Genomic DNA, 143,592 nt, shown 5'->3' with positions numbered 1-143,592 from the left:
CTGTTTCAGCCCCTCTGTTTCTCGCCCTCTGTTTCAGCCCCTCTGATACAGCCCCTCTGTTTCAGCCCCTCTGATTCAGCCCCTCTGTTTCAGCCCCTCTATTTCAGCCCCTCTGATTCAGCCCCTCTGATTCAGCCCCTCTGTTTCCCGCCCCTCTGTTTCAGCCCCTCTGTTTCAGACCCTCTGTTTCAGCCCCACTGTTTCAGCCCCTCTGTTTCAGCCCCTCTGTTTCTCGCCCTCTGTTTCAGCCCCTCTGTTTCTCGCCCTCTGTTTCAGCCCCTCTGTTTCGGACCCTCTGTTTCAGCCCCTCTGTTTCTTACCCTCTGTTTCAGCCCCTCTGTTTCACGCCCTCTGTTTCAGCCCCTCTGTTTCTCGCCCTCTGATTTAACCCCTCTAATTCAGCCCCTCTCTTTCAGCCCCTCTGATTCAGCCCCTCTGATTCAGCCCCTCTGTTTCGCGCCCTCTGTTTCAGCCCCTCTGTTTCAGCCCCTCTGTTTCAGCCCCTCTGTTTCTCACCCTCTGTGTCAGCCCCTCTGATTCAGCCCCTCTGATTCAGCCCCTCTGATTCAGCCCCTCTGATTCAGCCCCTCTGTTTCCCGCCCCTCTGTTTCAGCCCCTCTGTATCAGCCCCTCTGTTTCAGCCCCACTGTTTCAGCCCCACTGTTTCAGCCCCTCTGTTTCTCCCCCTCTGTTTCAGCCCCTCTGTTTCTCGCCCTCTGTTTCAGCCCCTCTGTTTCTCGCCCTCTGTTTCAGCCCCTCTGATTCAGCCCCTCTGATTCAGCCCCTGTGTTTCAGCCCCTGTTTTTCAGCCCCTCTGTTTCAGCCCCTCTGTTTCAGCCCCTCTGTTTCTCGCCCTCTGTTTCTCACCCTCTGTTTCTCGCCCTCTGTTTCAGTCCCTCTGTTTCTCGCCCTCTGTTTCAGCCCCTCTGTTTCTCGCCCTCTGTTTCAGCCCCTCTGATTCAGCCCCTCTGTTTCAGCCCCTCTGATTCAGCCCCTCTCTTTCTCGCCCTCTGTTTCAGCCCCTCTGTTTCAGCCCCTCTGTTTCAGCCCCTCTGTTTCAGCCCCTCTGTTTCTCACCCTCTGTTTCAGCCCCTCTGTTTCTCGCCCTCTGTTTCAGCCCCTCTGTTTCAGCCCCTCTGTTTCAGCCCCTCTGTTTCAGCCCCTCTGTTTCTCACCCTCTGTTTCAGCCCCTCTGTTTCAGCCCCTCTGATTCAGCCCCTCTGATTCTCGCCGTCAGTTTCAGCCCCTCTGTATCTCGCCCTCTGTTTCAGCCCCTCTGTTTCAGCCCCTCTGTTTCTCGCCCTCTGTTTCAGCCCCTCTGTTTCTCGCCCTCTGTTTCAGCCCCTCTGTTTCTCGCCCTCTGTTTCAGCCCCTCTGATTCAGCCCCTCTGTTTCAGCCCCTCTGATTCAGCCCCTCTCTTTCTCGCCCTCTGTTTCAGCCCCTCTGTTTCAGCCCCTCTGTTTCAGCCCCTCTGTTTCAGCCCCTCTGTTTCTCACCCTCTGTGTCAGCCCCTCTGATTCAGCCCCTCTGATTCAGCCCCACTGATTCAGCCCCTCTGATTCAGCCCCTCTGTTTCCCGCCCCTCTGTTTCAGCCCCTCTGTATCAACCCCTCTGTTTCAGCCCCACTGTTTCAGCCCCTCTGTTTCAGCCCCTCTGTTTCTCCCCCTCTGTTTCAGCCCCTCTGTTTCTCGCCCTCTGTTTCAGCCCCTCTGTATCTCGCCCTCTGTTTCAGCCCCTCTGATTCAGCCCCTCTGATTCAGCCCCTGTGTTTCAGCCCCTGTGTTTCAGCCCCTCTGTTTCAGCCCCTCTGTTTCAGCCCCTCTGTTTCTCGCCATCTGTTTCTCACCCTCTGTTTCTCGCCCTCTGTTTCAGTCCCTCTGTTTCTCGCCCTCTGTTTCAGCCCCTCTGTTTCTCGCCCTCTGTTTCAGCCCCTCTGATTCAGCCCCTCTGTTTCAGCCCCTCTGATTCAGCCCCTCTCTTTCTCGCCCTCTGTTTCAGCCCCTCTGTTTCAGCCCCTCTGTTTCAGCCCCTCTGTTTCAGCCCCTCTGTTTCTCACCCTCTGTTTCAGCCCCTCTGTTTCTCACCCTCTGTTTCAGCCCCTCTGTTTCAGCCCCTCTGTTTCAGCCCCTCTGTTTCAGCCCCTCTGTTTCTCACCCTCTGTTTCAGCCCCTCTGTTTCAGCCCCTCTGATTCAGCCCCTCTGATTCTCGCCGTCAGTTTCAGCCCCTCTGTATCTCGCCCTCTGTTTCAGCCCCTCTGTTTCAGCCCCTCTGTTTCTCGCCCTCTGTTTCAGCCCCTCTGTTTCTCGCCCTCTGTTTCAGCCCCTCTGTTTCTCGCCCTCTGTTTCAGCCCCTCTGATTCAGCCCCTCTGTTTCAGCCCCTCTGATTCAGCCCCTCTCTTTCTCGCCCTCTGTTTCAGCCCCTCTGTTTCAGCCCCTCTGTTTCAGCCCCTCTGTTTCAGCCCCTCTGTTTCTCACCCTCTGTTTCAGCCCCTCTGTTTCTCGCCCTCTGTTTCAGCCCCTCTGTTTCAGCCCCTCTGTTTCAGCCCCTCTGTTTCTCGCCCTCTGTTTCAGCCCCTCTGTTTCCGCCCGTCTGTTTCAGCCACTCTGTTTCTCGCCCTCTGATTCAGCCCCTCTTTTTCTCACCCTCTGTTTTAGCCACTCTGATTCAGCCCCTCTGTTTCTCGCCCTCTGTTTCAGCCCCTCTGTTTCTCGCCCTCTGTTTCAGTCCCTCTGTTTCTCGCCTTCTGTTTCAGCCCCTCTGTTTCTCGCCCTCTGTTTCAGCCCCTGTGTTTCAGCCACTCTGTTTCTCGCCCTCTGTTTCTGCCCCGCTGATCCTTGCCCTCTGTTTCAGCCCCTCTGTTTCTCGCCCTCTGTTTCAGCCCCGTTGATTCAGCCCCTCTGTTTCAGCCCCTCTGAATCAGCCCCTCTGATTCAGCCCCTCTGTTTCAGCCCCTCTGTTTCGGACCCTCTGTTTCAGCCCCTCTGTTTCTTACCCTCTGTTTCAGCCCCTCTGTTTCTCGCCCTCTGTTTCAGCCCCTCTGTTTCTCGCCCTCTGATTTAACCCCTCTAATTCAGCCCCTCTCTTTCAGCCCCTCTGATTCAGCCCCTCTGATTCAGCCCCTCTGTTTCGCGCCCTCTGTTTCAGCCCCTCTGTTTCAGCCCCTCTGTTTCAGCCCCTCTGTTTCTCACCCTCTGTGTCAGCCCCTCTGATTCAGCCCCTCTGATTCAGCCCCTCTGATTCAGCCCCTCTGTTTCCCGCCCCTCTGTTTCAGCCCCTCTGTTTCAGCCCCTCTGTTTCAGCCCCACTGTTTCAGCCCCTCTGTTTCAGCCCCTCTGTTTCTCCCCCTCTGTTTCAGCCCCTCTGTTTGTCGCCCTCTGTTTCAGCCCCTCTGTTTCTCGCCCTCTGTTTCAGCCCCTCTGATTCAGCCCCTCTGATTCAGCCCCTGTGTTTCAGCCCCTCTGTTTCAGCCCCTCTGTTTCAGCCCCTCTGTTTCTCGCCCTCTGTTTCAGCCCCACTGTTTCAGCCCCTCTGTTTCAGCCCCTCTGTTTCAGCCCCACTGTTTCAGCCCCTCTGTTTCAGGACCTCTGTTTCTCCCCCTCTGTTTCAGCCCCTCTGTTTCTCGGCCTCTGTTTCAGCCCCTCTGTTTCTCGCCCTCTGTTTCAGCCCCTCTGATTCAGCCCCTCTGATTCAGCCCCTGTGTTTCAGCCCCTCTGTTTCAGCCCCTCTGTTTCAGCCCCTCTGTTTCTCGCCCTCTGTTTCAGCCCCTCTGTTTCTCGCCCTCTGTTTCAGCCCCTCTCTTTCTCGCCCTCTGTTTCAGCCCCTCTGATTCAGCCCCCCTGTTTCAGCTCCTCTGATTCAGCCCCTCTGTTTCAGCCCCTCTGTTTCAGCCCCTCTGTTTCAGCCCCTCTGTTTCTCGCCCTCTGTTTCAGCCCCTCTGATTCAGCCCCTCTGTTTCAGCCCCTCTGATTCAGCCCCTCTGTTTCAGCCCCTCTATTTCAGCCCCTCTGTTTCAGCCCCTCTGATTCAGCCCCTCTGTTTCTCGCCCTCTTTTTCTCACCCTCTGTTTCTCGCCCTCTGTTTCAGACCCTCTGTTTTTCGCCCTCTGTTTCAGCCCCTCTGTTTCTCGCCCTCTGTATCAGACCCTCTGTTTGAGCCACTCTGTTTTAGACCCTCTGTTTCAGCCCCTCTGTTTCTCGCCCTCTGTTTCAGCCCCTCTGTTTCGCGCTCTCTGTTTCAGCCCCTCTGTTTCAGCCCCTCTGTATCTCCCCCTCTGTTTCTGCACCTCTGTTTCTCGCCCTCTGTTTCAGCCCCTCTGTTTCTCGCCCTCTGTTTCAGCCCCGCTGATTCTGCCCCTCTGTTTCAGCCCCTCTGATTCAGCCCCTCTGTTTCTCGCCCTCTGTTTCAGCCCCTCTGATTCAGCCCTTCTGTTTCAGCCCCTCTGTATCAGCCCCTCTGTTTCTCGCCCTCTGTTCCAGCCCCACTGTTTCTCGCCCTCTGTTTCAGCCCCTCTGTTTCTCACCCTCTGTTTCAGCCCCTCTGTTTCAGCCCCTCTGTTTCATCCCCTCTGTTTCTCGCCCTCTATTTCTCACCCTCTGTTGCTCGCCCTCTGTTTCAGCTCCTCTGTTTCTCGCCCTTTGTTTCAGCCCCTCTGTTTCTCGCCCTCTGTTTCAGGCTCTCTGTTACAGCCCGCCTGTTTCAGCCCCTCCGTTTCAGCCCCACTGTTTCTCGCCCTCTGTTTCTCGCCCGCTGTTTCAGCCCATTTGTTTCTCGCCCTCTGTTTCAGCCCCTCTGTTTCAGCACCTCTGATTCAGCCCCTCTGATTCAGCCCCTCTGTTTCTCGCCCTCTGTTTCAGCCCCTCTGTTTCAGCCCCTCTGTTTCAGCTCCTCTGTTTCAGCCCCTCTGTTTCTCGCCCTCTGTTTCAGCCCCTCTGTTTCTCGCCCTCTGTTTCAGCCCCTCTGTTTCTCGCCCTCTGTTTCAGCCCCTCTGTTTCAGCCCCTCTGTTCCAGCCCCTCTGTTTCTCGCACTCTGTTTCAGCCCCTCTGTTTCAGCCCCTCTGTTTCAGCCCCTCTGTTTCTCGCCCTCTGTTTCAGCCCCGCTTTTTCTCACCCTCTGTTTCAGCCACTCTGATTCAGCCCCTCTGTTTCTCGCCCTCTGTTTCAGCCCCTCTGATTCAGCCCCTCTGTTTCAGCCCCTCTGAATCAGCCCCACTGATTCAGCCCCTCTGCTTCAGCCCCTCTGTTTCAGCCCCTCTTTTTCAGCCCCTCTGTTTCTCACCCTCTGTTTCAGCCCCTCTGATTCAGCCCCTCTGATTCAGCCCCTCTGATTCAGCCCCTCTGATTCAGCCCCTCTGTTTCCCGCCCCTCTGTTTCAGCACCTCTGTTTCAGCCCCTCTGTTTCAGCCCCACTGTTTCAGCCCCTCTGTTTCAGCCCCTCTGTTTCACGCCCTCTGTTTCAGCCCCTCTGTTTCTCGCCCCCTGTTACAGCCCCTCTGTTTCTCGCCCTCTGTTTCAGCCCCTCTGATTCAGCCCCTCTGATTCAGCCCCTGTGTTTCAGCCCCTCTGTTTCAGCCCCTCTGTTTCAGCCCCTCTGTTTCTCGCCCTCTGTTTCTCACCCTCTGTTTCACGCCCTCTGTTTCAGTCCCTCTGTTTCTCGCCCTCTGTTTCAGCCCCTCTGTTTCTCGCCCTCTGTTTCAGCCCCTCTGATTCAGCCCCTCTGTTTCAGCCCCTCTGATTCAGCCCCTCTCTTTCTCGCCCTCTGTTTCAGCCCCTCTGTTTCTCACCCTCTGTTTCAGCCCCTCTGTTTCTCGCCCTCTGTTTCAGCCCCTCTGTTTCAGCCCCTCTGTTTCAGCCCCTCTGTTTCTCACCCTCTGTTTCAGCCCCTCTGTTTCACCCCCTCTGATTCAGCCCCTCTGATTCTCGCCGTCAGTTTCAGCCCCTCTGTATCTCGCCCTCTGTTTCAGCCCCTCTGTTTCAGCCCCTCTGTTTCAGCCCCTCTGTTTCTCGCCCTCTGTTTCAGCCCCGCTTTTTCTCACCCTCTGTTTCAGCCACTCTGATTCAGCCCCTCTGTTTCTCGCCCTCTGTTTCAGCCCCTCTGATTCAGCCCCTCTGTTTCAGCCCCTCTGAATCAGCCCCACTGATTCAGCCCCTCTGTTTCAGCCCCTCTGTTTCAGCCCCTCTGTTTCAGCCCCTCTGTTTCTCACCCTCTGTTTCAGCCCCTCTGATTCAGCCCCTCTGATTCAGCCCCTCTGATTCAGCCCCTCTGATTCAGCCCCTCTGTTTCCCGCCCCTCTGTTTCCCGCCCCTCTGTTTCAGCCCCTCTGTTTCAGCCCCACTGTTTCAGCCCCTCTGTTTCAGCCCCTCTGTTTCACGCCCTCTGTTTCAGCCCCTCTGTTTCTCGCCCCCTGTTACAGCCCCTCTGTTTCTCGCCCTCTGTTTCAGCCCCTCTGATTCAGCCCCTCTGATTCAGCCCCTGTGTTTCAGCCCCTCTGTTTCAGCCCCTCTGTTTCAGCCCCTCTGTTTCTCGCCCTCTGTTTCAGCCCCTCTGTTTCTCGCCCTCTGTTTCAGCCCCTCTGATTCAGCCCCTCTGTTTCAGCCCCTCTGATTCAGCCCCTCTCTTTCTCGCCCTCTGTTTCAGCCCCTCTGTTTCAGCCCCTCTGTTTCAGCCCCTCTGTTTCAGCCCCTCTGTTTCTCACCCTCTGTTTCAGCCCCTCTGTTTCTCGCCCTCTGTTTCAGCCCCTCTGTTTCAGCCCCTCTGTTTCAGCCCCTCTGTTTCAGCCCCTCTGTTTCTCACCCTCTGTTTCAGCCCCTCTGTTTCAGCCCCTCTGATTCAGCCCCTCTGATTCTCGCCGTCAGTTTCAGCCCCTCTGTATCTCGCCCTCTGTTTCAGCCCCTCTGTTTCAGCCCCTCTGTTTCTCGCCCTCTGTTTCAGCCCCTCTGTTTCTCGCCCTCTATTTCAGCCCCTCTGTTTCCTGCCCTCTGTTTCTGCCCCTCTGTTTCAGCCCCTCTGTTCCAGCCCCTCTGTTTCTCGCACTCTGTGTCAGCCCCTCTGTTCCAGCCCCTCTGTTTCAGCCCCTCTGTTTCAGCCCCTCTGTTTCAGCCCCTCTGTTTCTCGCCCTCTGTTTCAGCCCCTCTGTTTCTCGCCCTCTGTTTCAGCCCCTCTGTTTCCGCCCGTCTGTTTCAGCCACTCTGTTTCTCGCCCTCTGATTCAGCCACTCTTTTTCTCACGCTCTGTTTTAGCCACTCTGATTCAGCCCCTCTGTTTCTCGCCCTCTGTTTCAGCCCCTCTGTTTCTCGCCCTCTGTTTCAGTCCCTCTGTTTCTCGCCCTCTGTTTCAGCCCCTCTGTTTCTCGCCCTCTGTTTCAGCCCCTGTGTTTCAGCCACTCTGTTTCTCGCCCTCTGTTTCTGCCCCGCTGATCCTTGCCCTCTGTTTCAGCCCCTCTGTTTCTCGCCCTCTGTTTCAGCCCCGCTGATTCAGCCCCTCTGTTCCAGCCCCTCTGAATCAGCCCCTCTGATTCAGCCCCTCTGTTTCAGCCCCTCTGTTTCGGACCCTCTGTTTCAGCCCCTCTGTTTCTTACCCTCTGTTTCAGCCCCTCTGTTTCTCGCCCTCTGTTTCAGCCCCTCTGTTTCTCGCCCTCTGATTTAACCCATCTAATTCAGCCCCTCTCTTTCAGCCCCTCTGTTTCAGCCCCTCTGTTTCAGCCCCTCTGTTTCTCACCCTCTGTGTCAGCCCCTCTGATTCAGCCCCTCTGATTCAGCCCCTCTGATTCAGCCCCTCTGATTCAGCCCCTCTGTTTCCCGCCCCTCTGTTTCAGCCCCTCTGTTTCAGCCCCTCTGTTTCAGCCCCACTGTTTCAGCCCCTCTGTTTCAGCCCCTCTGTTTCTCCCCCTCTGTTTCAGCCTCTCTGTTTCTCGCCCTATGTTTCAGCCCCTCTGTTTCTCGCCCTCTGTTTCAGCCCCTCTGATTCAGCCCCTCTGATTCAAACCCTGTGTTTCAGCCCCTCTGTTTCAGCCCCTCTGTTTAAGCCCCTCTGTTTCTCGCCCTCTGTTTCAGCCCCTCTGTTTCAGCCCCTCTGTTTCAGCCCCTCTGTTTCTCACCCTCTGTTTCAGCCCCTCTGTTTCTCGCCCTCTGTTTCAGCCCCTCTGTTTCTCGCCCTCTGTTTCAGCCCCTCTGTTTCTCGCCCTCTGTTTCAGCCCCTCTCTTTCTCGCCCTCTGTTTCAGCCCCTCTGATTCAGCCCCCCTGTTTCAGCTCCTCTGATTCAGCCCCTCTGTTTCAGCCCCTCTGTTTCAGCCCCTCTGTTTCAGCCCCTCTGTTTCTCGCCCTCTGTTTCAGCCCCTCTGATTCAGCCCCTCTGTTTCAGCCCCTCTGATTCAGCCCCTCTGTTTCAGCCCCTCTATTTCAGCCCCTCTGATTCAGCCCCTCTGATTCAGCCCCTCTGTTTCCCGCCCCTCTGTTTCAGCCCCTCTGTTTCAGACCCTCTGTTTCAGCCCCACTGTTTCAGCCCCTCTGTTTCAGCCCCTCTGTTTCTCCCCCTCTGTTTCAGCCCCTCTGTTTCTCGCCCTCTGTTTCAGCCCCTCTGTTTCTCGCCCTCTGTTTCAGCCCCTCTGTTTCGGACCCTCTGTTTCAGCCCCTCTGTTTCTTACCCTCTGTTTCAGCCCCTCTGTTTCACGCCCTCTGTTTCAGCCCCTCTGTTTCTCGCCCTCTGATTTAACCCCTCTAATTCAGCCCCTCTCTTTCAGCCCCTCTGATTCAGCCCCTCTGATTCAGCCCCTCTGTTTCGCGCCCTCTGTTTCAGCCCCTCTGTTTCAGCCCCTCTGTTTCAGCCCCTCTGTTTCTCACCCTCTGTGTCAGCCCCTCTGATTCAGCCCCTCTGATTCAGCCCCTCTGATTCAGCCCCTCTGATTCAGCCCCTCTGTTTCCCGCCCCTCTGTTTCAGCCCCTCTGTATCAGCCCCTCTGTTTCAGCCCCACTGTTTCAGCCCCTCTGTTTCAGCCCCTCTGTTTCTCCCCCTCTGCTTCAGCCCCTCTGTTTCTCGCCCTCTGTTTCAGCCCCTCTGTTTCTCGCCCTCTGTTTCAGCCCCTCTGATTCAACCCCTCTGATTCAGCCCCTGTGTTTCAGCCCCTCTGTTTCAGCCCCTCTGTTTCAGCCCCTCTGTTTCTCGCCCTCTGTTTCAGCCCCTCTGTTTCAGCCCCTCTGTTTCAGCCCCTCTGTTTCAGCCCCTCTGTTTCTCACCCTCTGTTTCAGCCCCTCTGTTTCTCGCCCTCTGTTTCAGCCCCTCTGTTTCTCGCCCTCTGTTTCAGCCCCTCTCTTTCTCGCCCTCTGTTTCAGCCCCTCTGATTCAGCCCCCCTGTTTCAGCTCCTCTGATTCAGCCCCTCTGTTTCAGCCCCTCTGTTTCAGCCCCTCTGTTTCAGCCCCTCTGTTTCTCGCCCTCTGTTTCAGCCCCTCTGATTCAGCCCCTCTGTTTCAGCCCCTCTGATTCAGCCCCTCTGTTTCAGCCCCTCTATTTCAGCCCCTCTGATTCAGCCCCTCTGATTCAGCCCCTCTGTTTCCCGCCCCTCTGTTTCAGCCCCTCTGTTTCAGCCCCTCTGTTTCAGCCCCTCTGTTTCAGCCCCTCTGTTTCTCCCCCTCTGTTTCAGCCCCTCTGTTTCTCGCCCTCTGTTTCAGCCCCTCTGTTTCTCGCCCTCTGTTTCAGCCCCTCTGATTCAGCCCCTCTGATTCAGCCCCTGTGTTTCAGCCCCTCTGTTTCAGCCCCTCTGTTTCAGCCCCTCTGTTTCTCGCCCTCTGTTTCTCACCATCTTTTTCTCGCCCTCTGTTTCAGCCCCTCTGTTTCAGCCCCTCTCTTTCTCGCCCTCTGTTTCAGCCCCTCTGATTCAGCCCCCCTGTTTCAGCTCCTCTGATTCAGCCCCTCTGTTTCAGCCCCTCTGTTTCAGCCCCTCTGTTTCAGCCCCTCTGTTTCTCGCCCTCTGTTTCAGCCCCTCTGATTCAGCCCCTCTGTTTCAGCCCCTCTGATTCAGCCCCTCTGTTTCAGCCCCTCTATTTCAGCCCCTCTGTTTCAGCCCCACTGTTTCAGCCCCTCTGTTTCTCGCCCTCTTTTTCTCACCCTCTGTTTCTCGCCCTCTGTTTCAGACCCTCTGTTTTTCGCCCTCTGTTTCAGCCCCTCTGTTTCTCGCCCTCTGTATCAGACCCTCTGTTTGAGCCACTCTGTTTTAGACCCTCTGTTTCAGCCCCTCTGTTTCTCGCCCTCTTTTTCTCGCCCTCTGTTTCAGCCCCTCTGTTTCTCGCCCTCTGTTTCAGCCCCTCTGTTTCGCGCTCTCTGTTTCAGCCCCTCTGTTTCAGCCCCTCTGTTTCTCCCCCTCTGTTTCTGCACCTCTGTTTCTCGCCCTCTGTTTCAGCCCCTCTGTTTCTCGCCCTCTGTTTCAGCCATGCTGATTCAGCCCCTCTGTTTCAGCCCCTCTGATTCAGCCCCTCTGTTTCTCGCCCTCTGTTTCAGCCCCTCTGATTCAGCCCTTCTGTTTTAGCCCCTCTGTATCAGCCCCTCTGTTTCTCGCCCTCTGTTCCAGCCCCACTGTTTCTCGCCCTCTGTTTCAGCCCCTCTGTTTCTCGCCCTCTGTTTCAGCCCCTCTGTTTCAGCCCCTCTGTTTCATCCCCTCTGTTTCTCGCCCTCTATTTCTCACCCTCTGTTGCTCGCCCTCTGTTTCAGCTCCTCTGTTTCTCGCCCTTTGTTTCAGCCCCTCTGTTTCTCGCCCTCTGTTTCAGGCTCTCTGTTACAGCCCGCCTGTTTCAGCCCCTCCGTTTCAGCCCCACTGTTTCTCGCCCTCTGTTTCTCGCCCGCTGTTTCAGCCCATTTGTTTCTCGCCCTCTGTTTCAGCCCCTCTGTTTCAGCACCTCTGATTCAGCCCCTCTGTTTCTCGCCCTCTGTTTCAGCCCCTCTGTTTCAGCCCCTCTGTTTCAGCTCCTCTGTTTCAGCCCCTCTGTTTCTCGCCCTCTGTTTCAGCCCCTCTGTTTCAGCCCCTCTGATTCAGCCCCTCTGTTTCAGCCCCTCTGAATCAGCCCCACTGATTCAGCCCCTCTTTTTCAGCCCCTCTGTTTCAGCCCCTCTGTTTTAGCCCCTCTGTTTCTCACCCTCTGTTTCAGCCCCTCTGATTCAGCCCCTCTGATTCAGCCCCTCTGATTCAGCCCCTCTGATTCAGCCCCTCTGTTTCCCGCCCCTCTGTTTCAGCCCCTCTGTTTCAGCCCCTCTGTTTCAGCCCCACTGTTTCAGCCCCTCTGTTTCAGCCCCTCTGTTTCACGCCCTCTGTTTCAGCCCCTCTGTTTCTCGCCCCCTGTTACGGCCCTTCTTTTTCTCGCCCTCTGTTTCAGCCCCTCTGATTCAGCCCCTCTGATTCAGCCCCTGTGTTTCAGCCCCTCTGTTTCAGCCCCTCTGTTTCAGCCCCTCTGTTTCTCGCCCTCTGTTTCTCACCCTCTGTTTCTCGCCCTCTGTTTCAGTCCCTCTGTTTCTCGCCCTCTGTTTCAGCCGCTCTGTTTCTCGCCCTCTGTTTCAGCCCCTCTGATTCAGCCCCTCTGTTTCAGCCCCTCTGTTTCAGCCCCTCTGTTTCAGCCCCTCTGTTTCTCACCCTCTGTTTCAGCCCCTCTGTTTCAGCCCCTATGTTTCAGCCCCTCTGTTTCTCACCCTCTGTTTCAGCCCCTCTGTTTCAGCCCCTCTGTTTCTCACCCTCTGTTTCAGCCCCTCTGTTTCAGCCCCTCTGATTCAGCCCCTCTGATTCTCGCCGTCAGTTTCAGCCCCTCTGTATCTCGCCCTCTGTTTCAGCCCCTCTGTTTCAGCCCCTCTGTTTCAGCCCCTCTGTTTCTCGCCCTCTGTTTCAGCCCCTCTGTTTCTCGCCCTCTATTACAGCCCCTCTGTTTCCCGCCCTCTGTTTCAGCCCCTCTGTTTCAGCCCCTCTGTTCCAGCCCCTCTGTTTCTCGCACTCTGTGTCAGCCCCTCTGTTCCAGCCCCTCTGTTTCAGCCCCTCTGTTTCAACCCCTCTGTTTCAGCCCCTCTGTTTCTCGCCCTCTGTTTCAGCCCCTCTGTTTCTCGCCCTCTGTTTCAGCCCCTCTGTTTCCGCCCGTCTGTTTCAGCCACTCTGTTTGTCGCCCTCTGATTCAGCCCCTCTTTTTCTCACCCTCTGTTTTAGCCACTCTGATTCAGCCCCTCTGTTTCTCGCCCTCTGTTTCAGCCCCTCTGTTTCAGTCCCTCTGTTTCTCACCCTCTGTTTCAGCCCCTCTGTTTCTCACCCTCTGTTTCAGCCCCTGTGTTTCAGCCACTCTGTTTCTCGCCCTCTGTTTCTGCCCCGCTGATCCTTGCCCTCTGTTTCAGCCCCTCTGTTTCTCGCCCTCTGTTTCAGCCCCGCTGATTCAGCCCCTCTGTTTCAGCCCCTCTGAATCAGCCCCTCTGATTCAGCCCCTCTGTTTCAGCCCCTCTGTTTCGGACCCTCTGTTTCTCGCCCTCTGTTTCAGTCCCTCTGTTTCTCGCCCTCTGTTTCAGCCCCTCTGTTTCTCGCCCTCTGTTTCAGCCCCTGTGTTTCAGCCACTCTGTTTCTCGCCCTCTGTTTCTGCCCCGCTGATCCTTGCCCTCTGTTTCAGCCCCTCTGTTTCTCGCCCTCTGTTTCAGCCCCGCTGATTCAGCCCCTCTGTTTCAGCCCCTCTGAATCAGCCCCTCTGAATCAGCCCCTCTGATTCAGCCCCTCTGTTTCAGCCCCTCTGTTTCGGACCCTCTGTTTCAGCCCCTCTGTTTCTTACCCTCTGTTTCAGCCCCTCTGTTTCTCGCCCTCTGTTTCAGCCCCTCTGTTTCTCGCCCTCTGATTTAACCCCTCTAATTCAGCCCCTCTCTTTCAGCCCCTCTGATTCAGCCCCTCTGATTCAGCCCCTCTGTTTCGCGCCCTCTGTTTCAGCCCCTCTGTTTCAGCCCCTCTGTTTCAGCCCCTCTGTTTCTCACCCTCTGTGTCAGCCCCTCTGATTCAGCTCCTCTGATTCAGCCCCTCTGATTCAGCCCCTCTGATTCAGCCCCACTGTTTCAGCCCCTCTGTTTCAGCCCCTCTGTTTCTCCCCCTCTGTTTCAGCCCCTCTGTTTCTCGCCCTCTGTTTCAGCCCCTCTGTTTCTCGCCCTCTGTTTCAGCCCCTCTGATTCAGCCCCTCTGATTCAGCCCCTCTGTTTCAGCCCCACTGTTTCAGCCCCTCTGTTTCAGCCCCTCTGTTTCACGCCCTCTGTTTCAGCCCCTCTGTTTCTCGCCCCCTGTTACAGCCCCTCTGTTTCTCGCCCTCTGTTTCAGCCCCTCTGATTCAGCCCCTCTGATTCAGCCCCTGTGTTTCAGCCCCTCTGTTTCAGCCCCTCTGTTTCAGCCCCTCTGTTTCTCGCCCTCTGTTTCTCACCCTCTGTTTCTCGCCCTCTGTTTCAGTCCCTCTGTTTCTCGCCCTCTGTTTCAGCCCCTCTATTTCTCGCCCTCTGTTTCAGCCCCTCTGATTCAGCCCCTCTGTTTCAGCCCCTCTGTTTCAGCCCCTCTCTTTCTCGCCCTCTGTTTCAGCCCCTCTGTTTCAGCCCCTCTGTTTCAGCCCCTCTGTTTCAGCCCCTCTGTTTCTAACCCTCTGTTTCAGCCCCTCTGTTTCAGCCCCTCTGTTTCAGCCCCTCTGTTTCAGCCCCTCTGTTTCTCACCCTCTGTTTCAGCCCCTCTGTTTCAGCCCCTCTGATTCAGCCCCTCTGATTCTCGCCGTCAGTTTCAGCTCCTCTCTTTCTCGCCCTCTGTTTCAGCCCCTCTGTTTCAGCCCCTCTGTTTCAGCCCCTCTGTTTCTCGCCCTCTGTTTCAGCCCCTCTGTTTCAGCCCCTCTGTTTCAGCCCCTCTGTTTCAGCCCCTCTGTTTCTCACCCTCTGTTTCAGCCCCTCTGTTTCAGCCCCTCTGATTCAGCCCCTCTGATTCTCGCCGTCAGTTTCAGCCCCTCTGTATCTCGCCCTCTGTTTCAGCCCCTCTGTTTCAGCCCCTCTGTTTCAGCCCCTCTGTTTCTCGCCCTCTGTTTCAGCCCCGCTTTTTCTCACCCTCTGTTTCAGCCACTCTGATTCAGCCCCTCTGTTTCTCGCCCTCTGTTTCAGCCCCTCTGATTCAGCCCCTCTGTTTCAGCCCCTCTGAATCAGCCCCACTGATTCAGCCCCTCTGTTTCAGCCCCTCTGTTTCAGCCCCTCTGTTTCAGCCCCTCTGTTTCTCACCCTCTGTTTCAGCCCCTCTGATTCAGCCCCTCTGATTCAGCCCCTCTGATTCAGCCCCTCTGATTCAGCCCCTCTGTTTCCCGCCCCTCTGTTTCAGCCCCTCTGTTTCAGCCCCTCTGTTTCAGCCCCACTGTTTCAGCCCCTCTGTTTCAGCCCCTCTGTTTCACGCCCTCTGTTTCAGCCCCTCTGTTTCTCGCCCCCTGTTACATCCCCTCTGTTTCAGCCCCTCTGATTCAGCCCCTCTGATTCAGCCCCTGTGTTTCAGCCCCTCTGTTTCAGCCCCTCTGTTTCAGCCCCTCTGTTTCTCGCCCTCTGTTTCTCACCCTCTGTTTCTCGCCCTCTGTTTCAGTCCCTCTGTTTCTCGCCCTCTGTTTCAGCCCCTCTGTTTCTCGCCCTCTGTTTCAGCCCCTCTGATTCAGCCCCTCTGTTTCAGCCCCTCTGATTCAGCCCCTCTCTTTCTCGCCCTCTGTTTCAGCCCCTCTGTTTCAGCCCCTCTGTTTCAGCCCCTCTGTTTCAGCCCCTCTGTTTCTCACCCTCTGTTTCAGCCCCTCTGTTTCTCGCCCTCTGTTTCAGCCCCTCTGTTTCAGCCCCTCTGTTTCAGCCCCTCTGTTTCAGCCCCTCTGTTTCTCACCCTCTGTTTCAGCCCCTCTGTTACAGCCCCTCTGATTCAGCCCCTCTGATTCTCGCCGTCAGTTTCAGCCCCTCTGTATCTCGCCCTCTGTTTCAGCCCCTCTGTTTCAGCCCCTCTGTTTCAGCCCCTCTGTTTCTCGCCCTCTGTTTCAGCCCCTCTGTTTCTCGCCCTCTATTACAGCCCCTCTGTTTCCCGCCCTCTGTTTCAGCCCCTCTGTTTCAGCCCCTCTGTTCCAGCCCCTCTGTTTCTCGCTCTCTGTGTCAGCCCCTCTGTTCCAGCCCCTCTGTTTCAGCCCCTCTGTTTCAGCCCCTCTGTTTCAGCCCCTCTGTTTCTCGCCCTCTGTTTCAGCCCCTCTGTTTCTCGCCCTCTGTTTCAGCCCCTCTGTTTCCGCCCGTCTGTTTCAGCCACTCTGTTTCTCGCCCTCTGATTCAGCCCCTCTTTTTCTCACCCTCTGTTTTAGCCACTCTGATTCAGCCCCTCTGTTTCTCGCCCTCTGTTTCAGCCCCTCTGTTTCTCGCCCTCTGTTTCAGTCCCTCTGTTTCTCGCCCTCTGTTTCAGCCCCTCTGTTTCTCGCCCTCTGTTTCAGCCCCTGTGTTTCAGCCACTCTGTTTCTCACCCTCTGTTTCTGCCCCGCTGATCCTTGCCCTCTGTTTCAGCCCCTCTGTTTCTCGCCCTCTGTTTCAGCCCCGCTGATTCAGCCCCTCTGTTTCAGCCCCTCTGAATCAGCCCCTCTGATTCAGCCCCTCTGTTTCAGCCCCACTGTTTCGGACCCTCTGTTTCTCGCCCTCTGTTTCAGTCCCTCTGTTTCTCGCCCTCTGTTTCAGCCCCTCTGTTTCTCGCCCTCTGTTTCAGCCCCTGTGTTTCAGCCACTCTGTTTCTCGCCCTCTGTTTCTGCCCCGCTGATCCTTGCCCTCTGTTTCAGCCCCTCTGTTTCTCGCCCTCTGTTTCAGCCCCGCTGATTCAGCCCCTCTGTTTCAGCCCCTCTGAATCAGCCCCTCTGAATCAGCCCCTCTGGTTTAGCCCCTCTGTTTCAGCCCCTCTGTTTCGGACCCTCTGTTTCAGCCCCTCTGTTTCTTACCCTCTGTTTCAGCCCCTCTGTTTCTCGCCCTCTGTTTCAGCCCCTCTGTTTCTCGCCCTCTGATTTAACCCCTCTAATTCAGCCCCTCTCTTTCAGCCCCTCTGATTCAGCCCCTCTGATTCAGCCCCTCTGTTTCGCGCCCTCTGTTTCAGCCCCTCTGTTTCAGCCCCTCTGTTTCAGCCCCTCTGTTTCTCACCCTCTGTGTCAGCCCCTCTGATTCAGCCCCTCTGATGCAGCCCCTCTGATTCAGCCCCTCTGTTTCCCGCCCCTCTGTTTCAGCCCCTCTGTTTCAGCCCCTCTGTTTCAGCCCCACTGTTTCAGCCCCTCTGTTTCAGCCCCTCTGTTTCTCGCCCTCTGTTTCAGCCCCTCTGTTTCTCGCCCTCTGCTTCAGCCCCTCTGATTCAGCCCCTCTGATTCAGCCCCTGTGTTTCAGCCCCTCTGTTTCAGCCCCTCTGTTTCAGCCCCTCTGTTTCTCGCCCTCCGTTTCAGCCCCTCTGTTTCAGCCCCTCTGTTTCAGCCCCTCTGTTTCAGCCCCTCTGTTTCTCACCCTCAGTTTCAGCCCCTCTGTTTCTCGCCCTCTGTTTCAGCCCCTCTGTTTCTCGCCCTCTGTTTCAGCCCCTCTGTTTCTCGCCCTCTGTTTCAGCCCCTCTGATTCAGCCCCCCTGTTTCAGCTCCTCTGATTCAGCCCCTCTGTTTCAGCCCCTCTGTTTCAGCCCCTCTGTTTCAGCCCCTCTGTTTCTCGCCCTCTGTTTCAGCCCCTCTGATTCAGCCCCTCTGTTTCAGCCCCTCTGATTCAGCCCCTCTGTTTGAGCCCCTCTATTTCAGCCCCTCTGTTTCAGCCCCTCTGTTTCAGCCCCTCTGTTTCTCGCCCTCTTTTTCTCACCCTCTGTTTCTCGCCCTCTGTTTCAGACCCTCTGTTTTTCGCCCTCTGTTTCAGCCCCTCTGTTTCTCGCCCTCTGTATCAGACCCTCTGTTTGAGCCACTCTGATTTAGACCCTCTGTTTCAGCCCCTCTGTTTCTCGCCCTCTTTTTCTCGCCCTCTGTTTCAGCCCCTCTGTTTCTCGCCCTCTGTTTCAGCCCCTCTGTTTCGCGCTCTCTGTTTCAGCCCCTCTGTTTCAGCCCCTCTGTTTCTCCCCCTCTGTTTCTGCACCTCTGTTTCTCGCCCTCTGTTTCAGCCCCGCTGATTCTGCCCCTCTGTTTCAGCCCCTCTGATTCAGCCCCTCTGTTTCTCGCCCTCTGTTTCAGCCCCTCTGATTCAGCCCTTCTGTTTCAGCCCCTCTGTATCAGCCCCTCTGTTTCTCGCCCTCTGTTCCAGCCCCACTGTTTCTCGCCCTCTGTTTCAGCCCCTCTGTTTCTCGCCCTCTGTTTCAGCCCCTCTGTTTCATCCCCTCTGTTTCTCGCCCTCTATTTCTCACCCTCTGTTGCTCGCCCTCTGTTTCAGCTCCTCTGTTTCTCGCCCTTTGTTTCAGCCCCTCTGTTTCTCGCCCTCTGTTTCAGGCTCTCTGTTACAGCCCGCCTGTTTCAGCCCCTCCGTTTCAGCCCCACTGTTTCTCGCCCTCTGTTTCTCGCCCGCTGTTTCAGCCCATTTGTTTCTCGCCCTCTGTTTCAGCCCCTCTGTTTCAGCACCTCTGATTCAGCCCCTCTGATTCAGCCCCTCTGTTTCTCGCCCTCTGTTTCAGCCCCTCTGTTTCAGCCCCTCTGTTTCAGCTCCTCTGTTTCAGCCCCTCTGTTTCTCGCCCTCTGTTTCAGCCCCTCTGTTTCTCGCCCTCTGTTTCAGCCCCTCTGTTTCTCGCCCTCTGTTTCAGCCCCTCTGTTTCAGCCCCTCTGTTCCAGCCCCTCTGTTTCTCGCACTCTGCTTCAGCCCCTCTGTTTCAGCCCCTCTGTTTCAGCCCCTCTTGTTTCTCGCCCTCTGTTTCAGCCCCGCTTTTTCTCACCCTCTGTTTCAGCCACTCTGATTCAGCCCCTCTGTTTCTCGCCCTCTGTTTCAGCCCCTCTGATTCAGCCCCTCTGTTTCCCGCCCCTCTGTTTCAGCCCCTCTGTTTCAGCCCCTCTGTTTCAGCCCCACTGTTTCAGCCCCTCTGTTTCAGCCCCTCTGTTTCTCGCCCTCTGTTTCAGCCCCTCTGTTTCTCGCCCTCTGTTTCAGCCCCTCTGTTTCTCGCCCTCTGTTTCAGCCCCTCTGATTCAGCCCCTCTGATTCAGCCCCTGTGTTTCAGCCCCTCTGTTTCAGCCCCTCTGTTTCAGCCCCTCTGTTTCTCGCCCTCTGTTTCAGCCCCTCTGTTTCAGCCCCTCTGTTTCAGCCCCTCTGTTTCAGCCCCTCTGTTTCTCACCCTCTGTTTCAGCCCCCCTGTTTCTCGCCCTCTGTTTCAGCCCCTCTGTTTCTCGCCCTCTGTTTCAGCCCCTCTGTTTCTCGCCCTCTGTTTCAGCCCCTCCCTTTCTCGCCCTCTGTTTCAGCCCCTCTGATTCAGCCCCCCTGTTTCAGCTCCTCTGATTCAGCCCCTCTGTTTCAGCCCCTCTGTTTCAGCCCCTCTGTTTCAGCCCCTCTGTTTCTCGCCCTCTGTTTCAGCCCCTCTGATTCAGCCCCTCTGTTTCAGCCCCTCTGATTCAGCCCCTCTGTTTCGGCCCCTCTATTTCAGCCCCCCTGTTTCTCGCCCTCTGTTTCAGCCCCTCTGTTTCTCGCCCTCTGTTTCAGCCCCTCTGTTTCAGCCCCTCTGTTTCAGCTCCTCTGTTTCAGCCCCTCTGTTTCTCGCCCTCTGTTTCAGCCCCTCTGTTTCTCGCCCTCTGTTTCAGCCCCTCTGTTTCTCGCCCTCTGTTTCAGCCCCTCTGTTTCAGCCCCTCTGTTCCAGCCCCTCTGTTTCTCGCACTCTGCTTCAGCCCCTCTGTTTCAGCCCCTCTGTTTCAGCCCCTCTTGTTTCTCGCCCTCTGTTTCAGCCCCGCTTTTTCTCACCCTCTGTTTCAGCCACTCTGATTCAGCCCCTCTGTTTCTCGCCCTCTGTTTCAGCCCCTCTGATTCAGCCCCTCTGTTTCCCGCCCCTCTGTTTCAGCCCCTCTGTTTCAGCCCCTCTGTTTCAGCCCCACTGTTTCAGCCCCTCTGTTTCAGCCCCTCTGTTTCTCGCCCTCTGTTTCAGCCCCTCTGTTTCTCGCCCTCTGTTTCAGCCCCTCTGTTTCTCGCCCTCTGTTTCAGCCCCTCTGATTCAGCCCCTCTGATTCAGCCCCTGTGTTTCAGCCCCTCTGTTTCAGCCCCTCTGTTTCAGCCCCTCTGTTTCTCGCCCTCTGTTTCAGCCCCTCTGTTTCAGCCCCTCTGTTTCAGCCCCTCTGTTTCAGCCCCTCTGTTTCTCACCCTCTGTTTCAGCCCCCCTGTTTCTCGCCCTCTGTTTCAGCCCCTCTGTTTCTCGCCCTCTGTTTCAGCCCCTCTGTTTCTCGCCCTCTGTTTCAGCCCCTCCCTTTCTCGCCCTCTGTTTCAGCCCCTCTGATTCAGCCCCCCTGTTTCAGCTCCTCTGATTCAGCCCCTCTGTTTCAGCCCCTCTGTTTCAGCCCCTCTGTTTCAGCCCCTCTGTTTCTCGCCCTCTGTTTCAGCCCCTCTGATTCAGCCCCTCTGTTTCAGCCCCTCTGATTCAGCCCCTCTGTTTCGGCCCCTCTATTTCAGCCCCCCTGTTTTTCGCCCTCTGTTTCAGCCCCTCTGTTTAAGCCCCTCTGTTTCTCGCCCTCTGTTTCAGCCCCTCTGTTTCAGCCCCTCTGTTTCAGCCCCTCTGTTTCAGCCCCTCTGTTTCTCGCCCTCTGTTTCAGCCCCTCTGTTTCTCGCCCTCTGTTTCAGCCCCTCTGTTTCCGCCCGTCTGTTTCAGCCACTCTGTTTCTCGCCCTCTGATTCAGCCCCTCTTTTTCTCACGCTCTGTTTTAGCCACTCTGATTCAGCCCCTCTGTTTCTCGCCCTCTGTTTCAGCCCCTCTGTTTCTCGCCCTCTGTTTCAGTCCCTCTGTTTCTCGCCCTCTGTTTCAGCCCCTCTGTTTCTCGCCCTCTGTTTCAGCCCCTGTGTTTCTCGCCCACTGTTTCTCGTCCTCTGTTTCAGACCCTCTGTTTCTCACCTTCTGTTTCTCACCTTCTGTTTCAGACCCTCTGATTCTCGTCCTGTTTCTCACCCTCTGTTTCTCGCCCTCTGTTTCTCGCACTCTGTTTCACGCTCACTGTTTCACGCCCTCTGTTTCTACCCCTCTGTTTCAGCACCTCTGTTTCTCGCCCTCTGTTTCAGCCCCACTGTAACAGACACTCTGTTTCTCGCCCTGTTTCTCATCCTCTGTTTCTCGCCCCCTGTTTCAGAAACTCTGTTTCTCGCCCTCTGTTTCAGCCCCTCTGTTTCTCGCCCTCTGGTTCAGCCCCTCTGTTTCTCACTTGCTATTTCTTGCCCTCTGTTTCACCCCCTCTGGTTCAGCCCCTCTGTTTCTCACTTGCTATTTCTTGCCCTCTGTTTCACCCCCTCTGTTTCAGCCTGTCTGTTTCTCGCCCTCTGTTTCAGGCCCCCTGTTTCAGGCCCTCTGTTTCTCGTCCACTGTTTCAGCCCGACTGTTTCAGCCCCTCTGTTTCTCGTCCACTGTTTGAGCCCCTCTGTTTCAGCCCCTCTGCTTCTCGCTCTTTGTTTCTTACCCTCTGTTTCAGCCCCTCTGTTTCAGCCCCTCTGTTTCTCGCCCTCTGTTTCTCGCCTTCTGTTTCAGCCCGACTGTTTCAGCCCCTCTGTTTCAGCCCCTCTGTTTCAGCCACTCTGTTTCAGCCCCTCTGTTTCAGCCCCTCTGTTTCAGCCCCTCTGCTTCTCGCTCTTTGGTTCTTACCCTCTGTTTCAGTCCCTCTGTTTCAGCCCCTCTGTTTCTCGCCCTCTGTTTCTCGCCTTCTGTTTCAGCCCGACTGTTTCAGCCCCTCTGTTTCAGCCCCTCTGTTTCTCGCCCTCTGTTTCTCACCTTCTGTTTCAGCCCGACTGTTTCAGCCACTCTATTTCAGCCCCTCTGTTTCAGCCCCTCTGTTTCAGCCCCTCTGTTTCAGACCCTCTGTTTCAGGCCCTCTGTTTCTCGTTCATAGTTTCAGCCCCTCTGTTTCAGACCCTCTGTTTCTCGCCCACTGTTTCTCGTCCTCTGTTTCAGACCCTCTGTTTCTCACCTTCGGTTTCTCACCTTCTGTTTCAGACCCTCTGATTCTCACCCTCTGTTTCTCACCCTCTGTTTCTTGCCCTCTGTTTCTCGCACTCTGTTTCAGCACCTCTGTTTCTCACTCTCTGTTTCTCGCTCACTGTTTCACGCCCTCTGTTTCAGCCCCTCTGTATCAGACCCTCTGTTTCTCGCCCTGTTTCTCATCCTCTGTTTCTCGCCCTCTGTTTCGGAAACTGTTTCAGCCCCTCTGTTTCAGCCCCTCTGTTTCTCGCCCACTGGTTCAGCCCCTCTGTTTCTCACTTGCTATTTCTTGCCCTCTGTTTCACCCCCTCTGTTTCAGCACCTCTGTTTCAGCCCCTCTGTTTCTCGTCGACTGTTTGAGCACCTCTGTTTCCGCCCCTCTGTTTCAGGCCCTCTGTTGCTTGCCCACGGTTTCTCGCCCTCTGTTTCACGCCTTCTGCTTCTCGCCCTCTGTTTCTCACCCTCTGTTTCAGGCCCTCTGTTTCTTGTCCACTGTTTCAGCCCCTCTGTTTCAGCCCCTATGTTTCTCGCCCTCTGTTTCTCGCCCTCTGTTTCAGCCCCTCTGTTTCAGCCCCTATGTTTCTCGCCCTCTGTTTCTCGCTCTCTGTTTCAACCCCTCTGTTTTAGCCTCTCTGTTTCTCGCACTTCGTTTCTTACCCGCTGTTTCAGCCCCTCTGTTTCAGCCCCACTGTTTCAGCCCCTCTGCTTCTCACCCTCCCTTTCTCGCCCTCTGTTTCTCGCCTCTGTTTCCTATACTCTGTTTCAGCCCCTCTGTTTCAGCCCGTCTGCTTCCCGCCCTCTTTTTCACACCCTCTGTTTCTCGCCCTAACCCAAACCCTAACCCTAACCCTAACCCTATCCCTAACACGGGCCTCCCTTCCTAACCCTAACCCTAACCCTAATCCTAAACCTGACCCTAAACTTGATCCTGAGCCTAACCCTCACCCCTAAACCTAACCCTATCCGTAACCCTAACCCTAACCCTAACACAGGCCTCCCTCCCTAACACTAACCCTAACCCTAACCCTAACCCAATCCCTAACCCTGACCCTAAACCTAACCCTGACCCGAACCCTAACCCTATCGCACAGGCCTTCCTCCCTCACCCTAACCCTAACCCTAACCCTAGCCCTAGCCCTAGCCCTGACCCGAACCATATCCCTAGCTCTAACCCTATCCCTAGCCCTTGCCATAACCCTAGCCCTAACCTTTACCCTAACCCTAACCCTAACCCTCACCCGTAAACTCTAACCCTAACCCTGACTCTATCGCATGGGCCTCCCTAACCCAACCCTAACCCTAACCATAATCCTAACCCTTACTTTTATCCTACTCTAGCAGTCGGAAGCGGCAGAAGGGTTATCAGCAACATCTCCTCAAAGTACAGTTGAAGACAGCCAAAAAGGCTTACCTTGACAGGCCATCGTTGGTCACGGTAGAGGATTATAACGTTGCGGTCTGCATTGAATTCCACACACACAGTAAAGAAGGAGCTTACTTTTGGAAAGGAAAGCTTATATGACCATGGTGACAGGTCAGGCAAAGACTTAGCATATCTTGCCAGGAAAACGAGTGCCCATCAAGCCTGTATAGTAATTAGAGAAGGGTCTGGGAACCTAACATGCAACTCCAAATAGATTAATGTGGCATTCCAGGGATTTTACTCTGTTATACTAATCTGAGGGTTGTGAGGAGGGGCGGGCCAAATTGGAGTCTTTTCTTAAGGATCTGGACTCCCAGGCATGACCCCTCGAAAAGTCTTTTTTCAATGCCCCGTATGCAAGAAGTACAGGAGTCTGTGAAGCACCTTCAGAGTGGAACGGCACCCACTCCTGATGGACTTACCAGTGAATTCTATAAGGAATTTATAAACACACTGTCAGGCCCGATGCTCAACATGTTTAATGACTCATACAGTCATGATTGTCTCCCGTCATCTCTGAGAGAGGCCAATATTTCACTTACTCTTAAAAAAGGGATGGTCTCAGAGGACTGTTTCATACAGGGCCCATTTCACTCTTAAATGTGGACTTTAAATCCTCTCGAAGACTCTTGTGTTAAGGCTGGAGACGGTGTTACCTTCTATTGTTAAAGAGGACCAGACGGAGTTCATAAAGGGCCACAGATGTTAGGAGGATGCTTAACATAATTCAAGCATATCAACAACAGTCAATACAGGGATGAGTGATTTCTCTAGATACAGAGAAGGCATTTGACCGAGTTGAGTGGCCGTACCTTTTCTATACTCTGGAGCGAAGTCTTTATAAAATGAGTAAAGGATCTCTAGAGAGACCCTCTCGCTGCGGTCATCACCAGTGGGGTGTGATCAAGCAATTTTTACATTTTTAGGGGCAGTCGGCAGGGCTGTCCCCTTTCGCCATTGCTTTTTACATTGGGGATTGAACCATTGGCGGAGGTCATTCATAGGGATCCCAATATATCAGCTTCAGAAGTGGGGTCAAAATTACATAAGATTTTGTTATAAGCAGATGATGTCCTAATGTTTTTTGTCAAACCCAACAGTTTCGGTGCCTTGCCTCACACAACGCATCAGTGCGTTTGGCACCTTTTCAAGGTATAAGATTAATTTTGCAAAATCAGAGGCTATACCTATGAGTGGCCTGTGGGGACCCTCATTCAATATAGTTAGCTATCGAAACCTCCCAGGCTAGGTGTCATCTTACTAGCTTGCTGTTTTTGGAAAAAATTAGGACAATTAGGGAACCCAATAGTTATCAATACTATTAAAGCATGGAGGGCAATTTGGCAGAGGGAAGGCAATATTGGCAAAATATCTTCTTTTACACCTACTGTGGGCATGCTAGCTTTTCAACCAAGGATGATAGATTCAGGATTCAAACATTGGGCTGCTAGGGATGTGTCTTGCATGGACGATTTATTTGAGGGAGATGCAATGATGTCCTTTGATCAGTTAGCACGGAAATATGCACTAACAGGGACTGCTTTCATTTTTTTCAAGTCAGGGATTTTATTCAAAAAAGAACTACACTTTTGACTGATCCCTACAAATCTGACCTAGAGGGGAAGATGCTCAGTACTAAGAGTACACTTTCTGTCAGCACTTTATATCGTCAATTGCGGGGTGTCCCCTCAGATGAGTTTGATTGACTCTGCAGGGGGTGGGAGAGAGAGCTAGACATTGAGGTCTCCTCAGAGGCGTGGCAAGATATTTGGGAAAACGCAAGAACTTATCAATTTGCAATAGGATCTATGCTTTACAGTTGAAGATTCTCTGTAAGATCCATTTGGCTCTGGATTGTTTGTCAAAATTTAAACCAGGGATATCTTCAACATGTCTCCCAAGTGCAAAGTCTGCACGGGCACTCTTACACATTGTCTCTGGTCCTGTGCTAGGCTTCAAACATACTGGAGTACTGTGGCGGGTGCAATGGAGAGGGTTTTGGGTGTCGGGGTGGAGAAGGACCTGATCTCTCTTCTTCTTGGCCTGCCCAGTGTGTTTCCTGCAGATGCGCATAAAAAAACTTTTCAACAAAACAAGAAAGAATATCTTGCTAGGTTGGATATCCGAAAACCTCCTGGGCCTGTCGGGTTTGCAGAAGATTGTTATGGTGAATATTCCCCATGATTTTCTCACAAATATGGTACACCACAAAACTGAGAGTTTTTATAAGACATAGCAGCCCTTTTTGAAATACCTGGACACAGATTTACCTACCACACTAACAAGGACTTTTATATAAGCATAACTGTTGTGTTTTACGAGTCCAATATCCAAGGAGAAGGAACTGCGAATGTATGAATGTCTTGTTTGGTTGCATTGAGTTATTGCTATCTATTAGTTTGTTGTTAGTTATTAATTATTTAGTTAAATAATTAGTTGAGTTTTTTTATTATATATTTTTCTACATATTATTTATTTGTACATGAGGGCAGGTTGGGTTTTTTGTGTTCTTTTCTTTGCATTGTTTTGAATTGCATTGTTTTATATTTGTTGTAATATTTTTAAAAACTTTTTTTTCAATAAAAATATATTTTAAAAAACACTCATGATTTGGAGATGTCAGTGTTGGACTGGGGTGTACAAAGCTAAAAAACACACAACACCAGGTTATAGTCCAACAGGTTTAATTGGAAGCACTAGCTTTCGGAGCGACGCTCCTTCATCAGGTGGTTGTGGAGGACACAATTGTAAGGCACAGAATTTATAGCAAATGTTTACAGTGTGATGTAACTGAAATTATACATTGAATAATAACTTGATTGTTTGTTGAGTCTCTCATCTGTTAGAATGACCATAATAGTTTCATTTCTTTCATGTGTAAATCACAAAACTTTTTTAAAAGTTAGATTCTCAAGTTAATTGTAACAATTGGTGTCAGCCAGAGAGGATGTTAATAGGTTGAAGGTGTTAGCCCCCTGTGTTCCCTGTCTGTGCCATAATGTTTAGACTGATTCTAATCTAAAAAATTGAGTTAACAGAGTCTTACATGGATTCATGCAGTTTTTGAGCAAAGTACAATGTAACTCTGCAAGTACAAATTCACCCCACAAACGTATGTGTATATGTGTGCGTGCATGTGTGTGTGTGTTTGTCTGGGATGGGGGTTTGTGAGTGTCTGTGAGAGAGTCTATAGGTGCATGTGTGAGTGTAAATGGGTCGAGGTCTGTGAGAGGGTGCATGTATGAGTGTGGGAGTGTGTGTGTCTGGGGTGGGGGGGTTATGAGTGTCTGTGAGAGAGTGTATAAGTGTGTGTGTGAGTGTAAGGGGGCTAAGTCTGTGAGAGGGTGCATGTGCGAATGTGAGTGTGCGTGTGTCTGTAGGAGTGTGTGTGAGTGTCTGTGTGTGTTTAGGTGTGCATATGTGTGTGTGTGTGTGAGTGTGTGTGTGTAGGAATGTCTGTGTGTATGTATAGTGCAATGGTGGTCACCTTGTAGTGTGACATGAACCCAAGTTCCTGGTTGAGGCCCTCCCTATGTGTATGGAACTTAGCTATCAGCCTCTGCTTGGCCACTTTTCGCTGCTGCCTGTCCCGAAGTCCGCCTTGGAGGATGGTCACCTGAAGGTCCGAGGTCGAATGTCCTGGACCGCTGAAGTGTTCTCCAACTGGGAGGGAATACTTCTGTCTGTTGATTGTTGTGTGATGCCCATTCATCTGTTGCTGTCGCCCTGCTCGGTTTCCCCAATGTACTACGCCTCAGGGCATCCTTGCCTGTAGCGTATAAGATAGACAACGCTGGCTGAGTCTCATGTGTACCTGCCATGTATATGGTGGGAGGTGTCCCTACGCGTAATGATGGTATCCATGTCCACACTCTGACACGTCTTGCAGCGCCTACTGTGACCGAGTTGGATGGAGTTGGCCTGAAAGCCAGGCTGTTTGCTATGAACAACGCTCTGTTTGAGGTTTGATGGTTGTTTAAAGGCAAGCAGTAGAGGTTTGGGGAAGGACTTGACGAGGTGCTCATCCGCATTGATAATGTGTTGCAGGTCACGAAGAACATGGCATAGTTCTTCGGCTCCTGGGGTGTACTGGACAACGAAGGGTACCCTGTCGGTTGCAGCACGTCTCTGTCTCCTGAGGTTCCTTGCTGTGGCACGTTGGAACTGCGGTCGATGAGTTGAGCATTGTACCCCATTCTTGAGGGAATTCCTGAGTCCTTCCAGGTGTCCATCACGTTCCTCCTCATCTGAGCAGATCCGATGTACACGTAGGGCTTGTCCATAGGGGATGGCTGTTTTAGTATGCTTTGGGTAGAAGCTGGAGAAGTGTAACATTGTGAGGTTGTCTGTGGGTTTGCAGTAGAGTGTAGTGCTGAGGTTAGTCCTTGATGGAGATGCATGTGTCCAAGAATGAGACAGATAGTAGAGAGTAGTCCATGGTGAGTTTGATGGTGGGATGAAACTTGTTGACATCACTGTGTAGTTTTATCAGTGACTTGAATCCCATTTACCACCTCCTGAGAAAAAGAATAAGAAATGACATCACCACAGGAAATGACATCACCAACCCAAAGAAAATCAAACACACAAAGAGAAAGCAGGCTACATGACCAGTGCATTACCCGGAGGCTCACTGAAGATGCTACCTAGTATGATGACGAAACATTTGAAAACAAACCTTCCAGCTCAGCGAGTAAACCTACATCCAGAACTTCAACCTGAGCTACAAATCTTCTCAAAACTTGCTAACACCTAAGAGTGCAATATGCTAAAACTGGCCTGAAAACAGGAAACCAATACCATCCAACAGAGCGCCACCCATGAATAGCTGTACTTCCTACACGAATGCCTGTGGAAACAGATACTACCTAAATGTACTGCCTAAGTACCTAAATACTACAAACCTCCCCTTAACACCCCACTAGCCAAATGATTGGCAGAACAAAATGGCCACAGAATGCTGAAAGAAATGATTAATGATGCCCACAACTGACTCCTTAAATACAACCAGGAAACATTGTGCCAAAAATCTTTACTCAGAAATGCAACAGACCATGAATGGACAGATACAGTATAACAAGCAATAGACATTAGATAGCAACAAACACAGAAATGATAAAAACTAGACCTGTAAAAAAAAAATGACAAACTTACACAAAATAACAACACTGACAACACAGAAACAAGGATAAAAAAACTTATCTGACCGACCCTTAACAGACACTGAAAAAGCCATCATAGTAAAAGAATTAAATTACAATTTCCAGGTTGTGGACAAGAAATCTTTCTTAGCAGCATTAGAAACAACACTGAAAGACAATCAACTGTCAAAGGAAACCCAGAAAACTATCAGACAGACTGTCACACCAACATTAAGCAGGAAAAAGGAAAGTAACACACTCAATACAAGAAAGAAAAGCACTAGAAATAGCAAAAGAAGATTAAAAAATTGCTATCCTATCTCAGACAAAGGATGCTTGACAGTTATTTTAAATCAAAGAGACTACATTGAGAAAGTGAATGCACTACTTGCAAATACTAATTCTTACCAACAAGTGGCAATAGACCTGACCCCACAACTAGAGAACCAAATCACAGCACTACTCAAAAAACTTCAGAAATCTTAGAATAAGATTTCCAAACAATGAAACCAGACAAATCCAACACACCAGGCTTCTATGAGTTACCCAAAATTCACAAACCAGGAGTCCTCCTCAGACCTATGGTCTCGCTACCTGGAACACCAATTTACAGATTGGCCAAGAATCTTTACCAAAGACTAAAACACTTAGTAGAAGACTCACACCACTCCATCCACTCCACCCAAGAATTCCTGAAGACCAAAGACACCAAGATAGAAGAGGATAAAATAATGGTCTCCTTTGATGTAACAGCCCTGTTCACATCCATCAACATCAACCCGGCAAAGGAAACACTGACTACACTATTAGAAGAACCAAAGACATGCACCAAACACCACCAACTTCATCAGCAAGGGCAATATCATCAAGCTAGTGGACCTATGCCTTACCACTCACTTCACCTTCAACAACAAAATCTGCAGACAAACCAACAGAACACCCAAGGGATCTCCTATATAAGGGTTCCTGGCAGAGGCAGTAATGCAGAGACTCTAACAAACAGCTCTGCCAACTATCCAACCCAAACTTTGGGTCCGCTATGTGGATAACACCATTGTCATCACTAAATGAAACAAATTAGAGGAAACCTTCAAGACTATCAATAATACCCTTACTGGCATAAAATTCACTGAAGAGGAGGAAAACAACAAACTGCCTAGATGTCACAGTCGAGCGAACAGCCAGTGGGGAACTTCAAACCAGCATCGACAGGAAAATAACATGTATGGAACAAATATTGAACTACAGAAGCAATCATCCCAACATCCACAAACAAAGCTACATTAGAACATTATTTCAACCAGCTACCATACATGCAGCACAGAGGAACTATGAACAGCAGAGGAAAATCACCTATACAGGGTATTCAAAAAGAACGGGTACACAATGAACACACTCTGCCGATTCCTCTGCACCAAACCCAAACAAGCAGACAAAACACGTCCAGAAACTCTAGCCACTCTCCCCTAATCAAAGACATCTTGGAAATGACTGCCAGACTACTCAGATCTCTTGGCAACATGGTAGCCCACAAACCCCCAACACACTAAAACAACAGCTAATGAATTTGAAAGACCCTATAATGGCAAGCAAAATTAATTTACAAAATACCTTGTAAGAACTATAACTGACACTACATTGGACAAACAGGCAGAAAACTAGACACCAGGATACATGAATGTCAACTAGCCACAAAAAGATATGACCCTCTCTCACTAGTATCCTTACATATGGATGAGGAAAGACACCACTTCGACTGGGACAACACATCCTCCTAGGACAAACCAAACAGAGACACGTACCAGAATTCCTAGAAGCATTACATTGCAACTGGCACCCTATCAACAAACACATTGACTTGGATCCCACTTACCACCCCCAAGAAAAAGAGCAGGAAATGACATCACCATAAGAAATGACATCGCCACAGGAAATAACATCACCAACCCAAAGAAACCCAAACACAAAAATAGAAAGAGGGCTACACCACCAATGCTTCATCCGGAGGCTCGGTGAAAATGCTACCGAGTGTGGTGACAAAACGTCTGAAAATGAACCTTCCAGCTCAACAAGTAAACCTACATTCAGAAGTCATAGAGATGTACAGCATGGAAACAGACCCTTTGGTCCAACCCGTCCATGCCAACCAGATATCCCAACCCAATCTCGTCCCACCTGCCAGTACCCGGCCCATATCCCTCCAAATCCTTCCTATTCATATACCCATCCAAATGCCTCTTAAATGTTGCAATGGTACCAGCCTCCACCACATCATCTGGCAGCTCATTCCATACACGCACCACTCTCTATGTGAAAAAGTTGTCCCTTACATCTCCTTAATATCTTTCCCCTCTCACCCTAAACCTATGCCCTCTTGTTCTGGACTCCCCGACCCCAGGGAAAAGACTTTGCCTATTTACCCTATCCATGCCCCTCATAATTTTGTAAACCTCTATAAGGTCACCCCTCAGCCTCCGATGCTCCAGGGAAAACAGCCCCAGCCTGTTAAGCGTCTCCCTATAGCTCAAATCCTCTAATCCTGGCAACATCCTTGTAAATCTTTTCTGAACCCTTTCAACTTTCACAACATCTTTCCGATAGGAAGGAGATCAGAATTGCACGCAATATTCCAACAGTGGCCTAACCAATGTCCTGTACAGCCGCAACATGACCTCCCAACTCCTGCACTCAGTACTCTGACCAATAAAGGAAAGCATACCAAACGCCTTCTTCACTATCCCATCTACCTGCAACTCCACTTTCAAGGAGATATGAACCTGCACTCCAAGGTCTCTGTTCAGCAACACTCCCTAGAACCTTACCATTAAGTGTATAAGTCCTGCTAAGATTTGCTTTCCCAAACTGCAGCACCTCGCATTTATCTGAATTAAACTCCATCTGCCACTTCTCAGCCCATTGGCCCATCTGGTCAAGATGCTATTGTAATCTGAGGTAACCCTCTTCGCTGTCCACTACACCTCCAATTTTGGTATCATCTGCAAACTTACTAACTGTACCTCTTAAGCTCACATCCAAATCAGTTACGTAAATGACAAAAAGTAGAGGATCCAGCACCGATCCTTGTGGCACTCCACTGGTCACAGGCCTCCAGTCTGAAAAACAACCCCCCACCACCACCCTCTGTCTTCTACCTTTGAGCCAGTTCTGTATCCAAATGGCTAGTTCTCAACCTGAGCTACTAATCATCTCAGAGGGAGGATCAGCATGGAACTGTTTCTTTGACCAGCAGCCTCAAAAAATGGACTGTTTGCTAAAACCATAACAAATCCAACCAGAGAAAAGCAGAGCTGGGGGAACTGGCCACTCCCCTTTTCCTAATTTTTTTAAATCTTAAAAGCTTCTTGAAGTAGATAAATCCAGACATTTTGGCCAGTCTGCCTCATACAACACTTCTGAAAAAATAGAGGACAACACAACCTTGTTAAATGAGCAGCATCGTCACAACACTTCCTGATACATCACCTATAGAACTCTTCCTTTCAGCCTTTCACATTGAAGTGCATAACTTCATATTTAGACATGGTTTGACTGCATTTATTTGCCACTCACTTAACTTGTCTAAACCACTTTGAAGCCTCTATATCTCCTCCTCATCACCCCACCCAATTTTGTTCAATTCGCAAACTTGGAAATGTTGCATTTGATTCCCTCATCTAAGTTATTATATATATATATATATATATATATATATATATATATATATATATATATATCACAAATAGCTGGGACCTTGTGATATCCCACTCGTCACTGTCTGCTACTCAGAAAAGGACCCACTTATTTCCATCTTTCTCTTTTTCTGTCAAACAATCCTTGATTACGCTAACCTTTGCCCCCATTCCATCTACTTTAAAGTTGCCCACAAATATCTTATGACTGGCCATCTGCCAATCCAAATATACCACATCTTATGGTTTTCTTCTTGTCTATTCTATGAGCTGTATCCTCAAAATAAATCTCCAGTATGTTTAAGCAGTTTGCCTTTTGTGTACTGTTTTTGCTGATTCCTGATGAAGGGCTTATGCCCAAAACGTTGATTCTCCTGCTCCTCAGATGCTGCTTGACCTGCTGTGCTTTTCCAGCATTGTGCTCGTGACTCTGAGCTCCAGCATCTGTAGTCCTCACTTTCTCCTACTGGGTATGATTAGTGTGCAATCTTCACTGCTGTTACTGGAAACGGTGTCAGAACCCATTGCTTTTGCAGTATCAGTGCCTCCAGCATTTATTTTTGAAATCACAAAGAGTAATTTGGATTGGCTGGAAGGCATAGTCACCAAATAAAGGGGTACCAATTTAAGACTAAGATGAGGAGAAATTTATATTTTCAGACGGTTGGAGCTTTTGGAACTCCTTACCACAAAGAGCTGGGAGGTCTGGGATGGTTGGTGCAGATCCGTGTCTAGTTAAGGCTGATAGGTAGATTCTTGACCAGTAGAGGAATCAAGAGTTACAGGAAAAATACATGAAGAATGTTGGATCAGCTATAATCCAATTGATTGGTGGAGTAGACTCAAAGGTATGAACAGCTGACTCTTGTTCCTATTTAGACGAGGCCAAGATGAATCATTCACTCTGTACCTCTGGCTGAAGATGGATGCAAAAGCTTGTTTTTTGCACTAATGTTGTGATTCCTCCTTCGTTGCAGAGTGAATATATGTGACGCCTCCTTTTCCAGCATTTAATTGGCCACCAGCCTTCAGTATTGGAACTGGCAAACATTGATCTGATTATTGGTTATGGAATCACTTAGTTCTGTCTATTGCATGCTCCTTCTACTGCATTGCATGCCAACAGTCCTGCATCAGAACTTCACCAGATTGAAACTTCACTTTTAGTATATCTGATCTCCCTAATTGCTCATATGATAGAGTGGAGAATATGCCTAGCCATGAGGTTACAGACTGCAGCTAAATACAGTTCACCACTGATAGCCTTCAGCTCTTCATGGATACTAAGATTAATGGGGAGAGTTCAAAGCTTGCCCCAATGTCAAGTTGAGACTTTCTCCTGAAATGAACGCGCAGTGATTACTACTACTGTCATTGCCATGGTCAGGGACACTTGTGATTGGCAAAATTGTGTGGACAAGATTAGGTTTTTTTTCAATCTCTTGGTCTCCTATTGTAGTATTTGTATAAGTATTGGCACTACACATCCACTCTACCCAACCAGAGAATATTGTGTCATGCCACCCTCACTGCTTCATCCAAGTATTGTTAATCCAGTACTTCTCCATGTTTATCAGCTGAGGTTGACAGCAGAGCTTGGACTTGGCTTTAGGTGGTGATCAGCAGGAAATTTCCTAACAGGCTACTTGAGTGAATGTCTTAAGATGTCATGGATCTGAAATCAATGTTGAGGTCCCAAAGAGCAATTCCTAATATCAGTCAAACCTCATGTTAGTAGCCAGGAACTAAACTCAATTAAAATGTTTAATGGAATGTCTTCCTTTAGAAATGGAAATTCTGTTACAGCTAAACACTAGCTCTATATAGACCATCTCAGAAGTACTTCTTACCTCAGGTAGAATGAATCAGTCTTTTAGAGGGTTACAGACGGCAAACTGGACTGCAAAGACACAGACCTGTCTTCCCTGCAGCACTGAAATTTAAGGGTCAATCTAATCAAGATGCTTAAAATGAATAAAGTATTTGATAAGGTAAAAGGAAAAAAGCTACTTCCTCTGCTGGGGAGAAGCAAGACGAACCTTAAAATTAGAGCAAGTCTGTTCGATGATGATGCTTCTTCACAAAAGATGCATAAAAATCAGAAACCCTCTCTACCCGCAAAAAAGCTGTTGAAGCAGAGGTTAATTTCAATTCAAAACACACGCATATTTTTGTCAGTCAAGATTATTAAGGATTACAGAGCCGAAACATCAATCATGATCAGAATGAATGGCTGAAATAGCAAAAACCCCCGTGGGCCTCCATTTCATACATTCCAATACGGTTCTATTTATTCGCAGAGTCAGCAAGGAAGCAAAATCAGATCTCTGAACTTTGCAAACTATAGTGTTACAAAAGCTTCATTTAAGTTTATATTTTTAAGAATACTAACTTGCAGTTTTAGGAATTAAAGCTGTAACCATAAAAGAAATGGGGCACAGGATTCAGAAAGTCATCAATGGCTTAAAGCAGTCAGCAAACAAACAGCTGAGGTATCCACAGCCATGAGGCTGTTAGATAGTGTGGGCTGTTCATAAGTTACAGGGGAAATAAACACTACAGCTGAGGTTATAACAGAAATGTTCAACAGCTATGGTGTTGCATAAGTTATGCTTACTTTATTAAATCTTATTGGTTAAAAAACAGGTTTTCTTTTGTATAAAACAATGAAATCCTGTGGCATAGTTCTATTGTTTAATTGCTGGGTGCTCAGATTTCTTTAAGCATAACAGTTCCTAATACAATAGTAACCATAGCATCATGAAACAAACATTCAAACAATATTCTTTTGAATAATTTCATTTCTAATATTTCCTGAAGGTTGCTACTGGCACCCTTGAAACAACACTGCTGCATAATACATCACATGAAATCTAATTGACAGCAATGAAGAAATATCGAAATCAAGTAATGAACTGCCCTTTCCAGCCACTTCACGAAGACTGAAACTTTGGCAGTTGGTGCCCAGAGATGATGCTGCGCTCGACTCCTTTCTCAGAGACAGCTGCCAAGCGAATCACCCCACCACTTGACCCATCTCGATCCATCGCAAGTGCAAGAGCTAAAACACAAACAGAAAATGGAATAGAATGAAGTAGATGGAAGAATCTCTTTACATTATGACCTTTTTGTTTAAACTGTTACTTTTCCTCAAGTAATTGACTTAGTATCTAGCACAACCCATCACTTTCAGTTGACAACAAAGTTACATCCTGTTTTCACTCAAAAATATTTTAGATATGCTCGCTGAATGATAAGGAGGAGAAAATTTGTCTGAATAGTTTACCTTCACATTTTGGATTAAGAGCTAGCCTTCTCTGTTATGCTGGCAGGCTGAGATTGGATTTGTAATCCATTACACTCACCAACTACAACAAAAAGTAAGCATTTACTAAATACCAAAACGTGTAAAATCAAGGAACCCAGTACCAAAAAACATGAAAACTTTGTAACATGAATGCAAGTGTTGTATAATGTTGAGCTGTGCAATATAATTTTGCTTTATGAAACTAAAGAGGGAAATTGTGAGCCTGAACAGTATCAAGAATCATTGAAGTTAAACACAATTTCCTGGTAACAGCTCTAATTATTTCAGCTGCAGATTGTTACAAAGTTGGAAGTGCCAAGTGCAGTAAAGAGTAGAAAATATCTGAATCCTGCAGACAGATAGCATTTCACATTCATTGTGGGTAAAAGAGACAAATCCAACTCAGCTTAAAAGAAACAATTTATATAACAGACTCAAGCTCACCAGACCAACCTTTAAATCAAAGGATGACTGCCACTGTGAAGGCAACAGTAACTGATAGAATAATGGAATCCCTACAGTGTGGAAACAGGCCACTTGGCCCAATGGGTCCACGCCGACCTGTTTCCCTTACCCTTTCCCTGCATTTCCCATGGTTAACCCACCTAGCCTGCACATCCCTAAACACTATAGGCAATTTAGCATGGCCAATCTACCAAACTTACACATCTTTGGACTGTGTGAGGAAACCTGCGCAGACACAGGGAGAACATGCAAACTCCACACAGACAGTTCCCCAAATGTGGGATTGAATCTGGATCCCTGGTGCTGTGTGGCAAGAGTACTAACCACCGAGCCCCATGCTGTTCATTAGTGTCTGGCCGGGACAGTGCTGTAGGTCCCATGGTTAAGGGAGATACACCTTGCCCCCGCCCACTTGTCCACAATAGCAACCATGTGGAGCTACCAGTCACTGTTTGATATCCCTGCGGGTGGCTGCTTCCCAGTATCTCATTGTTGAAAAATTCAAAAGGACTGAGAGGAGCAAATAGCTTTCCATCTTGTGGCCTGGAGATTTGAACTTTGCTTGCTTGTGTATTCTTTTTCCATCTTATTATCACAGAACCCCTATAATGTGGAAACAGGCCATTCGACACAAGACCACACTGGTGCTCTGAAAAGTAACCCACCCAGACCCATTCCCCAATCCTATTATCCTGTATTTACCCCAGACTAATGGACCTAACCTACACATCCTGAACACTACAGGCAATGCAGCATCGCCAATTCACCTAAGCTGCACATCTTTGGATTGTGGGATTTATTTTTTCTTTTGTTTCAGCAGCAGGAAGAGCGGGAATGGCAACCAGGAGGCTGACAGGAAGGTGAATCACTGATTTATAAACTCATGAATAGGCGGATGCACACTGAGCAGCAGCATTACCCCAAACACTACTTAGGTAGTGCCTCCCACCCATCCTCCACCTCAAACCAAAAACAAAGGTTGTGTGCGCCAGATTGGTCAGGTACCTAGTGATTTTTTTTTATTCTTTATTTTTCTACAGTCTCTTGGGAATTTAGAACAGTGGGAATAGAGGCTAGGGCAGTTGAACGTTCCTCCTGCAGAATGTGAGAGGTAAGGGTCCCAGCTGACTGCATCTGCAGGAAGTGCACCCAACTCCAGCTCCTCGAAAACCATGTTAGGGAACTGGAGCTGGAGCTGGAGCTGGAGCTGGATGAACTTCAGATCATTTGGGAGGCGGAGGGGGTTATAGAGAGGAGTTACATGGAGGTAGTCACACCTCAGGTATAAGAAAAAGCCAGATGGGTTACCATCAGGGAACTGAAAGGGAACCAGTAGGCAGTGCAGGGATCCCCTGTGGCCATTCCCCTCAACGGCATGTATACTGTTTTGGATACTGTTGTGGGGGAACGACTTACTGGGGGATAAGCCATGGGGTACAGGTCTCTGGCACAGAGTCTGTCCCTGTTGCTCAGAAGGGAAGGAGGGAGAGAAGCAGAGCATTAGCCATTTTGGACTCCAATGTTAGGGGACAGACAGGAGGTTCTGTGGGAACAAGAGAGAGAGAGACACAGATGGTGTGTTGCCTCCCAGGTGCCATGGTTCATGATGTCTCGGATCGTGTTTTCAGGATCCTTGAGGGGGAAGGGGAACAGCCCCAAGTCGTGGTCCCTTTAGGCACTAATGGCATAGGTAGGAAGAGGCATGGAGATTTAAGGCAGAAATTCAGGCAGCCAGGGTGGAACCTTAGTGCTGGAACAAACAGAATTGTTATCTCTGGTTTGTTGCCCGTGCCACATGCTAGCAAGGTGAAGAATAGGGAGAAAGGAGAGTCGGACACGTGGCTACAGGGACGGTGTAGGAGGGAGGGTTTCAGATACCTGGATAATTGAGGCTAGTTCTGGGATAGGTGGGACCACTACAGATAGGGTGGTCTACACCTGAGCCAAAGGGATATCAATATCCTTGGGGGGGGGATTTGCTAATGCTCTTCAGGAGGGTTTAAACTAATTCAGCAGGGGAATGGGAACCTACGTTGGAGTACTGGTATCAAGGAGGTTGAGAGTAGTGCGGTCAGAAATGAGGTATCAAGGTCACAAGAGTCCACTGCTAAGCAGGAAGGTGGTTTGAAGTGTGTCTACTTCAACGCCAGGGGCATCCAGAATAAAGTGGGTGAACTGGCAGCGTGGGTTGGTACCTGGGACTTCGATGTTTTGGCCATTTCGGTGACATGGGTAGAGCAGAGACAGGAATGGTTGTTGCAGGTTCCAGGATATAGATGTTTCAGTAAACAGACAAGATGGTAAAAACGGGGGAATTGTGGTATTGTTAGTCAAGGACAGTATTACGGTGGCAGAAAGGATGTTTATGGACTCGTCAAATGAGGTAGTATGGGCTGATGTTAGAAACAGGAAAGGAGAGGTCACCCTGTTGGGAGTTTCTGTAGGCCTCTGAATAGTTCCAGAGATGTAGTTGAAAGGATAGCAAAGATAATTCTGGATAGAAGCGAGAGTAACAGGATAGCTGTTATGGGGGATTTTAACTTTCCAAATATTGACTGGAACTGAAGTTCGATGACTTCAAATGGGTCAGGTTTTGTCTAATGTGTGCAGGATGGTTTCCTGACACAGTACATACACAGGCCAACAAGGGGAGAGGCTGGGATTTGAGGCTGGGTTATGAACCCAGCCAGGTGTTAGATTTGGAGATAGTGATCACAATTTGGTTATGTTTGCCTTAGCGATGGAAAGAGATAGGTATATACCACAGGGCAAGAGTTATAGCTGCGGGAAAGGCAATTATGATGCGATTAGGCAAAATTTAGGATGCATAGGATGGGGAAGAAAACTGCAGGGAATGGGCACAATTGAAATGTACAGAATCCCTACAGTGTGGAAACAGGCCCTTCAGCCCAACAAGTTCATAGCTACCCTCCGAAGAGGAGCCCACCTAGACCTATTCCCCTACATTTACCCCTGACTAATACACCTAACCAACACACCCCTGAACATTATGGGGCAATTTAGCATGGCCAATCTACCTAACCTGCACATTTTTGGATTGTGAGAGGAAACCAGAGTACCCAGAGGAAACCCACGCAGATACAGGGAGAACGTGCAAACTCCACACACACACACACACACAGTCACCCAAGGTTGGCACTGAATCCGGGTCCCTGCCACTGTAAGGCAGCAGTGCTAAGCACTAAGCCACTGTGCCACCTTTATCACCACATCTACCGCTTTACTCATCCACCTGTTTGGTCACCTTCTCAAAAAAATCAGTCAAGAGGTAGGATTTAAAATCATCTCGAGAAGAATAAGTTGATTAGGGATAATCAACATGGTTTTGTGAAGAGTAGGTCGTGCCTCACAAACCTTACTGTGTTCTTTGAGACGGTGACCAAACTGGTAGATGAGGGTAAAGCAGTTAATGTGGTGTATATGGATTTCAGTAAGGCGTTTGATACGGTTCCCCACGGTAGGCTTCTGCACAAAATAAGGAGGCATGGGATTGAGGATGATTTAGTGGTTTGTATCAGACATTGCTAGCTGAAAGAAGTCAGAGGGTGGTGGTTGATGGGAAATGTCCATCCTGGAGTTCAGTTAGTAGTTGGGTACTGCAAGGACCTGCTTTGGGGCCACTGCTGTTTGTCATTTTTATAAATGACCTGGATGAGGGTGTAGAAGGATGGGTTAGTAAATTTGCAGATGACACTAAGGTCAGTGGAGTTGTGGACAGTGCCGAAGGATGTTGCATGTTACAGAGGGACATAGATAAGCTGCAGAGCTGGGCTGAGAGGTGGAAAATGGACTTTAATGTGGAAAAGTGTGAGGTGATTCACTTTGGAAGGAGCAACAGGAATAAAGAGTACTGGGCTAATGGTAAGATTCTTGATAGTGCAGATGAGCAGAGAGATCTCAGTGTCCATGTATATAGATCCCTGAAAGTTGCCAAACAGGTTAATAGGGTTGTTAAGTAGGCATACAGTGAGTTAGCTTTTACGGGTAGAGGAATCGGGTTTTGGAGCCATGAGGTCATGTTGCAGCTGTACAAAACTCTGGTGTGGCCGCACTTGGAGTATTGTGTACAGTTCTGGTCACTGCATTATAGGAAGATGTGGAAGCTTTGGAAAGGGCTCAAAGGAGATTTGCCAGGATGTTGCCTGGTATGGAGGGAAGGTCTTATGAGGAAAGGCAAAGGGACTTGAGGCTGTTTTCGTTAAAGAGATGAAGGTTGAGAGGTGACTTAATTGAGACATATAAGATAATGAGAGGGTGAACAGTGAGAACCTTTTTCCTTGAATGATGATGGTTAGCACAAGGGGGCATAGCTTTAAACTGAGGGAGGATAGATATAGGACAGATGTCAGAGGTAGTTTCTTTACTCAGTAGTGGGGCGTGGAATGCCATGCCTGAAACAGTAGTAGACTCGCCAACTTTAAGAGCATTTAAATGGGCATTGGATAAACATATGGATGAAAATTGAATAGTGAAGGATAGATGGGCTTCAGAGTGATTCCACAGGTCGATGCAACATCGAGAGCCAAAGGGCCTGTACTGCGTTGTAATGTTCTATATCAATGTTAAACCATTTTTCCTGCCTTAATTATTATTGTGTGTGTGCGCACGTGCACGCATGTGCATGTGTGTGTTGAGGGGCTTTGAAAAAACAATTTAAATTGCATGAATTAGATTTACTGCTCCTACTGTTCCAGTTAAGTTGTTATTATGACTGTTACTGAAGCAAACTTGATAATGAATTACTTTTGTCCTGGATAGAGCCAGTCAGGCAAATTGGTAATTTTGCTGATCTAATTGGGATTTTACATATATATTGATGATTTGTGGAAAGGATAGGCACAATTCTCAACACTCTCCCCAGTTAAGTTGTGACAGTAGTGTCACTCATATCCTCTTCCATACCCCTTACTCTGCCTCCTCCAACCACCCACCTCAAATTCAACTCAAAAGTGATTCAAAAGGAGTAAGGAAAAGAAAAGCTCCATCAATCTTTATGGAATGTGAAAATCTAAGATTTTTTTTGGTAGTGCAAAATGTCATATTATTGTTCACAAGTTGGAGGACAGGCTACTTGCTTGACCTACAAGATCAGAAACTAGTCATATCAAATTCTGCCTGAATACTTCAATTTTCACACCACTGATACTCAGTTAGAAATGCAACTCCGAGGAGACCCAAGATGGCAGCAATCCAGTAGGTCTGAGTCTGCAGTGCTCTGCCTAAGACTCGGGCAAAGTGGGGCGCCCATCTTCACCTCACTTTTTAAACGATTCAGGATAGCTTTTGCCCAGCACTCTTAGTCATTTTGCATCAAATTTTAACAGTTGATACGAAGATAGGTGGAGTTGTGGACAGTGAGGAGGGCTGTTGTCGGCTGCAGAGGGACTTAGATATGATGCAGAGCTGGGCTGAGGAGTGGCAGATGGAGTTCAACCCTGTCAAGTGTGAGGTTGTCCATTTTGGAAGAACAAATAAGAATGCGGAATACAGGGTTAATGGTAGGGTTCTTAGTCAGGTGGAGGAACAGAGGGATCTTGGGGTCTATGTACATAGATCTTTGAAGGTTGCCACTCAGGTGGATAGAGTTTGTAAGAAGGCCTATGGAGTATTATCGTTCATTAGCAGAGGGATTGAATTCAAGAGTCGTGAGGTGATGTTGCAGCTGTACAGGACTTTGGTTAGGCCACATTTGGAGTACTGTGTGCAGTTCTGGTCGCCTCACTTTAGGAAAGATGTGGAAGCTTTGGAGAGGGTGCAGAGAAGATTTACCAGGATGTTGCCTGGAATGGAGAGTAGGTTGTACGAGGATAGGTTGAGAGTTCTCGGCCTTTTCTCGTTGGAACGGCGAAGGATGAGGGGTGACTTGATAGAGGTTTATAAGATGATCAGAGGAATAGATAGAGTAGACAGTCAGAAACTTTTTCCCCGGGTACAACAGAGTGTTACAAGGGGACATAAATTTAAGGTGAAGGGTGGAAGGTATAGGGGAGATGTCAGGGGTGGGTTCTTTACCCAGAGGGTGGTGGGTGCATGGAATGCGCTGCCCGTGGGAGTGGTAGAGTCAGAATCATTGGCGACCTTTAAGCGGCATTTGGATAGGTACATGGATGGGTGCTTAATCTAGGATAGAAGTTCGGCACAACATCGTGGGCCGAAGGGCCTGTTCTGTGCTGTATTGTTCTATGTTCTATGTTCTATGTTTTTTAAAAAATGACTAAGGGCAAAACCTCCCGCTGCTCGCAACAGGGAGGGACGCCTCCCCCATCCCTTCCCGCAGCAGCAGGTGACGTCCACGGCCACCTTGGGGGACTTACCTGCGAAGGCAAGCCTGATCTCCGAGATCGTCAAACTCCAGGAGAAGATCGACAGTCCATTGAAGGGGCCCAGTCCAGGTGGGAGCCGATCTCGGTCACACTGCAGAAGCATGACCGAGAGATCAAAAAACTCGGGCAGCATGTAAGAGGGGTGGAACAACGGGCTGCAGCCTCGAAGACTGCTGCTGAGTCATCTGTGAGTCAGGTCCAGGCTCTGGAACAGCGAGTCCAGACCCTGGAGGAGCACACTGACGACCTCAAGAATACAGGTCGTTGGAAAAATATGTGGTTGCTGGGCTTTCCCAAACGGGAGGAGGAAGGCCAGCTTGCGGATTTCTTGGAGCAATTGTGCCCACAATTATTGAAGTTGGAGTCGGAGCTGGGCCGGGTGCAGGTGGAACAGGCCCACTGGGTTGCTGTGCGCAGGCCCGGTCGGACAAGCACCCCACCCAGTTCAAGTCTGACTTCAATGTTATAAGGGAAAACAAATGCTCCTGGAGGCCTCCAGAATCCTGGGGAAGGATCCCCAGGCTATGATATACAAGGGTTTCAAGATAATGCTATTTCAGGAGTTCTCTCCAGTTGTGGTCCGCCAGAGGGCGGCATTCGATGAGGTGAAGAAGCATCTGAGAAACTTAAATATTCAATACCCAATGCTATATCTGGCAACACTGCGCTTCAGCCATGGAGGATCCGTATATAACTTTGGATCACCGGAGAAAGTAAAAAAATTCTTGGATGCTCTCAGATAGACTGAGAGACTTGAACTGTATGGATAACAACTTTATTTTGCCCCCCCCCCACTTTGTTTACTGTTCTTTCTTTCTCCATCTCTCTTTTACTCATCTTTCCCTGGGGGGGGGGGGGAGGGGGAGGGGCGTTCTTTACTCTTTCTTTGGTCTCCTTTGTGTGGCTTATCTGATTTGTGGGAGAGAGTATTTTCTAGAGTGGGGTTTTTTCTTTCTATTTAGTTGCCTAGTATTAGCTGGGATTGTAATTTTGTAACTTTATATATTTCTATTTTGTATTGTTTTTATTAAACGTATCTAGGTGATGGTGTGGGGAGGGGTGGATCATTCACTTTTAACTCCTGTTTTATAAGACACTTAAATTTATATACTCCATTTTGTAATGGCTGGGCCGAGGGCAGGGCCCTAGCTGGAAGAGGTTATGGCAGGGTTATTGGTAGGTCGTAATGCCCCCGGGAGCAAGGGGGAAAAGTCTCCATTCAAATATGCTGTGCGTTATTTTTACTTAGGAGTAGTACTTAATTGTGTTGATTTAAATATTTTAAAGAGTTCTTTATGTGTGAATTTTCTATGGTCTTTATTCAATGTCTTTTGGGTGGGGTTCTTCCTCCTGGGGGGTCTTGGGCCTGCTTGGACGATCTTGGGCCTGCCTGGACGATCATGGCTAACCATTCGCTTAGGTAGTACACCTGGAATATCAAGGGGAGTCATTCGCCAATCAAAAGGAAAAAAGAAAGGGTTGATGTACCTCTCTTACAGGAGACACATCTACTTGATAAGGAACACTTAAAGCTACAACAGGAAGCTACAACAAGTTTGGTCAGGTGTTCTTTTCACCTTTCAGCTCAAAAAGTAGGGGAGTAACAATTTTTATTCGGAAAAATCTTCCTTTCCAAATGTTAAGCCAGATAAAAGATGAGTTGGACAGTATATATTGATCACAGTCCTAATATATGGAGAGGAATTCGGGATTTTAAATTTTTATTGTCCCCCAGCACACCCTTTTAGACTTGTAACGGAAGCGTTCTCTAAGTTAATGGCTTTCGGGATCTGCCATACAATTATAGGGGGAGATTTTAATTGTATTATTGACCCACAGATGGATAACATGCCTCGGAGATGTAGGCAACTGGCGGTTCTGAGCAAGGAGCTAGGACTAGATGATGTGTGGACGCGTCTTCATCCCCAGGGCAGAGACTTTACTTTCTACTCTAACCCACACAAATGCCATACCAGAATTGATATTTTTTTGCTCCCTTGACCCTTTTGAATTCGATGCTGTCCTGTAAAATAGGTGGTATAACTATTTCTGATCATGCCGCAGTATATATGGAAGTCAAGACTGGGGATGATGGGATAGGCCCCTGAAATTGGCGTACGGATCCTCTCTTATTGAAGGATAGCAAATTTATAAAGTATTTTTCGCAGGAATTCAAAACCTTCTGGGATATTAACTCGGGTACAGCCAGTAACTCTTTGATGATGTGGGAGGCCACTAAGGCATATACACGAGGCTTGGTCATCTCATATTCTGCAACCCGGAAAAGACAAAAGGGAGAGCAATCGCGCCTGCTCGAGGCTCACCTGAAGGCAGCTGAAATTGTGTACGTTGATAGGCCCTCCATTACTAAACTACAGAGGATCACAGCCCTTAGGGCAGCCTTGAATACTGCACTTACTCAAACAGCAAAGGGTGAAATGTTATTCGCGAAGCAGAGATTATTTGAATATGGAGACAAGCCTGACAGGTATCGAGCGTACCTTGCCAGAAAGAAAAAGGTTCCCCAAGCCATTATGTCCATTAGAGAAAGTGCTGGTACCCTGATGTGTAATCGTAAAAAGATCAATACAGCCTTTAGAATGTTCTATTTTGAATTGTAAAAGTCACAGGACTGTGAGGATAGAACTGGGAAGATGGAGTCTTTATTTAAAAATTTGGTCCTTCCAGGCCTAACCTCAGAGCAGGTGTCGATCTTGAATGCCCCCTTGACAATCCAGGAAATACAGGATGCAGTTAGGCAGCTTCAGAGTGGCAAAGCGCCTGGGCCAGACGGATTGCAGGTTGAGTTCTATAAGAATTTATAGGGGAACTGGCTGGGCCACTCACAGATATGTATAATTACTCATAGTCAGGGCTGCCTCCTGCCTTCATTTAGAGCAGCAAATATTTCTCTCATTCTTAAGAAGGGAAAGGCCTCAGAAGATTGCTTTTCATACAGACCCATATCCTGGTTAAAAATGGATTTTAAAATTCTTTCAAAAATGCTAGCATTAAGACTGGAGAGGGTTTTACCATTCATTATAAACGAGGACCAGACAGGGTTTATAATGGGTCGCAGGTCAACTAATAACATTAGAAGGGACTTAAATATGATACAAGCCTGCCAGCAGGGAGCAATACCGGGTTTAGTTGTCTACCTAGATGCAGAGAAGGCATTTGATCGGGTAGAATGGCCATATCTTTTTTATATACTGGAACAGTTCGGTGTTGGAGAGGTCTTTACTAAATGGGTTTCAGTATTATATGACCATCAATGGTTTAAGTTCAGATAGCTTTAGCATTGGCAGGAGCTGTCGCCAGGAAAGTCCTCTCTCACCATTATTATTTACACTAGTAAATTGAACCACTAGCGGAAGCTGTACAAACTGACCCCTAATATAACAGCTCCGAGGGTTGGATTGGGCAAGCACAAAATTACTCTCTGTGCGGATGATGTCCTCCTTTTTTTAAGTGATCCTTTGACATCCATGCCCCGCCTAATTCAAGTGGTCAATCTATTCGGTATGTTCTCAGGTTACAAAATCAATTTTATGAAATCGGAGGCAATGCCATTGGGAGGCCTTACCAGTATATCTAATTTACCAGACGGATCTTGCTTTCCCTTTCGGTGGTCACTAGAAGTCTTCTGTACTTAGGTACTTTTATTACTCCAGTATTAGGTCAGTTATATAAAGCTAATTACTTACACTTATTAGAGAAAATAAGGCAGGACCTTCAACACTGGGGAGATCTCCCAATATCCTGGCTAGGCAGCGTAGCCTTAGTTAAGATGAATATTTTACCTCGTCTTCTATATCCTATGAGAATGCTCCCCTTGATGATGTGGAGACCGGCATTGCCTAAGCTTTACGGCTGGCTCGGCTCCTTTATTTGGAGTCATAAATGGCCCCTTATCAAATTAGAAAAGCTGCAGCTCCCACAAGCAAGGGGAGGACTGGACTTCCCAGATTTCAGGCGTTACCAATTGAGCTCCTTATTACCTTATGTAGTTGATTGGTTGTGGGTCACAAGAGACCCAATCTGGATAGACATTGAGACCTCCAAAATAAAGTGTCCTCTTATCAATCTATTATTTATAGACAAGATGAGAGTTATTACGGACTATTGCAAAAACCCTACCGTACTAAATACAATGAAAGCCTGGAGGATAATGCAACAAGATGAGGGTAAACTGCAAAAAAACCTCCCCTAATACCCCCATAGTGGGAGCATCAGGATTTCAGCCAGGGCTAACAGATGCTACATTTTAAACTTGGGAGTCCAGAGGTATTTCCTGCTTGGCAGACCTGTTTGATGGGGAGGTTATGATGTCCTTTGAGCAGCTGCGCCAGAAGTTTGGACTGCCTAACAAGGACCTCTTTCGGTATTTTCAAATACAAGACTTTATACAAAAGAAGACCACACTGATAGTCAATCCTTACAAATCGGATAGGAAAAGGAGAGTGTTATGGCCAATGGGGCCACCCTCGATCAGTACTCTTTATCATTCACCATATAATAAGGTCTCAAAGGACATGGAACGATTATAGAAAACCTGGAATCAAGAATTAGGGTTGGAAATTTCTTTAGAAATGTGGGAGGACATCTGGAAAAATGCCAGAAAGCTCTCTATCTGTAACAGAACTCAGGCTACTCAATTAAAGATACTTCACAGGGCTCACATGGCACCTGAATGACTCGCAAAATTCAAGGCAGGAGCATCCTCAATGTGTCCCGAGTGTAAATAGACACTCTCATGCATTGCCTATGGACATGCCATAAGATCCGTAGGTATTGGGATACAGTAGCAAATGCCTTGACAGAGATATTGGGTACAGAGATTGGATCAGATCCGATCCAACGTCTCTACTTTTGGGCTCTCCAAATTTTCCCTCCCTGGATGTATACAGGAGGAAATCATTTACTATCCTCTCCTTTTGTGCGAGGAAAAATATTTTAGTGAATTGGGTATCCAAAGGCCCCCCCCCCCCCCCCAGAACTTTCAAACTGGCAGAGGATAGTCATGGAAAATATCCCCCTTGATTTCCTCACGTATATGGTGCACCAAAAAATGGAACATGGCAGCCTTTTTTGAACTACATCGACACAAACATTTTGGCCATATTGTCTAGAGCTTTTGTTTAGCTGTGGTAATGGTTCTGGCTGGTTCAGGGGCCCCCAGAAGGAGGAATCCCGTATAAATACGGGTCTGTTATGACTTGATGTAAATCTATTTTGAGCATGTATCTAGTCATTTAATTACTTTGTTGTTTACTGTTAGTAATATATGATATCCTATTTTAGGTTTTGGTTGTTTGTAGAAGTAGTAAGTGGGTTATTTTTTATTTATTTCATTTAATATTGGTGTTGTTATTATATTGCAAAGTGGAATACACTAGTTTGTATTATTTTTGTAATTTTGTAAAAAAAATCTTTAAAATTTTCTTTTTCAATTAAAAAAACCTCTATATAAAAAAAGAAATGCAACTCCTATGCATTTCAAGCTCTTGGGTTTCTTTAGTTTGACCAGAAAACCTCATACATTAGGTAAGTGTGCAGTATTTTGAACAATATGGTATGCCTAGACATTACTTTTTAGTATAATGCTTCAAATCTCAGTAGAAACAAAATAGTACTTTGCAAGTGTGAACATTTCCTCAAACCTCATTGGTTTTTTACAAGAATGTCACATTCCGATCTCAAGCGACAGTTTAACTAAAAGGTGCAATGATGGTTTAATAATTCTGTCCCCTCAAGTGCATCACCACACTTCCAAAATAGGGTTATGAAAAATTTCTTGTTAAATAATAATGGGCACTTTCAGATTTTAATTATAAATGTTTCTGAGTGGGAGATGAAATTTCTAAACATTTTCCACTTGCAGCACAAACTCACAACTATACAACTCTTCATTGAACTCACCATTTGCTGTAAAATCTAAGCACTGCTCCTTTGTCATTCCAGGTTTGTACGAGGAGTCGACATAGCCATAAATGTAGGTACTTCCAGAGCCACCAATGGAGAATGGCTGCCGTACCATCATGCCCCCCATTGGAACAGTGTAGACCTACAACCACAAACAAGGGCATTAACTCCCAGAGCAATCACACTAATTCACAGACGAATCCTGACGACATGGAGGAAGTTGTGAACTATAGCTTCCACTCATGGATACATTTAGGAGAGGGAGAAATGGAGGAAAAAGTAAAGCAGAAGGATGGATGGATTTTTAAATGTGTTAAGAGCAACTGAATCTGAATAGATCTTCACTTCTCACTTCCTATGATAAGGCTGTGAAATTGGTCAGTTCGATTTTTTTTTTCTTTTACCATACTACAGATCCTGCTCCCCCTCCCACTTTTCACAGAATGAAAAAGTTGTTCACCTGTTCATTAAAAAGCGCTACATGCTGTTCTCTTTTTATTCTTCCCATGGTCTCATCCCATGGGCAGAGTTGGGGCTTCGGTGTTCAGTTAAGCAGTAGTTGTTGGTGGATGTGGATAATGCCAACACAGCCACATTTTATCACCAAACCTACGTTACTGAGGCTTCTCCCTGAATTACTGTCATCTCTGTATTGGTGACAATTTCACAACTCATTTAGGGAAGAAATTACAAGACACAAAGGTGATCTCAATCCTCATGTCCAACTTACTGGCAGTAATAGATAAGAAGAAAGGTCAATTTCACTATGATACTAAGTCAAAATAAATTCTGACACAAGCAGTGGTTGAGTTACAGTGTGAAAGTTGAGCAGCAGCAGCTTAACAACAGGAGAGGAGAGTGGAACTAAAATTGTCATTGTTGGAGAGGTGGAAAGGTGGATCACCAAACACTGATCAGCTGTGGTAATTATAACAAAATAATGAGGATACAAGGAACATCGCTGCACACTGTGGATGCCATGGATCTACAAAGTGCAAGAGAAACCCAATATGTCTGGCAGTACGTGTGACAGGAGAAACAGAGTTAATGCTTGCCATTCAATGTCGCCTCTTCAAAACTGAAGAGGCTAGAAAATTGTGGGTTTTATGGGAGAGACGCCCAGTAGAATATATGGCGTGAACACACAAAGTAAAACATAAATACATGCTAATGATAATACAAGAGAGATCAAGATACAAAGTAAGTGTTTAACGATAGGTGTGAATAGTAGAAAGTAAGTTACAGAGAGCAAACCCGTGGAAACAAGACAATTGCACAGCACACAAGATTGCACCATCAAAATGCAGGGCAGTGCTCATACTCTGAAGTTGTTGAACTCAGCACTGAGTCCTGAAGGCTGTGATGTGCCAAGGTGGGAAATGAGCTGCTGTTCCTCCAGCCTGCATTAGGTTTTACTGGAATACTGCAGCAGGAATGTCAGCACAAGATCAACACAGTGTTTCAACATGGTACTCAACTGGAAGGTAGGGGCTGTTCTTACAAACAGAGCAGGGACATTCTTCAAAGCAGTTATGCAGTTTGCATTTAGTCTTGCAATGTAAACGAGACCATACACTGAGCAGCTGTAGATGATGTGTTTTGGATCTTGGTCACAGAGGAATGAAGATGTAAAAGGGCAAGCGTTTCACCTGCAAATGCATGGGAAGATGCCATGGAGTAGTGAAAGTGTTAGGAGCGACAGAGGAATAGACAAAGGGATCATGGAAGGAACAGTTGCTGCAGAATGCAAGCAAAGGACAAAACCGTATGTTTGGTGGTGGATTCATGCTCAAGGTGGTGGAAATGGAGGAGAATAATCCTTTGAATGCAAATACTGATGGAGTGGAAAGTGAGGACTTGGGGAACTGTGTTAACGTTCAGAGGGGAAAGGAAAGGGGCAAGAATAGAAATGACTGAGGGCAAGTCCTCAACAGAGGAAAAAGACACACATATCAAAACACCCCTGTGAAATAAAATAGTCACAAGTGTGGCCTTAAAAAGGACCGCATCAATGCTGTGAGTAGGTCAGGGAAGGAAGGTGGAATCCCAGAATTATTGAAGGGGTGAACATGGAGAGAAGACACAACAACACATTAAGACGACTTCAAATATCCAAGTTAAATATGGGACAGGGATTTAAGGTAACAATCAGAAACATTTATCTTCACTTTATTCCTTTGGTAATTGGCTAGAGCCCAACACCCCACAACGTCTTTACAACTGCAGCATTTCAGAGAAAATTAATAATTAATCTATAAACCTTACCTGTCCACCTTTTCTTTTATCCCACCCAGCAACAATGATGCCAGCCATCAGCTCTTCTCTGTATTTATAGCACATATCTTTGAACAAATTAGCAGCTGTCTGCACTAGTGGAAGTTCATCAAGTTCAATGCTGTAAAGAAAGTGAGACAGAAACTAACAGCGTGTCAAGAGATACCAAAAACAGTGAGTTAAATTCCATTTTCTTCCTCAGTGTCCTTTTAGCCTGCAGACATATATACGATTCTCACTCCACAGAGACATCCTGTGAGCCTCCAGTACCCTTGGCATACCCAACATATACTTTAGTGCCTGGGACAGAGCTCCAGGGTCCCTGGCAGTAGCATCTTGCCACTGATCAGCTAGCTGTGAATTCCAGCCGGCATCATTGAAACAAGGCATTGAATTAAGAACTAAGAGTCATTGTTTGCATTTCTCCATGCATCTTCATAGCTGGCCCTTCACTCCTACCTGCACCCTCACATTCTATGCAAGTCATTTGTCTCCTGTGTATCCTTTTACCAAGTTAACTAGTGTAAAGCTTTTGCTGAAAGTGTTGTTGGAAAAGTGCAGCAGGTCAGGCAGCATCCAAGGAGCAGGAGAATCAACGTTTCGGGAATGAAGAAGGGCTCATGCCCGAAACGTCGATTCTCCTGTTCCTCGGATGCTGCCTGACCTGCTGCGCTTTTCCAGCAACACATTTTCAGCTCTGATCTCCAGCATCTGCAATCCTCACTTTCTCCTAAAGCTTTTGCTGCTCTGTCATACAGTAAGACTTAAAGTCCAAATCAGCATATTCTGTTAATCATTCACGTCAATACAACATCTACAGAATCAATGTTCTGTTGCACATATTGGATCATAAATATTCTACAGAATCACACTGCTCTTGAAACACCAACATGGCTTCTCTTTTCACAGATGCTGCAAGACCTGCTCAGTATTTCAGCACTGTTTTTGTACAGTAGATGCCCTGCACATTTCAGCCAGTGGAGAACATGTTGACACAAATACACTTGATGCATTATACAGTGTTATGAAGCTGTACGTGTGTACTATACCTTTAAGAGAAAGTGACAGCTGGCAAGCACCAAGTTAAGCTATTCTAAATTCCGTTTTCTTCGGTTTGTGTTTCAACTGTGGTGTTTAAATAAATTGTTTCGCTTAGAGCAGAGTGGTTTGACCAGCTGCATCACTTCTGGAATATCCACTTCATATCTGTCTTTAAAATAGGAAAAGGTTGGGTCTTGGCTACCTCAAAATATTTTTGAGATGGTCTGGCCTGGTTCATAACACATGGGACAGAAATAGTTGAATGAGACCAAACATCCATTTCATGAATTGTGTTAACAACTGGTTAACCATAGTCTGGAGCCTTCAGGGGCAGGGACGAGGTGAGAAACTCTTTGACAACAGTCCCTCATGGTGCAAATAGCTCTCCCTAATTCTTCTATACCTTACACTTTGACAGCCATCCAAGGAAGGACTGGAAGTTTTAAAAGTTAATGACCTCAACCTATTGACAATAAATGGGCCTATGCTCCAGAACCAGGCAAATCCTGTATCTAATACGGTAGCCTGATTTGATAATTTGCTGATAGCAGCATTTTAATTTGAATAAAAATCTGGCTGCGAACAACCATTTTGGGCAGAGAAACATTCTGAGGCAGTCGCTGTTTCTCAACAGTGAGAAGTAAACGTGTGGAGAACTGCATACAAAATAAGTCAATCCGAGTGTTCCCCCATCTGTAAACCTTGGATCAACCAGGAAATTCAAACAGGAAAACCAGACAGGTAGCGTTCAAGTCAGATGATCCAGATCAATACTGGAACTCCAGATATGATCTCCGCAAAGCCATCAGGGATGCCAAGAGGCAGTACTGGAGCAAGTTAAAAACCCAAACCTAACAGACAGATTCCAGCCACCTATGGCAAGGTCTAAACAACATTACAGGATATAAAATGAAGCAGAACAAGATAGTGGACAAAGACACATCCGTCCCTGAAACACCCCATGCCTTATATGCTCGGTTTGAGCAGAATGCCAGCGGCATGGTGACACCTGCCCCAACACCTATTCCCTGGGTCACCACTGCAGACATCAGATCTCTCTTCCTGAGAGTGAACCCAAGGAAAGTGATAGGTCTGGACAGTGTCCCCATCCAAGTACTCAGATCCTCTACGGACCAACTGGCGGAGGTATTACTAACATCTTCAACCTCTCCCTCCAGCAAGCTGAAGTCCCCATTGCTTCAAGACCACCACCATCCTCATACCTAAGGAAACACATGCAATGTGCCTGAATGACTACCTATAGTAGTCCTCAATAATCATGAAGTGCCTCAGCAGGCTTGTCATGGCCCACATCAATTCCAGTATCCCAGCCTGCCTCGATCCCTTAGAATCTACCTACCAAGGTAACAGGTCCACAGCGGATGCCATATCCCTAATCCTACACTCATCTCGACAACAAGGACACCTATGTTAAACTCCTACTCATTGACTACAGCTCCGACTTCAACACCATTATGCCCTCCAGATTGATTGCAAAACACTGATCTTGTTCTTGGCTCCGCCCTCTGCATCAAGATCCTCAGCTTTCTGACCCACAGACCGCAATCAGTGAAAATAGGTAACTGCACCTCAACCATAATAACACTTGACGCTGGAGCCCTCCCCCACCTTCCCCCCACCACCACCCCCACCTCAGCTCCCTACTAAACACCTGTACACCCATAACTGTGTTGCTAAATTCCAAATGAATAGCATCAACACATTTGCTGACAACATTGTTGGACGGATATTGAACAACGAGTCAAAATACAGAAGGGAGATAGAGGGCTTGGTGACATGCAATGATAACAACCTCTCTCTCAACATCGGCAAGACTAAAGAATTGATCATGGATTTCAGAAAGAATAGAGGAGAACATACTCCCATCTACATCAAAGGAACAGAGGTCACGAGTGTAGACAGCTTCAAATTCCTAGGACTGACAACAACTCAATTTCCCATGGATATGCAACAGTCAAGAAGAAACAACAATGTCTCTTCTTCTTCAGTTGCTGTCTGGCTTTGGAAACATTAAGGTGCTATAAATTTAATAGGGGTTTTTGGATCGTAGATTGTTATAGAGTGGGATAACAAACCTTTAAGAGAAAGGAGGCTTAGAGTTGTAAATACTTGTTGTTTAATGGTCACTTTAAGAGTTAATGAATAAAATTGATTTTTTTTGTTAAATAGTGGAATTTGAGTAATTCTCTGTTATTCATATTTTAAGAGATTACGAGGTGGGGTGAACTTTTGTGCATTTAGTTTACCGCCTTGTCGTAACAATTAAGAGTAACATGAGCTACCCTCCAATCTGCAGGGACTCTTCCAGAGTCTAGAGAATCCTGGCAGAAGACCAATTCATCCAACATTTCTACAGCCACTTCCTTAAGTACTTTGGGATATAGATTATCAAGCGTTGGGGATTTATCAACCTTCAATCCCCTCAATTTTCCCACCTTCACTTCTCTAATATTGATATGTTATGGTTGCTCATCCCCAAGGGTCTCGTACAGCTAGATTGGAAATGATTCCTTTCTAATTATACCAAGTACCCAATCTAAGATGGCCTACTCTCTAGTTGGTTCCCCCACATATTGGTCAAGGAAACCATCCCATACATACTTTCCTCCTCTATGGCATTGTGCCTAATCTGATCTGCCCAATCTATGTGTAGATTAAAATGACCCATGATCACTGATATTCCCTTATCACATCTCGAATTTCCTGTTCAACGCCATTCCCCAACATCAGCACTGCAGTTTGGGGGTCTATATATGACACCCACTAATGTTCTTTGCCCCTTGGTATTTCTCAACTCAACACATACAGACTCCATGTTGTCAGAGCTAATATCCTTTGTCACTTTGTGTTAATTTCCTCTTTAACCATTTCCTTTTTGCCTGTCCTTCCTAAATACTGAATACCCTGGGACATTCAATACCTATGCCTGGTCACTCTGCAGCAATCTCTCTGCAATCCCAATTATATCGTACATGTTTACATATAAATTGCGCGATCAATTCATCCACTTTATTTCGAATGCTTCATGCATTTAAATATAAAACTTTTAAATTTGTTCCACTGGTAAATTATCCTACCTTTTTATAATTCCTTGTTGCATAAAGATATTCACCTGTTCTGTCCCTCACCATTATTGTCTGGTAACCATCCATCACATTGCTAACTTGCACTCTTACCTCCTCCTTTTATTTGGGTTTTCTAATTTCCCCTCTATAACTGAATCCTCCCTTCCCCCATTTAGTTTAAAGCCATACCTACATCCCTGGTTATGAGATTCATTAGGACTCTGGTCCCAGCACAGTTCAGATGAAGACCGCCACACTGGGACAGATCCCTTTTTCTTTAGTACTGGTGCCAATGCCCCATGAATTCAAATACATTTTATCCACATTTATCTTTAAGCCACTCATTTACCTGCTTAATCTTATTGACCCTATGCCAATTAGCTCATAGTAATCTGGAGATTTTCAATTTAGCTCCTAGCTGCTCACACTCCCTTAGCAGAACTTCTACCCTAGTTTTGTCTATGTCTTTTGAACCTACGTGGACGACGACCACTAGATCTTTATCCTTCCACTCCCAAGTTCGTCTGCAGCCCAGATGAGACATCCCAAACCCAAGCACCAGGCAGGCAACACAACCTTCAGGACTCTCATTCCTGGTCACATAGAGGCATAGTCACTGTTCTAATTATACTATCCCCAATTATTCGACTTTTTCAAAGTTTGTGAGAAGATTCGTAGCTCGGGTGCTCGTTGTTGTGGTTCTGTTCGCCGAGCTCGGAATTTGTGTTGCAGACGTTTTGTCCCCTGTCTAGGTGACATCCTCAGTGCTTGGGAGCCTCCTGTGAAGCGCTTCTGCGATCTTTCCTCCGGCATTTGTAGTGGTTTGAATCTGCTGCTTCCAGTTGTCAGTTCCAGCTGTCCGTTGCAGTGGCCGGTATATTGGGTCCAGGTCGATGTGCTTATTGATTGAATCTGTGGATGAGTGCCATGCATCTAGGAATTCCCTGCCTGTTCTCGGTTTGGCTTGTCCTATAATAGTAGTGTTGTCCCAGTCGAACTCATGTTGCTTGTCATCTGCGTGTGTGGCTACTAAGGATAGCTGGTCATGTATTTTCGTGGCTAGTTGGTGTTCATGGATGCAGATTGTTAGCTGTCTTCTGGTTTGTCCTATGTGGTGTTTTGTGCAGTCCTTGCATGGGATTTTGTACACAACCCAACGGACTAGACACACTACCATACATCAAGAGCATTTCCGAACTGACAGCCAGACTACTGCGACCACTAGGACTCATAACAGCACACAAACCAACAGCCACTCTCAGACAACAACTCACCAGAACGAAGGACCCGATACCCAGCATGAGCAAAACCAATGTAGTGCACAAAATCCCATGCAAGGACTGCATAAAACACTACATAGGACAAACAGGAAGACAGCTAACGATCCGTATCCATGAACACCAACCAGCCACGAAACGACACGACCAACTATCCTTAGTAGCCACACACGCAGATGACAAGCAACATGAATTTGACTCGGACAACACGACTATTATAGGACAAGCCAAACAGAGAACAGCCAGGAAATTCCTAGAAGCATGGCACTCATCCACAGATTCAATCAATAAACACATCGACCTGGACCCCATATACCGGCCACTGCAGCGGACAGCTGGAACTGACAACCGGAAGCGGCAGATTCAAACCACTACAAATGCCGGAGGAAAGATCACAGAAGCACTTCACAGAAGGCTCCCAAGCACTGAGGATGTCACCTAGACAGGGGACGAAACGTCTGCAACACAAATTCCCAGCTCGGCGAACAGAACCACAACAATTAGACGTTTTTCTTCTCTCTCCCCACTTAAATGGCTCCCTGCACCATGGTGCCATGGTCAGTCGGCTCACCCTCTCTGAAGTCCCCATTCCCATCCACAAAGGGAGCAAGACTCTTGAACCTGTTGCACAAAGACAAGGGCTGAGGCTCCTGTAACTCTAGCTCCTGAATCCCTCTACTTGCCTTACTCTTAGCCACACCATCCTGTCCCTGACCACTGGCTGAATTTGAGTGAGTCTAAGGGGTAGGTAGCGCCCAGGTAACTTGTTGCCTCCCTGATATGTTACAATGTCTGAAGCTTAGACTCCAACTCATCGAATCTGAACCGGAGCTCCTTGAGCTACCATCATTTACTACAGACATGATCACTGGGAACCACAATGGAGTTCACCAACCTAACATCATGCAGAAATAACACAGCGCCTGACCCTCCATCCTTATTTTAATTACTTTTGAAATTTTAAAAAAACTAACTGTTTTCATACCACTGTGTATTTTCTCAATCTGAATGCAAAATGTAACCAATAATTTAATAAGATTCAATTTAACAGATACAAATTTAAGCAGACTAGATTACAGAAATCACCAGTTGCTGAATTCTGATTGGAGTTTTTAAAACTCCTTCACTTCAGAAGATGAATTAGCAGGCAAGTAAGGCCTCAGCAATAATAGAGACTGATGCTATTTTGTGCTTCTATGTAAAATCCAACCATACGGAGTTTAAATTTTCATATTTTAGGTCATTATTACTTTTTACTTAAATTATTATCAGCAAGAATGCTGCATTTTATAATTCACAGACCACTCAGAGAATATACCTGGCTTGGTATTGATGCAGGCACCAGCTCATTTCACTGGATTTGCATTCCCATCATTTGAAAGATAAAAGCAGTCAAAAATACCCTGCACTTTGGAGATTGGAATCACCTGTTCCTGACTGTTTACTCATTTTCAATGAAAAGGGCAGCATTTATTATTCCTCCGTTTTAGGATCTTACCCATGGTCCATTTTTTCCAGTTGAACACCCAGGAGATTAAGGGCAACACACTTACATATATAGAAAATTGGTTGAGTGGCAGGAAACAGAGATTTGGAATGGTGGTAAGGACTCAAATTGGCAGAATTGGCAGTGGTGTTCCACAGGATTCTGTGTTGCAGCATCAATTGTTTACCATCTTCATTAACGACTTAGATGATGGCATAAAAAGTTAATTATCCACATTTGCTGATGACACAAACTTGGACAGCATTGTAGATGGTGTTGGTCACAGCATAAAATTACAACAGGATATTGATAGATTAGGTAAATATACAAAGCTGTGGCAGACAGATTTTAATATAAGCAAGTATGAGATCATCCATTTCAGATTGAGAAAGGATAGACCAAAATATTTTTCTCAAAAGGAACGAAGATAAACACAGACTTGGCTTTTTTTTAAAAAATGCGATACACAGGTGCAGAAAACAGTCAAGACGACTAAATGGAATACCAGCCTTTATGTCTAAAGGCCTGGAGTACAAGGATACAAACATTGTGCTGCAATTATACAAAACCCTAACTGCAGTCAAAGTGTAGTGCAGCCAGTCAGGCAGCATCAGAGGAGCAGGTGAGTAGACACTTCGATCACAAGCTCTCATCAGGAATAGGGGTGTGGCCCAAGGGGACTAAGAGATAACTGGGGAGGACAGTGCAGAGTTGGAAGGTTCGATCTGGGATAAGGTGGGGGGAGGGGAAGTGAGGAAACTGGTAAAATCCACATTGATCCTGGGTGGTTGGAGGGTCCCAAAGCAAAAGAAGAGACATTCTTCCTCCAGGCGTCGGGTGGCTAGAGTTTGGCGGTGAAGGAGACCCAGGACTTGCGTGTCCTTGGCAGAGGGAGATAAAGTGTTTGGCCAGAGCGCGGTGGGGTTGGTTAGCACGTGTTCCAGAGATGTTCTCTGAAACGTCCAGGTGAATGGGAGGTCAGGGTGGAAGGGTTCATGAAGTTGGCGAACTGTTCAATCTATTGTGTCTGTTACTCTCGATGTGGTCTCCTCTACATTGGGAAGACAGGACACCAACTTGCAGAATGTTTCAGAGAACGTCGCTGGGACACACAAAATCATTTATGTAGATCACAAACAGCTGAGGTCCCAACACTGAGCACCACTAGCCACAACCCTCCTTTCTGAAAAGCACCCTTCCACCGCTACCCTCTGTCTCCTATGACTATCTTGCCTGACACCATATGACTTCACCTTTTGTACCAGCTTGCCTTTAGGGACCTTGCCAAAGTCTTTACTGATGTCCACGTAGACAACATAAACTGCTTTTCCCTCAATCAAGTTAGTGAGGCACAATCGCCCACGCACAAAACAACGCATTCTATCACTAATAAGTCCTTTTGCTTCTAAATGCGTATAGTTCTTGTTGCTGAGAATATTTTCCAATAATTCACCAACATCAGACTCACAGGCCTGTAGTTTCCAGGATTATCCTTGTTCCCCTACTTAACCAATGGGACAACATAGGCTATTATCTAATCCTCCAAGACCTCACAAATGGCCAAAGAGAATAGAAAGAAAGGACAAACGTCACCAATCCAGGATGACAGCTGAACCTCTGGGGTTAAGCAATGAGAAGAGATTAGACAGACCAGGCCTTTATTACCACTGGTTGAAGATTCTGGAACTGGGTGGCATACTTTAAGAATTAGGGCCAGGTCATTCAGGAGAGATGTAAAGCATAGTATGGAACACTCTTCTTCAAATAACAGCTGGTGCTATGACAACGCTGCCCTTTTGATGTCTGGGAGTGTCTACTTAAACAAGAGCAGGGGAATGACCAGTTAGATGAGATTACATTACTTACAGTGTGGAAACAGGCCCTTCAGCCCAACAAGTCCACACCGACCCTCTGAAGAGCAACCCACCCAGACCCATTCCCCTACATTTACCCCTTCACCTAACACTATGGACAATTTAGCATGGCCAATTCACCTAACCTGCACATTTTTGGACTGTGGGAGGAAACCAGAGCACCCGGAGGAAACCCACGCAGATACAGGGAGAATGTGCAAACTCCACACAGACAGTTGCCTGAGGTGGGAATTGAACCTGGGTGTCTGGCGCTGTGAGGCAGCAGTGCTAACTACTGTACCACCGTGCCGCCGTTTAGATCTGATCTGTTGATCGTGGGATCTGTCAGCCTTATCTACTCAGTACTCTTCCAGTGGCTGATATATAAGTAAGAAGGGCTCATGCCCAAAACGTCGATTCTCCTGCTCCTGACCTGCTGCGCTTTTCCTGCAACACATTTTCAGCTCTGATCTCCAGCATCTGCAGTCCTCACTTTCTCCTGATATATAAGTAGCCTTGTGTTGCAGCTTCATCAGTTTGGCAGCCCTGTCCAGCTGGGCAGAGGAAAATATCTTTCGTTTTTGAAGGAGTAAGACTGAGCATCAAGGTCTCCTTCATAATCTTATGAACAATGAATATGATACTATTGCAAACTTATCCCAATTCAGGTTTCTTCTCGTTTCGTTTTAGTTTTAGCAGGCAGTCAGAAGCTGCTACAGTGAAAATAGGTCCCATGTTTCAACAGATACTTCTTGCCTGATTTTTTTTCTCTGAAATCTCTCCTGCATTTGAACCTGTATTTGAATTTATCTTTTCCCAAGGGGTGAATGTATGGGATGCTGTAGAGATTGGAACGGGTACTTAGTTAAGTTATTCTAAATTCTGTTTTCCTTAGTTTGTGTTTCATCTGTAGTGTTTAAATAAATTCTATTTTGCTTAAAGCCAAGTAGTTTGATCAGCTGCACCACTCCTGGAATATCTACTTTACACCTACCATTAAAAAAAGGAAAGGGTTACAAGTCTGGACTACCCTCTTAAGATATTTTGAGGGAGGTCTAGCGTGGTCTACAACAATGCTATTTCAATCATTAAATTTAAACCAGAGATAGACAATTATTTATTAAGCAATGATATCTAGGGGTATGGGCCCAAGGCAGGCATATGGAGTTAGGTTGCAGATCAGCCATGGTCTTATTGAAAGGCAGAGCAGGCTCGAGGGGCTGAACGGCCTTCTACAAAGGAATATCACCTGAACTCAACTTTGGTAGTGGCAGAAGTTTTAATAGTAACTTTTAAGAAGGAATTGGAGCAAATAATTCATAATGACACCAATTCCAAAGCTATAGGGAAGCAGCACAAGGATAGGATGAATTAGGTAGCTCCACAGAGACATGTTGACAAACCAAATTGCCTCCTACAGTGCTGTCAGGATTCTCTACACCAAGCAATCCAAAATCAAACTTAGCAAACATCTTTCCAATCACTCAACTCAGCCCCATGACAGAATTAAATCCCACTCACTGTGGTACAATTACATTACTTCAAGGGTCTTAATGCAGCCACTAGCACTGCCAATATCGCTCAAAATGAATACAGATTTACATCTTAACTTTCAGTAGAAATCTATATTCATATAGTTTTTTCATTCATAATCCATTCCTGCATTTCATCATATTTCAAACAGAATCTGGATAGTATTCACATAGCAACCAACCTGTGGAAACCAAGCTGATAGGCCACTGCATCTGCAATTGCTTGGGTATCTGCTGCAGATCCTGAGCGACAACAGAAAATCAGATCATGAATAGGGGTCAGTTTATCCGTTACCCTATTAGCGATGTATGACCTGGAGGAGAAAAAATGTAGTGCATTACAAGTAATGTTAATGATTGCAATTGCACAGGAAGGGCAGAGAGATATCATCAGGATTCTATGATCCTACAAAGAATTTGCATTTCACCAAAATTGCCATTTGGCTATTTTCACATGAGCTCACGTACTGTCTGAAAGATAAATGCCTGTAGGATAAGGGGAACTAGGAAGAGTATTGTAAATCTTAATTGGGAGTTTTATCGGACTAGTATTATAGAAGAGAAGGTAAAAGATAGGTTAGAGGAAGAAATTGTAAATAGCGGTTAATTAATTATTCTCTCTTGTACTTTATTTCTGAAAGTTGTTAATCTTTATTTTAAATAGTTCTTGGGCATTTGAATCTTTACAGATTACTGCACGGGATAAGTCTTTTCTGTGTTGCTGATTTTAAGTTCTGCAGGAGGGTATACTCTGTGTCGTAACAGGAGAAAATATCTGTCCATTTATATAGCACCAGTTGATCCCATTAAATTTGCTTATATTCAGATTCGCATTTGGGATTCTTTATCGCCCCCATCCCCAACTGCTTTATTCGTTCTAATAAAAGCTACTCACCTGCAATACTTCCATAAAGTGTCTGGACACTGGTTTCCCCATTCCCTACAGGTAGTGCCTGAAAATGCTGAGTGTTGCAAATATGTTCTACATTATAAATCCAACACTAGATTAATTTCAATGAAGCAGTAACTGAGAATAAAAGGAAAAAGCTAACTATCACAATGTGCTCTTGTTTACAAAATTTGAGGAAGTAATGTTTGTTATTCTGAGCTCCCAGCCTGGATACTGTTCAGCTGTAACAGTTTTGCAAATTTCCCCGACATTGCACCAACAGTCCAAAGTTTGTCCTCAGACTCGAAAGACTATATTTTGCAAAGACAATGTACCATTCTAACTGAAGCCTCCTGGTCTCCATAACTGTTGTTGGCTAAAGTTTCCCAGGTGTGAAAAATCACTGCTTGCAGTATTAATGACAGGTTGAAAGTATCCTTCAAACTTGTAGAAAAGGAGAACTAGTTACTGACATGGGAGATGTGACACTTGTCTTTGTAGCTTAATTCCATATGACTGACTATCATAGCATCATCAGTATGGAGGAGTTCCCTGATCAAGACACGATGTTAAGAACTTGTGGATTCAAAACACTGCAGTGTTGAAGATATTAACCAAGGCCCTCTTAACTAGACATGTAAAGTCCCATGTTACCAATCTGAAGAGAAGCAAGGGATTTCTCTTACAAAGTCAGGCCCATACTTAACTTTCAGGAGCTTATCTGAATGAATTTAACCATTAAGAATAATCAAATCTGGATATTAGAACCAATTTAAAGTAATATATGTATAACTTCAGGCCCATACGATGTCCATCAGATTCATGCCCATGTTGCAATGTCCAAAATCAGCAGACTTACCCTGTGGTGGTTCGAGAATCAGCACCAATAACAACTCCACCATCAAACTCCACAGCCATTATGGTGGTCTGTTTTAGAAGAGATAAATTTTATACGAGAATTTTTACAAATTAATCCACCATAGGAGAGAGAAACTAAATATCCAAAGTCAGAAAAATTCAAGTATAATATGACATTGCAGAATCGCTCAATTTACAGCATACTCTACATTTAACACCAATTAAAATTATATTTGATTTATTGTTGTCATGTGCACCTAAGCACAGTGAAAAGCTTTTGTTTGTGAGCAGTATAGGGAACTCTAATAAGCGACGACATACAATCATAGGGTGCTTAGACAGAGTGAGAATACAGGTTACACTGCACAGGGCAAAACAAGATCAACATTATTTGAAGTTTGACCGTTCATTCATCTGTCTAATAACAGAGGGGAAGAAGCTGTTCTTGAACCTGTTGACGCGCATGTTCAAGCTTCGGTATCTTCTGCCTGATGGAAGAAGTTGTAACAGATCATTACCAAGATGGGAAGGGTCTTTCATGATTATGGCAGCCTTTCTGTGGCAATGGTCAGCTTTTTTGTTTTGCCAACATTGACAGAGGTTATTATAATTGTGCCATGCCACCAAGCCCTCTATCTCCTTTCTGTATTCTGACTTGCTGTTGTTCAATATCTATCCTACTACGGTGGTGTCATCAGCAAACTTGTAGGTGGCACTCGTTCGGAATTTGGCTACACAGTTGTGTATAGAGAAAATACAGTAAGGGTCTAACAATGCATCCTTGGGGGCTCCAATTTTGAGGGCTATCATGGGGAAGTGCAATTGCCCCTTCATGGGGCTGGGGGTTGGTGCTTGAGGGTGGCAGAGTCCCAAGACTGCAATGACAAATCCAGTAACAAACAACTGCACTGAAGACTTTCACCACACGAGAGGCACCACGCACTATGACCTTCTCCATAGCAAATTAGGCCAGACAATAAATTCTGGTCTGGGCATAATACACTCATTCAAATGTATAAAAGGAAACATGCTCCTTAAAACCTATTTTGGCCAAGCTTTTAGTACTGCCTTTAACTTTAGATTCTGACAATCTCACCATTTGTTCCACCCATTCCTTCCCATCCCCCCCACCCAGCCAACGGTATAGAAAGTCAGATTTAATTTTCCATACACCTTCAGTCCTGAAGAAAAGCATCACATTGGATTCAAACTCAAAAGGTTATCTCTGGTTTTCTCTCTGCAAATGCTGGCAGACCCACTGAATTTCTCCAGTTCTTTCTGCTTTTACTGTAGTCAAGCACTCCAATGCAGAAGACTAGTTGACCATCATGTCCCAAGGCCTGTGCTGACCCTGCTATGATTTTGTTTTCCTGCAATGCCCAAAATAGTGTTTTCTTTTAATGTATTCAATCATGAGACATTGGCATTGAAGGATGGGTATTGCCCATCTCTGGCCGCCCTAGAGAAGATGGTGGCCAGCCTTCTTGAAGCACGGTAGCTCAAATGCCGTAGGTTGACCCACAATGCCCTCAGGGAGGGAACTTCAGGATCTTGGCCCAGCAACAAAGGAGTAATGGCAATACAGTAGAATCCCCGAATCCGCAGATTAGGTTTCCGCAGTTGCCCGCGGCCTGCAAAAATTGACTGGAAGATTCCAGAAATAAATGATTTGTAAGTTTCAAATTGCACCCCATTCTGAGTAACATGGTGAAACCTTCCCGCCCTGTCGCACTCATACATCACTCATCTTTGTCCTCTGTACCCATGCTGCCCGCTTTACTCGCATCCAGTTAGCCTTTATTTTGCATAATCAATTAAACTTTATCATAGGTATGTATGTAACCGAGGAATGACTTATATATAGGGTTTGCTTCGGATATGGGGTGACTATTGTACATTTCCAAGACAAGTTTTTGAGCAGCTTAAAGAGGAACCTGCAAGTGGTGGTGTTTTTATGTTTGTGCTGCCCTTGCCGTTGAGATGGAAGTGGTCATGGATTTGGTAGGTGCTATCTAAGGACCTTTGGTGGATTTCTGCAGTGCATGTTGCAGATGGCACACACTGCGAGTATGCGTTGGTAGAGGAGTGGATGTTTGCGAATGTGGTGCCAATCAAGCGGGGGCTGATTTGTCCTGGATGGTATTGAGCTCTTGAGTGTTCTTGGAGCTGCACTCACCCAGGCAAGTGGATACTATTTCACACTCCTGACGTGTCCTTGCAGATGATGGACAGGCTTTTGGGGTCACGCAGTGAGTTACATGCTGCAGTATTCCTAGTCTCTGATCTGCTCTTCTAGCTGCATTATTCATTGTGAGTTCAGTTTTATTTAACAAATCATAGAATCTCTACAGTGTGGATGTAGGTCATTTGGCCCATCAAGTCCACACCAACCCTCTGAGCAGCATCCCAACCTCCTATCCTATCCCTGTAACTCTGCATTTTCCATGGCTAATCCACTCTCACGACACATCCTTAGACACGATTGGCAATTTAGCATGGCCAATTCACCTAATCTGCATATCTTTGGACTGTGGGAGGAAACCTGAACAACCAGAGGAATCCCACGTAGACATGGGGAGAACATGCAAACTTCACAGACAGTCAGTCAAGGATGGAATCAGACCTGGATCCCTGGTACTGTGAAGCAATAGTGCTAACCATTGAGTGACCGTGTCTCCAGTTGAGTTTCTGGACCATGATACCCTCTGTTGATTGGAGAATTCAGTGATGGTAACACCATCAGGGTGTAGTGGTTAGATTATCTATTATTGGAGATGGTCATTGCCTGCATTTGTGTGATGTGAATGTTACTTGCCACTTGTCAGAAAAGCCTGGATACTGTACAAGTCTTGCTGCATTTTTACTTGGACTATTTCAGTGACAGAGTCACAAGTGGTGAACATTGCACGATTGTTACCAAACAGCCCCCTCTTCTGATCTTATGACGGAGGAATAGTCATTGATGAAGCAGCTCAAGTTGGCCTAGGACGCTACCCTGAGGAACTCCTGAAGAAATGCCATGGGGATAAAGCTGACTGACCTCCATCAATCACAATCTCTTCATGTGCCAGGTATGATCCAACCAGAGGAGAGGTTGCTCTTTCCAGTTTTGCCAGAGCTCCTTGATGCCATACTCAGTGTCAAGGCAATCGCTCTCACCTCACCTCGTGAATTAATCTTTCTCTATTTACGAACCAAGGCTGTAATGAAGTCAGGAATTGAGTGGCCCTGGCAGAACCCAAACTGGACATCACAGCTTAACAGCACTGTTGATGACACTTGTCATTTCTTTAGTGATGAAAGTAGACTGTTTGGAGCAATAATTGACTGAGTTGGATTTGTCCTAGTTTTTGTATACACACATTTTTTCATGCTGTCAGGTAGATGCTACTGTTATAGCTGTACTGGAACAGCTCTGCTAGGGGAATGGCTGATTCTGGAGCACAAGCCTTCAGTATTATTGCCACAATGTTATCGGGACTCAGACTTTCCAGAATCCAGTGCCGCCAACCATTCTTTGATATGGCAATGATCGAGTGGTATTATCGTTAGACTTTTAATCCAGAGACCAAAGTAATGTTCTGGGGATCTGGGTTTGAATCCCACAACGGCAGATGGTGTAATTTGAACTCAGTAAAATTTGGAATTTAGAATCTAATGATGACCATGAAACTATTGTCGATTGTTGGAAAAACCCATCTGGTTCACTAATGTCCTTTAGGGAAGGAAACTGCCGTCCTTACCCGGTCTGGCCTACACGTGACTCCAGACCCTCAGCAATGTGGTTGACTCTTATTTGCCCTCTTGGTAATGAGGGATGGGCAATAAATACTGACCTAGCCAGCGCTGCCCTCATCCTGTGAATGAATTTTTAAAAACTCACGTGAAGCGAATCAAATTTGCTGAGCACTGGCATTTCTGATGCTGAGGAACACTGGAGGGAGACACACTCATTCTGGCTGAGGATTGCTGTGAACGTTTCGGTCTTATCTTTTGTATTAATAGATAGTCATAGAGACTTACTGCATGGAAACAAACCCTTCAATCCAACCAATCCATGCCAAACATAATCCCAAACTAGTCCCATCAGCCTGCTCCTGGCCCATATCCCTTCAAACGGTTCCTATTCAGGTATCTGTCCAAATGTCTTTTAAACATTGTAATTGCACCCATATCCACCACTTTCTCAGAAAGTTCATTCCACATGCAAACCACCCTGTGTGAAAAATTTGCCTCATGTCTTTTTTAAAATCTTTCTCCTCTCACCTTAAAAATGTGCCCAGTCTTGAAATCTCCAATGCCAGGGAAAAGACAACCACCAATAATTCTATCTATAAACTTCTATAAGGCCACCTCTTAGCCTCCTATTCTCCAGTGAGAAAAGTCCCAAGCTATCTCATCTTTCTTCATAACTCAGACCTTCCATACCCTACAACATCATGCTAAATCTCTTCTGAACCCTCTCCAGCTTGATAATAACTTTCCTATAACTGGATGACTAGAATTGCACAGAGTATTGCAGAAGTGACCTCACCAATGTTCTTTGTACTCTTAAAAAAACTTCTTCACTGTCTACTATGCCACCAATGTTGGTGTTATCCGCAAACTTACTAACTACACCTTCTATATTCATCCAAATCATTTATATAAGTGACAAACAAAAGAGAACCCAGAACCAATCCCTGTGGAATCCTCATCAACAACCACCCAAACTCTGTCCTGACCATACTCTCCCCAACCTGCCCCCATCCACCAGCAAACGCCCCACTCGCCAGCCCCTTACCATCCCCCATCCCCTCACCAACCCCTCGCCATCCCCCAGCCCCTCGCCATCCCCTCGCCATCCCCCAGCCCCTCACCATCCCCCAGCCCCTCACCATCCCCCAGCCCCTCACCATCCCCTCACCATCCCCCAGCCCCTCGCCATCCCCCAGCCCCTCGCCATCCCCCATCCCCTCGCCATCCCCCATCCCCTCGCCATCCCCCAGCCCCTCGCCATCCCCCAGCCCCTCACCATCCCCCAGCCCCTCACCATCCCCTCGCCATCCCCCAGCCCCTCGCCATCCCCCAGCCCCTCGCCATCCCCCAGCCCCTCGCCATCCCCTCACCATCCCCCATCCCCACTCACCATCCCCCATCCCCACTCACCATCCCCCATCCCCACTCACCATCCCCCATCCCCTCACCATCCCCCATCCCCCCTCACCATCCCCCATCCCCACTCACCATCCCCCATCCCCACTCACCATCCCCCATCCCCTCACCATCCCCCATCCCCCCTCACCATCCCCCATCCCCCCTCACCATCCCCCATCCCCACTCACCATCCCCCATCCCCTCACCATCCCCCATCCCCCCTCACCATCCCCCATCCCCCCTCACCATCCCCCATCCCCCCTCACCATCCCCCATCCCCCATCCCCCATCCCCACTCACCATCCCCCATCCCCACTCACCATCCCCCATCCCCCATCCCCACTCACCATCCCCCATCCCCCATCCCCTCCCCATTCCCGCCAGCCCCATTCCATGTTCCCAAAAAACTGCTGCATCATCCGGGGACGGGGGACCCACAAACTGCAGCCTCCCGCCCTGGGACCCCGCTCTCATACTCACTCCCGTGCTGACTTCCGGGCTCATCCATTCAGGGTAGAGACTGGACCCACACAGAGCTGGATCGGGGACGAAGTGACGGCTCATAGCCGGCGCCACGGTCTCAAACAAGGTCGCCATCTGCATGGACACAAACAGGATGCCGGGAACGCGGAGGACCAAGCGCCGTACGGCTTGCCGGGAATGCGGAGGACCAGGTGCCGTACGGCTTGCCGGGAATGGGGAGGACCAAGCGCCGTACGGCTTGCCGGGAATGGGGAGGACCAAGCGCCGTACGGCTTGCCGGGAAAGGGGAGGACCAGGTGCCGTGGGGTTTGCCGGGAAATGTAGTTTAATTGCTGAATAAGATCAAAAATCACATGATACCAGGTTATAGTCCAACTGGTTTACTTGAAAATATTAGCGTTTGGGATATTGCCCCTTCATCAGGTGCTAGTGAGAAAGGAAGACCTTAGTCACTGAATTTATAAGGAAAAAGTCAAAGGGTCGCTCACTGGCGCCTGTTGAAGGGGCAGTGCTCCAAATATACCTGTTGGACTATAACTCGGTGTTGTATGAGTTTTGACCTTGCCCACCTCTAGCCCAACACCAGCATCTCCACATCATATTTGATCAATATTTTAATCACAAGAACTCCCTGACCAGAATGTGCACTTAACAGTAAAGTGTTCCCAAAGTGTTTCCCAGGATGATTATCGAAAGAACAATTTGACATTGAGGGAGATAATTCGCCAGAGGGTGTAATCCAATTAAATACAGAGGATGGAGAAACTGTTCCCGTTAATAGAAGGATGGAGGGGCAGAGGGCATGAGGAGGAGCATTGTCACACGGCGAATGGTTAGGATCTGCAATGCACTGCCAGAGGGCCAACAAACCCATTCAGCCTCTCAAGTCTGCTCTGCTATTCAATCAGAGCATGGTTGATCTATGTTTCTAATTCGTCAGAGAAGACTCTAAACATAGAAGATAGGGCCATTCAGCCCTTCAAGCCAGCTTCACCATTCATCACGATCATGGCTGATCATCCAACTGAACAGTCTAATTCTGCTTTCTCCCTATAACCTTTGATCCTATTCGCCTCAAGTTACATCTAACTGCCCCTTGAATACATTCAACGTTTTGGCATTCACTACTCCCTGCAGTAATGAATTCCATAGGTTCACCACTCTTTGGGTGAAGAAATGCCTCCTCATCTCTGTCCTAAATGGTCCACCCCGAATCCTTAGACTGTGATGCCTGGTTCTGGACACAACCACCATCAGGAACATCCTCCCAGCATCTATCCTATCTAATCCTGTTAGAACTTTATAAGTCTTTATGAAATCCCCTCTCACTCGTCTGAACTCCAGCAGTTCAATCCTAACCTAACCTAGTCAATCTCTCCTCATTCGTCCGTCCCACCATCCCTAGAATCAGCCTGGGAAACCTTCACTGCACTCAGTGGAGAGCAAGAGCATCCTTCCTCAGAAAAGGAGACTGAAACTGCACACAATACTCTAGGTGTGGCCTCACCAAGTCTTTGTATAACTGTAACAACATATCCCTGCTCCTGTACTCGAAACCTTTCACAATGAAGTTAAAAATCACACAACACCAGGTTATAGTCCAACAGATTTAATTGGAAGCACACTAGCTTTCGGAGCAAAGCTCCTTCATCAGGTGATTGTGGAGGGCTCGATCGTAACACAGAATATATAGCAAAAATTTGCAGTGTGATGTAACTGAAATTATACATTGAAAAATTAATTTTTGCTATAAATTCTGTGTTACGATCAAGCCCTCCACAACCACCTGATGAAGGAGCAGTGCTCCGAAAGCTAGTGTTTCCAATTAAACCTGTTGGACCATAGACAATAGACAATAGATGCAGGAGTAGGCCATTCTGCCCTTCGAGCCTGCACCGCCATTCAATATGATCATGGCTGATCATTCCTAATCAGTATCCTGTTCCAGCCTTATCTCCATACCCCTTGACTCCACTATCTTTAAGAGCTCTATCCAATTCTTTCTTAAAAGAATCCAGAGACTGTGCCTCCACTGCCCTCTGGGGCAGAGCATTCCACACAGCCACCACTCTCTGGGTGAAGTAGTTTCTCCTCATCTCTGTCCTAAATGGTCTACCCCGTATTTTTAAGTTGTGTCCTCTGGTTCGGCACTCCCCCATCAACGGAAATATGTTCCCTCCTGCCAGAGTGTCCAGTCCTTTCATAAGCCTATACGTTTCAATCAGATCCCCTCTCAGTCTTCTAAACTCAAGGGTATACAAGCCCAGTCGCTTCAGTCTTTCCGTGTAAGGCAATCCTGCCATTCCAGGAATTGACCTCGTGAACCTACGCTGCACTCCCTCAATAGCCAGAATGTCTTTCCTCAAATTTGGAGACCAGAACTGTACACAGTACTCCAGGTGTGGTCTCACCAGGGCCCTGTACAGCTGCAGAAGCACCTCTTTGCTTCTATACTCAATCCCTCTTGTTATGAAGGCCAGCATGCTATTAGCCTTCTTCACGACCTGCTGTACCTGCATGCTTGCCTTCATTGACTGGTGGACAAGAACACCCAGATCTCTCTGAACAGCCCCTTTACCTAATTTGATACCATTGAGGTAGTAATCTGCCTTCCTGTTCTTGCCACCAAAGTGGATAACCAGACATTTATCCACATTAAACTGCATCTGCCATGCATCTGCCCACTCACCTAACTTGTCCAGGTCACCCTGTAATCCCCTAACATCCTCATCACATTTCACCCTACCACCTAGCTTTGTGTCATCAGCAAATTTGCTAATGTTATTGCTGATACCATCTTCTATATCATTTACATATATTGTAAAAAGCTGCGGTCCCAGCACGGATCCCTGTGGTACCCCACTGGTCACTGCCTGCCATTTCAAAATGGAGCCGTTAATCACTACCCTTTGTTTCCTATTAGCCAACCAATTCTCTATCCAATCTAGTACTTTGCCCCCAATCCCGTGCGCCCTAATTTTACTCACTAACCTCTTGTGTGGGACTTTATCAAAAGCTTTCTGAAAGTCCAGGTACAGTACATCCACTGGATCTCCCTCGTCCATCTTCCGAGTTACATCCTCAAAAAATTCAAGAAGATTAGTCAAGCATGATTTCCCCTTCATAAATCCATGCTGACTCTGTCCTATCCTGTTACTATTATCCAGATGTGCCGTAATATCACCACATAACCTGGTGTTGTGTGATTTTTAACTTTGTACACCCCAGTCCAACATCAGCATCTCCAAATCATGACTTCTATATCACAATGAAAGCCAACATACCATTTGCTTTCTTTACCACCGGATGCACCTGCATGCTTACTCTGGAAAACCTCCTCATTTGAATGCCAACTTTTAAACAAATAACCTTGTTTCAGCCATAAGAGGAACCATCCTTTCCACATCAACGGTGTCAAGATGCTCACTCTTCTGAACTCCAATGGAAATAAACCCAATCTGTTTCAACATTATATTATAAGGCAACCTGCTCATACCAGGTGTCAATCTACTCAACTTCTTCTGTTTGAATAAGGAAATTGTAATCCGTATTTGACATGGGATGTGTAAGCTGCATTTAAATATGGATTGTTTCAGTGTCGGAGGAGTTGCAGTTGGGGCTAACTATTGTGCATCCCCACTTTCCATGTCTGCGTTGATTTCCTCCGGGTGCTCAGGTTTCCTACCACAGTCCAGGGATGTGCAGGTTATGTGAATTGACTGTGCTAAATTGCCCATAGTGTTCAGGGATGTGTAGACCAAGTGCATCAGTCAAGGGAAATATAGACCAATTGCAGAATGGATCTGGGTGGGATACCCTTCAGGGGGTCAGTGTGGACTTGTTGGACCAAATGGCCTGTTTCCATACTGTAGAGATTCTATGATTCTATGATTGATGGAGCAGATGCAGATAGCTGGGCCATGGACACTATCCTGAGGAACTCCTACAAAAATACCTTGGAGTTGAAATGACTGACCTCCAATAAGCACAGCCAACATTTTTTTGCCAAGTGAGGCAAAATCTAACCAATAGAATTTCTCAATTGTCATTGACTATAATTTTTGCAGGATTCCTGGATGTTACAATCAGATCGAATGCTGTGTTTACATCTGGGCAATCCTACTCGCCTCACCTTGGGAGTTGTAGGCTTGCATCCATTTGAAACTGGTGTTGAAATTAGATCTGGAGACACATCTTAGCAGAATTCAAACTACATCAGGGAGCACATTACTGCAAAGCAATACCACTTTATGATGTGGAGGAGCCAGTGTTGGACTGGGTTGGATAAAGTTAAAAATCACACACCGCCAGGTTATAGTCCAATAGGTTTATTTGGAAACGCAAGCTTTCGGAGCGCTTCTCCTTCTTCAGGTAGTTGTGATGCTAAGGTCCTGTTAAGGTCCTGCATAAGTTCCTGCTTCACAACTACCTGATGAAAGAGCAGTGCTCTGAAAGCTAGTGCTTCCAAATAAATCTGTTGGATTATAACTTGGTGTTGTGATTTTTAACTTTGTACCACTTTATAGCACTAATCAATTCATTTAAATGTTATGATAGAATAAAAATAGTGATTTGATACAACAATCAGATCCAACAATGACGCACTTATATGTATAGCAAATGAGTAAGAGTGAGGACCGGGGACTGCCAGAAAGATAGATTAATCTTTTAAAAACTTACCTTATGGGTCCAGCGGCCCCTATTTATGCAGCTGCAGCAGGTGCATTGAGAACGAGGACCAGGGGGCTGCTGAGAAGGTAAATTAATCCTTTAAAAACTGTCCTCATGTGTAGGCAGAGCACTCACTGAGCAGGAACAGACATGGGACTACTGAGTAAGTGAGGTTATATATTTGGGCAGCTGCTTTACCCAAAACACTATTGAGGTAGTGTCTCCCACCCATCCTCCTCCTCTAACCAAAAAAAGGGCTCTGTGCGCCAGATTGGTAAGGTCACTAGATTTTTTTCAACAGTCTCTTTGGCGATTCAGAACAGTGGGATTGGAGGTCAGGGCAGTTGAATACTCCTCCTGTAGAATGTGGGAGGTAAGAGTCACCACTAGGGTTTCCACAGACTTCATCACCAGGAAGTGCACCCAACTCCATCTCCTCAGAAACAGCATTAAGGAACTGGAGCTGGATGAACTTCAGATCATTCAGGAGGCTGAGGGGGCTATTGAGAGGAGTTACATGGAGGTAGTCATACCTCCAATACAAGAAAAGGCAGATGGGTTACCATCAGGGACGGAAAGGGAACCGGCGGGCAGTGCAGGGATCCCCTGTGGCCATTCCCCTCAATAGTGAGTATACCATCTTGGATACTGTTGCTGGGGGGGTTGGGGAGGGGGGGGGGGGGGTGTGGAATCTTACCAGGGGTGATTTCCAGTATCTGCAGTCTGCACTTTTGCCCAACAAACCACAGATAACCCAGGTACCCATGGTTCATGATGTCTCAGGTCGTGTTTTTGGGATCTTTAAGGGGGAAGAAATGCAGCCCCAAGCCGTAGTCCACACAGGCACTAACGACTAGGTAGGAAAAGGGATGGGGACTTAATGCAGAAATTCTGGGAACTAGGGTGGAAGCTGAGAGCTAGAACAAACAGAATTGTTATCTGTGGTTTGTTGGGCAAAAGTGCAGACTGCAGATACTGGAAATCAGAGTCTACATTGGAGTGGTGCTGGAAAAGCACAGTCGGTCAGGCAGCATCCAGGGACCAGGAAAATCGACGTTTCAGGCAAAAGCCCTTCATCGGAACTTATCTGTGGTTTGTTGCCCATGCCATGTGGTAGTAGGTGAGGAATAGGGAGAGAGAGGAGTTGAATACATGACTACAGGGGATGGTGCAGGAGGGAGGGTTTTTGAGGATGTTACTAGACAAGTTGGTGAGGGTTGAGTGGTGGATGTGGTGTATATGGACTTCAGCAAGGGATTTGATAAAGTTCCCCATGGTGGGTTTGTTCAGAAGGTCAGGAGGAATGGGATACAGGGAAATTTAGCTGTCTGGATACAGAATTGGCTGGTCGACAGAAGACAGCGAGTGGTAGTGGAAGGAAAGTATTCTGCCTGGAAGTCAGTGGTGAGTGGTGTTCCACAGGGCTCTGTTCTTGGGCCTCTACTGTTTGTAATTTTTATTAATGACTTGGATGAAGAGATTGAAGGATGGGTTAGCAAGCTTGCAGACGACACAAAGGTTGGAGGTGTCATTGACAGTATAGAGGACTGTTGTAGGCTGCAGTGGGACATTGACAGGATGCAGAGATGGGCTGAGAGGTGGCAGATGGAGATCAACCTGGATAAATGCAAAGTGATGCATTTTGAAAGGTCAAACTTGAAAGTTGAGTACAGGATTAAAGACAGGATTCTTGACAGTGTGGAGTAACAGAGGGATATTGGTGTGCAGGTACATAGATCCCTTAAAATTGCCACCCAAGTGGACAGGGTTGTTAAGAAAGCTTCTGGTGTTTTGGCTTTCATTAACAGGGGGATTAAGTTTAAGAGCCGTGAGATCTTGTTAAACCTTGGTTAGACCGCACTTGAAATACTGTGTCCAGTTCTGGTTGCCCTATTATAGGAAAGATGTGGATGCTTTGGAGAGGGTGCAGAGGAGGTTTACCAGGATGCTGCCTGGAATGGAGGGCTTATCTTATGAAGAGAGATGGACTGAGCTCGGACTTTTTTTTCATTGGAAAAAAGAAGGCAGAGGGGGGACCTAATTGAGGTGTACAAGATAATGAGTGTCATAGATAGAGTTGATAGCCAGAGACTTTTTCCCAGGGCAGAAATTGTTAACACTAGGGGTCATAGTTTTAAGCTGTTTGGCGGAAATTATAGAGGGTATGTCAGAGGCAGGTTCTTTACGTAGAGAGTTGAGAGAGCATGGAATGCATTGACGCAGCAGTTGTGGAAGCGAGGTCATTGGGGATATTTAAGAGACTGCTGGACATGCATTTGGTCACAGGAATTTGAGGGTTCATACATTAGGTTTACCTTACATGAGGATCAATGGTCGGCACGACACCGTGGGCTGAAGGGCCTGTTCTGTGCTGTACTGTTCTATGTTCTATGTTCTATACCTGGATAATTGGGGCTCATTCTGGGGTAGGTGGGGCCTCTACAAACAGGATGATCTACACCTGAACAAAGGGATACCAATATCCTGGGGGAGTGGAAATTTGCTAATGCTCTTCGGGAGGGTCTAAACTAATTCATCAGATGGTAGGGAACCTAAATTGTAGTTCCAGTGTCCAGGAGGTTGAGTGTAGTGAGGATTCATGGTCACAGTAAGCAGGAAGGTGGTTTGAAGTGTGTCTACTTCAATGCCAGGAGCATCCAGAATATGGAGGGTAAACTTGCAGCATGGGTTAGTATCTGGGACTTCGATGTCAGAGACATGGACAGGAATGGTTGTTGCAGGTTCCGGAATTTAGATGTTTCAGTAAGAACAGAGAATAGGATAAAAGAGGGGGAGGTTTGACATCGTTAGTCAAGGACAGTATTACAGTGACAGAAAGGATGTTTGATAAGAACTTGTCTACAAAGGTAATATGAGCTGATGTTAGAAACAGGAAAGGAGATCTCACCCTGTTGGGAGTTTTCTATAGGCCTCCAAAAAGTTCTAGAGATGTAGAGGATAGAATTACAAAGATGATTCTGGACAGGAGCAAGAATAATAAGGGTAGTTGTAATGGGGGACTTTAACTTTCCAAATATTAACTGGGAATATTATAGTTCAAGTACTTTAGATGGGTCAGGTTTTGTTCAATGTGTGCAGGATGGTTTCCTGTGTGTAGGCAGGCCAACAAGGGGCAAGGCCACATTGGAATTGATACTGGGTTATGAACCTGGCCAGATTTTAGATTTGGAGGTAGGTGAGAACTTTGGTGATAGTGACCACAATTCGGTTACGTTTACTTTATCAATGGAAAGGGATAGGTATATACTGCAGGGCAAGAGTTATAGCTGGGGATAAATTATGATGCGATTAGACAAGATTTAGGATGCATAGGATGGGGAAGGAAACTGCATGGGATGGGCACAATTGAAATGTGGAGCTTTTTCAAGGAACAGCTACTGCATGTCCTTGATAAGTGTATACCTGTCAGGCAGGGAGGAAGTGGTTGAGTGAGGGAGCCGTGGTTTACAAAAGAAGTTGACTCTCTTGTCAAGAGGAAGAAGGAGGCTTGTGTAAAGAGGAAGAGTGAAGGCTTGGCTAGGGCACCTGTGAGATATAAGTTAGCCAGGAAAGACTTAAAGTGAGAGTTAAGAAGAGCCAGGAGGAAACATGAGAAGTCTTTGGCAGTTAGGATCAAGGAAAACACTCAAGCTTTCTGTAGGTATGTCAGAATTAAAAGAATGTAAGATTAGTGCCAATCAAGGATAGCAGTGGGAAGTTGTGTGTGGAGTTTGAAGAGATAGGAAAGATGCTAAATGAATATTTTTTGTCAGTATTCACACAAGAAAAAGATAATGTTGTCAAGGAGAATACTGAGATACAGGCAATTAGACTAGATGGGATTAGGTTCACAAGGGGACGTTTTTAGCAATTCTGGAAAGAATGAAAATTGAGAAGTTTCCTGGGCCAGATGGGATTTATCCTAAGATTCTCTGAGAAGCTATGGAAGAGATTGCAGAGCCTTTGGATTTGATCTTTATGTCATCATTGTATACAGGAATAGTGCCAGAAGATTGGAGGATAGCAAATGTTATTCCCATGTTCAAGAATGGGGGGGTAGAGACAATCCTGGTAATTATAGACTAGTGCGCCTTACCTCTGTTGTGGGTAAAGTTTTGTAAAGGATTATAAGACATAGGATTTATAATCATTTAGAAAGGAATAATTTGATTGGGGATAGTCAACATGGTAGTTCGCTAAGGGTAGGTCGTGACTTACAAACCTTACTGCCTCTTTGAGAAAGTGATGAAACAGTTGGATGAGGGTAAAGCAGTTGATGTGGTGTATATGGATTTCAGTAAGGCGTTTGATAAGGTTCCCCACTACAGGCTATTCCAAAAACTATGGAGGCATAGGATTGAGGGCAATTTAGCTGTTTGGATCAGAAATTGCCTAGCTGAAAGAAGACAGAGTGGTGGCTGATGGGAAGTGTTCATCCTGGAGTTTATTTTCTAGTGGTGTACCACAAGGATCTGTTTTGGGGCCACTGCTGTGTCCATTTTTATAAATGACCTGGATGAGGGCGTAGAAGTTTGGGTTCGTAAATTTGCGAATGACAATAAGGTCAGTGGAGTTGTGGATAGTGCTGAAGGATGTTGCAGGTTACAGAGGGACATTGATAAGCTGCAGAGCTGGGCTAAGAGGTGGCAAATGGAGTTTAATGTGGAAAAGTGTGAGGTGATTCACTTTGGAAGGAGCAACAGGAATCAGAGTACTGGGCTAATGGTAAGATTCTTGGTATGTGGATGAGCAGAGAGATCTCGATTTCCATGTACATAGATCCCTGAAAGTTGCCACCCAGGTTGATAGGGTTGTTAAAGCGGCATATGGTATGTTAGCTTTTATTGGAAGAGGGATTGAATTTCAGAGCTATGAAGTCATTCTGCAGCTGTACAAAACTCTGATGCGGCCACATTTGGAGTATTGCATAAAATTCTGGTCACCGCATTATATGTGGAAGCATTGGAAAGTGTGCAGAGGAGATTTATCAGGTTGTTGCCTGTATGGAGGAAGTTATGAGGAAAGACTGAGGGACTTCAGGTTGTTTTAGTGAGAGAAAAAGGTTGAGAGGAAACTTAATTTAGACTTATAAGATAATCAGTGTGTTAGATAGAGTGGACAGGGAGAGCCTTTTTCCTCGGATGGTGACGGCTAGCACAAGCGGACTTAGCTTTAAATTGGATTAGTGGTGCTGGAAGAGCACAGCAGTTCAGGCAGCATCCAACGAGCAGCAAAATTGACATTTCGGGCAAAAGCCCTTCATCAGGAATACTGATGAAGGGCTTTTGCCCGAAACGTCGATTTTGCTGCTCGTTGGATGCTGCCTGAACTGCTGTGCTCTTCCAGCACCACTAATCCAGTATTTGGTTTTCAGCATCTGCAGTCATTGTTTTTACCTCATAGCTTTAAATTGATCAATCTAGGACAGATGTCAGAGGTAGTTTCTTTACTCAGAGTAGTATGGACGTGGAACACCCAGCCTGAAACAGTAGTAGACTCGCCAACTTTAAGACCATTTAAATAGGCATTAGATAAACATATGGATGAGAATGGAATAGTATAGGTTAGAAGGGCTTCAGGTTGGTTTCACAGGTCAGTGCAACATCGAGAGCGAAGGGCCTGTACTGATCTGTTATGTTCTATCATTGGTTTCAGTGAATCTTGTAAAACAAAATCAAAATCAATCAGGTTCATCCTTCATAACTGTACTAACCATAATAGATTCACTCAGTCCTAAGTAACTCACTCAGAGACAACGAAAACCGCAGATGCTGGGAATCCAAAGTAAACAAGCGGGAGGCTTGAACAACACAGCAAGCAGGCAGCATCAGGAGGTGGAGAAGTCATCGGTTCAGGTATAACTCTTCGAGAATAGAGCTGAGGATAGGGGGAGCTGCAGATAGAGGGGAAGATTTTGAGTGGGGAGAGGGTCAGATGGTAAGGTAGTGATAGGTAAACACAGGTGGTGGCTACAACCTGGTTGGTCGATGGGAGGAATGAATCTGGTCAGTAGCTGGAAGTGAAGGTCAGAGGGGGGATTGGGAAGGGAGGAGGGGACAGGTGGGAGGGTTATTTGAAATTATGTGGAAGACGAGGTGTTATTCCTCCAATTTGCGGTCTGATTCGCTGTGGCAATGGAGGAGGCGGAGGATAGACATATCGAGGGAGTGGGAAGGGGAATTAAAATTGGCAGTGACCATTTCAATTCCACTTCTCACTCCTTCTCCAGTATTCAGCTTTCAGCGCTCATTATCTTAATGCTGCTCATTAGAGTTAAAATTCTTGAATATTTTTAATAAATGGTTCATTATATAAAACACAACCTTTCTTTTGAAATGCAACAATTTTATTGCCTCCTTGAAGGCAACCTAGAGGAATTCTATTGATGGAAACTAATCTCCTTGTTGATTGGCAAACATTTTTTTACTCTAAGGTAATTCAAGCATATTATACTGTGCATACATTCCTTGTGTAACATTATAAACTCTCTCAATCAAATTCACAGCACTCCAAAGTTTGTCTTTGGTCTCCTTGCCGCCTTCCAGACATAGGATCTGAAGGAACTCTGTCCGTGCTGGAAGGGCAAGGAATGCAAACCCAGCAGCTTTTCGTACAAGCCAGCTGTGATATTTAGCAAGGGACTGTTCATAGGCTTCTGCGCAACTGATGGACATCGAGTCATTCTCAGAGCTGGTCCTTATGTTATCAAGGAAGAGCTGCAGCCACCGCAGTGCTCGATGGAGACGGAGTAAAGTGCGGCAGCCGGATTGCAGACGGTCTCTGGGAAGTTCATGCAAGTTAACCACATTATTTTTTAATTCATAGTTTATCATGGACCTCATGGAGATGTATTCCTTTCCATGCACTCCCTGCTGATGCTCAATGAGTATTCTTATTTTGCTGGTAACTTCTTCCGATATAAATCCAAATATGGTGCCAAGTGCGTCGATAAATCTGAAAACAAACCAAATTGTGTTTCAGGAACAATAGGCTTCATCATATTCGCTCTGGAGCCGAGTCATGTGAGAACCATTAGACCATTGCCAATGCCTAGTGCTGGAAAATGAGAACAGATAACTAAAACTCCTTGCTAACAACGTGCCACAATCACATCTCTTACTCAACAATCAATTACTGCATAATTAATCCTTCCTTGTTTTATCTAGTGTTTCCTATCAAACACTCCCAGAACAGATATAGCAACACAAATCCCCAGCTCCGTGAACAGAACCATAACAGATATAGCACAGAGTTGGAAACAGAGCAAGCAACTTCTACTCTTTTTTAAAAGTAAAGCTCACTCTATACTGTCTCCCCATCAAACACTCCCAGGAACAGGGACAGCACGGGGTTAGATACAGAGTAAAGCTGCCTCTACACTGTCCCCCATCAAACACTCCCAGGACAGGGACAGCACGGGGTTAGATATAGGGTAAAGCTCACTCTACACTGTCCCCATCAAACACTCCCAGGACAGGGACAGCATGGGATTAGATACAGAGTAAAGCTCACTCTACACTGTCCCCATCAAACGCTCCCAGGACAGGGACAGCATGGGGTTAGATACAGAGTAAAGCTCACTCTACACTGTCCCCATCAAACACTCCCAGGACAGGGACAGCATGGGGTTAGATACAGGGTAAAGCTCATTCTACACTGTCCCCCCCCCCCGCCCATCAAACACTCCCAGGGACAGGGACAGCACAGGGTTAGATACAGAGTAAAGCTCCATCTACACTGTCCCCCATCAAACACTCCCAGGGAGAGAGACAGCACGGTGTCAGCTACAAAGTAAAGCTCTAATCACTCTTCTAAATTGAAAGTAAACTGTCCTCAACACTGTCCCCATTAAACACTCCCACTGGACAGGTACAACACAGGTTAGAATTGAAGTAAAGCTGCCTCTATTCTTTTAAATTGGAAGTTAGGCTCCCTCAACACTGTCACTCACTCCCTATAATTTTAAAATGACAGTAAAACTGCCTCTACCCTCTTCTCCACAAACATGTGCAAGACAGGTACATCACAGGAGTTAGATGCTTCTGCACGGCTGTACAACATTCTCTGGATCAAGCTATGAAGTATTATTCATGCCAGTTTATGTAAACTTGGGGTGTTTTAAATGTGGATCTGCCCTTCAGTAATTCTTTTTATGTATTTATATTCATGTATTATGTAGAGGGCAGCATAGTGGTTAGCACTGCTGCCTCATAACGCCAGGGACTCGGCTTCAATTCCCACCTTGGGCAACTATCTGTGTGGAGTTTCCACATTCTCCCCATGTCTGCATGCGTTTCCTCCGGTTTCCTCTCACAGTCCAAAGATGTGCAGGTTAGGTGAATTGGCCATGCTAAATTACCAATAGTGTTTGGTGCATTAGTCAGGGGTAAATGTAGGGGAATGGGTCTGGGAGGATTGCTCTTCGGAAGGTCAGTGTGGACTTGTTGGGCCAAAGGGCCTGTTTCCACACTGTAGGGAATCTAATCTAATTTCACATCATACATGAATATTTACCTTTATTTGGTGTTATCCAAAGAATAAGTTGGTCCTTTTGGATAGTCTTCACAAACATTTAGATTAATGGAAAGTTATTCCATGAGCTAAAACTGCTTTAACACTATCGTATGTGTAATCATCATAGACAGTAAAACATTAATAGCCGTTATTATCCACCACCCTCCCCTCTGTCATCTTTAACAAAATTTAGGCAAAAATGGGTGGACTGGATTATAAAAGATTGAAGTCAACAAACTAAGTAGATGGTTTAGATTTGACATTTGACATACAGGAGCTGACTGTACTGGACCAGTAAGGTAAAAACAATGACTGCAGATGCTGGAAAGCAAATACTGGACTAGTGGTGCTGGAAGAGCACAGCAGTTCAGGCAGCATCCAACGAGCAGCAAAATTGACATTTCGGGCAAAAGCCCTTCTGGACCAGTAGCCTGTTGTTGTACTGCAATAGCTTAGCTTTTCTGGGTGTCTATGGTTTCAACAACAATTTATCTGTGTCAACAAAGGACTCAATTGATTTTCATAACCAGTCAAACTGAGGGTTTAAATACTCCCAAAAGTAAGAAATTTCCCTTTAAAAAGGTCAAAAAAAAATGGAACATGTCCTGAAAGATGTTAAGTATCCATTTAGGAAAAAGCAGTCATTTTCTTTAGCCTCTGTCAAAAATTCCTATTTAATTCTTTGTCCTATCTCAACCAGATTGCTAACAACCTTTTAAATCAATATTTGACCCTGAGCGAAGGGTTCAATCCATCACCAAGATCACACGCTGTCATTCTGTAATAAATCCTGTCTCCAAACCTGCTCTCTTTCATTTACATTTATTACCTCAAGATTTGACTATTCCAATGTTTCCAGATATGCCTCCCTTAGTTAATCCAAAACTCTGCAGGCCATATATCCCATCAAATATTCCCAAAGCAAGTATGGTATGGGGTTAAGCTTCCTCTACTCTGTTAAACTGAAAGAACAGCTCCCTGTATACTATCCATATCATGCGCTGTCAGGACAGATACAGCACAAGGTTAGAAACAAAATAATTCTATCTTGTACCAGCCCTCATTCAGGTATTACTCCTTGACCCACAAATGACTACAGTACGAGGTTGGCAAAGCTACAATTAATCCTTAGGCTCAAAAATCACCATGCTTTACTCCTCCATGTCTTTGTAAGCTCTTTCTGCCCTATAAACTTCTGAGAACTGTATATTTCTCCAACTTTAGCCTTAAAAGGCTTAAATCCTCATTTCTCTTTCCTCATGATTATTAGCTACACCACCAATTGTTTAAGCTCCAAACTCGAGAATTCTCTCAATAACCTTACCCTTTGTTTTTTAAGAAATCCTTTCAAATCTTCACTTTGAGCAACCCTTTGGTTTCTTGTCCTGTTCTATGGCTCGGTGTCATCTTTTTGGCAAATCACACCCCAGTAAAGTGACTCTTGGACATTTTTCTACATGACGTGGTTTGTGATTATTAAAATGCTACTACTTGATTCAACGTTCATGTACCCTTATATTTCACAGAACACAGGAAATAGGAAAAGGCCTTCATGCCTGGTCTGCCATTCTGTAAGATTATGACTGATCTCTCCCAGGATTCAATTCCTCTTTCCATTCAGCTTCTTATAGTTCTTACCTCCTTGAGATTTCAAGTATCTACCAACTTCATTTTTAAATTCTTCCATGATTTAACCTCCACACTTCTCTGGGGTAGACAATTCCAGACAAAACTCTGGGAGGACAAATTCTTTTGCATCTCAATTTTAGGTAAGTGACTTATTGCTGTTTCCTAGTTTGAGATTCCCTCATTAGTGGAAACATCTTCTCAAAATCTAACCTGTTTAGACACCTCAGAATATTTAACATTTCAATGAGATCACCCCCCTCGTTCTTCTGAACTCTAATAAACAAATGCCTAATGTGTTTAGCCATTCTTAATAAATCCAACTCCTTCATCCTAGGAACCAGGCCAGTGAATCATTTTTTTAATTGCCTCCAGTGCCAGTGTATCCTTTCTTAAATACAGAGGCTAAAACAATGCAATACTCCAGATGTGGTCTCACCAATACCCTGTACATTTGATAAAAGTCTTGCCTACTTTTAAACTCTAATTCCCAGCAATGGGGGCCAAAATTCCATTTGCTTTCTTAATTACTTGCTACACCTGGCAACTTTTTGTATTCCATGCAGAGGACTACCCAGATCTATTTGTGTTCCAATTTCCTGGAGTCTATCTCTGTTTAAATAATAGTCTGCCTTTTAATTCTTCCTCCCAAAGTGCCTAACCTTATAATTTCCTACATTAAATTCCAACTGTCAAGTTTTTGCCCATTTACTCAACATTTCCATATATCCTTGCAGATTCTTTATGTCCTATTACAACATGCCCTCCCATCTATTTTTGTCAACAAAGTTGGATGCATTACACTCTGTCCTCTCCTCCAAATCATTAATATAAATAGTAAATAATTGGGCTCCTGAGACTGAACCTTGTGGAACTCCACGAGTTATGTCTTTCCAAACTCTAGAAAGATCCATTAACCCCAACTGTCTTGTTCCCTGTATGTTAACCAATCGTTAACTCATGCTACCATATTACTCCCATAATTAAGAGTAGTAAAGACTGTTTCCTTACCTTTCACAATAATACCAACTGCATTGCAATATCTGTCCTGCTTCACTGTTGACATCCTTGTTCATACCTCATCATTCACAATTTAAGTTTTTTTAAAAATCTCCTAGATTGTTTGGATGCCTCAGCCTTTTACAAGCTTCAGTTCATCAAAAACACAGTAGGTCAGGACCTATCATACACAAGGTCTCATGACCCTTTCATATTCCCTTCACCTAGTTCCCTCCAAGCTCCAATAGTTCCCCAATTCCCTGTATCCAAACTCCAGAACACTTTTTTTTGTTGTCCAGCATCCTTCAGTCATTTTTCTTCACTTACATCTCACAGATATTCTGGTCTCAACATCCAGGTATTTGTCCTGTGATCTATCTACACTGACATAAACCTACTCTTCTTTATAGAACATAGAAAAGTACAGCACAGATCAGGCCCTTTGGCCCACGATGTTGTGCAGAGGATTAATCCTAATGTAAAATAAAATAACCTAACCTACGCGCCCCTCAATTCACTGCTCTCCATGTGCATGTCCAGCAGTAGCTTAAATGTCCCCAATAACTCTGCTTCCACCAGCAACGCATTCCATGCATTTACATATATTTCTCTCAATACTTACCTTTGTTTTGCCAACTTCGCCTGTGCTGTCAGATTAAGATGATTTGATTAATATTTTGTTTGCTTACTTTTGGAGTTCTGTCCATCCTTCAAGATAGCTTTTAAGCAAAATATCTTCATTCTTCATCAAAGAAGCTTGGAATGCAGCTTGGACCCGATTGATTTGGAAATTGCTGTTGTCACACTTCTCTCTATGATTTTTATCCACGGAATTCATTAACTTTGAAGCATCCATGTGCTGACCCCATTCAAAGTTATGCAAGAACAAGAACAGGCTATTAAATTAGTTAATTAAACTTAATACTTATAAACTTAACAACTGTATGAACTATTATAGACTGTTCCTTTCTTCGCTTTTCTTTGTCTGTTATGTCTCTAAATGCTGCCTTTCCCTGTAGTTCTTTGGCGTAGGAATTGCAGAACATAGGCTTGCTGCATCTCAGTATTACAGACACAGTCACACTGGCAAGGCTCACAAGGCACTGCATGCCCAGGTTACTTAAATCTGCATTTTATAACCTGAATTAAAAATCAAATACAAATTTTAAATAATAGCTCCTTTCACTTTACAAGGACATTTTTCAAGTTTGCAACGTGGGGGCTATGGCACAGCAACTTCTGTTTAACTGGGAGCAAGATCAATCACTGAATTTAATTATGTTGATTGAAATGCAAATGTGGCCAGGATACTGCCTTTTGGAAAGTTCCCTGGGATCTTGCATGTCAACTTGAGAGGGCAGAAAAATTTGGTTTAATGTCTCATTAAAAGTATAGGCAGGGTATGTCAACAGTTTCTTCAGGAATAAGATTTCCCAAATTGCTAAACACTCTAAGAATTTTACTTATAGGAATAGGGTTAGGGTTAGGGGCTGCCATTTAAAGATGTTGGAAGTTGTGCTAGTTACATAAACTACACTGAACCATACCCAGGTACATACCTAAATACCTCCCATATCTAGGTACAGTGTTTACTTCTTAACATTTGTGGTTGTTAAGTTACTTGAGAAGATTCTGAGATAAGATATATAATACATGCATTTGGAAAGACAGGGTTTGATTAGGAATAGGCAGCATGGCTCACAAATTTGTTAGCATTCTTTGATGAAGTGACCAGGAAGGTCGACAATGGCAGAGCAGTATATGTAGTCTATATGGATTTAAGTAAAGCCTTCCACATAGTAGGCTGCTTTGGAAGGTTAGATTGCATGGAATCCAGGGTGAACTGGCAAATTGGATACACAATTGGCTTGATAGTAGGAAGCAGAAGGCAATAATGGAAGGATTCTTGTCGGACTGGAGGTCTGTGATGAGTGGAGTGCCTCAGCGGTCACTGCTGGGCCCATTACTGCTTGTTATCTATATCAATCATTTGGATGAAAATGTACAAGGCATGATTAGTAAGTTTGCTGATGACACTAAAAACAGGGGTATCATGGACAGTGAGGAAAGTTATCAGAAGTTGCAGCAGGACCTTGATCAGCTGGGGAAGTGGGCTACGAAATGGCAAATGGAGTTTAACATAGTTAAGTGTGAGGTTTTGCATTTTGGAAAGTCAAATCAACATAAGAGTTTCATGGTGAATAGTAGGGCCTTAAGGTGTGTAGTGGAACAGCAGGACCCTGAGGTTCAAGTGCACGTTTCTCTGAAAGTGGAGTCCCAGGTAGACAGGGCAGTGAAGAAGTCTTTTGGCACTCTGGCCTTCATCAGTCAGGGCATTTAGTATAGAAATGGGAAGTTATGTGGCAGTTGTACAGAACATTGGTAAAGTCACACTTGGATATTGTGTTCAGTTTTAGTCACCTTGTTATAAGAAGAATGTTATTAAACTGGAAAGAGTGCAGGAGAAGTTTACAAGGACTCAATGGTCTGAGTTATAGGGAAAGGTTGGACAAACTAGGACTTTTTTCTTTAGAGGCTAGGAGACTAAGGGGTTCCTTATAGAGGTGTATAAATGTCATGAGAGCATGGATTGAGTGAATACACTTTTCTTTTTCTCAGGGTTGGGGAATTACAGACTAGAGGGCATCGGTTTAAAGTTAGAGGGGAAGGAATAAAAGGGAACCTGAGGGGCAACTTTTTTTTACACAGAGGGTGATACATATACGGAATGAGCTGCCACAGAAGTGGTTGAGGTGGGTACATTAACAACATTTAAAAAGCATTTGGACAAATACGTAGATAAGAAAGGATTAGAAGGATATGGGCCAAATGCAGGGAAAGTGAGGTTAACATGGACAGACATTTTGGTTGGCATGGACCATTTTGGGCCAAAGGGCCTGCCTCTGTGTTCTAGGATTCTATGACTTTATTGACCTCAGGTAGAACATATTGGCCACTGAAGAGGTATGGCACAGTTACACCAGAATGATCCAGGGATTAAGAAAATTAAATTGTGAGTTTATAAAATTGAGAGGTAAACTAATCAAAAGGTTAAAATGGCAATGTAATTTAATATGATACGTACAAACAAATTATTTCATCTGATTGGAGAGATCAAGGGTTCAGAAATATTAAAATTACAGACAGTCTACTCTGGAGTGAAATCAGCAGAGATTTCTTCTCACAGAAAATAGTGGACATTGGAAATTCTCTCCCTTGAAGACTAGTGGTCAATTGGAACATCCCAGAGATAGTTTGATTTGTGTTGAGTGATGTTAAGAAGAAGAATGGGTCAAACTGAGCTGGCACTAGGACGGGTTTATATAGAGCTCAAGTATAGATTTGCCTTCATTTAGCTGATTGGTGCAAAATATTACAGAATTTAAAAGCTCAGATTCAAATTATTCTGTCACTGTTTATGCTACAGACAGCTTCAACCTATTCCCACTATGACTATATTCTTCTGTTCTTTGTTACCATCTTATTTTAAAGACTGCCACGAGCTTTATGGAAAACAATGCAACCAGTGAAATCTTTCCTCATCTCGTAAATCAGCTTTGTATTTTATGTCCATATATCTATACCTTCTCCATAATGAGGAGATTAGAACAGTGCACAGTACTCCTCAGTGTCAACTAACCAAGGTTCTATTCAGGTTTAACACAATACTTCAACATTTGCATTTCTTTTCCATTAAGAATGAATTTCAGCACTTTGCATTTTTATAGCCTAGAATCATAGAATCCTACAGTGTGGAAACAGGCCATTTGGCCCAACAAGTCCACACCAACCCTGTGAAGAGTATCCCACTTGGGCCCATTAAACTACCCTATTACTCAACATTTACCCTGATTAATGCACCTAACCTACACATCCCTGAACACTATGGGCAATTTAGCATGGCCAATTCACCCTAACCTAAACATCTTGGAATGTGGGAGCAAACCGGAGCACCCGGGGGAAACCCATGCAGACACGGGGAGAATGTGCAAACTCCATACGGACAATCTAGATAAGGTATGAATTTATTTTAGATTTAAATTATTCTTGAGCATAATTCCACAGTTCCCTGCTAGCATGTGAGAGTCCCCTTTCTGAGTAATGCACCCTCTTCAACAGATGCAGAACATCATCAACAACATACAGACATATACTGACATTGGGGATAAAGATATGATATTATTGGGGGATGGGGTTCACTGTCAATCTTACCTTGTTTTTATGATAGTCATTTTCCTGGATTTCTGTCTCTGATTTCTGAGCATTTACCTGATGAGATTGGGCTGCAGGAAACAACAAAGTACTAAAAATACAGTTGTTGGATATTGGTGTTTAATGCAATCTGGATAGAACAGTTCGCACAGTTTCACACGGTAATATAGCAATGCATATCTGGTCAATCTCCTATATATTGAGGTGAAGAGTCTGGAATCAATCACGCACTTTTCGTCCATAGGCAACCAGTCTCTCAAAACGCCACCAGTTGACAAGGGAACTGCTGAGTCACATCTGCCTTCTACAACTGCAGCAGCGAGTGTTTGATATCAAGCACCTTAACAAGTTAATATCAGCCCTGATATGTGGAGTAGTTGTCCTCACTGCATTCCTGTCCTGCAGTGAGACTTGCACTGTATGTCAGTGACATATTAGAATATTAGAAAAATCATAAAATTTCCAGAACATTCTTCAGTGAGAATAGGGAACATCACACAAACATTACGTCCTTCTTAAAGCCAGCTCCACAAGCATACAGGAAAAAATGCTGCAACATCAATCACCATGAATTGGACACAATACTCAGCTGCCCCCCACCAGCTCCCGTTCTCAACTCTCAAAAGGCCAGTGTTCCAGGAGGACAAAGGAAACAGATCAAAGGCATTCTGAAGATCTCCTTGAAAAGTAACAGCATTTTCATTAATTGCTGTAGGAATCTGGAACAGATATTTCAAAGTAATGACATCTTGGCAATCAAGCTTCCTTTACAAATATACAACATCTACCATCTAGAAGAGCAGAAACAACAGATAAATGAGGTCACCACTTCCTGCCAGCCCTGTTGTAAGTCACACACCACTGGAGAAACCACAGTTTTTCATTTTCTTAATTTTTTATTGTGAGCTAAAATGGGAATAGGGTTGTTTTTTTAAAACCAAGGACAAAAGGAGAGAATTACTGCACTTTTAAAAACAAGTTACTGGAACTCATTATGTGTTGTGTTTACACTGTTGCTTTGGAAGTAATGGGGGTAGGTATGATTAAAATGACATGGCGTCACAGTGTGCACACAAAGTGAGATTCAGCCAGCAATAGATAACTCATTGGTTTGTGTTTGGGTGTTAAACATCATCAGTGTCACTCTAATCTTGACTCTGATCTCCAACATCTGCAATCCTCACTTTCACTTGTCAAATGTCATCAGCTTGACAACAGCTCTCTGATTGGCTCCTGGGCAAGGGAATAGCTTGGCACTTTACAATAGAGTAGGAGAAGCTTCTACACTGCGGTGTTTCTATCTCTCTGCAGTAAAAGTACCTGAAGCCTGAAACATAAGAACTCATGAACATAAGAACTAGGAGCATGACTAAACCAACGATATAGCCAGGAAAGGGATTGAGAATCTGAAAGGTATCTACAGAGAGCTAGGTTGGAAGCTGAAGAGCAGGACGAGTAGAGTAGTGATCTCAGGTTTGCTACCGGTGCCAAAAGATTGTGAGGTGAGGAACAGGCAGCGAGTGCAGCTTAACATGTGGCTGTGCAGCTAGTGCAGGAGGGCTTCAGATTTGTAGACCATTGGGATACCTTCTGGGGAAGTTGGGACCTGTACATGAAGGGTAGGTTGCACCTGAACTGAACAGGTACAAATGTCCTGGGTGGGAGATTTGCTCATGTGGTTTGGGAGGGTTTAAACTAGTTTGGCAGGGGGGTGGAAATCAGAGCTACATATCTGAGGGGGAGGGTAGTTGTAGATGGGGCAGTGACAGGATGTAGCGAATCTTTCGGGAAGTTTTCTCACGTGATGAAACAAAGGAATCGGTTAGAGTGTGTCTGCTTTAACGCAAGGAGTGTCAGAAATAAGAGTGATGAACTTAGAGCATGGATCAGTACTTGGGGCTATGATGTTGTGGCCATAATGGAGACGTGGGTTTCACAGGGGCAGGAATGGTTGCTAAATGTTCCAGGGTTTAGAAAGTTTAAAAAACAGCGAAGGTGGAAAAAGAGGAGGGAGTGAGCATTGCTAATCAGAGAGTGCATCGCAGCTACAGAAGTTAAGTTTGTTGAGGAAGGTTTGTCTACTGAGTCAGTATGGGTGGAAGTTAGGAACAGCAAGGGAGCAGCCACCTCACTGGGGGTTTTCTACAGACCACCTAATAGCAGTAGGGAGATTGAAGAACTGATAGGCCGACAGAGTTTGGAAAAATGCAGATGTAGCAGGGTTGTTGTTATGGGTGACTTCAACTTTCCCAATATCGACTGGAACTTCCTTAGTGCAGATGGTTTGGATGGAGCCATTTTTGTCAGGTGTGTTCTGGAGCGTTTACTTACTCAGTATGTAGACACGACAATGAGAGGAGAGGTTATTTTGGATTTGGTGCTTGGCAACAAGGACAGGTGTCAGATCTCGCAGTGGGAGAACACTTTGGTGACAGTGACCACAACTGCTTCATATTTACCATAGCCTTGGAGAGGGAAAGGAGCAGTTACCAAAAGAAGATATTTAATTGGGGAAAAGGAAATTATGACGCTATCAGACAGGAGTTGGGAAGTACAGACTAGGAGCAATTGTTCCACAGGAAGGGCACAGCAGACATGTGGAGACTGTTTAAGGAGCAGTTGTTGCGAGTGATGCACAAATTTGTTCCTCTGAGACAGGTAAGAAGGGGTAAGATTAAGGAGCCTTGGTTGATGGGAACAGAGGAGCTTCTCCTCAAAAGGAAGAAGGCAGCTTACATAAGGTGGAGGAAACAAGGATCTAGCACAGCTTTAGAAGATTACAGGCTTGCTAGAAAGGAGCTCAGAAATGGACTGAGGAGAGCCAGAAGGAGCACAACGAAGGCTTGGCAAGAAGGATTAAGGAGAACCCAAAGGCATTTTACTCGTATGTGGGGAATAAGGGAATCATCAAGGAGAAGATAGGACCAGTCAGGAATAGCACAGGGAACTTGTGCATAGAGTCTGAGCAGATATGGGAAGCCCTAAATGAGTTTTTTGCTTCGGTTTTCACTAAGGAAAGGGACCTTGTTGTGAATAAGAACTTCGAGGAGCTGGGAAACAGGCTTGAACAGATCAAGATTGATTAAGTTGATGTGCTGGAAATTTTAGCAAACATTAAGATTGCTAAGTCCCCAGGGCCAGACCAGATTTATCCTAGATTTCTCCAGGAAGTGAGAAAGGAGATTGCTAAGCCGCTGGCAAAGATCTTTGCTTCCTCACTCTCCACAGGAGTCATACCAGAGGATTGGAGGGAGGCGAATGTTGTTCCTCTTTTCAAGAAAGATAATAGGGAAATCCCTGGCAATTACAGACCAGTCAGTCTTACGTCTGTGGGCAGCAAGGTTTTGGAAAGTATTCTGAGGGATAGGATTTATGACTACTTGGAAAAGCATAGTGCGATTAAAGGCAGTCAGCATGGCTTTGTGAGGGGCAGATCATGCCTAACTATTCTTATTGAGTTCTTTGAGGAGGTGACAAGACAGGTCGACAAAGGTCGAGCAGTGGATATGGTGTACATGGACTTCAGCAAGACATTTGATAAGGTTCCCCATGGTAGGCTTATTCATAAAGTCAGGAGGTATGGGATACAGGGAGATTTGGCTATCTGGATTCAGAATTGGCTGGCTGACAGAAGGCAGGGAGTGGTTGTAGATGGGAAGTTTTCTGCCTGGAGGTCAGTGTTGAGTGGTGTCCTGCAGGGCTCTGTTCTCGGACCTCTGCTCTTTGCAGTTTTTATAAATGACTTGGATGAGGAGATTCAGGGGTGGGTTAGTAAATTTGCAGATGACACAAAGGTTGGAGGTGCTGTTGATAGTATCGAGGGTTATTGCAGGCTACAGCGTGACATAGACAGGATGCAGAGTTTGGCTGAGAAATGGCAGATGGAGTTCAACCTGGATAAATGTGAAGTGATGCATTTTGGAAGGTCGACCTTGAATGCTGAATAAAGGATTAAAGACAGGATTCTTGCCAGTGTGGAGGAACAGGGGGATAGAACATAGAAAAATACAGCGCAGTACAGGCCCTTTGGCCCTCGATGTTGCGCCGATCCAAGCCCACCTAACCTACACTAGCCTACTATCCTCCATAGGCCTATCCAATGCCCATTTAAATGCCCATAAAAAGAGGGAGAGTCCACCACTGCTACTGGCAGGGCATTCCATGAACTCACAACTCGCTGAGTAAAGAATCTACCCCTAACATCTGTCCCATACCTACCACCCCTTAATTTAAAGCTATGCCCCCTTGTAATAGCTGACTCCATGCGTGGAAAAAGGTTCTATCTAAACCCTATCTAAACCCCTAATCATCTTGTACACCTCTATCAAGTCACCCCTAAACCTTCTTTTCTCCAATGAAAACAGCCCCAAGTGCCTCAGCCTTTCCTCATACGATCTTCCTACCATACCAGGCAACATCCTGGTAAACCTCCTCTGCACCCTGGATTAGTGGTGCTGGAAGAGCACAGCAGTTCAGGCAGCATCCAAGTAGCTTCAAAATCGACGTTTCGGGCAAAAGCCTTACCTCCTCTGCACCCGTTCCAGTGCCTCCACATCCTTCCTATCGTATGGCAACCAAAACTGCACACAATACTCCAGATAAGGCCGCACCAGAGTCTTATACAACTGCAACATGACCTCAGGACTCCGGAACTCAATTTCTCTACCAATAAAAGCCAGTACGCCGTATGCCTTCTTCACCGCACTATTTACCTGGGTGGCAACTTTCAGAGATCTGTGTACATGGATGCCAAGATCCCTCTGCTCATCCACACTACCAAGTATCTGACCATTAGCCCAGTACCCCATCATTTTATTACTCATACCAAAGTGAATCACCTCACACTTACCCACATTGAACTCCATTTGCCACCTTTCTGCCCAGCTCTGCAGCTTATCTATATCCCGCTGTAACCTGCCACATCCTTCCTCACTGTCAACAACTCCACCAACTTTCGTATCATCCGCAAACTTGCTCACCCAACCTTCTAGCCCCTCCTCCAGGTCATTTATAAAAATGACAAACAGCAATGGTCCCAAAACAGATCCTTGCGGAACACCGCTTGTAACTGCACTCCAAGATGAACCTTTACCATCAACTACTACCCTCTGTCTTCTTCCAGCCAGCCAATTCCTAATCCAAACCTCCAACTCACCCTCAATGCCATACCTCCGTATTTTTTGCAGTAGCCTACCATGGGGAACCTTATCAAACGCCTTACTAAAATCCATATACACTACATCTACCGCTTTACCCTCGTCCACCTCCTTAGTCACCTTCTCAAAGAATTCAATAAGGTTTGTGAGGCACAATCTGCCCTTCACAAAACTATGCTGACTATCGTTGATCACATTATTCCTATCCAGATGTTCATAAATCCTATCCATTACAATTCTCTCTAAGACCTTGCCCACAACAGAAGTGAGACTTACCGGCCTATAGTTACTAGGGTTATCCCTACTCCCCTTCTTGAACAAGGGAACCACATGTGCTATCCCCCAGTCTTCTGGCACTATTCCTGTAGACAACAAGGACATAAAAATCAAGGCCAATGGCTCTGCAATCTCCTCCCTTGCTTCCCAGAGAATCCTAGGATAAATGCCATCAGGCCCAGGGGAATTTATCTATTTTCACCCTTTCCAGAATTTCTAACACCTCTTCCCTACATACCTCAAAGCCGTCCATTGAGGGATCTTGGTGTTCAAGTGCTTAGATCCCTCAAAGTTGCCACTTAAGCGGATAAGGTGATTAAGAAAGCATATGGTGTTTTGGCTTTCATTAACAGGAGGATCGGGTTTAAGAGCTTCGAGGTTTTGCTACAGCTCTACAAGTCCCTGGTGAGACCACACTTGGAATATTTTGTCCAGTTCTTGTCACCCTATTATAGGAAAGATACAGAGGCTTTGAAGAGGGTGCAAAGAAGGCTTACCAGGATGCTGCCTGGACTGGAGGGCTTGTCTTATGAAGAGAGGTTGACTAAGCTTGAACTTTTCTTTCTGGAGGGAATGAGGATGAGAGGTGACCTGATCGAGGTATACAAGATAATGAGAGGCATGGATAGAATCAATAGCCAGAGACTTTTCTCCAGGGCAGGATTGACTGACACGAGGGGTCATAGTTTTAAGATATTAGGAGAAAGGTATAGAGGAGACATCAGAGGTAGGTTCTTTACGCAGAGAGCTGTGAATACATGGAATGTATTGCCTGCTGTGGTGGTGGAAGCAGAGTCATTAGGGACATTTAAGCGACTGCTGGATATACACATGGACAGCAGTGAATGGAGGGATGTGTGCGCTAGGTTATTTTATTTTACATTAGGATTAATCTTAACACAATAGCGTGGGCCGAAGGGTCTGTTCTGTGCTGTACTTTTCTATGTTCTATTTATGTTCTAGACAATTCAGCCCCTCAAACCTGGTCTGTTGATTCTGTTGGCTTTAAGCAGTAATCAAGATTAATTTTGAAATTAATGACTCCTGTGAAGAAGTGTGAAAAAAAAACCTGAAGAAAGGGGATTGAAGAAGATTTACTAGCATGTTACTTGGATGGGTGAGTTTTACTTTTGAAGTAAGATTGGATAGACTGCAGTTACCTTCCGTGGAGCAAAGGACATGGAGGGGAGATGTGATTGAGACGTACAAAATTATGGCAGGGAGGCATAGGCAGAGTAGACACAAAGAAACTTTTCTCTTTAGTGAAGAGATCAATGACCAGTGAGCATATGTTTAAGGTAAGTAACAGAAGGTTTAGAGAGATGTGAGGAAAAACCTTTCAACCTTGAACTCACTGCCTGTAAGGGTGGTAGAAGCAAAAACCCTCCCAACATATAGATGTACACTTGTAATGCCAAGATATACAAAGCTATCAGCCAAATGCTGAAAATTGGGATTAGAATGGTTGGATATCTTTTTTGTTAACAGTGAACACTCAATAGGCAGAAAGGCCATTTCTGTACTGTAGACTCTATAAGGTCTTGGCAAGCAAAAGGAACATCTCATTAACCCCTTGTGGTCTGGCATTACTGAACTTTGTTTTTCCAGGCAAGCAAAACCAAATACTGAGTAGAACACTCATTTGCTCCATTGTTCCTACGTCAATTCACATCCTTTGCATTTGACATTTTCTTCAAAACTAAAATGGCTATGTATCACAGGGACATTCTGTTCAATGAAACAATGGTGAATATTTCAATTCCCAAGAGAGTCGCAGACAAATCACAAGCAATAGTGGTATGCTGCTTTGTACATCCTATGACCCATTCCCAAGTGAGTGGAGATAGAATCAGGATCATACTGATGTCATAAATGACTCAGTAAAGATGAGAATACCCAGAATCCGGTAGCTGTTAATAAAATAGATTTTCAAGCCACTTGATTTCTTCCTCTTTTATATGTCTTAAAGAATGGTTAAGTTGTGCAACCAAAGTTCTGGGAGACTTGGGTGGTATACCTCATCACCAGATATTTGAAGTGCTGCTTTAACATGTCCATTTCATGTACACCATTGTAAGTATGCAGAATGTCTGAACACTCTGTCAATAATGTCTGATTGGTCAGTGCTGTAGGCAGCAACCTCAGAAACCTTATAGTGACTCTTGCATACATGAGGCACAGGACAAATAAATTGAATTTGAAGAATAGTTAGCTACTTCAATGCTCCTGGTGATAGTGATAAACAAATTGCAAGGTTAAGGAATGATTGCTGTCATGAAAACTGCATGATATTGTGCAAGAGTCCATGAGCTGGGCACAGAGGCTTTCCCATTGGAAACAGTACTGTTCTCTCATGCTACTCCTTATTATGATGTGGATAATATTGAAGGTAGAACACTTCAACCAACAAAGAATCATTTACATGCTTGATGGAGCAATTGAATATAACCAAAGCATCCTACCCACCCATATCAGTGAACACCAGCTATCCCTTCTATGTCAGGGCCTGGTGAATTCAGATTAGATTAACCGATACCTTAGGACCCACACCACCAACTGGAAAAAAAGTCATCCTCGATCCTGAGGGGCTACCTAAAAAAGGAAGGGATAGATCAGTATCCTGCACTTTTCCTTAGCTGCGATGGATCTTATGACAACCTAGTTCAACTCCTAATTACTCTGAAGAGCACTGTTTGGCAAGATAACCCAGCCATCTGAACTTTCCAACTAATTTCTCCAGGCAGTTCATTAACAAACTGAACCAACATTTTCCTGTATCTATGATCCTCAAAAACACAGACTTCTATGGAAAGTGGGAACATAAAACAATGAGCAAGTGACATATACGTACAGTCCCCAATGCATACGTGGATAATCCTTTATACTTACGAAGGTTAAAGCTTGTTAGGTAGATAAGCAAGAGGAGGACTACTACAAGTGGCAGAAACCGGAGGATCTTTCCTTTGCTGCACCTCATTCCCTCCTTATTCATTTTGGGGAGATTTTTAATCAGGTTTGCAGACTTTAACAGCTGTCAGACCATGTTCCATCTTCTCACTGCTCCTTCTACTGACGACTTTCAAAGTGAAGCCTTTGTTCCCTCTTGTGAAATGTTTAATCAGTGTTTTGTCTATCACTGCAAATAAAGAGATTCCAAAGTCCCATTTTCCTTCCAGCAATCATGAACTGAACACACTAGAATTTTAACAGGGGAATGTCTGCCTGTAGCATTAACGTGCTGTCACATAATACTGGCACATGGAAAACTCTTTTGAAGATAGATATGGTATTACAAAATCCTGCAATGCTGGAAATCTGAAATAACACGCATTCGGTAGGTTTACATTCGACAGGAACTGCAATTCCATTTCTCCCTCCAGAGGGTGCCAGACCTGCAGAATTTTTACACCACTGTTTTTATTAGAGTTTTGACTTTCCTGATCATAGGCAGCTGCTTGACAGCCCCAGCTGAAATTTTCCTTCTGATGGTTCTGCAGATGTAAAGATGCAATAACTCAATTCACCTAGTGGTGGGGTGGCAGTGTAGTAGTAATGTCTCTGGACTAGTATTCTAGAGACCCCAGGCCAATGCCTTGGAGAGACGGGTTCAAATCCCACCACTACGGCTGGTAATATTTAAATTCAGCCCAAGGGTTATTGTAAAAACTCATCTGGTTCTCCAATGCCCTTGAGGGAAGGACATCTGCTGTCCTACCTAGGGGTGATCTTTAACTGCCATCTGGGCAGTAACCTAGCCAGCCACACCAAAACCATTGTTATAAAACCTGGGACATCCACAAAGTTATATCAGAGAATTTCCCCATCTGGCTGTTTACAAAATTTCCACTGGGGAGCTTCTGCTCAAATCAGTGAAAAACCCAAGCAATGGAGAACAAAATCATTGCTGGGCTCTGTCACTCATTTGCTATTCACTCTAGTAAAACTCTATTAATGAAACTGGATAATGGTCTTGTTTAAATAATGGCAAAAGACAAATTATTTATTCAAACTGACAGAATCCAGATAGAATTCCACGCATCCAATACACAGCAAAATGTATGCAGTCCTAGGTGAAAAACTTAATCTTTTTAGTCCTTTCTCTCTAACATTTCAATGTTCTCCTTAAATCAATACTGTCCACTCAGATCCCCCTTTCACTTCCTTCCCCATTTTTGCTGAACCTCTTGTGATTTTATCTCAACTCAAACTGACTCTGATTTTGATACTTCAAACCAAGAATTATTGACTGGTGTATAGATTTCATCATTGACCAACAAAACTATCCATCTTCTTTTGCTTTCTTCTTGTCCGTCCAAATCTCCTTGGAAGTGTCTTGGCTCTGGTAATCATTTCTATATGTAATGCTATTGGTGCACATTTGTTTCAATTTGAGCTATAAGTTCATCCATTTGGTTAAAAAATATCACTGTCCAATGTACTTGTTATTTCTCTGCAGACTGAGAGTTTCACGTTGATCAAGAACAATTTAACCCATTCTGCTCAGTAACAATGGAGTAGAATTGAAACTTGCAAATAGCATGAGTATCATCTGTCTCAATAAATTTGAAACTGAACCACTGATGCTGAGAAACGAACTCTCTCAATAGATGGCACTACAACCAAGGATAACAGTCACATATTGTGATGATAATGCTCATCTATTCTAGGAGAACCCCAGTCAATTTCAGCAAATGCAACCAGGGCAAAAATCTGAAATCATAGGAAAATAAAAAAACTTGACAATTAAGCAATATAATTTAAAATGAATTTAATAAGAAATGAAATCTCAACTATTAGCTCACTTTAACTGCCCTATTCCCCATTTTGTTTTGTTTATATTGAAGATTTGCGATCAGAGCTTGATCTGCCATAGACACCAGCTGCTGTTGGGTTCGAAGTCTTCCCATGCAACGATTGCACTCGCCCATGTAGTGGCACTTTTCCACGTCCCGTGTTTAACCATTGGTTCTGAAAACAATTGCAGTTGTTCAAGTATCAGTCAAAATAATAACATTTATCTGCATCTCTGTTGTGACCTTCTATATTCTCATAAAAACATTGCCCATCATACAAGTCCACTATTCCACTTTTAATACAGTAATACTAGTAAGCTAACTTTCTGCTGCACTTTTGAAATGTATGACCACATTAGTCTTCTGAAAATTTCTCTATTGTCCAATGGATAGGACTGTTTTTGCCTGGTTCCATCCAGTCATAGTCAAGAAATCAACTTTACTGGTCTCTCTTCTCATTCCCACAGCAGTGTTCTGTATCTTCCCAAATATAATTTCTCAGCATTCTCATTTTGAACACATAAGCTGCCTCTTGGCAATGTTATCAAAACTACAACAGCAAACTGCATAGATACATCTTTAATCATCCTGTTTTGACATGTTATGATGTGGGACCTGACCTAATCCTTCTGTCCAAGAGGTAGAGCCTCTACTATAGTGCACAAGACTATACAATTCCACATATACATTCAAAATTCATCTCCACCTAACCAGCAGCACCTCTTGATTCCTCCACAGTGATTTACTATGTTGCTCATCAGACAGAAAGAGTTTGAAATCTTCAAAGATAATTGCAAAGACCAAAGCCATTGTCTGAAATCCCCACCAGAATTTGTTTAACCTCATCTTCAAGAGCAATCTCTTCAAGGCAACTGTGATCAAACCAACTGTTGCAAACCTTTGAGACCCTAAAAACAAGTTTGTAAGCCAATATCTTCTCCACCACCAAGCAGCTAGTTTCTTAATTGACTGGACAGCGGGTGTGTGATGCAAAGTGACACCAACAACACAGTTTCAATTCCCACATTGGCGAGGTTACCATGAAGATCGCACCTTCTCAACTTTGCCTGAGGTGTGGTTACACTCATAACTGGTGGTATGTTTAACCTGTCTCTCTTATGAAATAATAGGCCTATGGTGTTCTGGGACTGTGGTGACTTTACCCTTTAACTTCCTTTGCCAGAATAAATCAGCATTTTCTGTCATCGCCACAGCCCATTCTCTACTGAAATCTTCATTGTGTTAGTTCTGGAGTTGTCTATCAAATGCACCTTTGCTCTCTCCCATCTTCAACACTCCAGAAAAGTCAGGTCATCCAAATCTTACTTGTCTGGATCCTTAAAGCCCCATCAAGTCCTGTTCCACCATCACTCCTGTGCTTGCTGACTTACACTAATCATTCATTTGGCAACACCTCAAGTTTTCAAATCCTTCTATGGTCTTGCTTCACCTCATCCCTAACCTCCCACACTCTGCAACGATTAGATTAGATTAGATTACTTACAGTGTGGAAGCAGGCCCTTCGGCCCAACCTTGAACCAATAAGAAGATCCAATGTTCGGGGTATAAAGAAGCAAACAGTTTGAATGTTAAACAGGGTGTAACTGCCATTCAAAACACTCTCTCTCTATCAAAAGGTACCTTTTGCATATGAAACATCTTTGCAGTAAAAGCCAGAAGATGACCCAGGGAAATCTTCAGCCAAAAGGAGATGACAGCCACTGTGGGGTTTTGAAATCAAGTTTATGTAATTTTAATATGGGTTTTTATTGGAACAGTATATTGTTATCGAGTTAGATACAGATAAGAAACATTTGAGAAAGGAGGCTTAAAGTTGTAAATAATTATTGTTTAACTCTAACTCCAAAAGTGAATATTAAAGAGTAAATTTATATTATTTTCTTTAAATAGTGGAATTTGGGAATTCTCCAACACTTGGTTTAACAGATGGGTGAGTTTGGTTTAATTAGCAGAAGGGTTCTCCAAGATGTTGTAACACCAGATCTTGTTGCATTTAAACAAGGACTGCTTCATAATCTGACAAGTGGCAAATGGTGCTAAACCTTGATGATTGCACAGTGAGCATCCTCACTTTTGACCTTATGACAGAGAGAAGGTCATTGATGAAGCAGCTGAAGATGGTTGGGCCTAGAACACTACCCAGAGAGACTCCTGCAGAGATGTCCTGGAGCGGAGATGACTGACCTCCAACAACCACAACTCATCTTCCTACACAGCAGGTATGACTCCAATCAGTGGAGAGTTGGCCCCCGATACTCATTGATTCCAGTTTTACTAGGGCTCTTTGATGTCACACTCAGTCAAATGAAGCCTTGATGTCAAGGGCTGCCACTCAGCTCTTCTCTGGAATTCAGCTCTTTTGTCCATGTTTGAACAAAGGCTGTAATGAGGTCAGGAGCTGAGTGACTCTGGCAAAACCGAAACTGGGCATCAGTGAGCAGGTTATTGCTGAGCAGGTGCTGCTTGATAGCATTGTTGATGACCCCTTCCATCAGTTTACTGATGATGGAGAGTCGACTGATGGGGCGGTAATTGGCCAGGTTGGTTTTGCCTTGCTTTTTATGTACGGGGCAACTTTCCACATTGTTGGGTAGATGCCAATGTTGTAGCTGTACTGGATCAGCTTGGCACAAGCCTTCAGTATTATTGCTGGAATGTTGTCAGGATCTATAGCCTTTGCAGTATCCAATGTCTCCAACTGTTTAATATCATGTGGAATGAACGGAATTGGCTGAAGACTGGTATCTGTGATGCTGGGGACCACTGGAAGAGGTGAGATGGATTGTCCACTCCCCACATCCAGATGAAGATTGCTTCAGAGGTTTCAGCCTTGTCTTTTGCCCTGATGTGCTGGGCTCCTCCATCATTGAGGATGGGGATATTTGTGGAGCCTCCTCCTCCAGTGCATTGTTTAATACTCCACCACCATTCACAACTGGATGTGAAAAGACTGCAGAGCTTTGAACTGATTGGTTGGTTGTGGAATCGCTTAGTTCTGTCTATCACTTGCTATTTATACCATTTGGCATGCAAGTAGTCCTGTTTGGTAGCTTCACCAGGTTGACACCTCATCTTCAGGTATGCCTGGTGCTTCTCCTGGCATGCCCTCCCACACTGTCCATTGATCCCTGGCTTGATGATAGTGCTTGAGTGGGGGTTATGCTGGGCCATGAGGTTACAGATTGTGTTGGAGTACAATTCTGCTGCTTTTGATGGCCCACAGCACCTCATGGATGCCCAGACCATAGTTTCTAGATCTGATCGAAGTCTGTCCCATTTAACATAATGATAGTGCCACACATTGAGAAAACCCTTAATGTGAAGGCGGGACTCTGTCTCCACAAGGACTGTACAGTGGTCATCTTACCAATACGGTCATGGACAGATGCATCTGCAGCCAGCAGATTGGTGAGGATGAGGACAAGTATGTTTTTTCCCTACTGTTGGTTCCCTCACCACCTACCACAGACCCAGTCTAGCAGCTATGTCCTTTAGCACCTGAACAGTTCAATCAGTAGTGCTGCTCTTGGTGGTGGGACATTAAAATCCCCCAGAGTACATTGTGTGTCCTTGCCATCCTCAGTGCTTCTTCCAAGTGTTGTCCAACATGGAGGAGTACTAATTCATCAACTGAGGGAGGACAGTGTGGGGTAATCAGGAGACTTCCTTGACTTCGTGTGACCTGAAGCCATGAGATGTCACGGGGTCTAGAGTCAAATGTTGAGGACTCCCACAGCAACTCCCTCCCTACTGTATCCCACTGTACCACCACCTCTGCTGGGTTTGTCCTGCCTGTGGGGCAGGACATATCCAGGGATGGGGACGGGGATGGGGATGGGCATGGTGATGGTGGTGTCTGGGACAGTCATACTCATGGTATATACCTTACAGATTATGTCAGGTTTTTGCTTGACTAGTCTGAGAGACAGCTCCCCCAATGTTGGCACTAGCCCCCAGATGTTAGTAAGGAGGACTTTGCAGGGTCAACAGGACTGTTTCTGCCCTTGATTTTTCCAGTGCCTAGGTCGATGCTAGGTGATTAGATTAGATTACTTAGTGTAGTAACAGGCTCTTCAGCCCAACAAGTCCTCACTGACCCTCCGAAGTGCAACCCACCCAGACATTACCAGCAATTTAGCATGGCTAGTTCACCTAACTTGCACATTTTTTTTAAGATTGTGGGAGGAAACCGCAGCACCCAGAGGAAACCCACGCAGACGCGGGGAGAATGTGCAAACTCCACACAGAGTTGCCTGAGGCGGGAATTGAACCCAGGTCTCTGGCACTGAGGCAGCAGTGCTAACCACTGTGCCACCATGCCACCCGTGATCTATCCTGTTTCGTTTTTTGAGACTTTTTAGCGATTGGTACAACTGAATGAGCTAATGGTTAGATTCTTGGTAGTGTAGATGAGCAGAGAGATCTGTGTCCATTTACATGGATCCCTGAAAGTTGCCACACCGGTCGATAGGGTTGTTAAGTTAGCATACAGTGCCTTAGCTTTTATTGGTAGAGGGATGGAGTTTTGGAGGGATGGAGTTTTGGAGCTATGAGGTCATGCTGCAGCTGTACAAAACTCTGGTGTGGCAACACTTGGTGTACTGCGTTCAGTTCTGGTCATTGCATTATAGGAAGGACGTGGAAGCTTTGGCAAGGGTTCAAAGGAGATTTACTAGGATGTTGCCGGGTATGGAGGGCAGGTCTTATGAAGAAAGGCTGAAGGACTTGATGCTGTTTTCGTTAGAGAGAAGAAGGTTGAGAGGTGACTTATATGTCTCAATAAGATAATCAGAGGGTTAGATAAGGTGGAGAGTGAGCCTTTTTCCTCAGATAGTGCTGGCTAGCACGAGGAGACTAGTTTTAAATTGATGAGTGATAGATACAGAACAGAAGTAAGAAGTTTTTTTACTCAGAGTAGTAAGGGCTGCCTGCAACTGTAGTAGACTCGCCAACTTTAAAGAACATTTTAACGGTCATTGGATAAACATATGGAGCAAAATGGAGTAATGTAGGATAGATAGGCTTCAGATTGGTTCCACAGGTCAGCACAACATTGAGGGCCAAAGGGCCTGTACTGCACTGTAATGTTCTATATTCTATATTGAATGGCTTGTTAGGCCATTTCAGAAGGCAATTGTGAGTCAACAACATTGCTGTGGATCTGGAGTCACACGTGGAGCAGACCAGGTATGGATGGCAGATTTTCTTCCCTGGTTCTTTAGTGAACCAGATGGGTTTTTCTCCAACAATGATTTCATGGAAATCAGTAGATTCTTAATTTTAGACCATTTTTTAAAAATTGAATTCAAATTACACTCTGCCATGGCAGGATTCGAAGCCAGGTCCCCTGAATATCATCAGCTGTCTGACACCTACTTGGGTCCTACACTCTAAAATTCCCTTCCTATACCTTTCTCCTCCTCCAAAAATAGTTCTTAAAATCTATTTTCCAACCATGCTTTTGAACACCTTTTCCTAATATATTTTATTTTCAATGTTCTGTTGAATCACATAATGTTTCATTGTGTTTTACAATTAGAATAGATTATCCTTTGGTTGTCAAAAATTATGCAAAGTTGTTTTTATATTTGGCATGTCAAACTTTACAAAGCAGAGCAATTAATTAATAAAGTCACTATCGATAAAACATATGTTTGTTGTTCTTCCCCACTTACATTGCTTCCACTGCCAGAAAATATTGTTGTTAGGCCTTTAGACTGTTGTATCGGCCTCAGGACTTTTCCAGCCTTCAGCTCGCACAACAGCTCTTCGTTGCTTGAAGAAGGGGAGGTCATGTTGAAATACACTTGCCCTGCAAAGTGAGTAAATAATTTTTATCTTACAGCCAGATACAGTATATGCTAACCAGAGATTGTACAATACAGTCATGTATATGCTAACCAAGGATACATTTGTCTGGTGAATGTCCATCAGACAATGGACAACAATAAACTTGTGCTAAATATGTAAATATGGACTACACAGCAGAAGATGACTAAAATTTGTGTCTCCTCAACCTGATTTGAGCATTTACTGTCAGCACAGAAAAAGGCTAATTACCATCCATAAAACACTAACAACCTTAGTCTGTCGAGTGGAGGTATAACAGTTATATTTCTTCTTTGGTTGGTACATAAAGAATTTCATGTAATTTAGTCCAATAGGTCTAATGCTGGTGTTGTTTCTATACAAATGCCCACCTACCTCATTTCATTTCAGCCAATTGCATAGCCTTCTACACACGATAACAATTTCTGGATTACAGAGTAGGCTAAGATAAAGATGATAAAAGAAACAGTTTTGGAATAAAAGTTTCAATTGACACAAAGTATGATCTGAAATTTAAAATTTTGCTACTCCAGGTATTCTGCTGTCTTCATGATTGAGGTTATTATTTAATAGTGAAGAATGGATAGATAAGTATTGTAGAAATTGGTCAGAATTTGCAGAGTTGAGATAGTCTAACTTCATTCCACACAGCAGCCTGGGTACAAAGTACCCAATAGGTGAGGTTGGATTTTAATGTTTTGTATCTGAAACATACATCAGGATCAGGACACACACTCTCGTGTCCACTTTCAAAAAGAAAATTCCACCACTGAACTGACCTTCACTTGGAAACCGAATGGGAGATGTTGTCCTATTACATGCTGGTGGAGGAGACATTGGATAGTTGGATTGTGGAAGGGATGTTGGCACTATCCTGTGGCTGTAAGATGATGGAGAGGAGTCCTGAAATGTTTAAAAAAAAAAGACTCATTAATGGCAAAGTCAATTGAAGACAGCACATGAACAAATATTCAATTCAAGACCTCTTATAATATTTCAACTGAAATGTTGTGCCAATTAGAGAAAAGTCACCTCAACTCAAATTCTCCACGTCACAGGACATTGGGGTCACTTTAAATTGGATTTAATGCAAACACTTTCTCTGATTTTCAAAACACACGCACATGAGCGGTGTATAGAAATACTGAACAGCATTACCCAGAATGTCCTGATAATGTATTCATTGAAAGTGAAAACATGGGGGATCAGTTAGTTGAATTTACTGGACAGCTGATTTACAATGGGTAAAAACAATAACTGCAGATGCTGGAAACCAAATTCTGGATTAGTGGTGCTGGAAGAGCACAGCAGTTCAGGCAGCATCCAACGAGCAGCGAAATCGACGTTTCAGGCAAAAGCCCTTCATCAGGAATAAAGGCAGTGAGCCTGAAGCGTGGAGAGATAAGCTAGAGGAGGGTAGCATAGAGTACAATGGGTGAGTGGGGGAGGAGATGAAGGTGATAGGTCAGGGGAGGGGGAGGGTGGAGTGGATAGGTGGAAAAGGAGCTAGGCAGGTCAGACAAGTCCGGACAAGTCAAGGGGACAGTGCAGAACTGGAAGTTTGAAACTAGGATGAGGTGGCGGGGTGGCGGGAAGGGGAAATGAGGAAGCTGTTGAAGTCCACATTGATGCCCTGGGGTTGAAGTGTTCCGAGGCGGAAGATGAGGCGTTCTTCCTCCAGGCGTTTGGTGGTGAGGGAGCGGCGGTGAAGGAGGCCCAGGACCTCCATGTCCTCGGCAGACTGGGAGGGGGAGTTGAAATGTTGGGCCACGGGGCGGTTTGGTTGATTGGTGCGGGTGTCTCGGAGATGTTCCCTAAAGCGCTCTGCTAGGAGGCGCCCAGTCTCCCCAAATGTAGAGGAGACCACATCAGGAGCAACGGATACAATAAATGATATTGGTGGATGTGCAGGTAAAACTTTGATGGATGTGGAAGGCTCCTTTAGGGCCTTGGATAGAGGTGAGGGAGGAGGTGTGGGCACAGGTTTTACAGTTCCTGCGGTGGCAGGGGAAGTGCCAGAATGGGAGGGTGGGTCGTAGGGGGGTGTGGACCTGACCAGGTAGTCACGGAGGTAACGGTCTTTGCGGAAGGCGGAAAGGGGTGGGGAGGGAAATCTATCCCTGGAGGTGGGGTCTTTTTGGAGGTGACGGAAATGTCGGCGGATGATTTGGAAACCTTCGCATAAACCAAATCATCCGCCGACATTTCCGTCACCTCCAAAAAGACCCCACCTCCAGGGATAGATTTCCCTCCTTTCCGCCTTCCGCAAAGACCGTTCCCTCCGTGACTACCTGGTCAGGTCCACACCCCCTTACGACCCACCCTCCCATTCTGGCACTTCCCCTGCCACCGCAGGAACTGTAAAACCTGTGCCCACACCTCCTCCCTCACCTCTATCCAAGGCCCTAAAGGAGCCTTCCACATCCATCAAAGTTTTACCTGCACATCCACCAATATCATTTATTGTATCCGTTGCTCCCGATGTGGTCTCCTCTACATTTGGGGAGACTGGGCGCCTCCTAGCAGAGCACTTTAGGGAACATCTCCGAGACACCTGCACCAATCAACCAAACCGCCCCATGGCCCAACATTTCAACTCCCCCTCCCACTCTGCCGAGGACATGGAGGTCCTGGGCCTCCTTCACCGCCGCTCCCTCACCACCAGACGCCTGGAGGAAGAACGCCTCATCTTCCGCCTCGGAACACTTCAACCCCAGGGCATCAATGTGGACTTCAACAGCTTCCTCATTTCCCCTTCCCGCCACCCCGCCACCTCATCCTAGTTTCAAACTTCCAGTTCTGCACTGTCCCCTTGACTTGTCCGGACTTGTCTGACCTGCCTAGCTCCTTTTCCACCTATCCACTCCACCCTCCCCTCCCCTGACTTATCACCTTCATCTCCTCCCCCACTCACCCATTGTACTCTATGCTACTCTCTCCCCACCCCCACCCTCCTCTAGCTTATCTCTCCATGCTTCAGGCTCACTGCCTTTATTCCTGATGAAGGGCTTTTGCCGAAACGTCGATTTCGCTGCTCGTTGGATGCTACCTGAACTGCTGTGCTCTTCCAGCACCACTAATCCAGAACACTCTGCATTGTAAATCAGCTTATGAGGTTGAAGGTGTGTACTGTACATTGAGGAGAAGAAATGCTGCTCTGAATGGAGAGATTACAAGTGATATGACTAGTTGGCAGTCCCAGCGAGTCCTGAAAAATTGATAACATGTAACATTTATCTGAGAAAGGGAGACCAGAGATTTTGGTTGCTGTTTTGAGAATTTGAATTTAACCAGTTCAAGTTATTCCCCAGGATACTAAAATCCAATCAAGTTTAAATTTATTATTTTGCCAACAATGAAATGATCCAATGTTAGGGAGGCATAAAATGCAGGCCTTTTGAAAATTGGTCAGCGAGCAACCACCATCGAGACAGAAACACAAGGGGAGCTAACATCTTGCTCTCTGAGACATTAGGAAACACTGTCAAAAAGGTACTTTTTCATATGGAACATTCTCAAAGTAAAAATAAAGATGACAACCCAGGATATTCAGCATTCTGAAGAGTGGCATCACAGAAGATGAGAATAGCTGTGTGGTTTTGAAATTAAGTTGATTAATTTTAATAAGTGTCTTATTGGAACAGCATATTGTTAGAGCTGGAGGCAGATAATAAACAGTTAAGAGAAAGGGGGCTTAGAATTGAGAATTGCTGTTTAATGTTCACTCAGTTAAAAAATAAACTGAAGTTATTTTCTTTAAATAGTGGAATTTGAGAGTTCTCAATCACTCCCATTTTAACAGATTCCAAGGAGAGGGGAGTTCTTCTGGGTGTTTGGTTTAATTAACAGAGGGCTTCACCTGTGTTGCAGCAAGAGTGATGCCAACAGTGAGAGTTCAATTTCTGCACCAACTGAAGTTATTATTAAGGATTCTCTTTCTCAACTTCTCTCCTCACCTGAGGTATGGTGACCTTCCAGTTAAACTACATCAAGTTGTTTCATTCTAACAATAGAGCAGTCCAACATTGCCAAAATGTAGGTAAAACATGTCAGCGTTCACACAAATACCTCTTTTTGCTGTTCAGACAAAAGACTGATCCACTAATGTGCATCTGGAGTCCAGGTGCCAGTGAGAAGTCATTTGAAAGGTTAAACTTACTATGGTCTCATACCTTTGTGCAGGAGTAAGTTTTTGAAAATTCATTCATGAGTTGTGTGCAATGTAGGCAAAGCCATCGTTTATGGTCCGGAGGGCAATTGCCACCAAAAGTCACCCACGTTGCTCTGATCTGGAGCCGCATGTAGGCCAGAGCAAATAAAGACAATAGATGTTGGTTCTGCTGGATCAGCATTGGTCATGGCTCCCCATTGACTGAAATGGGTCTATGTTGAAATGAAACAAGATCTACACAATATCCAGTTGACAAGTGGCAAGTAAAATTTGCACCACAAATGCAAGCAATCTCCATCTTCAACAAGAAAGAATTTAACATTGACATTCAAAAGTGATACTATTTCTGAATCTCTGACTATCAACATACTTGGGATTACCATTGATTAGAAACTCACTGGACTCACCACATAAATGCAGCAGCTACGAGAACAGGTCAAAGGCTAGAAATAATGCAGCGAGTAAAATCTCCCGAATCCCCAAAGCACAAGTCAGGAGTGTGATGGAATACTCTCCACTTGCTCTGGATGGGGGCAGCTTTAACAACTTTCAAGAAGCTCGACTTCATCCAGAACAAAGCAATCCACTTGATTGGCACCACTTCCACCAACATCCAACCCTTTCCATCACTGACACTCAGTAGCAGCAGTATGTACTATCTACAAGACACACTGCAGAAATTCACCAAGGATTCTTAGACACCAACTTCCAAACCCATGTCCACTTCCCTCTAGAAAGACAAAGGCAGTAAAAACAAGGAACACCACCACCTGCAGCTTCTCTAAGCCACTCACTATCATGACTTGGAAATAGATCTCTATTCCTTCACTGTCGCTGGGTCAAAATCCTAGAATTCCCTCCCTAATGGCATTGTAGGTCAAACCACAGCATGTGGACTGCAATGGTTCAAGAAACAGCTCACAATCACCTTCTCAGGGCAACCAGTTTAGGCAACAAAAATGCTAACCAGCCAGCAATGAACGTCTCATGAACAAACAAAAACAAAAAAAGTTTCATGGTCATCGTTTTACTGACTTCATATTGCACAATCGGTCATGAGGTTCAAATCTGGGCCTCCAACACAACACCTGGGCCTAAGGTAGGAACAGTCTAAGCTAATACCACAAGGCCATGATCCTTTGGCAGCTCGTTGGACAGTCTGTGATTAGGTGGTAGTTCTGAAGGGTACCTTATTCCTACCACTGGAATTCAGGGATCACTATTTCTTGCACACCTTTAGCAGGTGTTGGTGGGTCATCACCTTAAACTGGTGCAGAAGATATGGTTTATACAATGCCCTTTGAACAGTGACATTAAGAGTAACCCACATTTTCACAGCACTGCAGTTATATTATACCCATCTGAGTAACGACAGCAGACTCATCCAGCCACCACAATCATCAATAGCAAAGCAGCTAGGTATTCAATAACAGACTAACAGCAACATTTATTGACATCAGCAGCTAGTTTTAAAACTGTCTTACCATTTCTTTATCCATGTTTCTGTTTGTCTCATGCACTGAGAGTAGTGTAGCAATTATTCCAAACTTTTCCGGACAGTGATCAATTCTCCAGTATAGATACAACTCTTCTAAAAGCAGGAAACTGTAGCTTCCTCTGAAACAAGATATCAGAACACACAATGTGTTTGCAACAGATATTCAAGGAATATTTCATGTGCTCAGTCACATATCTAAAGTAAATTCAAGCAAAAGCACCAAGTAAGAAGTGATAAAAAAAAAGGCATCAAGGCTGCATCTAAACTCCAACCCATGTGTACTCTATCATGGACTCGTCCCACTTGGTTCATATCTTTCAACCAACAATATAGAGTCTCATCATTGACTTTAACCCACCAAATTAAGGTCCTTCAGTAATGCATGTGGTTCTTATCACTTCTCATCAGAAACTGATTCAGGCAACTGCTGCTCCAGTCTTACAGTCTACCACTAACAGTGTTGTATTAAAAATATATCAAATAATGATCAGTGTGCAATCAATAATCCAGAAATTGAGAAACATGCAATTTTTGGAACACAAAATGCAATTAGCACACGACTGGGGTCTGAAATTAAAGTTTGACAATAAAATTTGGTTTTCGTGCAGTGTTTGCTATCATGCCGTAACAGTGGAAAATTGAGATTGTGGAGCAGCTCTATTTTAACAATATTGTCTCATCACAAAGACTGGAAAAAGATGCTCTGAAAAGATAATTGTAAATGAGCATTATAAATGACATTTTCTGACAGTAAGTTCCATATGAATACTCACTCATGAAAGCAAAAGTGTAACATATCCCTCCCAACTCGGCACCGCCCTCTTGAACAGTCCTACCTGTCCATCTTCCTTCCCACCTATCTGCTCCACCCTCCTCTCTGACCTATCACTTTTGCCCTCACCTTCATCACATTCCCAGCCAACTTGCACACCCCCTCCTGTTTATCTCACCCCCCTCGGCCCACAAGTCTAATTCTTGATGAAGGACTTACGCCCAAGTATAATTGGGAATTCTCCTGCTCCTCAGAGGCTGCCTGACTTGCTGCGCTTTTCCAACACCCCACTCTTGGCTCTGATCTCCAGCATCTGCAGTCCTCACTTTCTCCCAGATTAAGCAATGGGTCACCACAGGGATTTAGTCACTGCTACACCATGTCTGATCATTGCAGAAATGTCAAAATCCAACTCAGCTTGTCAGTGGTTATACAAAAGGAACATTATATAACAAATGCATATCTAATGGATGATGCACCCAGCAGTAGCCTGAAGTGCTCCTGTAGAAAACTGCAACAGGCTCCAGGACACTGTCTAATTAGAAGATGTCAATGACATTCATTTCTTCAACAGTATTCTAAAATGCAGCTTGGCTTCAGTTGTCAGAATAAGTTGGATTGTATTTATCTGGTGTATGAAGAACACTTTCGTAAAATGTGCAACACTTTACATACGAGTTAAATTTGAACTTACATATTTAGGTTCATAATTTCTCTGGAAGCCATTAATTGAACCAAAGAAAACAACAGCTAGGACCCAAGTTAACAAGGAAGTTAACATCATATCTCCCTAATTAATCAGATTGAATAACTGAAATAAACAGCACATAAATGTATATATGTATGCATGAATTCGATGTCAAACAAATCAGAGAAAGAGAAAAGACTAGAAATAAAAAGTGTATTTAAAAATGAATAAAAAACAAAATCTCCCCTTGAAGATGTCTAACAATTGGGTGACACGGTGGCTCAGTGGTTAGCACTGCCGCCTCATAGCACCAGGGACTCTGGTTCAATTCCTGCCTTGGGTGACTATCTGTGTGGAGTTTACACATTCTGCCTGTGTCTGCGTGGGTTTTCTCCAGGTGCTTCAGTTTCCTCCCACACTCAAAGATGTGCAGGTCAGGTGAATTGGCCATACTTAAATTGCCCATAGTGTTAGGTGCATTCATCAGAGGGAAATGGGTCTGGGTGAGTTACTCTTCAGAGGATTGGTGTGGACTCATTGGCCGAAGGACTTGTTTGCACACTGTAGGGAATCTAATCTAATTAAAAACTGAAGTGAGACTCTGCTCCAAAGTTTGGTTTTAGAGAAAGAGAGATTGAATGACAGTAACTAACACACAGTCATCAAAATACTGACTAGACCAAAACAGAAAAATACCGTATGGTCCCTTTTATTGGTTACTAGCACACATTTATAAAAAGTCCATTATGGGAGATGAGCATTGTTGGTCTGGCCTGCATTTATTGGCCTTTGGATTGTGACAGCGAGCTGCCTTGTTGAACCTTTACACTCCAAATAGTTAAGCTATTAGGTCAGGGGCTCCAGGATTGTCTATTTCTAAATCAGGTTGGGTGTGCCTGCTGCCTTTTCAGCTTCTTGATGATAGGGCTGGGAGATACTGTTAAAGAAACAGTGGCGAGTTGTTGCAGTATATCTTGTAAACATTGATGGAAAGGACCGTAATGAAACAACTTGCTTCAGCCCGATGGGTTTGAGCTTTGCATTTTGGACCAAAAAGGAATAAATCAGGGTATTTTCTAAATGGTATGAAGTTAAATACGAGGCTTGTGGGTTCAACTGCGCAGATTTTTAAATGTCACAAACAGGCGCATAAATTAGTGAAGAAAGGCAGCTCCTTTCTAGAGAACTGGAATACAAGGATGCAGAAGTTATGCTGCTGTTATACAAAACCTTAGCTAGACCTTACTTGGAGTACTGTGAGCAGATCGGGGCACCACACCATAGGAAAAATATAAAGGCCTAAGAGGAAGTACAACATAGGTTTACAAGAACGATACCTGGACTCCAGGGATTAAATTACGGGAGAGATTATACAAATCAGATGTTTCCTCTGGAGTTAAGAATGTCAGGGGGTAATCTGATCAAAGTCTCCAGGATATTAACAGCACGGGCCAGTGACCAGAACTTTGTTTAATTCTAAATGAAGAAAGTTTTGTCTGTTGGTGGCTTCTAGTGTATATTCCGGTTAATATGGATTTGTTTGGTCACGCTGCGGAGTTCAATATGCTGTCAAGACCCAGACTCACCTGGGAAATCTAGGTGGGTATTTCCCCCACACCACACCCCCCTCCCCCTCCCCTCCCCTCCCCCCCTACAATGGAGTTCTTTGAAATGCCTGGTCCTATTAACCAGGTCTCAGTCAGCAAAGTTTTCTCTGGCTGAAATGATCTTTAGTTTCGTCAGTTATTGACAAAGGTCAGTGGAAAGTGTGCAGCTATGAGTGTACACACTGTACAGAGAGATCACGCCCATAGCTGACGACTTTAACATTTATTTTCAAAGACGTAGGTAAGTTGTGAATGAGCTGCGGAGGAAGGCTGGACATAGTCCTTTGAGATTGCAAAAGCCCACAGACTAATGAAGTAGTAAGGGTTAATGATATCACAGTTTGAGTTTTAAAATCTCAAATCATATAGGGTCCCCGACGCTGAGTAAAACGGAGAAGGATTTCCCCCAATCTTACCTGCGACAGTTGTCCTCTGAAACTCTGCCAAACCTCCCTGGACCAGGCAGAAGATGAGGGGGTTGGGGTGGTGAGACCGATATTAACATTAAAACACTGAGGCTCGAACTCCCCTCTCTACCGGCACCTGCTGTCGATCTTGTAAATTATTAACTTTGATTCTGAACAGAAAAGGAGGTTGAAACCATATCAACACCTTTGGCACTGCCGTTGAACTTTCTTGGCTGGGAGTAATCACAAGATCTTTAATTAGCTGCTTTGGTCTTTGGGAACCCGATATCTCTTTCAGCGTCATTTAAAAGGGCAACATCCCAGACCCACAGAGGCCAATGAGAAAATATGTTTCACCCAAAGTAACCGTTAACAATCATGAAGAGAGGGTCACTGGACCCAAAACGCTGACTCTGCTTTCTCTCGACAGATCCTGCCAGACTTGCTGAGTTTCTCCAGCAATTTCTGTTTGTTTTCTGGCATGACGTCGTCACTATTCGATTGTGAGGGGAAAATAGTGTTTGACGAATGCATGAGAATTGACGATATTACTAACCAAAATAAAGAGGACTAGATTCACAGAGCAAACTTGGATTTCAGAAGACTTTTGATGAAGTCCCTCATAGGCGCAAACGCCTGGAAAACACAGCAGATTCTGCAGCAACTGCCGACAGAAACAGAGTTAGCATTTTACCTCCAGTGATCCTTCGTCAGAAACATAGGAGATTGGTTAGAAAAATGAAAGCACACATGGTTGGTGAAAATGTTCTGGCTTGGATTAAGGCTTGGCCGACAGAAAACAGAGAGTAAAAACGAATGGGTCATTTTTGGAGTGGAAGGTGCTGACCAGTGGGATGCTGCAGGGATGAATGTTTGGACCCCAGCTGTCCACAACGTATATTAATCATTGCGATGAGGGAATCAAAAGTAATATTTATAAAGGTTTTGATCATAACAAACCAGGTGAGAGCCTGAATGGTGACGACAATATAAAAGAGTCTTCAGGTGATTTAAACAAGTTGAGTGAGTGGGCAAATACATGGCAAATACACTCTTGCATGGGTAAATGAATTATCTGGTACGATAAACAGAATGGCAGAGTACTATTTAAATGGTGAAAGATTGGGAAATGTTGACAAACAAAGAGACCTCGTCCACCAGTCATTGAAAGCAAGCAATGCAAGTGCATCAAGCAGTTAGGAAGGCTAATGGTATGTTGGTCTTAGATGTATGAGGGTTGAGTATAGAACATAGAACACAGAATAGTACAGCACAGGAGCAGGTCCTTCAGCCCACAATAATGCTGATAAACATGTGGCCTTTCTGGATTTTGTTTTCAAACTCAACAGGCAATGGAATATCATTAGGGTGTTCAAGGCCTGAATAACATTGCTCCATATTGTATTATCTGCTCAGCTTGTGAGCTCATTCAGGCAACAGATATTTAAGGGTAGTGGACATTCTGTTATAAGTGCAGACTTTAACAATGGACTCACAATGTCCTTCGTGGTGCATGTCTTTAGGAACAGTTCAATTATGTGTGCACTGTTAAGCATTCAGTTTAAGCAGCATTCAACTCACTGTTGTTGCACTTTGCAGATCAAGCAGAGCTGAAGAATTCTGGCTGTATCTTAATTTCAGACTTGGACCATGGTGCATTGATGGGCATCAGTCTAAGACTGAGTTGGACACATCTGTGATATCCACCAGTTAACCAGCGTGCTGCTAGAGTAAACTTAGAGGCCGTTCCTTGATACTTAATGCATTTTAGTTACTATAAGCCAGCGAAGAATGACTAATTGGTAACAGCCAGTCAAGTTGTTACATAGTTTGGAACGGCTCGATTAACTCGCTTTAAGTGTACAGGAAGTGGCGCTATTGTTTGAGATTATGGTATAGGACCAGACTCCTGTTTGCATTCAAGACTGTAAGGAGTATCTGAACGGAAGTGTAACTTGTACATTTCACAATATAAACTTGCACTGGTGGTGAAAATCTAATTTAAATGCAGTTTTATAAGATGATCAGCATGAAAACTCTGACTGCAGATTTGGCTTTTGAAGTGGAAGTTCTGGCAGCTTCTACTCCGTTATTGGATGAATGCTTGTAAAATTTTGTGTAGCATGGACAAGTGTAGAGCTATTCTAAAGTTCAGTCTGCAAATCGCAAAGGTAACTCAGAACAGTGCAAGTTGACACAATCTAATTACCTTGTAAGTAATTTCTGAGTGTAAGAACTACAGTTCACACTACTGACCAGTATCCTGTGACCCAGGCTTAGAAATTATTGTGTGTGTCTGGCAAAGACAAAACTGTCTAAAGCTGTCAAATTTGTCACAAACAAATTGCTTGCTGCTTTTCACTGTCTTTGACCATTACAGGAAAAAGCAGTTGAGTGAGAGCCAGGAGGCTCTCAATTGTGCAAAATTACCACTCTTATTACAAATCTTTGTAGTCATTTGCTGTATGAAACATTTTCATGACAGATCATATTAGATTCACTACAGCATGGAAACAGGCCCTTCGGCCCAACCAGTCTACACCAATCCTCTGAAGAGTAACCCACTCAGATCCATTTTCCTGTGATTAACGTGCCTAACACTACGGCCAATTTAGCATGGCCAATTCACCTGACCTGCACATCTTTGGACTGTGGGAGGAAACCAGAGGGAATCCACGCAAACAGTCACCCAAGGCTGGAATTGAACCTGGGACCCTGGTGCTGTGAGGCAACAGTGCTAACCACTGAGCCACTGTGCCACCCTGAGGGCTCATTGTTTATTAAGAATACTAGGAGTAGGAACAAGCCATTACCAAACCTTTTTTAAGAAGACCAAGGCTCTGTATCGACCATGACTCTATTTCACCCCCTTAATCTCCGTTATTGGAAGTAAACCTTATCACCCATGGTAAACCTTATCAAATGAGCTCCTCTCATTTATCTCTCCACCCTTCAGGCTCTCTGCCTTTATTCCTGATAAAGGGTTTTTGCCCGAAACGTCGATTTTCCTGCTCCTCAGATGCTGCCTGAACTGCTGTGCTTTTCCAGCACCACTCTAATTCAGAATTTGGTTTCCAGCATCTGTAGTCATTGTTTTTACCTTTGTAGAATGCAGAAACAGACTCTTCAGTCCAACTTGTCCATGTTGACCAGATTATCCTAAATTAATCTAGTCCTATTTGCCAGCATTTAGCTCATATCCTAATCTCTTCATGTACTCATCCAGATGCCTTTTAAATGTTATACAGTAATCTTTCCTATAGCAGGGAGACCAGAATTGAATGCGGTGTTCTAAAAGTGGCCTAACCAATGTCCTGTACAGCTGCAAAATGACATCCCAACTCCTATACTCCATGCACTGACCAATAAAGGCAAGAGTACCAAATGCCTTCTTCACTACTGTCTACCTGTGACTCCACCTTCAAGGAAATATGAACCACTACTCTTTGTTCGGCAACATCCTCAGGACTCTGCCATTAGTGCCCTGATTTGCCCTGCCAAAATGCAGCACCTAAATTTATCTAAGGTAATTAGCCACTCCAGAGCCCATCTGCACAAGGTATTGTACTCTGAGATAGCTTTCTTCTTTGTCCACTTTATCCAATTTTGGTGTCATCTGCAAACTTATTAACTATTGTTATATTCACATCCAAATCATTTATTTAAATGACAAACTGGAGTGGACCCAGCACCAATTTTGCAACACACCACTAATAACAGGCCTCCAATTGGAACAAACAACTCTCCACCTTCCAAGTAGCATTAGCAAATCTCCCTGCCAGCGTATTGGACTATTCCAATTCACGTGCGATCTGTCCTCCTTATATAGGTCACTTGTACTCCAGAAGAGATTTAAATGATCCAAAAATTCAAATCCCTGTCCCTTTCACCAGCTCCTCAGCCATGCATTCATCTGCTCTATCCTTGTATTGCTGCTCTTACTAGCACACGTCACCCATAGTAGTCCAGATTTTACTACCTCGAGGAGTTACTTTTTAACCGCCTTTCTAATTTCTTATATTCTTTCTGCAGAACCTCATTCCTTTCTTCCTATGTTACTGGTACCAACGTGTACAATGACCTTCTGCTGGTCATTCTTTCCTTTGAGAATATTCCACACCCTCTCTAAGACATTCTTTATCCTGTCAACTCAACCAACGCGATTGTTATGTCCAGACGCCATTCCTCAACTACCATTCTTGGGCGGCACGGTGGCACAGTGGTTAGCACTGCTGCCTCACAGTGCTAGAGACCTGGGTTCAACTCCCGCCTCAGGCAACTGTGTGTGTGTGGAATTTGCACATTCTCCCCGTGTCTGCGTGGGTTTCTTCCCACAGTCCAAAAATGTGCAGGTTAGGTGAATTGGCCATGCTAAATTGCCCTAGTGTTAGGTGAATGAGTAAATTTAGGGGAATGGGTCTTGGTGGGTGGTTCTTTGGTGGATCAGTGTGGACTTGTTGGGCTAATGGGCCTGTTTCCACACTATAAGTAATCTAATCTAATATTGTGCCAAACATGACACCAAATGAAATAATCCTTTCTGCCTGCCATTGGTCCATATTCATCCATTTTGTTGATATTCATGTTCTTATCTAAAAGTCCCTTAAATACTCCAATTAAATCTGCCTCCCCACCACCCCTGGCAGTGTGTTCCAGACTCCTACCACTCTCTGTGTAAAAACTAGTCTCTCATGTCTCCTTTGAACTTTCCCCCTCTAACCTTAAATGCATGTCCCCTCGTATGTGACATTTCAGTGCTGGGAAAAAGATACTGACTGTTAACCCTATCAATGTACCTCATAATGTTATAGACTTCTATCAAATCTCCCCTCAGCCTCAGCCTCTGCCACTCCAGAGAAAACAACTTGAGTTTTTTCTAGCCTCTCCTTAGAGCTCATACCCTCTAATCTGGGCATCATCTTGGTAGACCTCTTCTGCACTCTCTCCAAAGCCTCCACATCCTTCCTGTAGCATGGCAACAAGATTGAATGCAATACTCTAAGTGTGGCTGAACCAAAGTCTTATAAATCTGCAGTATGACATCCTCACTCTTGTACTCAATTCCCTGACCAATAAAGGCAAGCATGGCATGTGCTTTTTGTTGATCTCCCAAATGCAGCACCGCACTCTTACCTGGATTAAACTCCATGTGTCATTTCTCCACCCATACCTGCAACTGATCAATATCCTATTATATGCTTTGACAACCTTTTATACTAGCCACACCTCTACTGATTTTATAATCTGCAAACTTACTAACCCACCCCTCTACACTTTCATCTAAGTCATTCATATATATCACAAACAGCAGAGGTCCCAGTCTAAGTCCCTGTGGAACACCATTAATCATGGACCTCCAGCCTGTAAAACATGCTTCCACCATTCCCCTCTGCCTTCTGTGGGCAAGCCAATTCTGAATCCACATGACCAAGTCACCATGGATCCCATACATCTTAATCTGCTGGACGATCTACCATGAGGGATGTTATCAAAAGCCTTACTAAAATCTATGTAAACCGCATCCACTGCTGTACCCTCACCAATCACCTTAAATACCTCCATGCTTTCCAAAATGTGTGTAAATCCCAATCTAAGAATTCTCTCCAATAGCTTCCCAACCACTGATGTGAGACTCACTGGTCTGTAGTTTCCTGGATTATTCCTATTTCCCTTCTTGAACAGAAGAACCCATTAGCTATTCTCCAGTCTTCCGGGACCTCTCCAGTAGCTAGTGAGGATCTTGGTCAAGGCCCCAACAAGCTCCTCTCTTGCCTCGCTCAATAACCTAACATAGATACTATCAGGCCCTGGGGAATGACCAAGGATATAGGATCAAGGATGTCAGAACTTTGGAGAAAAAAAAGTCAAAACAACACCACTTTTAAAAGGGAGAAGAACAGACAAAGGAAGCACATGGTGAAGTCAGTGCAGGAGAGAGAGAGAGAAAGAAACTCACATTGTTAATTGACAGAGTTAGCAGTTACTGCCTTTGCTATTGAATTCATGTGTTGCTGGACATCGGAGTGCGTCTGGGAAAATTAAAAAACAGTGAACTTCACATCTGATCTTGGAGGAACCTGTCTGGGTGAGGTCACAGCACAGAAGCAGATAAGTGGATTTTAAGTGCGGCCTTAAAATAAGGCTGCAGTAGTGAGTATAGTGAGTTCTTTCTTGATTATATGTTTTATTGAGCTATGTCTCTTGATTAAGCTTAAAATATAAGCCATAAGTGTTAACTAACCTGGAGCAGTGTTTTGTAGAGGAATAAAACAGTGCTATTTTCTGGGTCTGTAGATTAAAAGAAGCAAAAATGGCCCTTCGAGTGATATGCTCTTCTTGTCAGATGTGGGAGTTTTGGGAGAGTTTACGGGTTACTGAGGATTATATCTGCAATAAATGCTGTTGGTTGCGAATCCTATCAAATCAAATGGATCGGTTGCCTCTAACTGCCTCTCCAATGTGGAATCTACAAAAGCAAGGGGACGTGATGGATGGCAGTTATAGGAAGGGGGGAAAGTCTCAGATGCAGTCACTTAGATGGGTTAACTCCAGGAAAGGAAAGAGAGGGAGGCAGGTAGTACAGGAGTCTGCTGTGGCTATCCCCATTTCAAACAAGTATGCTGTTTTGGAAAATGTTGGGGGTGATGGATTCTCAGGGGAATATAGCACGAACAGCCAAGTTTCTGGAATTGAGGCTGGCTCTAATGTAATGAGAGGTATGTCGGGTTCCAAGAGATCGATTGTGTTAGGGGACTCTCTAGTTCGAGGTACAGACAGATGTTTCTGTGGCCAGCAGCAAAAATTCAGAATGATGTTTTGTTTCCCTGGTGTCAGGATCAAGGATGTCTCAGAGACGGTGCAGAATGTTCTCAAAGGGGAGAGGAACCAGCAGGAGGTCATTGTACACATTGGAACCATAAGAATGGAAAAGGTTGGGATTCTGAAGGGAGATTACGGAGAGTTAGGCAGGAATTTAAAAAGGAGGTCCTAAGATTAGTAATATCTGGATTACTCCCAGTGCTATGAGCTAGTGAGGGCAGAATAAGAGGATACAGCAGATGAATAGCTGCATTTATTTCAATGCAAGAGGCCTAACAGGGAAGGCAGATGAACTCAGGGCATGGTTAGGAACATGGGGCTGGGATATCATAGCAATTACAGCAACGTCACTCAGAGATGGACAGGACTGGCAGCTTAACGTTCCAGGATACAAATGTTACAGGAAGGACATAAAGGGAAGCAAGAGAGATGGGGAAGTGGCGTTTTTTTTGTGAGTATATTTATTAGCAAATTGTTTTAACTTTACAAACATAAAATTATTGAAAAATGCAATGAATAACAAATACCAGTATAATAAAAAGAAAAAGCACAAATTAGAATACAACTACAGTCTACTAACTACCAACTTACCCTATAATACAAAACAAACCCTAAAACTGTGCAAGCAACACGAATAAATAAGTAAATAACTAATAGATCAAAAAACAAACACAGAATATAGAATAGCTATGCTCGGCGCAAAGCTCCCAAGCAAAGGAACAGGAGCGTTGTATATATACCCATATTAACTCAGGAGACCCCCTCCAGGAGAAACTAATCCCAGAGGATCTTAGGATAAATCCCATCTGGACCAGGGGACTTATCTATTTTCATACTCTGCAGTATTTCTAATACCTCTTCCTTGTGAACCTCAATCTCTTCTAGTCTCGATGCAAGTATGTCTGTATCTTCCTCACCAACATTTTCATTTTCTATAGTGAACACTGTCGAAAAATATTTATTTAGTGCTTCCTCTATCTCCTCTGACTCCACACACAACTTCCCACTATTATCCTTGATTGGCCCTGATTTAACTCTCATCATTCTTTTATTCCTGACAAACTGTTGGAAAGCCTCAGAGTTAACCCTGATCCTATCCGCCAACAACTTCTCATGTCTCCTCCTGGCTCTGCTGAGCTCTCTCTTTAGGTCTTTCCTGGCTTCCTTGTAACCCTCAAGCGCCCTAACTGAGTTTTCACGTTTTGTCCTAACATAAGCCTTCTTCTTCTTCTTGACCAGGGATTCCACTTCCTTAGTAAACCAAGGCTCACGCGTTCTATATCTTCCTCCCTTCTTAAGAATTAAGGAAATATTAGCTTCTCTCAAAGATGGTGGTAGGCATTCATGCATATAGGAGTGATTGTACATCTCCAACATCAGCCCTGACAGAATCCCTATAAACTCCTTATAAAACTCACCTGGAAGACCATCAGGGCCAGGCGCTTTCCCACTCTGAAGTTGCCTAGCTGCCTCCTGTATTTCCTGAACTGTCAAGGGGGCATTAAGGAGGGAGGCCTGTTCCAAGGTCACCCCTGGGAGGTGCAGGTTCTTAAAAGAGGCCACCATTTTAGCCTTCCCTGTCCTCACAACCGTCAGAATGATACAATTCAGAGTAAAAACCCCAAAAAGCCTCATTAATCTTTTTAGCATCGTATGTAAGGACCCCGGTGCTGCCTCTGATTGCAGTAATGGATTGGGGAGCACGCTTTTTCCTACTCAGGTCGCTAAATACTTCCCTGGCCTATCCCCATGCTCAAACAGCCTTTGTCTAACAAAAGCAAGTTCTTTCTTTGCGTTTTGTGTCAGTATTGAATTCAAAGCAGCCTGGAGGGCCGTGATCCACTGTAGCTTAGTCACCGAAGGCCGCGCAAAATGTGCCGCCTCCAAGGCTTTCAACCACATCTCGTGTAGATGCTGCTATTCCTCCTTCTGTTATTTCCGGCTAGCCGAATAGGAAATAGCTAATCCCCTCGCAAAGACCTTAGCAGTCCCCCATAGCATGGACGGACTACTAGCCATGCCTGAGTTGATAGTCAAGAATTCCTGAAACACGTTCAAAACATATTCCACAAACTTGGAATCCTTAAGGAGGAAAGGGTCCAAACGCCAGTCCGCAAACCTAACCCCTCACTCTTGGCCTTAACTTCCAAATATACCACCACATGGTCAGAGGTAGCTATATATTCCCAATTTTACAATCCATAATCAAGATTAGATTACTTACAGTGTGGAAACAGGCCCTTCGGCCCAACAAGTCCACATCGACCCGCCGAAGCGCAACCCACCCAGACCCATTCCCCTACATTTACCCCTTCACCTAACACTACGGGCAATTTAGCATGGCCAATTCACCTAACCTGCACATTTTTGGACTGTTGGAGGATACCAGAGCGCCCGGAGGAAACCCGTGCAGGCACGGGGGAGAATGTGCAAACTCCACACAGTCAGTCACTTAAGGCAGGAATTGAACCCGGGTCTCTGGCGCTGTGAGGCAGCAGTACTAACCACTGTGCCACCGTGCCGCGGATCAAATCTAGAAGGGCTGAGGGAGCCAGAAAGAGATCAATCCTCATGTGGCATTTATGTGGGTTTGGAAAAAGGAAGTCCCTGCCATTTCCAAATATCCACCAGCCCCAACTCCTTGCATAGGCCAGCCACCTGCTTGGCCTGTGAAGAAATAGTTGTGGGCCCACTAGACATCCTGTCAACTGTCGGATCTAAGAGCCAATGAAAATTCCCCCTATAATAATGTGCCATGTTCCAAAAGCACTCAGCTTAGAGAAAGCACTAATCAAAAATTTGAGGGGATGCGGCAGAGGACAGCAGACATTTAAAATGCCATATTCCTCCCCATGTATGAGGGCTTTAAGTATCACAAACCGTCCCTGCTTATCTTTCACCTGCTTTAATAATGTGAACAGAAGATTTTCCTGGATAAGTACCACCATTCCCCTACTTTTAGTCGTAAAGGATGAAAAGAATACTCAGTCATAAACACCCTGTTGCAACTTCAGATGTTCCCCATCATCAAGATGGGTTTTCTGCAACAGAGTGATATCAACCCTTTCCCTCTTAAGGCTAGAAAACACTTTTTTCCTTCTAACAGGCAAATGATTTCCCTTGATGTTCCAGGTGCACCATTTAATAACACTTAGCCATAGCCACTTTCAGAGACCCTTGAACCCCTGGGAGGGGATCCTTGCTTACAAAGTGTCGAGCACAAGTACATAAAGAATTATGTCGAAGAATTATGGATACAAAAACTACTCTATCTTAACTACAAACAAGCATTGCTAACAAAAAATTACAAAGAAAACCAACTATAAAACCTTGAATGGAAGACTCTTCCACCTGCCCATAGGAGGCACTCACCCTACCTACCCCCTCCTTCACAGCTCCTTCAAACCCAGACTGTGCCCCAGCCTTAGGCCGGAAATAAAAACCAAGGAGATGATCCTTAAATCAACAGAAAAAAGACCAAGTCAGGATGAGCACCCCACCCATCCCTGGATTCATGTCACCCCTACTTGTGACTAAAAGAGAAACAGAACAAACAAAAAAAGGGAGACAACAAACAATATCCACAAAATTTCCCATCAGAAAATCCAGTTATATAAAAAAAGCTTATTCCAATTTTTTTTTTAATCCCCCTTTCCAAAAAATGAAATTATTAGGGAGAAAGAAAGGAATAAATAAAGGAAGGGAAAACAAGGGGAAAGAAGAAAAAGAGAACGAACATTAACTGTATTCTTCAGGCCAGTCCATCTATTTTAAAGTATCTACAAAGCTTTTCCCTTTATCCACTGAGTCAAATGTGTAAATGGAGTCCTCATCGCTGAAACGGAGCACTGAGGGGAACCTCATGGAGTACTGGATGCCCAGCCTCTTTTTAACTTCATCGCAGGACTTCCTCTTTCGTATTAAAGCTGCCGAGAAATCCTGGAAAAACATGATTTTTGACCTCTTGTACAGTAGTGCCTGCGGATCATTTCCGAGTAATCAAGAAGCTTCTATCACTTTTTGCTTGTCCTTATATGAGTGAGTGAAGGTGCGCTAGGACCAAGTGGGGATGCTGCACCGGCCCTGACCTGTGCACTGTAACCCAATACGCCCTTTCAATCTGCAGCCTGCTGGACTCGATGTGAAGGCCCAAAAACTTCGGCAGCCAGCTTTCAAAGAAGCTGACTGGCTGCTCACCTTCCTCACCTTCAGGGAACCTGACAGTTCGGAGATTTATCCTTCCACCTCGATTTTCGAGGTTGTTAATATGGTCTCGCAAGGCTCACACCTCTCGCTCCAGCACCTGGATCCGACTGGATGAGGACTCCATCACAGCTTCCGCAGCCTTAGTTCGACCCTCCACCTCCTCCAGCCTCTCCCCGAGGCCCTGAATCTCCTGCTTATGCTTCTGCAGCAGGGATGCAATAGGTTGGAGCTGGGCACGAATCTTCCCCACGGATTTCCTCAATCGCAGCCCCAACCTTCAAGGTAAGTCTCTCCATCGCCGCAGCCAATTCCTGTGAGTCTGTCAAGTCCCTGGGGGGTTCAGGAGGGGCTGCTGCTGTTGCAGTCTCTGGTATGCCCAGTGCTGCAGAGGAGTGTCCTCCCTGTTGCTGTAATCTCGCTCCTTTTCCCTTTGGCATCCTTTCCACTCCCAAATATTAACAAATATGTGTTCTGTAAGGTTTTAAACTAATAATTCCACCACATAAGTTGGCCAGGGATGGCAAAAAACACCGGTATGCCTTGGCTGTTAGGCAGAGCTGTCCACAGTAGTTCTACAGAATCGCCACCATCTTGCTGAGTCAAGTGGCGTTTTTGATAAGGGACAGCATTACAGCTGTACTAAGGGAGATATTTGAGTGGAACTGAGAAATAAGTAAAGGATGATCACCTTATTGGGATTGTATTATAGACCCCCTAATAGTCAGAGGGAAATTGAGAAACAAATTTGTAAGGACATCTCAGTTTTCTGTAAGAATAATAGGGTGGTTATGGTAGGAGATTTTAACTTTCCAAACATAGACTGGGACTGCCATAGTGTTAAGTGTTTAGATGGAGAGAAATTTGTGAGGTGTGTACAAGACAATTTTCTGATTCAGTATGTGGATGTACCGACTAGAGAAGGTGCAAAACTTGACCTACCCTTGGGAAATAAGGCAGGGCAGGTGACTGAGGTGTCAGTGGGGGAGCACTTTGGGGCCAGTGACCATAATTCTATTAGTTTTAAAATAGTGATGGAAAAAGATAGACCAGATCTAAAAGTTGAAGTTCGAACTTGGAGAAAGGCCAATTTTAATGTTATTAGGCAGGAACTTTCAAAAGCTGATTGGAGGTAGATGTTCGCAGGTAAAGGGGCAACTGGAAAATGGGAAGCCTTCAGAAATGAGATAACAAGAATCCAGAGAAAGTATATTCCTGTCAGGGTGAAAGGGAAGGCTGGTAGGTATAGGGAATGCTGGATGACTAAAGAAATTGAGGGTTTGGTTAAGAAAAAGAAGGAAGCATATGTCAGGTATAGACAGGATAGATTGAGTGAATCCTTAAAAAGAGTACAAAGGCAGTAGGAGTATACTTAAGAGAGAAATCAGGAGGGCAAAAAGGGGACATGAGATAACTTTGGCAAATAAGAGTTAAGGAGAATCCAAAGGGTTTTTACAAACACACTAATGACAAAAGGGTAACTAGAGAGAGAATAGAGCCCCTCAAAGATCAGCAAAGCGGCCTTTGTGTGGAGCTGCAGGATATGGGGCAGATACTAAATGAGCATTTTGCATCAGTATTTATTGTGGAAAAGGACATGGAAGATATAGAATGTAGGGAAATAGATAGTGACATCTTGAAAAATATCCATATTACAGAGGAGGAAGTGCTGGGTGTCTTGAAACGCAAAGAAGTCCAATTCCTAAGAATCTATATCCCTCTGCTCCCCACCTATTCATGCATCTGTCCAGCCAGACCTTATATAAATCTACCTCTACTACCTCTGCTGGCAATGCGTTCCAGGCAACTACCCCTGTGTATTCCCCCTTAAACTTTCTCCTCTCACCTTGAAAGCATGACCTCTCATTATTGAATCCCTCACCCTGGGAAAAGCTTATCTCTATCCAACCTGCCTATACTCTTCATGATTTTGTAAACCTCAATCAGGTCCCCCCTCAATCTCCTTTTTTTTGAATTAAAACAATCCTAACCCACTCAACCTCTCTTCATAGCCAGTACCTTCCATACCAGGCAACATTCTTGTAAACTTTCTCTGCACCCTCCTCAAAGCATCCATATCTTTCTGGTAATGTGGTGACCAGAACTGTACATAGTATTCTAAATGCGGCCAAACCAAAATCTTGTACAATTTTAAAATGATCTACCAGCTCTTATACTCAATACATCATCCGATGAAGGCAAGCATACCATATGCCTTCTTGACCACTCTATCCACCTGTGCAGTTGCCTTCAGGGTACAGTGGACCTGAATTCCCAGATTCCTCCGCCCATCAACTTTTCCCAAGGCTCTTCCATTTACAGTATAGTTCGCTATAGTATCAAACCTTCCAAAATGCATCACTTCATATTTGCCGGATTGAACTCCATCTGCCACTTCTCCGCCCAACTCTCCAGTCTATCTATATTCTCATATATTCTTTGACAGTCCCCTATACTTTCTGCTACTTCACCAATCTTCATCTGCAAACTTATTGATCAGACCACCAATGCCCTCTTCTAGATCACTTATGTATATCACAAACAACACTGACCCCTGTGGAACACCACTGGTCATCTTTCTCCATTTCGAGAACCTCCCTTCCACTACTACTGTCTGTCTCCTGTTGCTCAACCAGTTCTTCATCCACCTAGCTAGAACACCCTGCACACCATGTGTCTTCACTTTCTCTATTAGTTTACCATGGGAAACCTTATCAAATGCCTTACGGAAGTCCATGTATCTGACATCTACAGCCCTTGCTTCATCCATCAATTTGGTGACTTCCTCAAAGAATTCTATTAGTTGGTAAGGCACAATCTCCCCCACACAAAACCATGCTGCCTATCACTGATAAGCCCTCTCTTCCAAATATAAATAGATCCTATCACTCAGTAACTTCTACAGCAACTTTCCCACCACTGACATCATGCTCACTGGTCTGTAGTTATCTGGAATATCCCTACTACGCTTCTTGAACAGGGGGACAACATTCACGACTCTCCAGTCCTTCGGCTCCTCCCCTGTATTTAAGTATGCCACAAAGATATCTGTCAGGGGCCCAGCTATTTCTTCTCTCACCTCCCTCAGCAATCTGGGACAGATCCCATCCAGTCCTGGGGATTTGTCCACCTTAATATCCTTTAGCCTACCCAGCACATCCTCCCTCCTTATGTCAACGTAATCCAGAGTAAACAAACTTCTTTGATCTCAACATTCATCAAGTCCCTCTCTCAATGAACACTGATGCAAAGTAATCATTCAGAATCTCACCCATTTTCTCAGGTTTCACACACAACGTTCCTTCCTTATCTTTTAGTGGACCAACCCTTTCTCTAGTTACTCTCTTGCTTCTTATAAAAGGCCTTGGGCTTTTCCTTAATTCTGCTCGCTAAAGTTATTTCATGACCCCTCTTAGCCCACTTGATTCCTCATTTAAGATTAGTCTTACCCTCCCGATATTCCTCCAAAACCGGTTCTGTTGTTAGCTGCCTGAATTTTATGTATGCTTTCCTTTTCCTCTTGGCTAGTCGCACAATTTCTCCTGTCATCCATGGTTAACGATTCTTGCCTTTCCTCTCCCTGCTTTCAAAGGGAGATGCCTATCCTGCACTACTTGAACCTATCTTTGTAGGCCTCCCACATATCAAATGTGGATTTCCCTTCAAATAGCTGCCTCCAATCCATGTTTTCCAGCTCCTGCCGAATTGTGATATAATTGGCCTTGGCCCAGTTTAGTCTCTTCCATCTGATCAAGATTCCGTTGTGCACTGAGGTAACCTTCTTCACTGTTCGCTACACCTCTAATTTTGGTGTCATCTGCACTCATTTAGCACTTCGCTTGCTCTAACCTGGGAGTACCACTCAACCTCTGCTTATCACCCTCACTTACTATTCCTCCCTCCAAGGTGACAGATACTCAACAGAAAATAGCTGATACTTTAGAAAAGCCTCTCTCGTGGAAAGATGGTTTAGGGAGCAGGAGAGGACATAAGTCCATAAGAAATGGGAGCAGGAATTGGCCATTCAGCCCTTCTAGCCATTCAATAGGACCATGGCTGATTCGACATTCCTCTTGTCCATTTTCTTGCATTTTTCCCATAACCCTTCATTCCACGATTGGTCAAGAATCAAAATCCCTAAAAAGGTCCAAGGACTCTGGCCCCATGGCTCTCTGTCGTAAGGAGTTCAAAAGACTCTCAATCAACTGACAGAAGAAATACCTCCTAATTGCAGCTTAAACTAACCCCTTTATTCTGAGACAATGCCCTCTGGTCCTAGACTCTCCCTTGAAGGGAAACGTCCTCTCAGCATTGATCCTGCCAAGCCCCTTTATGTTTCAATAATAACACCTCTCATTCTTCTAAACTCCAATGAGTCCCAATCTGTTTAACCTTTGCTCATAAAACAATCCTTCCATACTGGGTCTTATCCTGGGGAACTTTCTCTGAACTGCCTCCAATGAAATGATATCTTTCCTTAAATAAGGAAGCCAAAACTGTTCTCAGTGCTCCAAATGTAGTCTCACCAGCACCTTGGACATTTGCAGTAAGACTTCCTACTCTTGTACTCCAACTCAGATTTCTGACCCTCTTTGAGGAGCAGGCTGCTGAGCTGGCAGGAGAGTTGGGGAATGTGTGAATGAGAATGCTCCCAATCTGCTGGACCCTGCTTCATGCCAAGCAAGTTCTTAATCAAACCTTGGAGTAGGGGGTCATTCGCTCCCCCAACCCCAGCCATTTGAGCCTCTATCTAAGGAGGAACAGCTGTAGGCTTCAGTGGATATACCAACAAGGCCATTGCACCCCACTGTTCACCAGCGCAGATATATTCACCTCTGCAAGTGATGGGTCTAGAGTTGGCTCAAGGTCACAATCTTGTGAGACAGGCCCATGGCCTAAGGAGGAAGATATGGCCAATATCTGCAGTGCTCAGAGAGCTGCTGGAAACCAGATTATGAGTCTCTGCACTCAGCCATAAATGAATTGATGGAGATGCTATTTGGAGAATGTCCAGCACTGGAGAGACTTGAGCAAAGGGCCAAGAAGTCTGCCTAAATTTTGTCTTAGCCTGTGACTGCTGAATGTCAACATATGGTTTCTCCAGAGTTTGGGCATTGGTTTCACAGAGAGCCAGGTCCAGTGGAAAAGTTAGTTTTTCCTGGATGTGTGGAGAGACCTTCAGTTCATCATCCAAGTCATGTCTGCATTCTTTCTCTGGTTTAGAAAGAGATGCCTGTCTTAAAATGAGAACAAATACCAAATTAATACAATACTCCTAAGTGTGGGAAATCAAAGCCAACCTTTATGAAGGAATCTAGGAACCTCACTGCACAACTTCAACTGGCTGTCTAGAAGGCTTTGCCTGCTGTTAAATTAAACACCCCCATCTACCACTTGTGAACTCACCAAGGATTTCTGTTAGGACAGAGTAGGGATGGAGAGTATGCAGAAGAAATATGCACATGAGATTTGGTGACTGTTACTCCAATATGTGCTCTCAATTTGACCAATTCACCTCATTAACTGATACATACTGCGGAAAGCAAATGTAAACACTGCAAGTGTTAGAGAATCAAAATCAAAACAGGAAATATTGGAAATCAGAACCAACATGAAAGATCATTGACATGAAATGTGAATTCTGATTCTCTCCACAGAAATTGACTGACCTGCAGTGCTTTTCCCTCATTTGTTGTGGTCCCTGTTTCAGATTTCCAGCAATGCACTGATGGGCTTGTCACTGAATGGTGACAATAGGATGTCTATGACACCAGTCTGAAGGTGAGGAATTCAAGAAGGTGGGCACATGCTGATTTCTGCTCAGCCAGAGGGAGGTTTAGGTTCAAATGGGGAGATGTGGATAGTAGGTGGGACAGTCTTTTCATTCAGCTACTAATTCTGATGTTACAGGAATTGTCCTTTCAAGTAATAGCTGTCATCTTCAACATGCTGTGTTCCACTATATGTGATGGCACAACTTCCTCAGTCTGTGTAGGGACCAGGAAGGGTAGGAGCTATGGAGATTTGTGGGAGTGTGATAAGAACAGAGAACAAGCACTTGTTCAGGGTATGAGGACTTAATCCAGGGAAGGATTGGACAGCATGCTATTGCTCATTTGAGAAGGGTTGAGAAGGTTCAGTAGATTTATACCTTGGATGGGGAGTGTGGGAGGGGGTGGTGCTGGAAAAGCACAGCAGGTCAGGAAGCATCCAAAAAGCAGGAAAATCAATGTTTTGGGCAAAAGGTCTTCATCAGGGATGATGAAGGGCTCTTGCCTGAAATGTCGATTCTCCTGCTCATCAGATGCTGCTTGATCTGTTGTGCTTTTCCAGCACTGCATTCTCGACTCTAATCTCCAGCATCCGCAGTCCTCACTTTAACCTAATGTTGGGGAGGAGGGTGTGTGGTTAGTTTATAAGAAAAAGTTGGATATACTCACTTGTATTCATTGGAATTAGGAACCTAGGAAAGAGTAGGCCGTTCAGCCCATTGAACCTGCTCTTCAGTTTAAGTAGATCATGTCTGTTCATCTACCTTAATGCCATTTTCTCGTACTATCCCCAAATCCCTTGATGTCATTAATCTCCAGAGATCTGTTGATTTTGTCTTGAACCTGCTTAATGATTGAGTTCCAAAGTTCTCTGGGGTAGAGAGTTCAAAACATTCTGAGTGAAGAAGTTCTTCTCAGCTCAGTCTTGATTGATCTGACCTATTCTGATGTGATGAACACAATTATGGGTTCAATAGCCAGAGGAAACTTCCTATCTACATACATCTTGTCAAACCCAGTGAGAGTAAGATGCAATTATATCACCTCTCATTCTTTGAAACTCTCAAAAATATAGACTTGGATACCTAAGTCTGCCCTTATAAGGCAAACTTGTCATCCCTGGTGAACCTGCGTTGCAAACCCTCTATGGCATGTATATCTTCCCTTGAGATGGAGACACAGAGTAACCAGGGACAGAATAGGGCCTCTCAAACATCAACAAGACGGCCTTTGTGTGGAGCTGCAGGAGATGAGGGAGATACTAAATTTTGCATATTTACTGTGGAAAAGGACGCGGAAGATAAAGAATGTCAGGAAATAGATGGTGACATAGAACAAAGATCAAAGAAAATTTACAGCTCAGGAACAGGCCCTTCAGCCCTCCAAGCCTGAGTCAATCCAAATCTACTGTCTAAATCTGTCAGTCAATTCTATGTCCTTCTGCTCCCCACCTACTCATGCATCTGTCCAGGTGCATCTTAAATGAATCTACTGTGCCGACCTTTACTACCTCTGCTGGTAAAGCATTCCAGATACCTACCACCCTCTGTGTAAAGTACTTGCCACATGTATCCCCCTTAAACTTTCCACCTCTCACGTTGAAAGTGTGACCTCTCATTATTGAATCCCTCACCCTGGGAAAAAATTTAACTATATCTACCCTGCCTATACCTTTTATGATTTTGTAAACCTCAATCAGGTCCCCCGAACCTCCTTTTTTTGCTAATGAAAACAAACCTAACCTACTCAACCTCTGTTCACAGCTAGCACCTTCCATACCGGGCAACATCCTCATAAACCTTCTCTGCACCCTCTCCAAAGTGTCCACATCCTTTTGGTAAAGTTGGGACCAGAACTGTACACAGTATTCTAAATGCGGCCGAACCAACGTCATATACAATTTTAGCATGACCTGCCACCTCTTATACTCAATACCCTGTCCGATGAAGGCAAGCATACCAAATGCCTTCTTGACCACTCTACCCACCTGTACAGCAACCTTCAGGGTACAATGGACCTGAACTTCACCAGTCCTTGTGTCATCTGCAAGCTTGTTGATCATACCAACAGTACTCTCTTCCAGATTATTTATGCATAACACAAACAACAATGGCCCCAGCATTGATCCCTGTGGAACCCACTGGTCCCCTTTCTCCAATTTGAGAAACTCCTTCAACCATTACTCTCTGTCTCCTATTGCTCAACCATAATTTGGAGATGCTGGTGTTGGACTGAGGTGTACAAAGTTAAAAATCACACAACACCAGGTCATAGTCCAAAAGGTTTAATTGGAAGCACTGGTTTTCGGAGCGATGTTCCTTCATCAGCTAGTGCTTCCAATAGTGCTGCCATGGTACTCGACCAGACGAAAGACTCAACAAACAATCAAGGTATTTTTCAATGTATAATTTCAGTTACATCACACTGTAAACATTTGCTATAAATTCTGTGCCTTACAATTGTGTCCTCCACAACCACCTGATGAAGGAGCGTCGCTCCAAAAGCTAGTGCTTCCAATTAAACCTGTTGGACTATAACCCGGTGTTGTGTAATTTTTAACGTTGCTCAACCAGTTCTTTATCCACCTAGCTAGAACACCCTGCACACTGTGTGACTTCACATTCTCTATTAATTTACCATGGGGAATCTTATCAAATGCCTTATTAAAGTCCATGTATAAGACATCTACAGTTCTTCCTTCATTGATCAACTTGGTCACTTCCTCAAAAAACTCTGTTAAATTGGTAAGGCACAATCTTCCCCACACAAAACCATGTTGTCTATAACTGGTAAACCTATTCTTTTCTAAATATAAATAGATCCTATCCCTCAGTACCTTCTCCAGCAAGTCTCCCACCACTGTCGTCAGGCTCATTGGTCTATAGTTAACTGGAATATCCCTACTACCCTTCTCGTACAGGGGGACAACATGAGCAACTCTCCAGTCCTCTGGCACCTCACCTGTGTTTAAGGATGCCACAAAGGTATGCGTCAGGGGCCCAGCTGTTTCCTCTCTCGATTCCCTCAGCAACCTGGGATAGATCCCATTCGGTCCTGGGGATTTGTCCACCTTAATATCCTTTAGCCTACCCAACACATCTTCCCTACTTATGCCAACATGATCCAGAATTATCAAACTTCTGTCTCGAATCTCAACATTCATCATGTCTCTCTCCTCAGTGAACACTGATGCAAAGTAATCATTCAGAATCTCATCCATTCTCTCAGGTTCGATGCACTACCTTCCTTCATTATTCTTTAGTGGACCAATCCTTTAGGAGAAAGTGAGGATTGCAGATGCTGGAGATCAGAGCTGAAAATGTGTTGCTAGAAAAGCGCAGCAGGTCAGGCAGCATCCAAGGAACAGGAGAATCGACGTTTCGGGCATGAGCCCTTCTTCAGGAATGAGGAAAGTGTGCCCAGCAGGCTAAGATAAAAGGTAGGGAGGAGGGACTTGGGGAAGGGGCGTTGGGAATGCGATAGGTGGAAGGAGGTTAAGGTGAGGGTGATGGGCCGGAGTGGGGGTGGGGGCGGAGAGGTCAGGAAGAAGATTGCAGGTTAGGAAGGCGGTGCTGAGTTTGAGGGTTGGGACTGAGACAAGGGTGGGGGGAGGGGAAATGAGGAAACTGGAGAAATTTGAGTTCATCCCTTGTGGTTGGAGGGTTCCTAGGTAGAAGATGAGGCGCGCTTCCTCCAGCCGTCATGTTGCTCTGGTCTGGCAGTGGAAGAGTCCAATGTCCTTGGTGAGGTGGGAGGGGGAGTTGAAGTGTTGAGCCACGGGGTGGTTGGGTCGGTTGGTCCGGGTGTCCCAGAGGTGTTCTCTGAAACGTTCCGCAAGTAGGCAGCCTGTCTCCCCAATATAGAGGAGGCCACATTGGGTGCAGCGGATGCAGTAGATGATGTATGTGGAGATGCAGGTAAACTTGTGGCGGATATGGAAGGATCCCTTGGGGCCTTGGAGGGAAGTAAGGGGGGAGGTATGGGCGCAAGTTTTGCATTTCTTGCGGTTGCAAGGGAAGGTGCTGGGAGTGGAGGTTGGGTTGGTGGGGGGTGTGGACCTGACGAGGGAGTAGTCTTTTTGGAACGCTGATAGGGGAGGGGAGGGGAGGGAAATATATCCCTGGTGGTGGGGTCCGTTTGGAGGTGGCGGAAATTATGAGGGATAATACAATATATATGGAGGTTGGTGGGGTGGTAGGTGAGGACCAGTGGGGTTCTGTCCTGGTGGCGATTGGAGGGGCTGGGCTCAAGGGCGGAGGAGCGGGAAGTGGAGGAGATGCGGGGAGAACATTGTTGATCACGTCTATGGGGAAATTGCGGTCTTTGAAGAAGGAGGCCATCTGGGTTGTACGGTATTGGAACTGGTCCTCCTGGGAGCAGATGCGGCGGAGATGAAGGAATTGGGAATATGGGATGGCGTTTTTACAGGGGGCAGGGTGGGAGTAGGTGTAGTTTAGGTAGCTGTGGGAGTCGGTCGGTTTATGGTAAATGTCCGTGTTGATTCGGTCACCCAAGATAGAAATGGAGAGGTCTAGGAAGGGGAGGGAGGAGTCTGAGACAGTCCAGGTAAATTTGAGTACCCTTGAACTCAGCACCACCTTTCTAACCTGCAATCTTCTTCCTGACCTCTTCACCCCCACCCCCACTCCGTCCTATCACCCTCACCTTAACCTCCTTCCACCTATCGCATTTCCAACGCCCCTCCCCTACCTTTTATCTTAGCCTGCTGGGCACACTTTCCTCATTCCTGAAGAAGGGCTCATGCCCGAAATGTTGATTCTCCTGCTCCTTGGACCAATCCTTTCTCTAGTTACCCACTTTCTTCTTATATAAGAATAAAAGGCTTTGGGATTCTCCTTAATTCTGCTTGCTAAAGCTATTTCATGACCCCTGCTCCTCTGATATTCCTCCAGGGCCTGTTCTGTTCTTAGCTGCCTGGACCTTATGTACGCATTCCTTTTCCTCTTGACTAGTATTACGATTTCTCCTGTCATCCACGGTTCACGAATCTTACCTTTCTTATCATTTCTTTTCAACAGGACATGTCTATCCTGCACTATCTTTAACCTATCTTTGAAAACCTCCCATGTATCAAATGGGGACTTCCCTTCAAATAGTTGTGTCCAATCCACATTTCTGAGCTCCTGCCTAATTTTGATATAATTGGCCTTGGCCCAGTTTAGTACTCTTCCCTTAGGACCACTCTCATCTTTGTCTACGAGTATTCTGAAACTTACAGAATTGTGGTCACTATTCCCAAAGAAATCTCCCACCACAATTTCTACCATCTGGCCTGGCTCATTCTCCAGCACCAGGTCCAATATGACCCCTTCCCTTGTTGGGCTTCAAAGGTAAGAAGTTAAACAGTTTCCTTACTTCCTGGCACCCGTCTGGTCTCCACGTCATCTCCATCTGTCTGCCGCTGCTCCTGGACAGGAAAAAGGATATCTTGTAAAATATCCATATTACAGAGGAGGATATCTTGAAACTCATAAAAGTGGATAAATCCCCAGGACCTGATCAGGTGTACCCTAGGGTTCTGTGGGAAGCTAGGGAAGTGATTGCTGGGCCTCTTGCTGAGATATTTGTATCATTGATGGTCACAGGTGAGGTGCCAGAAGACTGGAGGTTGGTTAACGTGGTGCCACTGTTTAAGAAAGGCGGTAAGGACAAGCCAGGGAACTATAGACCGGTGAGCCTGACATCAGTGGTGGGCAAGTTGTTGAAGGGAATCCTGAGAAACAGGATGTACATGTATTTGGAAAGGCAAGGACTGATTAGGGATAGTGAACATGGCTTTGTGTATGGGAAATCATGTCTCACAAACTTGATTGAGTTTTTTGAAGAAGTAACAAAGAGGATTGATGAGGGCAGAGGGGTAGATATGATCTATATGGCCTTCAGCAAGGTGTTCGACAAGGTTCCCCATGGAAGACTGGTTAACAAGGTTAGATCTCATGGAATTCATGGAGAACTAGCCATTTGGATACAGAACTGGCTCAAAGGTAGAAGACAGAGGGTGGTGGTGGAGGGTTGCTTTTCAGACTGGAGGCCTGTGACCAGTGGAGTGCCACAAGGATTAGTGCTGGGTCCTCTACTTTTAATCATTTATATAAATGATTTGGATGTGAGCATAAGAGGTATAGTTAATAAGTTTGCAGATGACACCAAAATTGGAGGTGTAATGGACAGCGAAGAAGTTTACCTCAGATTACAATGGGACCTTGATCAGATGGGCCAATGGGCTGAGAAGTGGCAGATGGAGTTTAATTCAGATAAGTGCAAGGTGCTGCATTTTGGAAACGCAAATCAGGACAGGACATCTAAACTTCATGGAAAGGTCCTAGGGAGTTTTGCTGAACAAAGAGACCTTGGAGTGCAGGTTCATAGCTCCCTGAAAGTGGAGTTGCAGGTAAATAGGATAGTGAAGAAGGCGTTTGGTATGCTTTCCTTTATTGGTCAGAGTATTGAGTACAGGGGTTGGGAGGTCATGTTGCGGCTGAACAAGACATTGGTTAGGCCACTGTTGGAATATTGCATGCAATTCTGATCTCCTTCCTATCGGAAAGATGTTGTGAAACTTGAAAGGGTTCAGAAAAGATTTACAAGGATGTTGCCAGGGTTGGAGGACTTGAGCTACAGGGAGAGGCTAAACAGGCTGGGGCTGTTTTCCCTGGAGCGTCAGAGGCTGAGGGGTGACCTTATAGAGGTTTAAAAAATTATGAGGGGCAAAGATAGGATAAATAGACAGAATCTCTTCCTTGGGTTGAGAGAGTCCAGAACTAGAGGGCATAGGTTTAGGGTGAGAGGGAAAAGATATAAAAGAGACCTAAGGGGCAATTCTTTCATGCAGAGCGTGGTACGTGTATGGAATGAGCTGCCAGAGGAAGTGGTGGAGGCTAATAAAATTGAAATATTTCAAAGGCATTTGGATGGGTATATGAATAGGAAGGGTTTGGAGGGATATGGGCCGGGTGCTGGCAGGTGGGACTAGATTGGGTTGGGATATCTGGTCGGCATGGACGGGTTGGGCCAAAAGGTCTGTTTCTGTGTTGTACATCTCTATGATCTGTCATGGAAAGTTTTCTGCCTGGAGGTTAGTGATGAGTGGGGTACCGCAGGGTTCTGTTCTTGGGCCTCTGCTCTTTGTAGTTTTTATAAATGACTTGGATGAGGAGGTTGAGGGGTAGGTTAGTAAATTTGCAGATGACAAAAAGGTTGGAGGTGTCGCTGATAGGATCGAGGGCTATTGCAGGTTGCAGTATGATATAGACAGGATGCAGAGCTAGACTGAGAAATGGCAGATGGAGTTCAACCTGGATAAATGCGAAGTGATGCATTTTGGAAGGTCAAACTCAAATGCTGAATATAGGATTAAAGACAGGATTCTTGGCAGTGTGGAGGAACAGAGGGATCTGGGTGTATAAGTACATAGATCCCTCAAAGTTCCAAACCCAAATGGATAGGGTTGTTAAGAAAGCATATAGTGTTTTGGCTTTCATTAACAGGGGGATCAAGTTTAAGAGCCATGAGATTTTGTTACACCTCTGCAAGTCCCTGATGAGACCACACTAGGGATATTGTGTCCAGTTCTGGTCGTCCTGTTATAGGAAAGATTACATAGGCTTTGGAGAGGGTGCAAAGAAGGTTTACCAGGATGCTGCCTGGACTGGAGGGCTTGCCCTATGAAGAAAGTTTAAACAAGCTTGGATTTATCTCTCTGGAGAGCAGGAGGAAGAGAGGAGACCTGATCAAGGTATGCAAGATAATGAGTGGAATAGATAGAGTCAATAGCCTGAGACGTTTCCCCAGGGCAGGATTGACTGGTTTGAGGGTGTCATAGTTTGAAGATATTAGGAGAAAGATATAGAGGAGACATCAGAGGTAGGTTTTTTTATGCAGAGAGTTGTGAATGTATGGAATGTATTGCCAGCTGTGCTGGTGGAAGCAGAGTTACTGGGGACATTTAAGCAACTGCTGGACATGCACATGGAGAGCAGTGAGTTGAGGGGTGCGTAGGTTAAGTTATTATATTTTACATTAGGATTAAACCTCGGCAAAACATCACGGCCTAAGGGTCTGTTCTGTGCTGCACGTTTCTATGGTCTATGTTCGATGACTCTATGACTCTAAAATCGTAGACAATATTCCAGGTATGATCTCACAAAGGCTCTGTACAACAGTAGGAGAAAGTGAGGACTGCAGATGTTGGAGATCAGAGCTGAAAATGTGTTGCTGGAAAAGCGCAGCAGGTCAGGCAGCATCCAAGGAACAGGAGAATCGACGTTTCGGACATCAGCCCTTCTTCAGGCTCATGCCGAAACATCGATTCTCCTGCTCCTTGGATGCTGCCTGACCTGCTGCGCTTTTCCAGCAACACATTTTCAGCTCTGTACAACTGTAGCAAACATTTTTGGAATTATGTGCCTGTATGCCAGTTTTCAGTGACCTATGGGAAAGGACACACGCAACCTCCACCATGTAAGAAAAATTCTGTCTTGTTGCTCTATCAATGTGAATAGCTTTGCATTCACATTGTCTTACTCCAATGCAAACAGCTTCACATTTATTCATTTTATATTACACCATGTGCTGGCCCATTTACTTAGCTTCTCCATGACCCCTGAAGCCTCCATGCACCCACCTCACATTTTACTTTCATCCACACTCTTGTTTGGAAATGTTACAATTTGGCCCCATCTCTAAGTCAGGGGTGGCACGTGGCTCAGTGTGCCAGGGACCAGGGTTTGAATCCAGCTTCAGGCGACTGTTTGCACATTCTCCCCATGTCTGTGTGGGTTTCCTCTGGGTTTTCTGGTTCCTCCCACAATCCAAAGATGTGCTGGCTAGGTGAATTAGCCATGCTAAATTGCCCAGTGTTCAGGGATGTGGTGCATTGGCCAGGGGTAAATGTAGAGTAATAGGGTAGGGAAATGGGTGGGTTACTCTTCGGAGGGTCAGTGTGGACTTGTTGGACTGAAGGGCCTGTCCCCACACTGTAGATATTCTATGATTCCATAGCTTATGAGCAACTCTGTATCTTGCACTATCCCACAAGTAATAGTCTGTACCCCAAATTTATGAATTTATTCCTGCTCTCTACTTTCTGTTTCTTTAACCAATTTTCATGTCATGCGGTACATTCTCCTCAATCCAATGAGACTAATTTTATTTCCTAACATATGTGGAATCTTATCACAAGTGTCGCAAGTGGCATCCACAAAAATCTCAAAGATTGGTCAAATATTACTTCCTTTTTATCAATCCATATTGACTCTGCACAATTTTCCCCAATTTTCTAAGTGTCTAGTTATCCCATCCTTTAAAATCAATTCAAATGGTTTCCAATTGTTGACAGGAAACTACCTGATCCATGGTTTTCCACCCTCCTTCCCTTTTAATTGCAGGTTACATTTATTACTTTCTGTCTGCAGGAACATTTTTACATTTTACAGGGTTTGATCCAGAGTAAAGCTCCTTGCACTCTGGGATAGGTACAGCAGAGGGTTAGTTACATAGTAAATCTTTCTCTACACCTGTCCCTATCAAACACTGCAGGACAGATATAACATTGGGATAGATACAGAGTAAATCTCACTCTGCACTGTCCCCATCAACTATTTCCAGGACAGAGACAGCAAGGAATTGGATACAGAGTAAAGCTTTTCTCTACACTGTTCCCATCAAACACTCTCAGTATTAAATTTACATTATAGACCTGGGTTTCAGATCATAAAGTTTCTGTCTCAGAACTGAGTGCTGTATTCACTGACTAAGAGGCAATGTTACACTTAAAACGAACCCCAGTCACCTCAGATGCATTCATTCAGGTCGGCACCCTGTGAGCATGTAAAACTTCGCTTCCCAGGCTGGCCTCAGGTCCTGAGGCGTGGCTGACACATAGCTACCAGGTTTACATGACACCTCTCTCATAGCACATAGAGGATCTGAAAGGTGAAAGGTGTTAACAGTGGAGAGGATTAAAGGTGAGAATCTGTGTCCTCCCTCAAGATATCATCAAGCATTTCAGGAATTGATTTCCAGAGGCACAACTTTCCAGTTTAACCTTCAATATAAATCTGTTGTGTTTTAAAGAAGAACAAACCTTTCTCAGAAAAGGAGCACAAATACCTTTATTGCGGTGTAGCGTATTAAGGAAGATAGTTCAGTGAGTGGAGACTACAAGTTAATGAGACAGCTTTCATCTCTCTTGATTTACTGAGTGCACGTTTTCCAAACTCTGTTATCCTCTGTGGTGCTTTGTTTATAATGTGGTGACAATTATGAATTTGCAAGTCTCTTAGTGAATTCTCTGTTTTGTTTTCCCTCTGGATAAAGTAATTAGAAAAGAAAACTGGGTTGATAGTGTAGTCTTATGATGGAAAGCTTCTCATGGTCAATGGGAAATGGGTCAGCGCTGGGGTGTTGGATGTCCAATGTGGATAGATTCATTTCAGAAGGCAATTTCACAGAAATGCGAACTGTCCCTGATTTGGGAGATAGGTTTTCTTCCAGTGATTGTAATTCAGGGTCCTGAGCGGTGGAGGGGAGGAATATAAGGATATTTAGGAATGTGGAACTGTGTGAATTTTTAAAAGCACGTTGTAAGACCTGCATTGTTTTTGTCCGTGGAGTTTCGAATGGTCTGTTTTTTTTCTGCACAGTGGTAAGTACCCGGCTCAGACATCGCGTGGAAACTATCTAATTGTTGGGAAGACGGGATGGGGATGGCGCCAGCTTTTGTTGACCGTTTGCTGTGTGTTGCTCGGTGTGTCTGTAGAAAGTTGTTCGCACCTTGCAGGCACAGCCACGTGTCGACACGAGCTGTCGACAAATTGAGCCCAAATGTGTATCAAGCCGGCAGGGCCTAACCTTTTGTCCAATTGACTCCTTAGAAGTGTATGCAAAAGCACAAAGGCATCCAGGCGAACCTCCAACGCCAGTAAAATAAATATTCCGAAACTGAATGTATTGGTGGGGACTGGAACCTGTTGTTGTGAGTGAAACGGCTGAAGGTCAGGTCTAACTCTAAACAAAGGAAGCAGATGCTGGAAATCCGAAATGAAAACTCAGCAGGTCTGGCAGCATCTGTGAAGAGAGAAAATCAGTTAATTTTTCGAGTCTGAAGGAGGGGTCACTGGACCCGAAACACTGACTGTTTCACTCCATAGATGCTGCCAGACCTGCTAAGTTCCTCCAGCACTTCCTACTTTAGTCTTTCTGTCAGTCGTTGCTTGTTTTTACTTTCTGTCTCCTTGATCCTCGAAGCATGTTTTAGATGGTTCACTTGCCAAATGGTGTTCCTATCGCAGACATTAGTCTTGGTTGTGGTTGGACTGATTATCTTATCGGCAGATATATAAATAATCCGGACAGGCTGAAGCAAGTTTTAATATGGTCTCAGTTCGAATGCGCTGATAGCAACAAGAGCTGGTCTGTGCTGTTCAATACCTTATTATAACCACGAGTTTATCCCGCTAAGAGCCAGCTGACATTTACTAGTGGCTATTGTAGGTGAGACCCGATGGGCCGAACGGCCTTTTCAGCACTGTATGACTCTGAGCAAATCTGCGCGACTGTGTTCATTACCTCACTCTCTCACACTCCCGGGAAAATCTGACACCCTGCCCTATTCCCCTGTGTTTTCAATGTGGCTACTCGGCTAGAGCGGTCATGCAGATTAGAAATAATCCAGGCCAGTGCAAATCCCTCTATTAATCCCAGTTCGAAAGGATTTGGAGTTGCCGGTGTTGGACTGTAGTGGACCAAGTTAAAAATCACACCAGAGCCGAGAGTGTGTGATGCTGGAAAAGCACAGCAGGTCATGTAACATCCTTCTGAAGGGTTCCTGCCCGAAGGGTCCATTCTCTGCTTCTCGGATGCTGCATGACTTGCTGTGCTTTTCCAGCATCACACGCTCTCGACTCTGATCTCCAGCATCTGCAGTTCTTACTTTCTCCCAAAAATCACATCACACCAGTTTATAGTCCCAAAAGGTTTATTTGGACGCACTAACTTTCAGCTCGCTGCTCCTTCATCAGGTGGTCAGTTAGAAAAGATGTGATTTGATTAATTCGGTTAACTGCTCTTGATAAATGCTCTCATCACAGTTCCGGGGCACAAGTTATAACTTATAACTTAAGTTATAACTTATAAGCCACACAAGTTATAAACAGTCATTCTAACATGCCTCATTCTGAAAGATGACAATTATCCTGCTTCAGCCATTAACTTGTCCTCTCACACACTGGACGCTCATTTACTGCATCAAATATTTGGCACCTTTTTAAAAGTGAGATTGTAACATTCACCAGTTCATAGCATGTGTATGGGTGGGTGGGTGTGTACATGTGGATGGGTATGTGTATTGTATGTGTTGCTGGGTTGTGTGTGTATGGGCGTGGGGGTGGGTGTGTATTGATGGGTATGTGGGTGTGTGTGTATGTGGGTGGGTGAGTTTGTGTATGTGTAGGTGGGTATGTATGTGTGTATATGTTACTGGGTATGTGTGTTGCTGGGTATGTGTGTGTGTGTGGTGATGGGTGTGTGTGGGAGGGGGGGAGGGTGTGTATGTGTGGAGAGGATGTGTGTACATGTGGGTGGTGTTATGTACCAGGCCGGTCCCCACAAAACATTTTTAAGCAGGTAGCCCAGACCGTAACTTTGCTATTTGTTTTAGGTAAGTGTATAGTGGATACTCCTAGAGTGAATCAACTGGTCTGACTGCCAAGTTTTAAACAAATAGAATTTATTTACAAAATTACAGAATGAAAAACAAAGAACAGAAAGTAGAATACCTAATAACTTATTCTATTAAAAGACCCTGCAGACTATCCCGACTTAATAATGCTGTTCCATAAATATTAGCAACAGTCGCAATAAACACATCTGTTTGCACAGGCTTTACCCAGGACAAATAGGCTTTAAGTTTGAGAGAGAGAGAGAGAGTACCTGCTGGGCTTGCTTCAGCAGCCTTTCTTCACCCACACTGCTGCTGAACTGAATCAAACACTCTAATCTAAATGAAGGTTAGCTACACAGCTAGCTGGCCACTCCCCTTTGATCATACTGGCTTTTTAAGATATGAAAGCCTCAGGCTGGAGTCTGTGTGTGTGTGTATGGGTGGGTGTGTGCATGTGGGTGTGCACATGTGTGTGTATGGGTGAATATGTGTGTGGGTAGATATTTATGTGTGGGTGTTTGTGGGGGGGCATGGGTGTGTATGGGTATTTGTGTGTGGGTGTGTGGGTGTTGAGAGTGTTGTGCAGAAAAAGCACAGCAGGTGAGGCAGCATTCGAGGCACAGGAGAATCAATGTTTCGGGCATAAGCTCTTTATCAAGAATTTTAGTGGGGGAGGTGATGGCCTAGATGTATTATTTACTCTAATCTCCAGCATTTGCAGTCCTCAATTTCTCCTTGTGTGTGTGTGTGGAGAGGGAGGGGTCACTTCTTTCAATGTCTTTCCAGGAGTATGTCCCCAGGAGCACCATTCACAACCTGATATGGTGCTCTTCATAATAAAGCAACTGCCCCCAGCAATAAACTAGCTTCACGTTGCTATAAAGTCACACCGTAATACAGCATGGAAACAGGCCCTCTAGCCTAAACTGGTCTGTGCTGACCATGGTGCTCACTCAGCTAGTTCTAATTGCCTGCATTTGGTTCTTATCCCTCTAAACTCTTCCCATCCATGTACCTGTTGAAATGTTTTTTAAATTTGTTATTGTACTGCCTCAACCACTTTCTCTGACATTCCATATACACATCACTCTCTGCATGATGAAGTTGCCCCTCAGGTCCTTCTTAAATCTTTCCCTCTCACCTTAAACCTATGCCCTCTAGTTTTCAATTCCCCATCCCTGGGAAAAAGACTATATGCATTCATCCTATCTATGCCTGTCATGATTTTATACACCTCAATAAAGTCAGCCCTCATTCCACTAGGTTCCAAGGAATGAAATCCTATCCTGGCCAACCTCTCCCTGTACTCAAGCCTAATAGTCCTGACAAAATCCCCATAAATCTTCTTTGAACTCTTTCCAGTTTGACTATGTCTTTCCTACAACAGGATGATCAAAACTGTACACAATACTCCAAGTGTGGTCTCACCGATGGCTTATACAACTGGAACATAACATCCCAACTCCTATACTCAATGCCTCAACCAATGAAGGTTAGTGGGCAGCACGGTGGCACACTGCTGCCTCACAGCGCCAGAGACCCGGGTTCAATTCCTACCTCAGGCAACAGTCTGTGT

General features: G+C 45.2%; 3 protein-coding genes across 4 annotated transcripts; all 3 read right to left on the bottom strand.

Moving 5' to 3' along the window:
* Positions 1-25,182: 25,182 nt before the first annotated feature.
* On the bottom strand, positions 25,183-67,478 carry LOC140492662 (proteasome subunit beta type-6-like). 2 transcript variants are annotated; one of them, XR_011963600.1, is made up of 7 exons: positions 67,299-67,478; positions 61,684-61,751; positions 60,118-60,249; positions 49,652-49,781; positions 47,384-47,528; positions 33,385-34,406; positions 25,183-27,032 (listed from the first exon to the last, which is right to left on the bottom strand). XR_011963600.1 is itself a non-coding variant. In XM_072591699.1 (7 exons), exons 1-6 carry the CDS (start codon positions 67,419-67,421, stop codon positions 34,279-34,281), a joined length of 726 nt encoding a protein of 241 aa, XP_072447800.1. In that variant the 5' UTR covers positions 67,422-67,478; the 3' UTR covers positions 25,183-27,029; positions 34,262-34,278. The 2 variants fall into 2 exon arrangements, 1 of the variants encoding a protein (XP_072447800.1); XM_072591699.1 differs by having other exon boundaries at positions 25,183-27,029; positions 34,262-34,406.
* A 10,841-nt stretch (positions 67,479-78,319) lies between these two features.
* On the bottom strand, positions 78,320-95,901 carry LOC140492390 (ceramide-1-phosphate transfer protein-like). Its single transcript, XM_072591307.1, has 4 exons — positions 95,645-95,901; positions 87,324-87,394; positions 83,801-83,970; positions 78,320-78,926 (listed from the first exon to the last, which is right to left on the bottom strand). The coding sequence occupies exons 1-4, from the start codon at positions 95,745-95,747 to the stop codon at positions 78,401-78,403; spliced, it is 870 nt and encodes a 289-aa protein (XP_072447408.1). The 5' UTR covers positions 95,748-95,901; the 3' UTR covers positions 78,320-78,400.
* A 1,621-nt stretch (positions 95,902-97,522) lies between these two features.
* LOC140492389 (uncharacterized) lies at positions 97,523-112,781 on the bottom strand. The gene is made up of 5 exons (XM_072591306.1): positions 112,551-112,781; positions 109,054-109,186; positions 104,178-104,301; positions 103,245-103,381; positions 97,523-97,723 (listed from the first exon to the last, which is right to left on the bottom strand). The coding sequence occupies exons 1-5, from the start codon at positions 112,637-112,639 to the stop codon at positions 97,589-97,591; spliced, it is 618 nt and encodes a 205-aa protein (XP_072447407.1). The 5' UTR covers positions 112,640-112,781; the 3' UTR covers positions 97,523-97,588.
* Positions 112,782-143,592: the final 30,811 nt, after the last annotated feature.

This window comes from Chiloscyllium punctatum, chromosome 21 (genome assembly GCF_047496795.1).
Source record: "Chiloscyllium punctatum isolate Juve2018m chromosome 21, sChiPun1.3, whole genome shotgun sequence".
Taxonomy (NCBI): Eukaryota; Metazoa; Chordata; class Chondrichthyes; order Orectolobiformes; family Hemiscylliidae; genus Chiloscyllium; species Chiloscyllium punctatum.
The sequence above is the reverse complement of the archived record's forward strand: the minus strand, read 5'-3'. Positions and strand labels throughout refer to the sequence as shown.

Excerpts from the sequence above, each read along its gene's own strand:
- LOC140492662 (XM_072591699.1), bottom strand. The coding sequence starts at position 67,421 with ATGCAGATGGCGACCTTGTTTGAGACCGTGGCGCCGGCTATGAGCCGT. Across the intron at positions 47,529-49,651 it reads ATAAAAGAAAAGGTGGACAG|GTCTACACTGTTCCAATGGG; the intron begins GTAAGGTTTATA and ends TTGTGGTTGTAG. Across the intron at positions 34,407-47,383 it reads CTTAGATTTTACAGCAAATG|CTCTTGCACTTGCGATGGAT; the intron begins GTGAGTTCAATG and ends TTTGTGTTTTAG.
- LOC140492390 (XM_072591307.1), bottom strand. The coding sequence starts at position 95,747 with ATGAATAAGGAGGGAATGAGGTGCAGCAAAGGAAAGATCCTCCGGTTT. Across the intron at positions 87,395-95,644 it reads CCTAACAAGCTTTAACCTTC|CCCAATCTCATCAGGTAAAT; the intron begins GTAAGTATAAAG and ends TGTTTCCTGCAG. Across the intron at positions 78,927-83,800 it reads GGATGGACAGAACTCCAAAA|ATTTATCGACGCACTTGGCA; the intron begins GTAAGCAAACAA and ends GTTTGTTTTCAG.
- LOC140492389 (XM_072591306.1), bottom strand. The coding sequence starts at position 112,639 with ATGTTAATATCGGTCTCACCACCCCAACCCCCTCATCTTCTGCCTGGT. Across the intron at positions 104,302-109,053 it reads GAAACATGGATAAAGAAATG|GACTCCTCTCCATCATCTTA; the intron begins GTAAGACAGTTT and ends TAAACATTTCAG. Across the intron at positions 103,382-104,177 it reads CATTCGGTTTCCAAGTGAAG|GGCAAGTGTATTTCAACATG; the intron begins GTCAGTTCAGTG and ends CTCACTTTGCAG.